The sequence below is a fragment of the Akebia trifoliata genome, chromosome 4, assembly GCF_017979445.1.
Source record: "Akebia trifoliata isolate Shusen 1 chromosome 4, ASM1797944v1, whole genome shotgun sequence".
Taxonomy (NCBI): domain Eukaryota; kingdom Viridiplantae; phylum Streptophyta; class Magnoliopsida; order Ranunculales; family Lardizabalaceae; genus Akebia; species Akebia trifoliata.
In genome coordinates this window covers 4,170,608-4,299,271 of record NC_141378.1, presented here as the reverse complement: position 1 = coordinate 4,299,271, position 128,664 = coordinate 4,170,608, and the positions used below count along the sequence as shown (strand labels likewise).

The following is a 128,664-nucleotide window of genomic DNA, read 5'->3' as shown; positions in this document are numbered from 1 at the left end:
TACTCTCATACACACACACACTTACTCTTAATTAATTTATTTATTTATTATGAGATTTTTTTTCAAAAAATGGGCACCTTATATTAAAATTCATATATATATATATATATATATATATGACCTTTACTCTTAATTAATTTATTTATTTATTATGAGATTTTTTTTCAAAAAATGGGCACCTTATATTAGAATTCCGGTTCTATCAAACTCACCGAATTTATAATTTATAGAAGTGTCGAATTCATTGGAAAAACATGTTCTGATAATTAAAAGGAAGAGATTCAACTTTTTATTTTTCAATTGGGGTGTAACAAGTAAAAGTTGAGTTGACAATGGCAGTTCTTTAAAAATTTCTTTATCAAAATTTCAATATAAACATTAATAAGAAGCCACGGGGCGTCATAGACAATTTATAACCCTTTGATTCAATACTTTTTTTTGGGTTGGCCAGTCATCCTGACATATCTGGTATTTTGGGTCTTTTAATTTTAATGGAAAATTTGATAAAGACGTCTTTATCGTTGCCAATTTAAGATAAAGATTGCGTGAGAACAGTGACTACAGTGACTAGTAACGAGAACTAAAGGTCCGAAATTAAAGTATAAATCATATTGCTTTGCCTTTTTCTTTCGTTGTCTCTTGGACTGAATTTTTATATGTTTGTTTTGGTCAGGCTCTAAATTTGACTCTTATGGAAGTTTTAAGTGGGTCCACCGACCGTATAAATGCTTGGTCCAAAACCAATTATTCTACATTATTAGTGGGGCCTGTTGATCACTTGATTTGCCTCAACAATGTAGATGAAATTGTTTGGTTCATGGTTTTGAAACTCAGTTTCGCATCTCGTCTCGTTTATGCCTGATATCGAGTCGTCTCAAACAAGTTTTCCAATTTGTTTGAGATGTCTTGGCCAAAATTTTCAAAAATAAATGTGAGGTATTAAATCTCGTTCATGCCTAATATTGAGATAACTCAGACGATACATCTCAGTCTCAGATGAGTTTTGAAACCATGGTTTTGATGGAAAAGAAATTTCTTATTCGTCTAAAATTCAATAATATTAAATCACAATTTTAATGAAGAAAATATTTTTTCGGTGGAACCAAAATGTTATAGTCATATTTTATAGTCCTATTCAAAATCTTATCCCATGAGTTTGGATTAAACTTATCAAATCATGTTTATTTATTTGTTTTTGTTTAAAATCGTGATTTTCGATTGATCAAGGTAAATGCATATATTTCAATTTATGTACGTTTGATTTTTATTTAAAAAAGAGCATGTGTATCTTAATTGATTATTCCTTATTTTGAATGGGGCGGTTCATGGGACATATGTAAGAACAATGGTTTTTCAAAACATGGGTTAGAGGTTTTGGATTGAACTGATTTTTTGCGAGGATGGTCATTATGATGAGAAGATCATCCTCATCAAAAATCAATTCAATCTGAAACTTCTAAATCCATCAAAAGTGATTTATAAATTATTGGCAAAATTTAACAAAAAAAATTAATGATCCACATTCTAAATCACTTTTAATGGGGTTAGAAGTTTTAGATTAGACTTTTTTTTTTAATGATCTTCCCATCATAGAGATCATCCTCACAAAAAATCAGCTCAATCCAAAACTTCTAACCCATATTTTGAAATTTTATTAATGTTACATTATTTTTACATATGTCCCTTGATCTGTTCCCTATTTCAAGTGTCTTATACTTTCTAGTGCTTTTGTTTCTAATTTTTTTTGTTGTCTTTCCACTAATTCATCGTGACAGTCTTACATCTATTATGTTTAAATCTATGAACACGTTATTTAATGAATGTCCAACATTCAACTTTAGTTAATTTATTACTATTCTATAATACTTAAAAAAAAAAAAAAAAAAGGAAAATCACTTGAAAGATCTTGGTGGACAAAAAAAAATAATTCTAAAAAATCTCCAAGTTTTAGAGATTATCTAAATAATCCATTTAGTAAAACTATTTTTTCTAATCAGTCTCTGAACCTCATTCATCACATTTCTCACGATTGAATGCCCTAATCATTTGATCTCATTGTTTTTATCCAAAATATTGGATTTTCGACATCCTAATCGAGTTTTAGAGATTCTATTCCATCAAAAATGGTTTAAAAAAGGAAGAAAAAGTCATTTTCAGATTTTCAGACTTTTTGAAAGCGTATGTAAAAAACTATAGATTTTTTCCAAAAAAAAATATTTGTTTTTTGATGAAAATTGGTTAAGGGTGGTTCTTTTGATTTGAAATTATCTAAACAAATCTTTATCTTTTAGTTAGTTTGCTCACGTATTTTTGTTGGAAAAACTTGAATAACAAAATATGGTGGGTTTTACTAGTGTCGAGCTATTTTTTATTGTCAAGTTCGACATTTTAAAACTTTGTCGAATCCAACTATAAAAAAATGTTGAACTCGACAATAAATAAAAGTGGCAAGCTAGACCATAAGAGTGGTGAGTTTAACAATAAAAATGTTTACCTCGACACTAAATAAAATTGGAGTGCCAATAGATAACGAGGGACCATTAAGAAAGGAAAAATTTACTAAATGGACCATCAAGCCACCGCTCAAACCTAAGAATTATTTCGAAATAACTCCTTCCATCAGGGTCCTTTAAGTAATTTAAAAATAAATGGAATTTGTTGATCACAAGATGACCTAGAAAGTACACTTCCACTCTCACCATTCAATTCAATTTTACGAACAACATCCTCTTTAACATCTCAATTCCTCCAGCTAGAATGCTAGATGACAATGGCCATTTCAAGGTATTTTTTAGGCAACAATGTTTAGTGTCATTTCTTTGTACATGTAACTATTGAATTACTTTACTCTCCACCTCTTAGTCCCATTATAAAGAATTAGAAGTTCTTATTAACTAGTATTATGTTAAATATTCAAAAGAAATGAGAGATTGAAATTAGAGTCACTTATGAATGTCATATCTATGTAATAAAACACAACTCTAGAGTCTACTTTTTGTTGGGACAAACTTTTGTCCAGTTAGGTTAAATATTTTATCCAATAACAATTTTTGTGAGACCTACTCTATTACTTAAACTCTCCACCATTTCTAATTTTATTATATTTGTTCTTTTACTTCTTTAACCTACTTTATCGTTTTATCTTTTAATCTAAATTTTTTTTTATAACATCCTTCCAATTTTATTTTGTTTACACTTTTACTCTCTTAATCCCCAAAGAATATGCTCATGCTAACGATAGAAATCTAATCATATTATACATTTGAACACTTTAATCATGTGCTTGAGAATAAAAAAATAAAAAATAAGAATTATTATCAATTTGCCAAGTTGGTAAAATTTGTAGGTGTATTTGTTCTCACCCATAATATTAAATGAATATACATGCGAAAAATTGACTAAAGAAATCATTTTAGTATAAGGTTATCAAAGAAATGACGAGTGGATTGCACATGAAAATAAAATTCTTTTAGTGTCAACATCAGCAAATTTATACGTTTTCCAACGTCGTCATTTATTGATACCTTAGTGCTTGTGTGCACCAAGTGTACAAAAATGTGTGGTGGACGGACTTTTGAAACTTCGAACATATGTATAATTGGACTTTCTTGATTATTAGAAGTGTCACCATTGATCGATGGAGGCATAGCTCTTGAGGTCGTTAGTATTGGGTCCCAATGCTTCTATTGTGGTTGGGATGCTTCCATGTCACCAACATGAAGGACTTTAATACTATATTTAATTTAGATATTTTTAATATATTGTGTTGTTTTATATGAAATAGAATACTACCATGGCTTCGTGGAGAAGAACGAAGGGGTTCGTATCAATGATGAGATTTCAATATAATTTTAAAATATGGAATCAACAACATTATTGATGAAACAAATAAATTCATCTTATTAATTTAATAATGAAGAAAAAAAAATTGTTACACAAGGGTGGAGACAAAATTTTGTTTACATGGGATAATTAAGAACCTAACCAATTTTAAAATTTTGTGTGAGGACAATAACGACTGCTTACATCTTTTGTAGATATCATTTGTTGTGGTAGCCTATAAACTGTTTTAATTTTTAACAACTCTTGTCAGGACAAAGGCCCCAATTGACCTCCAAAGTAAATCCGTCCCTCGTGAAACCAAGTAAATAGACTCGATACAAATGTAGTAAAAATTCCATACGATCTTCAAAATATTTGGTATGTTATTCTTCATTCCTCTCCGTTGTCTTTGAAAATTTAGATAACTTAAAAGAAGTGGAAAAAAAGAGAGGTATGTTTGGTACTTTAAAATTGTATAAGATGAGTGAGTATTTAGAAAGAAATATATTACTAATTAGACTATTAAATTACGATCCAAAAAAATATGAATTAATTTAGAAGGAAACCCTTGTATTATAAATGATCGAGATGAGGTTAGCTACATTTATGAGTCTTGATGATATGACTCGCCAGGTGGCATACTAAATTGACTCCTTGATATGGACAAGCTTAGGAATCGTAGATCTGTACGCTTTGGGATACACGACTCCCTTGAGATGCACTTTTTTTAATGAGAAAGTGCAATCGTGTATCTCGAGACACACAAATCTACAATTCCCGATCTTGTCATGCCAAGGAGTTGATTGAATATGCCACCTGGTGAGTCATATTATCACGACTCCACATTTTTTACCCTTTTGCAAGGCAAGCAAGGATTTAGTTGGTCTAATAATTTGCAAAGGTCAAGGTGAGTTCAACGGGTTAATGTGAGTTTGACATGATTGACTCGGAAGGTTATTCGGATAAAACTATGTTCTTGCGTTAATTCTTTTTAATTTTTAATTTTTTAAATCACGTTACTTCAATCGCAGTCAACCACTGACTTTTGGTCAAATGCCGGATCTAATCCTCCATTTTGACGGGTACCGGATTACCAGTCTTGACAATTTCGTGGGACGTTACTAGAATACCTTAAAATTTAGGCCACGTGTTTTTAATCAATATTTGACATACCTCCTCATGTTCAAACTAATGACGTCATCTGCATCTTCATCTACTCGAAATACAAATTAAAATGACTTAAATAACCTCATATCAACTTATAATCCAATATATTGATTCTTCTCTTCTTAACCTATCATCTAAAAGGTATAATTTCAATTTTAAAACATCAGCTTTAACCTTCAAACTTCACGAACAATATACAATGATTGTAATATTAACATTGACATCAACATCAAATGTCAATATATTACCCTTATTTTTTTTTTCCTGAAACTCATCATTTGGGTACAATAATTTCAACATGAAGATTTTTTGTCTTTCAACCATCAAACATCAAGTGCAAGGTAGGATCTTGGGAAGTAAAAGATGATAAATTTGTCAATAGAAAAAAAAAAAAAAAAAGAAAGATATTTTAAAAGGGATTGAAAGAAGAGTTAAAGTTGATGATTATCAGACTTTTAATGGACCAGGTTTAGAACGGATCAGGAGTAATTTGATACCAAAACAATAAGAATAAGAGCGGATTAGATCCAAAACTGATTCAATAAGTATTGGATCGAGATCTTAATGGTTGAGGTTATTATTGGATCTCAAAATTAAGATCCAAACTTAATCCAATAACAATCGTATCAAGTCTAGATCAAACCAAACTCGATTTGATGTAGAAAATCTAAATAAAATGCATACATTTAAGCAAATATATAATATAATTTTTAACATTTTATTGAATCAAAACCTTATTAGATCAGAATATGGTCAATCCAGATAAGATATGATATGATAAGATATCATATCGGATCTTTATTGAAATCCAAATCATCAATCCAACCCCAAAGAATGAATTGGATTTCAGATTTGATCTGATCCATTGAGAAACTTGAATGATTGAACACCATGTTTTTATCCAAGAGATTGAAAAGCTTGAAGATGGGTGAATTTTGGGAGAATATCGTTAAAGGTTTTTTGGCTAGAGGTTGATGGCAAGGGCATTTAGATCATTATATCAAATTGTTATGATAGAAGACCGAAGTCAAAGGGCATGCATCGATTTGAAATTATAGGGGTATGTATAAATAACCATAAAATTTATTCGTTATAGGACATTTTTGTCATTTCAGCGACCTTTTTCTAATATTATAATTGTCGCGCCTTGCGCGCTACCCAATTCGTACGAATACAAGGCGCGGTTTTAAGTCTATCTCGACTTTGGTTTTTTTCCTTTTTATTTTTTTATTTTTTTATTTTTTAGACATTTAAACGGTAACGTCGGTCCGTTTTTACCGTTAGATGTTACTTTTACGTTAAAAGCGCACGTTAGCCGCAAATAAAACTTACGCTTCTGCAACCCACAGTCTGTACTTCCTTCAGTTCTCCACACCAAGAAAAAAAAAAGGGGGAAAAACAAATCAAGGTTTTCTACCGAGAGTTCGAGTAATCTACGAATTTTCTATTAAGAAATTAGATTTTGTTGGATTTAAATAACTGATTATTGTTCAGCTAATGGCGTTCGATTCTCCAAACCATTTATTTCGAGCTCCGATTCAATTAATATCGTCACCTCTGGATCCATTCTCAGCAATTAGCGATGATTTCTGCAAGTAATCTTAGTGTTCTTTCATCTTCGATTTCTTATGCTGTCTACGCTCAATCAAAGAACGATATCTTTGGCGATTTCTTAAATTTACACAGATCTGAAGCAGTCGTGCTGTATCACAACTTTGGCGATGTTAGATTTTTCTGTTTCATTCCTGATTTCTGATGGTAATGGTGTTCTTCGAACTCCTTTAATGGTTATAATTCCGATTGTTTCTGCTTTTTTATGTTTACTTGTATTTTAATTTCGTTTCAGTGGTATTCAAGCGTTTCTTCAGTAAATGTGTGAAATGCTGCGTATTTGCTTGGTTGAACTTGTAACGATTCGTTTGCTGGATCTCTCGAGTTGCTTCAGCCAAGGTTTCCTATGAAAGTTTTGGTTTTTCTTATAAACTATTTTCAACGTGGATGTGTGTTGGTTTATTAGTTCTAGGTCATCTAAAACTATATTGTTACTTAAAACACATTTGTTCCACATTTAGCTGTCAGTAGGTTTTACTAAAGCGAAATTGATAAATTCTCAAGAAATACAAGCATGTTACATGTAATTACTTCATTATCTATTAATTAGGGTTGTTAATTTTTTAAGCTCTGATGCGTTTCTATTGTCAGCAATTACATTATTAAAAATTTGAAACTAGTTTTAAACTCTGAATTTACAGGGCAGCTGAAAAAGCTTCAATGGTTATTACTCGAATATATACTGGTTTTATCTTTGGTGGCGTTCAGTATAGATGCCCAATTGCCAAGATTTTTACCAGTATCACCTTCGTCATCTTCAACCGGTGCACCATTTGCTTCACCCGCAATTCATGAACTTCCCTTCCCCGCAAAGCTTCCATCGTTTCATAAACCGCATCAGAAACATTTTTCACCACGTGGTGCTCCATCTATGCTAGGTCCAACTCAACCTCCAAATTATGGCTCATTAACGACTTCAGCTCATCCCCCATCGGGCCCACGGTTGTCGAAACCATTGATGAAGAGAAGCCAATTACCTGCTCCCAGTACTGGTCTTCTACCGCCCCGCTTGGCGGGTGTTGCGCCGGCATATTCTAATGGTGGTACAAATCCTTCAGGGATAGCTCAGACACCATTATCTCCTCGCATCTCTGGTAAGATATATTGCATACCATTTATTTTCTTGTGTTTCTCTAACTTGATTTAGTAAGCTTGGGTAACTTTCTCATAAATTGCACCATCTATAATTTAACAATCAAGGTTAGATAGTCGAAATTGGACTTGACAGGAAAGACAACATTGAAATTATTCTTCTATTATTACTAGAAGGCGGCATGTGCAAACACACATGTATCAAAGGGTAATTTGTAATTTAAAATATGGATTTAAGGGTTTTTGAAGATTACTTGGTAAAAAAGGATACTTTCGCATTTTTGAAAACTAAGCAAGGTGATTAAATGGTCGTGGGTTGCAATTTTCTTGGTTTTTTTTATACCAAAATAACCCTGATAATATTAAATTTAAATATAAAAGTGGGGACATTTATGGCCACTCATATTTTGGTTTCAAATCACTTTAACTCTACCTTCTCTCATTATAATTGTAAAGATTAGGATTTTGCTTTAAATTGAGAATGTTGGCTTTGGTCCTAACTTCTGTGTTTTCATTCTCACTTGGTCAGATTGTTGTGGGCCAAACATGGTGTTGAAACAAGGGAGCCATCCTTGCCATTGTGTGTATCCTATACAGCTTGATCTTCTACTTTTGAATGTTAGTTCAAATTGGAGTCTTTTTCTGAAGGAATTAGCTCTTCAGCTTGGTTTGAGAGATTCCCAGTTTGTGATCATCAACTTTTATGTAGTTGGCTCATCAAGGCTGAATATTTCAATGGATATTACTCCACATACTGGGATAAGTTTCTCTGCCCATGCTGTGAATGACATAAATTCTTCCCTTGCTATGCATAGGATTCATCTCAACCCTATGTTGGTGGGTGATTACAAACTTCTTAACTTCAGCTGGTTTAAGCCCCCAGATCATTCTGAAGGTAATTTTGTCTTGCCCTCCTACATAGCTAGTATCTCAATGAAAAAAAATGCAACTTCTCAATGCTGCGGTTTTCTTTATTTTTGGAGCATTAGAACTATGTATGTATATGTTGGGTACCTGTTGATATTTATTACACATGATTTGCAGTTGAACATACTTTATATGTGGATATCATTTGCCTACTTATAGTTGTATCCTAGCTTTAGCTCTTTTACAGAGAAGATAACTTCTGTGTATACCCTTATCAATTATTTGCCTTATTACTGTTTTGTCAGGATTTTTTATGTGCACGATGTGCATAATGTAATGTTTGACGGAGTGTTGACTTAATGAAGTCACCAACAAAATGATCTGAATGATTTATTCTACCCAATTTATTTTACACTTAAATAGACCATTTTTTTCTTTCTTTTTGGATAAGTACTGAAATGGCCCATTTTCATCCAAGGTTTAAACTTTTGTTTTGTGGCAATGTTTTGGTTAGGAGAAAAATTGAAATGGTCTCGACTGAAACATTTAATGTTTCGTTCTGGTTTCAAGCTGAAAATGAAATGTTCCGTTGAAACGTTCCAAAACGGGACAAAATTTTGAACCATGCTTTCATCTTCTTCCCATTTCTCTAGTTGGAACTTTACCTCAATTAGTCTCAACATGTAAGAGGTAAATGCCAATATTTACTAGTTTTATGGAACATTGCCTGTCAGCAACATGGTTGCAAAAAGCAGGATTAGGGATGAGGAAGAAGCGTTCTCAAAAAGTCAACATGATGGAGTGTCTGTTACTAGATGGACTTGGTTCTCCCATGAACATCTGGACTTAGCATATTGGACCTCTCTTTTATAAAATTGTAAAATTATTTTTTAATGCATTGCAGTGCTTAGTAATGAGAGTCAGACTAGTGTATTTATCATCAATACTCCTTTGGTTACCTTAACTACCCTTTGCTTAGAAAAAAAAATTCCAAATTTCAAAACTGATTTTCCATTGCACAATAAGAGATAATTGAATTGATTGAAGGCGATGTAGGACAAATATCTGAAGTTTTCTTATCACACTATTTCATCAAGCTTATAAGAATGTTAACCATAAGCTTGTATGAAGGACACATAGAAGATCATTGAATTAATTTGGAGTGCAAGACATGAAGTTTCTGAGGATTTGAGTGGTCTAGCTCACACCGTCGGGCTTTTATGGTTGCAAGGCTTAAGTATTTGGGTTGAAGTAGACATTGACCAAGATTTACAGTGATTTTTTATGATTGTCCCAAATTTTGGTTGCCTTATATGTGGGGTTTGAAGAGAGAACATCAAGATATTGTAAATTCCAGGATTAAATATTCCTCATGATGTGAAGATCTGGGAACAACTCTAAATCTGTGATTTTTGGGGTCTTAAGTACATGGGTATGGATGAATTGTGATATCTAAAGTTGGAACTTAAAGTATTTTGGCAATGTCACGATTTGTGATTACATCAACAATGGGGAATGCTGTTATTTCAACTAGCAAAGGAGATTCAAGATGTTATTCATGAGGCATAACTGTGTAACCTAGTCATGGTTAAACATAAATGCTTATGCTATTAGTGGTTGGGTGAGGTGATGAGCCATTAAGTGGTTAATCTTCCTTTAGAGCTTAGTGAGACGTGTAAAATCAGTACTAAACAATCCCTTGCATTGCATTGGGTCCTCCCAAATTCGATTCTATCTTTTTTTCAGAGTTGGGACAGGTCTTTGTTTTCCGGGATATCGAATACTTTGTGGAGGTTACTTCCGTTTGCTATTTGTTGGGGTACTATGTTGAAAATTTTAGGACTTTTGTACTGTTGGTGTAAGATTTGCCCAGACTTTAAGGGTGTATTTTTTGAAGATTTTGTCTTTCGTTTGGAGATGATGTATGCTAGTTAGGCGCCACTCTTTCTTGGTTGGTCATCTCGACCGCCTTGTTTTCTTGTACTTTTTTCACTTGTTTTATTAAATTCTGTACTTATCAAAATAAAAATAAAAATGGATTTCCTTGCAATAAAGCCATAAGTCCATTTTAACTGAATTTTAAGGCTCTTCCCTTGAATATTATGTACTCTCTTCTTTAGTGCAAGCGTTTTGAATAGGATCCTTTATCTTGAGCATCTCATCTTCCGAGACTTTGTTGTGAATTTTTATTCCCTTTGCAAGGCTAGGTGGGAAGACATTTTCTACATCCTCATTCATGGTATAGATTCACTCCATGATAGGTCCCATTTCCTATCTTTATTCAGAATTATTGGGTGTTTCCTTTTTTCAATATCCTCTTTCGTTTCAATTGTGGCATTCATTGAAGGCTTTCCTATCAAGAGAAAGGATTTTGTGGAGTTTGACTCCTTTCGTGGTTTGTTGGGCCATTTGGAGGGAAAGGAATAACCAAATTTTCATAGGGAAAGGGAGCTCAATCCAACAAGCAATCATAAATGCTTTGGTGTTTCTTTTCTTTTGGTTTAAAGCCTTTAAGGAATTTAAAGGCATTTTCTTTGAGGACTTGTTATTTAGGTTGGACCATGTTTGTATTGAGGTTCCATAGGGGTTTGTTTTGTGTTGTATTATGAATGTTTTTTTTTTTTTTATACTTGTGTTCGTTATCTTCTCTCTTTTTTTTTGATAGGCAAGTCTATAGACCTTCATCCTTTCTTTAATAAAAATTCTCTACTTACCAAAAAAAAAAAAAAAAAAAAAAATTCCATCCCAAAATTTCTCTGTGCCATTAGAGCCCAATAACCCCACCCCAAACCTAATCCTTAATTTTTTTAGAATTTCCTTGTTGTATAATGCTATTGGTTACACTCATCAAATCAGAAGTACCAAAGAAGCAATAATCCATAACAGAGTCTCTCTTTCTCTCAATTTAATTTCTCCCTCTTGCTCTCTCTTGGATGAGGACGATCTACCCTCCCACCAAGGTTTACAAATTTCATCTTGAGGCATTGTGTTTTTATATTATAACCAAAATTATCTTGAGGTTGAGATGAGATTAGAAATTAAAATTGTTCTATTATCACACTTTTTTATTTTTGCCTTTTGCAGGTAACACAGTTTAATCTGTTAGTGCCCCTTAGTTGATGTTAAACTCATGCAAGTACAAAATGTTAAGGTTATGGATCTTGACTTGGGATACTTGCATAAGATATATTTATTTACATCCAGTTTGGCTTGCAGATTACTTAACCCAATGACCCTTGTTGTAGTTCTGAATCTGCTTGTAACTAAATCCATTTGCTTTTGTGGACTAACTTTCTCACATGTACGCGTTCATCTTTTTCTGTTAATGATCCTATTCTGGAATTTTTGTGAATTTTGGCTTAACTTGCTTCCACATCTGATTGCAGTTCCCCCGGCATATATTTCACCTGTAATTGCCCCACATCATGTGCCCTCTCCTGTGCCTGTCCCTGTTGCCAACAGTGGGAAACATTCAAACTTGGTTCTTATTCTTGGCATTGGTGTTGGTGTTCTGATCATCATCATTTTGTCCGTGCTAGTAATTTGTTCATGCATGTCTGGTAGAGGAAAGAAGAAAGCACTGGTCAAAGAAACTGGTAAGTATTCCTTTTTATCATTCAATAAAATTGCTGATAAGTATTCTAAAATGCAATTTCAGGCATGCCCTATGATCTCAAAATATTAATATCTCTGGTAGGCGGCAGGTGCGTTTATATGTGAATTATGGCAATTCTAGAGAAATGCTAATAGTTCGTGTGAGGTGCACCAGGTTTGGCACACATTTATTTTAGGGCTGATATTCATTCACTTACTATGAGTCACGCAACCTAATGTCCCCAAGTTTATCATCATTGAGTTGGCCTACTAATTATAAAAGAGATATTGTAGTTGTGCCCATTTGAGGTTCAACTTTGATGTGTTGCAATGTCTATTTCAAGAAGCGTTAGTGATGGCTGTATGTGTAAAATAGGACTGAAAAACAATAAATAGAAATAAGGGAATTCTTTGGGAGTGTGACTAAAATGAGATGGGGAGAAATTTAGTAATGAGGATTCATTTTGATATTTGATTTAAAGAGAGGTTTGTAAGTTGGTCAGTGAAGCTTCACGTGAAATCCCAAGTTTTTTCTTTAAAATGCTAATTGATTGTTGCAGTGGCATCAATGTGGGATTTTGATACCGGGTTTGTGGTATTCCCACTCAGACTTTAGTAACTTTCTAAGTTGGCACCTTCAGGATTTTTTCCTTTCCGGTTTTACTGATTTTGGTTATAGCTTTCCTGTATGTTTTGAGCTGTTTGGAGCAACATAGGCTAGGTAAATTTTGTGGAAAAATCGATAAATGCTTAATAATCAGACACCTAATTAAGATTGTTTTTATTCATGAACAACTAATGCAAGTGAAACTGGTTGTACCTTCTGCAGAATTGAAAACTACACCTTGAAAACCCAAATCTATTCACAATAAATGGTCTTTAAAATTATTATTCAAGAAGCATGTTCGCATAATGAGCGTATAGCCGAGATGAAGATGCTGTGATAGATGAGTGGAAAAACAAAGAAAGTAGAACTCATAAACGAACACATGAAAATGAGTAGTAGCCCCAATAGATGATGAAGTAAGGGAGACTCGATTAAGATGATCTGGTCATCTGAAATGAAGATTGACGATTGTTAAATTTTAGAGTTAATTTTCTAGAAGTTTTATTTTGAGGGTTGTAGTGAGGGTATTTATGTAATTTTGTATGGGTCCCACTCACATGTGTGTTTGACACATGTCACTTTCTCTCTTTCTCTCTCTTCTCTACCTCATCACCTTTGCATTTCCCATGTAACCATTATTGCTTTTCCCATGTACTCTTCTAGAATATCCAATTTCATTGATGAACCCCATTACCTTCAATTATCTCCATTTTCCCATGCAACTACGTTTAAGTCTCAATGCAATTTTGTTTTCCATCTTGAACCCTCTTGAAACTTCTTGAACAAGCATTCTCACATGCTAGAAATTTCCTCCACCACCTATATACACATGTAGGGAGTCTCATTCACAGCCAAATCCTTGAAATAGCCCTTGAGAAGAGAGAAAGTGAGTAAGATACCATCAACACTCCAAATTCCATATCTTGTATAAGAGGAGGTCTCATTTCCAACTTGTAAAGTTTCTTTTTGAATTAATTTAGTATTTCTCATTTTCATCTTTTTAATTGTTGTTGTTCTTCTTCTTAGTTATGAGTCTTGGGCTAGTGTGTTTCTACACTATTTGAGAAGTGGAGTTTCGGAAATTTGGACTTTGTCTTTCTCTACAGCATCAGTTAGAAGGAAAGAAGTTTGGAGTTTCTAAAATAGTGAGGAAGCTCCGAAAGGATGTGGATTGAGATATTGAGAGCAGTTATGAAGACATGGATCAATGAATGACATGGTTGTAGAATTGAATATGAACAAAATTCATCCAGCCAACCTCAAATAGTTGGGATATGGTTTTTATGATGATCATACTGGTGTGAGGGATGTCCTCACATGACACAAGGAATGTAACAAGTTATCTTCTTTCTGTGTACCATTCGATTCAAATTCTCATAAATCTTAAGTTAGTGTGAGGAACTCTAGGACTGAAGATGGTTGTGTTCCGATGATAATACATGGTATTCAATGGGAATAAACCATTCTGTTAATTGAGGAGAACACAAGATCTATGAGTGGCAGGAGGCTTACTTGAAAAGGGTGTGAATAAGGAAATAGCAAAGAGAATGAAGATTGCACAAAAACACAAGGATTTACATGGTTCGGCAGTGTGCCTAAGTCCACGGATCAGAACAAGAACAATCACTATTTTCTTTCCAAGTTTTACAGTCCTAGAGATCTCTATTTAAATAAACGGAAGTTGCTAAACGCGTCTATCTCCCCAAAAATAGAAAACCCTTAAGAAAATATTACACAATTGTCCTAATTGAAACCCTAAAAAATTTGGGCGGGGGCTCTACCCCCGCAACTCTGCATACCGCCAACAGAATACAAGACATTTACACAACAAAGGGAATACAATAAAATAACTCAATGTGAATTACATTTTAAGGGATGCTAGTTTTTATGTTTTTAGTTATTACCAAACAATAAATGTTACATTTTTTTGTCATTTTTGCAGCAAAGCCAAAGACTGTTGATGCAGCTCACGCAGGAGGGTCTCTTCCCCACCCCCACCCCACCAGTATGCGGTTTCTTGCATTCGAAGAGCTTAAAGAAGCGACAAATAACTTTGATCCTGCAAGCGTGCTTGGAGAGGGTGGGTTTGGCAAGGTCTTCAAGGGTGTTTTAAGTGATGGAACAGCTGTCGCTATTAAGAAACTTACTAGTGGAGGGCAACAAGGAGACAAAGAGTTCTTGGTTGAGGTCGATATGCTTAGCAGGCTGCATCACCGTAATCTTGTGAAACTTGTAGGCTATTACAGCAATCGTGACTCTTCACAGAACCTTCTTTGCTACGAACTTGTCCCAAACGGAAGCTTAGAGGCCTGGCTCCATGGTATTTCATCTTCTTAAGTTCATGGTTTTAAAACCCGGGTTGACGTCTCGTCTCGTTCATGGACGAGTCCGAGTGGTCTCGGATGAGATAAACCATTTGACTCAGTTTGCAATTATTTATTCAAGTATATTTTTATGAAAATAATTATAATTTATATATATATATATATATATATATATATATATATATATATATATATAAAATAAGTTAGATTAGAAGATGTTTGTCATAAAATAATATTTTATTTAGATAATATGAATTTAAATTCTAAAAGACAATTATCATCAGTAAAATATACAAAATCCTGGTTGACTTAGCCGTGTTTTTCTGACTCAGACGAGATTTTCAAAATATTGTCCGAGTCATCTCATTTATCTTGCGAGATATGGCAAAGTTGAGAGCCATGTCCATCCATCCATCTTGTTCATGGACGATACCGAGATGACTTGGGTGACTCATCTCTGTCTTGGACGAGATTTGAAACCATGCTTAAGTTACGGGATTCTACTACTAGTTGCTTTTAAGTTTTTACTACACCAGCTGTTCTTACTGAAGACTGAGTTTCTATATAGGAAAAATTAGGGACAATTTATGCTATTTTACGAAGTTTCATGCACGCTACTTATATAAACCTTATTTCATTTCAGGTCCCTTGGGGGTAAATTGTCCTTTGGATTGGGGCACCAGAATGAAGATTGCTCTTGATGCTGCTAGGGGACTTGCCTACTTACATGAGGACTCACAACCCTGTGTCATCCATAGGGATTTCAAGGCATCTAATATATTACTTGAAAATAACTTTAATGCTAAAGTTGCTGATTTTGGCCTGGCTAAACAGGCACCCGAAGGACGAGGAAATTATCTATCTACCCGTGTGATGGGAACATTTGGGTAAGCCTCCTTTTTTTTTTTTCTCTCTCCTCCTGACCATACACATTCCGATGATTGGTCTAATCTCAAGTGGTAGTAATATGGAACTGAATTAATTTTCAGCTATGTAGCCCCTGAATATGCTATGACTGGACATCTACTTGTCAAGAGCGATGTATATAGTTATGGGGTTGTCCTCCTTGAGTTGCTGACAGGAAGGAAGCCCGTGGATATGTCACAACCTTCCGGTCAGGAGAATCTTGTAACTTGGGTTAGTACTTTCTTCGTGGTTCTACTTTTTGAATTTAAGTAATCCATAATTACAAAATGGCTTCTCCTGTTTGGGTACTATAAATGTTTTGAGGGTTGATTACCCTCAAATATATCCCAGCAGGCCTTGCGGTTGGGTCCTCACTAAGAAGGCTATATGACTCAAACACAAGGTTGTCATGTATATCGATATAAAAAAACACATTGGTTCACTTTAACATGTTTATCCCCCACATAAGAGTAGGGGTTGGGGTTTAATCTTCCTACAAATCTCAAGGATAACTTTTTTCCTTTCTCTTATCCCTCTTCAAGGTACCTCTCCAACTTTATTACCTTTCTTTTTCTCCTCCATTCCAATAATACCCCTGCAACTTTATTCTCTTTCCTCTTCTCCTTTTTTTCTATAATACCCCTCCAACTTTATTGTCTTTCCTCTTTTACCCCAAAATAGGATGACTGTGCTGTAGGCATGGGCAAACTCAAGTACTCATATAAGATCAGATGGACGTGTGAGTCACATTTATAGATTATTCTTTTGGTAGACCATCCTTACAATCTACCTAGCTTTCTGGGATTTATTGGCATCTAATCATCCATGGACTTTGTTGCAACATTCTTTTCTTTTTCTTTCATCTTGCTGAGTAATTTAGAATTCAATTTCTGGCCTTGGAATTAACAGTGTAGCTCTCAGTTCAAACTTTTTTATGTGGTAAATACCATAATCATCGTCATCAAGGCTCATCACTAACATTTGGGTTGGCTGAATGAATCCTACCCCTCCGTTCGATTATATTTGAAGTGATGCATACGATAACTATAATGATGAAGTTACATAGTGGATGTGTGATATCCTTTTAATCTCGATAGAGATTAAAACAATTTGTTCTGTTTCTTTCAGGCTAGGCCAATTCTAAGAGATAAGGATAGATTAGAAGAGCTGGCTGATCCAAGGCTTGCAGGCAAGTACCCAAAGGAAGACTTTGTTCGGGTTTGCACGATAGCCGCAGCTTGTGTTGCTCCTGAGGCAAGCCAGCGGCCCACGATGGGAGAAGTGGTCCAGTCCCTTAAGATGGTGCAGCATATAACAGAGTATCAGGATTCTATGTTAACCACCTCCAATACCCGTCCCAATCCCAACCTCAGACAGTCTTCCACCACCTATGAGTCCGATGGGACTTCATCAATGTTTTCCTCGGGCCCTTTCTCTGGTCTAAGCGCCTTTGATAATGACAACATCTCTCGAACAGCTGTGTTTTCAGAAGACTTGCATGAGGGACGTTGAAGTGTGACCATCCAATACAAGAATGCAAAGAATGATGATGGTTCAAGTCAGGAATGGCCTTTGGTGTGGAGAACCACTTTTCAGTTATTCTTAGGTAGTGGTGGTGGCTTCTCTACATGATACATCGTATTGTATATTCCATGTAGTTTTGTTTGCTTGAATTGGCTTTTAAAGGGTTTCTTTCCTTTTCATTTCATCTGAGTGTTTTCTTGACTGGCGTTTCAATTAATTTTTTTTTTTTTTCCAGATTGAGGGACCAAGTTGTTGAATTGATTTGTTGTTGTCGGTTTGAGACCAAATCAATCCATCTGTTTGCAAATTGGACACGTTAGTGCTCACATAGCGGAACGGAGCAACAAAAGATGAGACCAAATCAATCCGTTGCAACCAATCCATCTCTTCTTAGTTAGACTTTTTAGTTGTCCGATTCCCAACGTGTATCTCTCTTTTCGACCCCTCCTTTCCACATCCATCCCATAAGTAATTTATGTATATATCACTCTCTTAAAAATTAGTTTTTTTTTTTTTTTTTTTCCCGAAATTCCTCGGACTTACTTTAAGTTGAGTTACAATCATCAACTGATTTGATTATGATAATTTTTTATATAAATTTTTTTAATCGTTAATGATATTTACTTAAAACAATGTATGCATCCCACATGCATTCCCTAGTCCTACAACATAGAATACGTAGGGGTCAACGGAAAGAAAATACTATATATCAGCAAAATCAATGCAAGTGGATTATCACAAACACTCATTCATAAGACATTTATTGTGGGCCATTCGTTATTATTTGATAAATGATTGCATCATCATCCTTTCCCCCATTCAATTGTCAAAGTCATGTATTTTGTTTTGTTTTGTTTTTTTAAAGTTTCTTTTGGTCAATTCTATTATGGTCATATAGGCTTCCTCTTCCTCGACCTACGGGGTCTTCTAAAAGCTAAACTCCCATATTTTCTTGGGGATATAATTATTCTCGTAGTTCATGATCAAATAATCTCAATTAATTTGTACATGTGTTAATTTTTAATTGTCTAATGTTTAGTAAAAAATAAAATAAAATAAATTCATTTATACAAATTTTTTATTTGGTTGAGGTGCCTCAATTACATAACATTCCAAAGCACACTTCCACTTCAACAATCCAATTCTGATTTTAGGGATAACATCATCATGATCCCTTCACTATTATCAATTTTCGGCTCTTTCCATCTATGATTGTCACTATTAGGTTTTTATTTTTATTCGTATAATCTACTTGATTTGTTAATTCTAAATACTTTAGACTCTAAAGTCTAAATTACTCATAATTCCAGTTTTGCATAACATGAACTCTAACTCTACTCCATTCCAAAGTTTTTGTGCTTGGATTCCAAAACAGCTCTTCGTTATTCAAGTTTCGCATCGACTCCTTCACTGCTTAAATCAAGAGATATAATCTTTAATACGACGAAAATATATAGATAATAGTCTATCCATGATGTAAATTACTTATAAGTGAAAACTCATTTGTCAGTCTTAGGACTTATTTATTTTCCAATAAAGATATATCACTTATACTTCCTTTTAATGAATAAAAATCTTATATAATATCTTTATTTATTTTAAAATTTTCATGAGTTACCAAAATAAAAATATTGACTTTTATATATTACAACTCACTTCAAATGATGTGTAAAATATTACTCATTTTCATTAGAGTTGGTCATAAACTATATTGAAACTTGCAAGAGAGCTAAAAAGTGGCTTAAAATAGTTGAGAGTAGAAGAACTAGAACAGATGAAAACAGAGAGGTCAGACTTTTTCTCTCAAACAATTGCAGCAAAAACAAAACAACTGTTTGAGGAGAGAGAGAGAGAGAGAGAGAGGAGAGAGAGGGGGGGGGGGGGGGGGGGGTGACCACAACAACATAGGAGACAATAAAAACACAGGTGTGGTGGAAGACTAAAAAGAGAGATGGAGAAGATTGAGCTTCTCCTTTACTCTCGTCATCACCATAATCATGACCCAACTCATCTTCTAACCCTGAAACCGACTTTATCGATCTCATTCTCTAAGCCTAATCTTGACCCAAACCATATCTTTGCCTCTAACTTTAACCCAATAAAAGACTCTACCTTACCCCCACCACGCCCATCTCTCGTCTCCTTCTCTATCTCTCTGTCTCTCCTTTGTTTTCTTCTCGAGATCTTTTCGATTACTCTCTATGGTGGTCTAAGATTTCCATTACCACCCAGTTTCATCTTCAAGGTAACGCCTTTCTACCCATTTATCTATATTCTTTGACTCTCTGTTCAATTTTTGATAATGATTTAATGAAGTTTTCTTGTTTGGGTATGTCTCAATTTGTATTCTTTTAAGTGGTTTCGTTGATTATTTTTTAATTTAATTATCTGGGTATCTCGATTTCTCTTTGACTAGGTAATTTTATGTAGGTATCTCGATTTTCCCCCCATTTTTGACACTCTTTGGTTTTGAGATTTGGTTTCTTTCTGGTTTATTTTATCTGGATTTCTCTGTTTATTTAATGTTGTTTTAATGATTTCTTTCGGTTTTTTCAATATGGGTTTCTTGATCTGATTGCATGTTTTCTTGGGGTTTGGATTTATTCCGCTAGGTTTTTGGATCTTTGGTGTCTTCTATGTAGGTTTCTCGGCTCGGGTTTCCTGTTTTTCCTTCTGGGTATCATGGTTTCAATGTTATTCAATTTGGGCATTTGGTTTTATTTGATATTTTCATCTGTGTTCTCAATCTATCTGATCTCTTTATCAACAATTGTTTTCTGTTTGTTTATTCATATTTGGCGTGACATTTCGGTTCTACATTTGTCTATGCTGATCTATGTCCATTACGTCTTGATTTCTCTCCTTATGTCTCTCTTAATTTCTCATTATCTAGCCTGTGTTGCTCATGAGAGTGTTCTACTTCCTCCTCGAATTCCTGGGATAGTTTTTGGTGAGAAATTTTGTTGCCCATTCTTCCAGCATTCTTTTTTTTTTTTTGCTAGGCAAGTGGGATTAGTGGTCAGTAATTAGTAAGTGAAGGCGGGTATGAATTTAGCTAGCACTATGTTACTTGGCTCGTCGGTTCGAATTCAGGTTTGTGGTTCGCCCCTCTAGAATTAACCTGGTTCGTTGGGGGTGGTTAGAGATAATTCGTTTCTTGGGTTCGCTTTGGTTCCCTAGATCGGTTTGCTAGCTTGGTTCGCTTGTGCATATATAGAGGGTGGTGTTAGGAGGCCCTAAAGAGAGCCAAACATTGTGCCAAACATTTTTTCAATGTATGGGTTTGAGGTTTTGGAATGGGCTGATTTTTTGTGCGGATGTTCTCTATGATGAGGAGATCATCCTGACCAAAAATCAGTCCATTCTGAAGCTTCTAACCCCATCAAAAGTTGTTTACAAAAATCGGATGGTCCACGATTCTTCAAGTTGTAAACTAGGGTTAAAAGTTTCAGAATGAGCTGATTTTTGGTGAGGATGATCTCTTCACCATAGATCTCATCGTCACCAAAAAAAAATCAGACCATTCTGAAACTTCTAACCCCTATTTTGAAAAATGTTTGGCTCTCTTAAGTATATATAATTCAAGTATACAAGTTATAATTACAATTATACTGTTAAAAAATCTAAGCTAAATAAAAACAAAGTAATATAATAATCCAAATTCTAAGTATTAACAATGAAAAAAGAATATAATAAATTGGTTTGGTTCACTGAACCAATTAAAAAATTGTTTGGTTCGCTGAACCTGATGCTTTGGTCTGCCGAACCCAATCAAAGTTCTATGGGTTCGTGGTTTGCTTGATTTTACGAACATAGTATGAATCTTATCGCGAACTGGTTCGGTTGTGGTTTGGACTAGTAGCAACAAATCGGGTAACATAGCTGGCACCTTCAAATTCTTCCAGCACCCGTATTTTTTATCAGGTTCTAGTTCTTGTTTTCCCCTTTTTAAGTCTTCTCTTGTATTTCATATTATATAATGTGAACTACAAGGTCTTGAGTGTATTTCTTTTTCTATGAATAGTGTTTGATACAATGGGAAACTATTATGAATTTGTTATCCAAGTGGAATTTGTTCAATGTAGATACTTATTATATCCATCGTTCTTTTGTCAGTCTTTTAGGGTGTTATTCCCTCCGTTTTCAATCACCGGGATTGTCACTAGCCCCAGAGTGTAAGTTAGGTTTTCCCCTATGGAAGGATTTAGAGGTTCTGGATTCAGCAGTGTTGGAAGTACTACGAGGAAGAAAAGGAGTAACACGTCCCGTCGGCCTCGACCTGATTCACAACCATTTACGCAAACTTGTGATGTTTCACCACCATCATCTACACCACCTTCAGACAATGCGAGCAAGGTCTCCAGTGATGAGGACACTGTCTATAATACAAGCTTCCGGAGGAAAGAATACAGTTTGAATGAATGTGCTTCAAGGGCTTCATCTATTAACAGAGTTGAAGGTGAATCTACTCATAAAATGATGAGGAAGGATGATGTGGCATTTGGAGGATTTGATGGGGTTTACAGAAATGGTGGTTCGAGAGGCAGTAGTGAGCAGTTACGAATTGGTCCAGATTTCAAACGGTGCAGTGAAGGTGTCCTTGCCCCAGCTAATTGGAAAAGCATGAACAAGGTTAATGAAAGCTTTGACTTAAAGCCATCAGGAAGGACAGATAGCGATATGGGAAGTGGAAAGAATGGTGAAAATCTAAATTCGGAGAATTCAAGGGTAGTTTCAGATGTATTAGGTAATGAAAACAAGCTGAGAAAAGTAAAGCTTAAAGTGGGGGGTATTACTCGTACAATACATGCCAAGTCCTCGTTAGACGGTACTTCTGGTGGTGGTGGTGGTTCTTCCAACAAGTCTTCTCGGCCTTCTGACGTCCCTCGGCCACGACCAAAGTTGATTCTTCAGGTAATTTACTATCTCTTTTGCCAATTATTGAAAGAGCGAGTTTCGCAATGGTCCCATACTCTTGAGATGTAAAGTTTGTTCTGCTTGTATATATTTTTCCTTGTGTGTGTTTTTTACTCTCTTCATGAGGGTCTATCAGGGAAAGATCCCTTATATATAGTACAGGAAATTAAAACACCCCTGTCGATCTTGCATTGTTCGATGCTCTCTTGTTCAAATGATTTAAACCGTATGATGCATATATTTGATTGTTTGGTTTGAATCGTCCAATCAGGCTGGTTTTTGGCTGGAAGATCATCTTAGTTGTGCTCATTAAATGCGACAGCTCATACAAATGAACATCTATGCCAATTGTATGAAAGGATCCCCTGCCGTATTAATACTTGCGATACTATTGTATTAGCTATGCTTTTAATATATTGTTCATTAAATTCTAAAATTCCCAAAAAAGCTCTGTTAAACAAGTTTCTTGTTTAGGACAATTCGGATGATGATCAATCCCCTCCTCCTGGTAAGGCGAGTGGGTTGCAAGGAGTTCCGTGGAAAGATTTTTCTAAGGGGAGTTTTAATCTCGGGAAGGACAATTCTTCAAGAGACGAGATGCCTGAAGAGAATGTTCGTAAGAGCAAACGAGTCCCCAAACGGCGTGTATTAGATGGGGAATTTAATGATGGAAATGAAGATGAGGAGATCCGATACGTTGGGAGACTCAAAACTTCAAAACCCACCATTGATTATGCTGCTGAGCACGAGGATGATGGGGATGGAAGCAAGAAACAACGGAAGATTTCTAGGGTTTCTAAAAGTAGGGTGGCTGATAGAGAATATGATGATCTTGAGTATCACTCATCAAGGTTGGGCAGGGAGGGTAGGAAGAATTCCAGAAGAGAGAGACTGACTGAGGACACAGACTACATGGAAGAAGAAGAACCTTTATCAGATGGTGAAGCCGAAGCTAAGAGGAAGAAACAGAAGAAGGAATCTAGTGATTCATTGTTGGAAGGTAGGAAGGAAATGACCCTTACTACCCGTCAACGGGCCCTTCACTCGGGCAAAGACAATGCAACGGGGACGGGTGCGAGTCTAATTGAGTTCCCTAATGGGTTGCCCCCAGCCCCACCAAGAAGTGAGTACTTTTTTTTTCGTACTTTTTCAGCGATTCGGTTATTCTTGTTTTAGCGTTGAGGATTATTATGTTTATGGTTATATTTCGATAAACTTGATATTTTCTTTTGTTTGTTTGTTGTTTATGGCAGAGCAAAAGGAGAAGCTTTCTGAAGTGGAGCAGCAACTGAAGAAGGCTGAGGCTGCTCAAAGGCGTAGAATGCAAGTGGAGAAGGCGGCAAGGGAGTCTGAGGTTTGCCTATCATTCAATATTTTGCTTTGAATAATTTAGTTTTTAAAGGAAAACAGGATCATTTGGTTCTATTTATACAGGCCGAGGCAATCCGGAAAATACTGGGTCAGGATTCCAATAGGAAGAAGCGGGAAGATAAGTTGAAGAAGCGCCGTGATGAAATAGCTCAGGTACTGAGACTTGCCGCAATTTCCCCTTTTTAATAATTTATTCCTTGTGTGAAATTGTGATTTCATTGCCCCTTTGTGTTTGGTTTGTGGACACACTTTCTTTCCCTTTTTCAAATGGAGTGGGTTCTTCGTTGTGCTTGATATCCACTTTTGTTGGGGTGGTCGCAGAATGTTTTTTCCAATAGAAAAAGATACCTTTGGGCAATTACGCCTTTTGCTATTTATTGGGGGCTTTGGAATGAGAGGAATAAAAGGGTGTTTCAGGGAAAGGAAAATTCTTCCCACGCTGTGATTTTGGAGATCTTGGGCCTTCTTTACCGTTGGAGCAAATTAAGTATAGTCTTTGAAAGTGTCTGCTACGAGGAGTTAGTGTTTAAGTGGGATTCCTTGTGTGGTTTGTAATTGGTTGGGGCAGCTATTCGGCTTTTGGCCTTAGGCCTTTCTTTCTTTCTTTTTTTCTTGGTTTCTCTTTGTTTTGGGGGCAATGTCGGCCTCCACTTTCTTTCATCTTCTATGAAAACTTTATACTTAGCAAAAAAAAGTTGTGATTGAGAGTTCTTTTTTTCTTTGATTAATTTTTTCATTATTTTCATGCAGGAGAAGGCAGCCAATGCAATGACGCTTGCATCAAACATGGTCAGATGGGTTATGGGTCCTAATGGGACAACTGTTATATTCCCCAAAGATGTAGGACTGCCTAGTTTATTTGACCCCAAGCCTTGCAGGTTAGGATTATACATATTCTCCTCACATACCCAAATTTGGTTGCTACTTTGTCTACACTTGAAAAAAAAAAAGAAGAGCATTCCTACCAACATTTTAATATATCCTAATGTGCATTTCGCTACTTATTGTATGACTTCTATATTGGTTTGCTGATGGTTGGTGGGACTCTTGCTGTGGATTTTCAGTTATCCTCCTCCACGTGAGAAATGTGCTGGTCCTTTGTGCAACAATCCATACAAGTACCGGGATTCCAAGTCAAAGCTTCCACTCTGCAGTCTTCAGTGCTACAGAGCGGTAAATAAATAGAAGATTCAGTTTGTGTCAACCTGCTTCTGCGGTTGACACCACTGCCTTAATGATTTTAGTTTTGTGCTGGTAATCTTGCTCTTATATGTTTCTGTATCATGACATTCGTGGTGGGTGACCTTGATGAACTTGGCTTTATACAATCTAGGATAATTCATTTGATGCAAGATACTGGTCAAATATATCTACATACTAATGTTCTTTTTATTACTTGCTGAAATTAAGCAGTTACTTCAGTGGTTTTTGCACATCTCTTCACTATGATATTAAGCTTTTTTTTAAATTTTTTTAAAATTTCTGACTTTGGTACTTGAACTTGCAAGGCTTATTTACTAAAACTTCAAATATCCTGCACTGCATGTGCACGTGTTATTATTGGTTTTCTTTGCATATGTCCAAACGAGCTCAATTTTTTTTTCTCTTACTAGAGTTATTTTAAAATTTCTTGATAAAATACTAGTTTCTGATTTTGTGAATCCTCATTTTACCGCTCATCTCTTCTCTGTTAGCAGTTGGTCTTCAATAAAATGTCCTCAAATATTGTATCATGTTATCCTCTGCTCTCTATTACTATCTTACATACCTGAACAAACACCTTAAGCTTTGTTATTGGTAAAAAATCTTGACATCCATTTAATGTTGGCAAAGAATGTGAGAGGGACGTTTTTGGCTCTTGTGAGAGCTCAATAAATCAAGCTAAACCCAAGTTAAGTCGTTGGCTAGGTCTGACATAGACAGTGGGGAGCAAACATTTAAACGCTTGGGTGTGTGGCGAGGCATTTCATTAGCCATTGCTCCATGAGAAGATTACTTCTTAGGGTGTGGGGCAAGGCATTTCACTGGCCAAAGTCCTGAGATGAAATCTTCTCGAGCATACATTTTTTTCTTCCAAATATTCCAAACTTATCAAAGTCAAATTAAAATTGATTGAATCACTTCAAATAAAAACAAATTTTTGAGTGGAGCAACTACTCTTAACTAAAAAACAAGCATAACACTTAACACTAAAGGAAGAAGTGGAGTAGATTTCCCATAAATAGAGATTAGAATTAAGGAAGAAATGGAAAGTAGTGGAAGAAGTAGAGATGGTTAGAATTGTAAATCGATTCGGGATTGTAGAGATTACGGCGAAAGAAGAATGCATGACATAACTTCAAGGAACTTTGAGTAAATTATATGTTACACGAGCAAAAATGGTATGCGCCTCCCTTATGATATAAGTTTTTGCTTTTATTTTTATGTTGAATCATCTTCTGATCTCTTGCAGTTCATATACTGCACAAATACCTTAAGCCTTGTCATTAGTATAGTAGTGTCATATGTAGAGAGGGTAGCGTTCAATGGCTAACTTTTTGGCAAAACATGAGTTAGAAGTTTGGAATGGGCTGATTTTTGGTGAGGATGATCTCTACGGTGAGGAGATCATCCTCACCAAAAATCAGCCCATTCCAAAACTTCTAACCCATGTTTACAAGTTGAAAAATCGTGGACCGTCTATTTTTTGTAAACTATTTTTGATGGGATTAGAAGTTTCGGAATGGGCTGATTTTTGGTGATGATGATCTCCTCACCGTAGGGATCTTCACCAAAAATCAGCCCATTCCAAAACTTCTAACACATGTTTTGAAAAATGTTTTGCCAAAAAGTTAACCATTGAACGGGACGCATGCAGAGAATGTGGGACACAGTTGAGAACAGATTTACAAATAATCTCACTTTGACACTTTTATGCATTTTCATCCGCCTTATAGTATCACATGCATTGTGTCATAGGCAAAGATGAGGAGGCTTTCTAGACCATCAATGCTGCACCCAAGAACCTTAATGAGGAGGTTTTTGTGTAATTAATAAAATTATTATTACCATCATCACCTCTGGAAGATCCCTTTCTTCCCAAGAGAATAGTTCGTATAAGGCTATAACCACTACTGCAGCAAATATTGATCCAAGTTCAACCTTTAAACGTCACTGATCCACTGAAACCAACAAATCTTGTAATCAATTTCAAGTTTCAACCACTTAAGGCCAAGACTTTTCTTAGAATGGAATATTTATCTGATTATAATGTATTAAATCCAAAAGAATATGCGATGATTACTCGAGGGTGTTGAAGTAATAGCTATGTTGTAATCATATCAAGTGGTTATGGGTAGTTAATAACTTATTTCAGATAATCAAAATCTTCTCCAATATATTAGGGAAAGTACTATTTTATTTCAATAATTTGAATCCATCTCAACAATTTGAATTAAACATTTTATAATTGGGTTAGGATTTAGTGACCCATGGAAAAAACACATGATCCAAACCGTTTAAATATAAAATCCAATGGTTGAAATTATCCTCAAGATAAATGTCTTTGTTATGCGTGTTATCGGGATACTTATAAATCTCAATTGTTGGATTTCGCATTTAAATGATCAGGATCATATGTTCCCTCACGAATCATTCTTAATTTTTATTTTTGGTTTATTGTGAGTATCCCCACTCTTCTAGAGAGACTACTCCTGGTCACAGGAGTCATTCTTCATGAGTCATTGGAATCCAACCTTTTATAATTTAGTTGTGATAATATGATGCCCCCCTATGCCCTCATCATAGAATCGTAGATCATTTGCCTTGGGTACACAAGAAAAGATTTAGGGTTATGCATATCCTGAGGCAAATGATCTATGGTTCTGTGATGGAGCATCAGAAAACCATTATATTTTATAATTATGGGGGTGAGGAGGCATTAAGAAAGAAAGATTTTACTAACTTGGGTGCATTTAAAAAAAACACCCCATTAAGTAATTTTCCCCTATTATATTAGAGAGAGATTTTTAATTACAGTTTGGAAATTGGAATCTGACGATATTTTTGTAAAAAAAAAATTCTTTTAAGAGCATTTTTTTTAGGTACAAAATTCAATTTTCAAAGTGTATTAACGTGTGCCCCTAGAACACATGTAATATTAGAGAGATTTTATTGCCACACCAACATTTGCATGGGATGTTCTTAGTAAAAGTGGATGTGGCAATAGAAACTCTTATTTATAATAGCCCCCAAACTGATTGTTTGGAGACTAGGGAGTAGAGAGGCCCCAACTCCCGAACTAGTTGTTTCTCGTAACTCGTAAGGCGTCACTGGTTTTCTCTGGAAACCATAAAAAGTACAAAAATCGCGCGCGAGAGCTTAAAGCGAACTATAAACAAAATCCGATCCATTCGAGTTCCAGGTGTTCTACACTTCCTCAGGATCCATGGCTAGGGTTCCAAACAAGCACAACCGTGATCAAAATCTGGTATGTTTTTGATCTCTTGTTCTTCTGTCGATCTTAAATTTAGCGTATTTACTATGATCTCGTGTCATAATTTTAGGGTTTGTCTATCTGATTCGTGTTTTCTTTCAACTTCAATTCATCTAAGCTCCACTGTAAATAAACTCCAAAATAGTGGATACTAGAGTGACCACACACTTTTGAGTGTCGCAGAATTGAAATTTAGTTAGAAAAGTTATGTTCGTGATTCAATAAATCGATAGTAGCAAGTGAGGGGAAATGGGGAATAGCCTAATTATGGTTTTATGTTCAAATCTGCTAGTCTTGTCGCAATATATACAGTTTCAATTGTATTTAAGGTGTGTTAAATTGACATAGGAAGCCCAAAGTTCCCATTTTGTAATTTTTTGAAACCTGAACTTTAAATGATTTTCGGTTTTAGAATTTGCCGTGGTTCGGACAAATCGACTAAACCACCAAATATTGAGAATGACCCAAATGCTGCTTTTACTTACAAACCTTCAAGAACCCATTTTATAATTTTTCAAAATTGGAATAATAGAATGTTTTTTCTTTTGAGATCCAGGATATGAGAGATCAAATTTATTTTTTTAATATCGTGGGCCTCATGTTTTATTAGGCTAAGGTGGTCCCAGAATTTAGGAGTGTATTCTTTGAGTATTTTCTTTTTAGATGGGATGCATTATGTTCCACTTAATATAGATCTCATGGATTCTTTTCTTGTATGAAAAAAGGTCTCTCGACCTCATTTTTGTTTCTCCGCTTTTTAACCATCACTAAGTTAACCTATATAATTAAAAAAAAAAAACAGAATTATATGTTCTTATGTCTTCAACTCTTCATATTAGATTCTAAGATGGGTGTAAAGAAGCTTCAAATGGGGATGATTTTAGTGAGTTAAAGTGGTTCGAAAGTTTTGTATCTTCTCTATGTCTTGTCTTGACATACATAAAAGTGTTCTTCATCTTTATTGGTGTTATTGATGTCTTGAAATTATTTTTTATTGCCTTTTTTTTTGGATCTTATTGTTTCCAGGACTTCCAGGGTTTCCTGAATGACTTGCAGGGTTGGGAGCTTTCTCTTGCGGAGAAAGACAAAAAGTTGAAGGTTCAATCTCATGAAGAGAAAAAAGTGGTACTTATTCTTTCTCACCTATTTTGAAGAAATGTAATATATATATATATAAACCCTCTTTAAAATTATGTCATGGGAAATTCAATCGATTTTTCTTGAAACCCCCTCGAACCCATACTTCTTATGCTAACCACTAACCATATTACCTGTCCTAACCAAGCATTTACCTATCAAAAATAAATAAATTATGACATGGGCAATTCAATCGTATTTGTTTTAAGGGTTCTTCTCCACAGATTGGAATGATAGTTGAAGATAAAAGACCCACAAAAAAAGCTCCCTCAGTTGATTATTCGAGAAATAATGCGCATAATTTCAACTCGAGAAGTTCCGATGCAATCAATCGCATATCAAGTAGCATCTTGACTGAAGAAAGTTCTCCAGATGCTGTTTCAGAGAAAGAACTGGTGGGGATTATCCTTTAAATGTCATTCTAATGTTGTGCATGTCATGGCATTGGCACCTCTCTCTAGCTTCTAAACATACTTTCTTTTTCTCTAATTCGCAGGGCAATGAGTATTTTAAGCAGAAAAAATTCAATGAAGCAATTGACTGTTATTCACGAAGCATTGCTTTATCGCCAACAGCAGTAGGTTTTGCAAACAGGGCCATGGCTTACCTGAAAGTTAAAAGGCAAGTTTCACTCGTTGCCATGTTTGGCATGACGCACATGTCTGCGAATACCCTTACGAAGTTAACTTAAGCTCTTCATTCGATGGAGTATATATTTCTGAAAGGACTGATTCTTTGAGGATGGACGAGATGAATCATTTAACTTGGTTTATAATGATTGATTCTCTCTCTCTCTCTCTCACACACACACACACACACACACACACACACATGAAAATAATTATAAATATTTTTATAAAATAAGATAGACTAGAAGACGTGTCGTCATAAATTCATGTTAGTTATATAATAAATATTTAAATCCTAAAAAAATTAATTATTTTAATCAAAATCCCAATTGACTAGGCCAAGTTTTTGTGACTTGGCCAAGATTTTCAAAATGTTGTCTGAGTCATCTCGTTTATCTTGCGAAATTGTGTGAAGTCTGAGATGCCGTGTAAATTCGTCTTGTTGCTGAACGATACTGAGATGACTCGGTCGAGTCATCTCGGTCTTGGACGAGATTTAAAACCATGCTCTTCATGGTGAGGATATTATCCTCATGATAATCCAGCCGTCATTTGCCAATGGGCCCCATGATCATTCGTCATAGTGAGTCAACATATTCCAACTCATATTCTTGCCAGTAGTTTGTGTGGTTGTTTTTACTCCATCTCCCAAAAATATTATTTTGTTCTGAAAGGGCATGATTATCTACTTACATTCTGAAAAAAATGCAGCTTTAATATTATTATTTTTTCTTTATTTCTTGTTTATTAGATTTGAAGAGGCCGAGAATGACTGTACAGAAGCCCTAAATTTGGACGACCGCTACATAAAAGCATACTCAAGGCGTGCGACAGCCAGGAAAGAACTTGGAAAACTTAAAGCATCCATTGAAGGCATGTCAAATTCTTAAGTATTTACGTTTCTCTTCTATTCATCAAGTGTTATTGGTCATTTTTCCGATAATTATGTTTATTTAATGTATAGTTGACTACAGATTCCGAGTTTGCTTTGAGGCTAGAGCCTCACAACCAAGAACTGAAGAAGCAGTATGATGAGGCAAAATCTCTGTATGGGAAGGTGAGCAGTTACAAAGTATTTTCTATTTTTGATTCTCAGTTTCAAACATATATTCTTTGAAAAAAGGAAGCTTGAGGTGCCTGTATGGTATACTGTAGGGACTATACTGTTATATATGCTGGGAAATGAGGCTCAACATTTGATGTATCCTATTTGGGAGATTTGAAAATGAAAAAAAGCCACACTATTGGATGGACTATCTCCATGTATATATTGAATTTTTCTGGATCCTTCACCATTTTATTAATGACTATCCAGAAGATTATGATAAATTTAGGGTCAACTGAATTTGTAGCCTAGGAGTTCTCATGTGTACCATGCACTATTATTAGACCAATCTCAAGGTTCCATTTAGGATGTGGCTTGCTGCAAGATGATGAAGAGGATTGTCCTATTAAATCATTAAATAAAGTGAGGATTACCATTTTCATGCATAAAACGACACCTCACCTTGTCACCTGGGTATTTTGTTTATATTGTTCTAGAAGGTGGCATCTGCAAATGTACATGTATTTAAAGGGTTTATTTGTAATTTAAAGTATTAATTACATGGTGGTTTTGAAGATTACCTAGTAAAAAGGATATTTTTGTAATTTTGAAAACTAAACAATGTGATTTTAGGGATGCGCAATGACAATTTTCTATATTAAAAGTGGGGGCATTTATGGCCACTCAAATTTTGGTGTCTAACCACTTCAACTCCGCCTTCTTTCATTATAATAGTAAAGATAAATACATTTTGAAGGTGCTGATGTTATTGGTTTCTTGGTCCTTAAGAGTTCATATGGTGTTTTTGAATGATGTATGTATTCATCATATTGTTCATTCTATGATCAATCCTTTTTTTTCTTTTTCCTTTTATGAGCATCTTTTGCTTGCTGTATATTGGTTTCATAATTGCATCAATTTGACTCCAGGGGTAGTATTTTGTACTGCTTAGTTAATGTAATCTTTCTGGTTCTGCATTCTGTCTACCATTTGGATCCCATCACCTACAGCTTATGCTTAATGCCTTTGATCATTGTGTATGATTAAAATAGGAAAGAAAAATGCTATATGATGATGATCCTGATTATTTGGTAAATCACATTCTTTTACTCATAAAGAATGACTAAGTAAATAAATCTCATTCTTTGGCCAGCATAAAAAATGAAGTGTTACAATATTACTATTGAGAATCCAAAGGACTAGTATTAATCGAGTGGATTAAGATAGTGTGAGCAGATATGAAAACACATTTGTAATAATAGAAGGCATGGCTTTAGACAGAGCTGATTGGAGGGTCTGTATTGATGTGATTCTGTTGTTTGGACTGTGGTCCTGGGAAGAACCCTGTCAAGATGGGGGAAAGAGATCGGAGGTTTTATTAGGCATCTTGTTGATTTTAGCCCTATGTTGTACTAAACCATTGCTTCTGTTTTGAAGATAGGATACTCCTGGAAAGATTACCTTGTTTCAAGTGGCAATATTTGCCATGTCAGTTTTGTTATTCTTCTTGAATTGTATGCTGGATTATCTTTCATTTCGTTGGTTTAATTCTCTCTGTTAAGTAGTTGAAATAGGTCTTCAGTGTGATCTAATAAAATGTCTTTCCAGGAGATTCTCGACAAGGCCTCTGAAGCAGTTAGAAACTCCACTCAAGGTGCTCAAAGAGTTGGAGTGACCCCAGTTAAAGCTGACCGTGTTGAGGTAATAAATCATGGGGGCTCTTTCTTTTTGGATATATCCAATTGGTGCCCATGCTGGCTTGGGCCTTGGGAAAAACAATTTATAGAAATGATTAGTATGTTAGAATTCCCTATATTTCTTTGAATCTTCAATTCGGTGTACAATTTTAGTATGTCTAGTACTAATTAGGTTTCTTTGTAGGAAAATAATGGGAAGGTTTCCAGCAAGCCACTGGTCGTTGTAAATGAAATAGAGAGCAAAATTACAAGATCTAGAAGCAGTAGCGGTGCACAAGAATCAGATGGATCTGAGGAAGGTGCAGTCCTGAGTTCTGGTGCAGACAGTTCTAAGGTCTTACCATCTTGTCCTGTTTTTCTTCTTTTGTTGTTTATGTTGCATTACCATTTCCATTATCTGCTCTCAGCCAGGCAGGGGAGGAGCCAGGATTTTGCCCACAAGGGGGCAATCAAGAGTAAATTTTTTGTTTTTTTTGTGGGGGCAAATAATAGTGGAAATTTTTTATGGGGGCAATAACGGCATATTTTTTTATCCATCACTGTTATGTGCTACAATAACTCATAAATCGTTAAAGACTTTGAAAAATCTTGTGAGGGCAAGTGCCTACATTGCCACCCCTGCAGCCAGGTGTCATTTGTTCTTTCATTGAAGTCCCCTTTTTGTGAAGATCATTCTCCTTGTTAGGTCTTTCCTCCTTTGACCTATGCAAGAGCTGCTGTTTTGCATTAATACATATGTAGTTCTCTGTCATCTATATTATCCAGAATATGGCTTTTTGACTGGTGTTGGGTAACTGTCCTCTTTCTTCCTTGCACAATTTTGTTCATTGCAGAATTTCTTCAGTGCACTTTCTGATTGTTGCAATAATTTCTTACAATCCAATCCTGAACAGATTGGTCAGAGTGTCAAAAAGAAAGATCTGAAGTCATCAGTGCAAGAGCTTGCTTCACGAGCAGCTTCTCGAGCTAGGGCTGATGCAGCAAAAAATATGACGCTACCGAAGACAGCTTACCAGTTTGAGGTTTCTTGGAGAGGATTCTCTGGTGATCGTGCTCTACAGGCTCGTTTGCTTAAGGTTTTGCAGCTGTATTCCTTTGGATTTAGTCTGCAATATTGCATTATTCAGATATTTAATTGATGAAATATAAAGTAGATCGGCACTCACCAAGGACAACATTACTTCTCACCTCTCTACCCCCAATTGATGGGCATCACATACATATGGAATCTCTGATTGTTGAGCACCCTTTGGTTTGCCAACTTTTCCCAACTATTGTATGGTTGCTTTCTTTTAGATTGTCATTAGAAATATGCAGTATTCCAATGAACTTCATTGACTGGATTGTTAGAATGGGTTATGACTGATCCAAGAGGTGTTTCCTTGATGGGATGCACCAATTGGTACAGAGAAGTGTGAGGAACTTGAGTCTTTGTCATGTGTAATGCATGCTATGCTTCCTCTTTTTGTTCATTTATGTTGCAACTGATTAGTATTTTGGAATGGTTAGGCTATATCTCCAACAACCTTGCCACAGTTATTCAGAAATGCCTTGTCTGCTCCTATCCTGATTGACATTATCAAGTGCATTGCCACCTTTTTCATGTAAGTTGAAAATTCCTGTATAGAACATTTCTATCTTGGATTGTATGCACAATTTTGTTATTGATCCCTCTTTGTTTATTCTTTTGTAGGGAGGAAACTGAGTTCGCTGTCAACTTTTTAGATAATTTGAGCAAGGTCTGCCGATTTGACATGATAATCATGTGTCTCTCTGCAGCAGACAGAAATGGTATGTCCACAAAAAAGAATTTTTAAATGATAATAAGTATATAATGTGCTTATGTCAAGATAGAACCCCTAAATCTAATTATATATGTTGCGGGTGTTGGTGGGGGTGATAAAGAAGAGAGATTTGGATCCTATATAAATGCCAAGACATTCAAACATGGATCCTATATGTCGGTGTTGTGTTGTATCAGTTGGGGTTGGCTGATATTAGGTTAACTCAACAAAATAATAAGCTAGCATGGAACCTCTTTTCTTCATTTGGGGATTTTTTAAATAGATTGAAGGTGGTGAACTTGATGGTAGTCATAAAAAAAATGGTGGCTTTCCATTACAATGTACAAATACAAAGAAAAAGGAGATATAGGCATCTGATGAAATAAAGGGGGACCTTGATTGTTTAATCAAATATGACTTTTAAGTTGACATTTTGGTAGAGCATCAGCTGAAGGAAATATGAAACTAAGAAACCCATTGTTTTTGTTTTACGGCTGTGTCATTTACATGATTTCCCAGAGATTCTTTGTTTCATTTTTTTTTTTTTTTCGCTTTATATTTGTTTGAATTCCTGCCCTGCCCTTCCACACAGAACTTCACGAGATATGGGAGGAAGTATTCTGTAACGAGGCAGTTCCAGTTGGGTATACAGAGACCCTCAGTAAACTGCGTTCAAAGTACTTCCCTGGGGATTGGCAGATGCATGTTCTTGAAGAGTCCAACGGTTCAATTAAAGAGATATCCTGATTTGTCAACAGTTTGTCTCCTCGCCTATGCTATTTTGTTAAGAATGGGCAGATGAATTGCCTACAAATGTTCCTACATCTCTATCTATCCTTGACATCTGGAGTTATTTGTACAGTGTTTGACATTTTTGGTTTACTATTCCCTACTTGCTTCCATGGCAGATTAAGATTAGTGTTAATATGGAGATTTGAATCTTCATGGAAGTTCTGTTTATCATTGTTGTGATCTGTGTGTTTTTGTTCTTGAAGAAAAAAAAGTAGATTGTTAATAGAAAAACATTTGACAAGTAATAAAATCTTTTGGAATTAATATAAATATTGATTATTTTTGTTGTGCACTATGTATGTAAGAAAACAAAAAAGAAAAGTTAATGAAAATTACAAATTTTATTCAAAGAATTTTGCAAATCGCATACAAAAGAAAAAAAATATTAATGAAAAAAGATTGGACAAGTTGTAAAATCTGAAAGGAATTTATGTATCATATTAATTATGTGTAAGGTACAATGTATGGGAAAATATAAAAAAAGGGAACTTATAAAAAAATTATTAATAAAAAAGATTTAACAGGTGTAACATCTTTTATAATTAATGTATTATATTTGTTGTTTAGAAATTTCAAGAAAAAACTTCTTTATATAAATCCCACCTTGTTGTAGGCTTGTAGCATCGAGTATTATGTTAAGGTCACTAATGAATTTTGTTAATCACTCAACTATGCTAAGTCAATTTTTTTTTTTTTAATCTTCGGTTTCAACATGTGTTTGTACATGTTGATGCGAATCTTGGTCGTTGTTCTTGACATTTCACACTTATCATATAAGTTCGTTATCACTTGGATGACGTATAATCTTGACAAGTGACAAGATGCAAATTGCATAGATTTGGGAGACGGACTCGAATGGAAGCAGAAAAATTGAAGAGATTTGGGTGACGGACTCGAATGGAAGCAGAAAAATCAAATTAAATGCCTCAACTTTCTGTAGTGATGCTGGGGCAAAATCTGAAAATGTGAAGAGCTGAGTTTCCCAAGAAGAAAAAAGATGATTTTTTTCTCTCTTAAGGTACAAAAGATTGATTGTAGATGCCCTACGATGTAAATATGATCTTAACCTTAAGGTATATTGATTGTGGAAAAATCAAAATTGGCATAACTTTTTTTTATCGATGACTCGGCATCCCTTGATTTTTCTCATCTTCACTCTCTATTTTTCTAGGATATTTTTGGCTTATATATTTTTTTCTAATCCAACAAGAAAACCATTTTGCCATCAAACTCAGATTTTTTTTTTCTTTTACATTCAATTTGACTTAGAATTTCAATCTTGATTGCCACTATCATTAAATAATTCAACATATTTTCCTTCATTGAAGCAATAACCTGCATCACAGTGGAATCTTTTCCTCTCTCTCTCTCTCTCTCTCAACCACTTTTCTCTTTATTTCTCTTGTTTGGGAAATTAGCTAAGGCGAGAAGAAAAGAGAAATGGAGAGAAAATAGGAGAGAAGATTACTAAATTTTGTTCTCCCCCAAATCAAAGAGATTTGGGGAGGAAGTGAGAAATGAGAACATATTACTTTGTTTTATCTTCTTTTTATCTCTATCCATCCAAACAAGGTAAAGAGAAAGTTACTTTTTATTCTATTATTTTCTTTTAACGAGGTTCCTTCTCTTCTCTTCATTTCTTTTAATCCAAAATAAACTGTTAAATCAACAAGTTGACAAATCAATCAATGATTTATTAATTGCTCAACAAGTAATTTTTTTATCCTTTAAGCTCAAGATTTGACCTTTAACTTTCAAATTTCAAGAACAAGAGAGATGGGATTTTTACTCTAATTCTTTATTATCAATCTTCTCAATTTACATCAACGACTTTTCTTAAAATCTATTATAATTGATTATCCGTAGGTATTGCACACTGCCACAATGTATAGGAGAAAAAAAAAAAACTCTTTGAAGTTTACATATTTGATTAAACATATGATAATAGATTTTTAATAGAAAAAGATTTGACAAGTTGTAAAAGATTTTGGAATTAAAGATGTATGTTGTGCTCTCCGTAAGTAAACCAAAAAAAAAGGAAATTTATTGAAAATTACATGTTTAGTCCAAAGTATGATGCAAATTGCACGTAAAAGAAAATGAATATATTCATATAAAAGATTTGGCAAATTGTAAAATCTATTAGAATTAAGGTCAAGATCCCTTCACTCTTAAGAATGAAACACATGATTTCAATCATTTAAACACAAAATCCAATGGTTGAGATTTATGAGTTCTTGACAAGAACTCATAAATCTCAACCATTGGATTTTGTGTTTAAAGGGTATGGGACAATGTATGGGAAAAAACAAAAAAGGAAAGTTATTGAAAGTTAGAATTTGGTTCAATGTATAATACAAGAGTTGTGATGAATGTGAGCGGCTGGGTACATTGCTGACGTGGCAAAAGCACATAACCATAGATTGTTTTCATCAGGATATACAAGAAAAAGATGTTCGGTTCTTTGTCCTTGCCACGTCAGCCACATACCCAACCGAGTACCACAACCACGTGCATTTGTCATTATTCATAATACAATTAAAAGACAATAAATTATTAATAAAAAAAGATTTGAAAGGTTGTAACATCTTTTATACTTAATGTATCATATTTGTTGCTTTGAAATTTCAAGAAAAACTTTTCTTTATAAATCTTACCCTGTTGTAGACTTTTAGTGCTACAAGCTTTGTGTTACTAATGAATTTTGTCCATCACTATTCTATGTTAGTCATTTCTTTTTATTCTGGATTCAACGTGTTTTTTAACATGTTGATAGGAATCTTGATCGTTGTTCCTGGCATTTCACACTTATTAAACAAGTTTGTTATCACCTGGACGAAGTGTCATCTTAACAAACTCCTTTGAAGAATAATGTTGAAGAGATTTTGGGGACTCTTGGACTCGAATGGAAGCGGGGAAGAATCAAATTAAAAGCCTCAGCCTTCTTTGATGATGCCAGGGCATAATCCGGAAGTTCAACCTGTGAGAGTATTTGTAACTTGTAAGTGCTTGGCTTCCCTATGAAGATGATCTTAGTAAAGGTAGTATCGTGATGCTCGACCATGTAATTCTATCCTTTTGTATGTGACTATTAACATAAAAAATTAATCAAAATTATGTAACTTATTTATTAGATTCAGTCCCATTGGCATAACTAAGTTATAAGGATTCCACCCTTACTAAGTGTTCTTGGGCTCATCATGTGCCATCCAAAAATTTGATTCGATGCTTTAGGGTTGTAGAGGACAAATTTATATGAACATTGAAAAAAAAAAAAAAAAAAATCCAAAGAACACAAACCACAACAATCTATGATTATAACTTCACCAAAAAAAAAAATAAAAAAAATACACAAATAAAGAACAAAATAAAATAAAATATGACAAACCAATTAAATTCACACAAACATCACCTCAAATTAGAATTTGATCTTTCGTACATAGGTTTTTTTTCCCGTATAATCACATATGTTTTGTTCTGTTTAATAGGGTAATGAAGGAAACCAGTCATTCTTCATAATATCTGAAGCCTGGTTGCAATGGGTATCAAAATGTACAATCCTCAATTACTAACCTAGGTAGTTTCATTTAGGTGGTGTCAATGGATAGTTGGAAATTTGAATCCGATTTGAATTCAAATTTGAAAATTCAGATATTATCCAAAATTTTTGGATATCGGATTCAAACTCGAATAATTTTATATATTCGAATCCTTATCGGATACGGATTTGAATATTAACATTTTGAATCCGATAATATCCAATTCAAAATAATATATAATATATATTATTTTATTTAATTTATTTTTATATAAATAATATATATTATTTGATTTGATTTATTTATTATATACATAGTATAATATATAATAGGTTTTTTAAATAACAAAAATTCAATTGGATAAGGATAAATTATATATTTTTTTAATATACAAATTATTCGAATTCTTATTGAATATTATCCAATATTCGATAGGATAATCAGATTCAAATTCAGATAGAACTTTAGAATATCCGTCGGATTCAAATTTGAATTCGGATATCAAATAAAAATTTTTGGATTCGAATTCGGATACTACTTTATCCGAACCGATAAGCATCCGATGGCAGCCCTAGTGTCATTTCTTGTCAATTTTTGGCAATGATATCTGTTTAATATCTAGAAATTACAAATAGACCCATCATTCTTATAGAAGTATAATCTCAAGCATGATCTATATACAAAATGACACCTTTGGACAGACTGGTTAATGTACAGCCCTTGCATCGAATTTCTGAAGAGAGTGAAGGGCATATGCACGCCACCACGTCCCTATCTAGATGTCCTCGTGTGTCTCCCACTGAGGTCACTCCGGCATTAATGTTTTTTAAAAGGTTAAAATCTAGATTAATACTCGGTGGGGACACAGGTGACATCTTGATAAGCTGGTGCGCGTATGCCATGCGTTTTTATACGAGTAAAATGCATCTATGGGCATGCGCGTCATCAGGTCAAGGTCTCCTCTGTGTGTCTCGTTGAGGTCACTCTACCACGATTCTAAAATCTAGAGATATTTATCCCCCACAGACCTAAGAGTTACATTTTTATAACAAAAACTCTCTTGGAGTTATCACAACTTTAAGGGAACCTTACTTTATGAATTTTGTTACCCAACAAACCTCAATTTATCAACTTCGTTATCGAGCAAACCTTAGAGTGGGATTCCCATCATAAAATTTAAATTTAATGTCGATATTCTAACTACAAAGTCTTCACTTGGTCAATACTTGACTGACGTGTTAGGGACATGGAACCATAGATCTAATTCTTCGGGATACACAAATGCATGTCTTTTATGGAGATTTGCATTTGTGTATCACAATAGAATAGATCTACGGTTCTATGTTCGTAACATGTCAGTTGAGTATTGATCGAGTGAAGACTTTCTAGTTAGAAAATCATTATTCTAATTTGTTACTTAACATACCTTGAAGTGGATTCTAATGACATGAATTTGTGCCATAAAACATGATCTAATACCACAGGGTTATAAAGGACAAAATTTTAAGAACTTCTAAAAACAAAGTGAAAAAAGAATTAATTTTCACTGTTTAGTTTTAGTTTTAAATTTGGGATTTCACTAACTATCCATTTCAACACTTACGATCAATCTCAACAAAGGTCCTTTTTTAAAAAAAAATTTTTTTTTTTTTTTTTCTGTTAAATCTACATTTTTTCAAGAAATTTAGAAGGTTGTGTGTTTTAATAACTAATTTGATAATTATATGAGCCCAACGACCTTTAGTAAGATTTCAAATCTTTCTAAATTAGTCAGAGTAGCCTAATTTGTAAAGTAGGATTTGTTTAAGTAACAAACTTGATAAAGTAAAGGAGTTTTTGTAATAAAATTGGAATAGATAGATCTGCTCAATAAATCTATTTAGTGATGGTACAAATATTCAGGCATACAAATGATAATTTGCAATCAATTTGCCTCTAATGGCGACATTCTTTGAAAGTGCATCATGTAAGAGTGCTTATAAATGCTTGGTGTATTGGTGAAGGATCAAAATTTGTTTCAATGAAACATTTAAACTTGCTAATCTTCGCAAAAGTGTTTACAGTGGTTATTCAGGATGAATATAGGATTTACTTGGTAAAAAATTTCCAGAACTGATAATCTTGGTGATTAATTGATACGAGGACGATATTTACTAGGTGGATAATGCTAAAGTAACATTGTGGGGACATATCATGGGGGACATTTCTGATGTGGATATGTGTCATAATCATAGATTTTTTCATCGAGATCTAACTCGTATACCTAAATCACCCTTAGAAATAATACCCAGCTCTCTAGGGTTCATGATTTAGATAAGATTGTATGTAATTCGCTTCATAGAATGATTTGAAATTGGATGATCATTGAACTCTTAAATTTAAATAGAATGATGTTTTTACCTTGTTTGTGTAGTAGTCTCTCAATTGTTATAAAAAAAAAACAAAAAACAAAAAACTGCTACAGAGGATTTGTTATATAACCCTTTTTTCCATGATTAAGACAACGCTAAGTTGAGAAGACAAAAGAAAAGAAAATGTCTTTTTTTTTTTTGTTTTTTCTTATCTGGTCTGAGTCGTGAACCCTAGATGGTTGAGGTGTTATTTATGATATTTTTAGTATTTTTACCTTACAAAGATCATAAACTCCAAACACCCAAGCAGGCTTAGGCCGAGACATTGTTATTTGGGCTGGATGAAGCGATGAGTAGAGGGTTTGGGCTAACATATTGAGGTCCGATTACGATCGGCTCGCTTAGGACAAAACAGGTCCGTAGATCTTTTTACGAAAGGTGCGCATGGTATCTGGTTGATGTTAACCTACGCACTGTGCGTCATATTCATGTACGCGAAAGACAAGCGAGAAAACGAAACCCAGAGAAGAAAAAATCCTACTAAATTTATCAGAACTCAGCTAAATTTAGTGAAGTGAAGTGAGAGGAGAAAATTTTTCACCAGAAATGGCGCATTCGTGTGTCTCCACATCAGCTTCAGCTCTCAGATTCAGTTCTCATGTCTTCTCCTCAAACCCTAGCCCTCTCTCTGAAACCCAGAAACTCTATCTTCCCATAAAACCTCTTCATTCAAGGTATTTTACCTCTCCTTCCTTCCTCAGATTTCTTCCAAAAAGTTCTGTTTCTGATAATTTTTCTATTAACAGGGACTCGAGAAGATCTGTCTCGAGAAATGGAAAGATTTCTTCTCCGAAGGCTTTCAATTCAGATGGACTTGGGTCGCAGGAATGGAGTTCGCGACAAGGGATTTGGTCTATTAGGTTTAAGAAATTTCTTACTTTATTCCGAGCTCTTTAGTAAAATTTAGTGTTCGTTGATTTGAATTTTCTATGTTTATCGAATCTGAGGATTGTTTAATCGATTATTGTTATAGAGATGATTTGAAAGTTCCTTCTTCGATGTTCTTCCCTTCTTATGCTCAAGGAGGGCAAGGGCCGCCACCAATGGTACAAGAGCGTTTCCAGAGTGTTATTAGTCAGCTCTTTCAACATGTAAGATTTTTTTTTTTTCCTAATTCTGAAACGTAGTTTATTAATAACTTTTTAGTTATCGAACCCTTGATTGACTGAGATTTTAGAGAATAATACGTTGTGGGGGAGCCGTCGATGATGACATGGCAAACATAATTGTGGCTCAGCTTCTCTATCTTGATGCCGTGGATCCTAACAAGGTTTGTTCAGTCCTTTTAGTTTAATTATTGAAATTTTTTTAACTTGATTTTTGTGTAAGAGATTAGTCTGATTGAAATCTTAATTGGCATAGAGACATTTGTTCTAGTGCTTTTATGCATGTAGCCCATTGTATAGTTGAGAGTTTTCAAAGATTGAGGAGCTTAAAGCTCTTATATGCTGTGATACCAGAAGGGTAGCAAAGTTTATTTGTCTTAGACACGAATTTCATCAATTTTCCTAATATCCCTTGCGTTCATCCTACTTTCTTGAGGATGAAATCTTGTTTTCAATGCCTATGCCATTCCCAATCACTCATTCGTAATGTATTATTGGTGATAAACATCTGTAGGCACAAGGAAGGGTCATTATCGTCATTAACAGTGCCTTTATCCAACCATCTGGGGTTGTAGACATGAATCCTCGTTGCCATTCAATCCAGTTAGAGCTATATCTTCTCTTAAATATCTAATATGACTTCACTTATTTAAACAAGAAAGTTCTTTACTTATTTTGGGTTTTATTTATTTATTATTATTATTCTTTTGTTTCTCTATTTATTTTTGTCTTACTTTATGTGTTGTTCTAACGTTTATGGATAGGTAAGACTTTAAGAGTTTATGTAAGGCAAGCATGTGAGGTAGGGAAGGCAACAAATTAGTCTTCTTTTCAGTGTCTCAATAGTTTTTAAAACATAGACCATTAAGATTTGTTTTATCTTTTGAAAAGAAAAAAAAAATGAATGGTGATCACTGACACCATCCAATATGAAAAAATGAGGACTGAAGGTGGCTCTTGCCAAGAGGCACTGAATAGGGCCACTGACACCATCCAATATATGTTGTTTTTTAATTTTATACTTAGGGCAAGCCAAGGGGGTTGGTGGGTGGTGGCTATTTTTTCTGGATAGGAAATAGATCTGGTTTGAAAAAAGGGAAAAATAGAGGAGGAGGTGGAGTAGAGCAGACCATCCAAGAAGAAAGAAAAGAAAAAGCTTCAACGATCCATAAAAAACAAGCAAAAGGAATGCACAAAAACGAAGAAATCCTATGAAGAACCCCTCTCTACTAACATAATCCCACCCAAAGAGGAAGTTCAAAATATGAAAGCTCTAAACTCCATAAGGAGTTCACGCTAGAAATACAATGAGCCTCCCTGGAAATTTATGATCAATTTGAGGACTCTCATCTCCTTTCTTTCCCCATCCTAGTCCTTTCCTTCCAAATTTCCCAGCATATTGAAAACGGAAGGATGCTCCATGAAAATTTCTTCTGTGATCTGAAAGGATTAGAAGTCTAACCTTAAAATACAAGGATATCCGATTTTTGGAAATCTCATTTATGCAAATGGGGAGCAATAAGCAATAATTAATGTTTGTCTTTTAGAAGATGACAGCAATTTATTAAAAGACTTAACCAGAAAGGAACTATTCCGACTTTTGGTCCACACTTGAGTGTCGTCTTGTGAGGCACAATTGGGATTTTAGAAGAGTTGCTTAGCCGGTGAGAATGGATTTTTACCTACTTCTATTGTATCTACATGTACAGGCGTTGCTAAGGTAGCAACCTGGCATCTTCTAGTATTTACGGCTTTAGGAGAGAGAATTCAAATTTCCCATTAGAAATTATAGTGAAGCAATAAGGAATTATATAATGTGCTGCAAAAATTGTGCCTTTTATGGGTCATTATTTTTTTTTTCTTTAATATTGGTGAAAAATTATAAACTTTGGAAATCCAGATCAGACTTTCAGGTTGTGCTCACGTCTTATTGAAATTTTAATATTATATTTTCTTTCTCTGTTGCATACGATTAGATAATCCTCCTTTTGTACATAGGTTCCCTACATTTTATTTTCATTTTTATTACTCCCAACAATTAAGATATGTGGAAGAACATTGAGCATTATTTTATTCCTCTGATTCTTTTTTGAATAGGATATTGTCATGTATGTGAACTCTCCTGGAGGATCTGTTACAGCTGGTAAATATATTGTTTTGGTTGGAAATTCTGAACATGTTACTGGTGCCATTTGTATCTAACTTGTGTGCATCCTACCCTTTTAGGTATGGCTGTATTTGATACCATGAGGCATATAAGACCTGATGTTTCCACAGTATGTGTTGGACTAGCAGCCAGGTAAGAATATTCATAGTTAAAGCAGTCCGTCCTTTAGTGTCTGCCGTAGCTTTACATCCTTTATTGTTCCCCTGGATTTACCCTCATAAGATGCACCACTCCCAGTTCGCAACACCAAAATTATATTTTTTGAAAAAAATTGAATTCTACATCTTACAAAGAATGTTCAGTGGGTTCCAAGAAGGGAGCCTTTCTCATCCAACCAATCGGTCAGTTCCTAAAGATGGTTTATTCCATTTATTTCTGGTCATAACTAAACTAGATCTGCTAGGAATCCGAGCCAGAACAGCTGCAAAGATTCTGTGCAATTTATTATTGATCATGGCTCTTAAGAGTCCCAGTACTTCCATATATATACTTGTGCCAGTATGTGTCAAGTGCTATTGTTCTTGCATATGTAACTGAAATGATTGTTTTTTGTGATATAACTGGCTCTGACTACTTTTCATGTTTGTCTTTCAATTCCTAAAATAACAAAGTGTTTCTGAAACATATTTGCAATGATTTTTAAGGCATTCAAATTTTTCGATAATTTTCCTACATGAATAGTCAGTTTTAACTGAATTATGTTTATTGCAAAGTCAAAGATTTGTATCCTGATGCAGTTTTGCTGCTACCTATTCAACAGTCTATTTGTTATCTATAAATTGGTTATGACGTTCATATATACATGTTTCAGGACTTGTTGCTTGTACTGTTTGTTTGTTGATATATTTCTACATAGTTGGTTATGGTGTACTTAATTATTTGCTATAGCACGTCAATCAACTGACATCAGGTACCAATGCTTGTCTCTTAATGAACAGTATGGGGGCTTTCTTGCTTAGTGCTGGGACCAAGGGTGAGCCCACTCTTACTAGATCAAGTGATAGAAATTTTATTGTGTTAATGTTTTTCTCTTGATTTTGCTTAACACGTTCTTTTGTTTGTGCTGCTCACCATCCTTGTCAACGAAGGAAAACGATTCAGCTTACCAAACTCAAGGATAATGATCCATCAACCTCTTGGTGGGGCACAAGGTGGACAAACCGACATAGATATCCAGGTATGACTCTTCTTTATCTCTCTATTCCTTCTAAGGGTATCTCAAATTCCATGGCAAATTCCTCCATAAGTTCATGTACAAGTTAGAATTCTCAAATGACGTGTCTACATGTACAATCTACTTTAAGGTCTTTTTAAAATCTAATCTCGTTGATCAGACATAGAAGATGGTGCAGTCATCATCATTGAAGCCTTCATTTCAAAGATTTGGTGTCAGCTAAATGAATCATGTTTCTCCATTCAATTTTTTCCTTAGGTGCATCTTCTATTATTGAAAGAGTGTTCATGTCCACTTTCGCTATTTTAATCCATGTTCTTTTGGGTCTTCCTCATGCTTTTTTAGAACCTTCAACTTACAGATTCTTTTTAACTGGTCTGTAATCGGCCTTCGTTGAATGTGCCCAAACCATATATTGCACCCTTTTGCATTTTCTGAAAAATATTACATGAATTCATTGGCTCGTTACAATAAATCAAATTGATTTTGGCTTTGTTACAACTAGATGATTGTAGCCATCATAGTACTTGATTCTTTTTCCTCCATTCTTATGTTTCTTATAAATTTTGTTGTTTCTGCCTTCTAATTGTTGCTTCCCAGGCAAATGAGATGCTGCATCACAAGGCTAATTTGAGTGGGTATCTCTCTTATCACACCGGCCAAAGCCTAGAAAAGATTAATCAGGATACAGACCGTGATTTTTTTATGAGTGCAAAAGAAGCGAAAGAATACGGACTCATAGATGGTGTTATTGTGAGCCCTCTAAAAGCTCTTCAGCCACTTACTGCAACAGCTGATCAGTAATAAGCAGTCTTGGGTTTGTCGGTTTCTCGCACTACTTACTATTTCCTATCTCATGGTCATCTTGAAGAGCTATAGGATGAATAATCATGATATTATTCTGCGTCCTTTTTAATGGTTTATGATGGATGCATTTTGCACACTGTAGGCAAATATGAGCAGTTCATTTTAGTTTTGCTGTTTTCTACCATTCAATATAAGACATGAGAAACAGATAAGATTTAAGATTAAGTGTGAAGCTTCTAGAGTCCAATCTCATACTGAAACTGCTTGAGCATACACCCTGGATATGTCGCAATATATAGATATAACAAAACCCATAGCGTCTCTTCTCTCAAATCTTTGGATGCTTCCTCTGATTGGGAAAAAATTCTCCACTGGGCGTAGCTTGGGTTCTACTGTCTAACGATATGAAATTTAACCTCATTGCATCATAAAACCTAGTTTGTTCTATTCTTCCTCTTTAACAAGTCCTTGGTACTCTTCTTCATCCACCCTTACGGCAGATCAAAGAGAATGAGGAGACACTAACATGCTACTGTTGTTCCACAACGCAAATAATTTAAATCCACTATTCAGACCTGGCTATCAGCATTCGATTTAATACTGTTTTACTAGTATCTTATTTTAATGGATTGATCTGTTTAAAATTCTAGGGTCATGGTCAAAGTATATGTGCCTGTTAAAACATATTGTCCCATTGTTGATGAAATAATTCTTTGGGCTTGCTCGTTGTGTTAGATAATTTTTGTTTGTTTACTTCACTAGATTGTTTGCTTAAAGTTGGACTTTGTTTGAATGCATACTATTGGAAATAATAAGATCTGAACATGTTTTCAATCCTACTAATTGAACCAAAACCCTCGTGGCTTTGATTCAGGGAAAAGATTTTCAGGTCAAGTTCTGTGTACTTTAGATTGAGATCCCTGTGTGGATGAGAACAGGACATGGTCATTATTTGATGGGATCGGCAGGATCAACCATATTTGTAGGTGATTTCATAAATGTAACACTGCTGGGACTCTTTATCATAACCAGTAGATCCCACATGTAGCTTAACTAAGGCCAATTTCTTAATGGTAGACAGATTAAGAAGCAATAGAAGAACAACATAACAACAACCTGCCGAAGTGACCAACCTAAAAAACTAAACAAGACAACTAAAATCCTACCAGATAAACCGAAAAACCTACCCAAAGCCCTCATAGAGGGCACATTGATCTATCATATTCAACACCAAAACTATGGTTGGCAAAAGAATTCAATAAAAAAGAAATGTTGGAGCATCTTGGGGTATGTTCCTCTGCCAAGAATATGTTTAGTTTGTAATTGAACTGCCAAAATCTCAACTTATACGAAAACAGGGCCTATCGTCTAGATATGTATGTGTCATAACCCACTTTGTGAAGCTTGTGGAATTAGGCCAACAACCACTCTGATAAAGTCTGGTAGCGGTCATATTATGGACCTGCCATAGTTGATAATGAAAACCTTCCACCTATACATTGTCTCCTTATACACCCCATTGTCTCAACTTTTGGGATTTAGTGGGTTTAACATCCAAATATCACAGTGCCCAATACTTTATCACCATGAAGTACACATTTCTAAATACTGGGTTTGGTGTGTATATATATATATATAGGGTCACGTTCAAGGGCCAACTTTTTGGCAAACTTCTAACCCATGTTTACAAGTTGAAAAATCGTGGACTGTCCATTTTTTGTAAACTATTTTTGATGGGGGTGAGGAGATCATCATCACCAAAAATCAGCCCATTCCAAAACTTCTAACTCATGTTTTGAAAAAAGTTGGCCATTGAATGCCACCCATATATATATATATATATGAACATGTTAAATTATATTTTCTTGCAAGACTACTAAATACTAGAACTACTTTAGGAGGGATGAACAAAGATCTTTTCATCAAAGAGAAATTTCGACTCATAAAGCATTTAAAAGATGATGAGGTGGGTAGCTCTTCAAGCTCATCAAAGAAGTGATTTTCTTCTAAGACTAATGATAAAAGAATGTGCTAAATCGTACGCGGCTGACATGGCAAGTGCATAGAACTGTAGATCTTTTCCTTGTGCATCCCAAAGAAAAGATCTACGATTCTGTGCAATTGCCACGTCAGCCGCATATAGACTGTGTACGATTTAACTCGTCATTTTTTCACGCATCTTCTTCTAATTTGGGTGTTGATGACTGTCATTAGATGGTAGTAAAAAAGGGTGGTTTTTTGCCTGGGGGAGATTTAATGCATCATGGGTTTTATCTTTTGGTACTTCTAAAGGTTTTTTTTTTTTCTTTGGTGGTGGATTATGTCTTGTGAGTATGAAGTGGGGAATGCAAGTAGAGAAAATCTTCATTGAGTTCTTCCTCACTAGTGTTGGATGGTGGTGGTTTTGAAGTGGTTAGAAATGGAGTTCTGAGTATTGGATTTGTGAACATTGACCAGCTGAGAGAGAGAGAGATTCTATCCTAACTAAAAATGTTATTTCTATATTCCAACCCTACCCCTAATATGATAATAGTTCCGAGACCTTATCAAGTGGAATAGTCTACGGGTTCCACTATATAGTCTTGATGTATTTGTGAATCGTTGTCGTCATTAGGATTGTCAACGGATGCTTATTGGTTCGAATATAGCAATATCCGAATCAGAGTCTGAAACTTTTATCTGACATTCGAAGTCGTATTTGAATCCGATGGATGTTCTAGAACACTATTCGAATTCGAATATGATTAGAATTTAAATAATTTGTATATTAAAAAAAAAAAATTCCTTATCCAATAGATGTTTTATTATTTAAAAAATCTATTATATATTATATATTTATATAATAAATCAATAAACTAAAATAATATATATCATATATTATTTTGAATTGGATATTATCGGATTGAAAATGTTAATATTTGAATCCGTATCCGATAAGGATTCGAATATATAAAACTATCCGAATTCGTATCCGATATTCAAAAAATTCGGATAATATTTGATTTTTAAAATTTGAATTCGAATTTTTGACTATCCATTGACACCCCTAGTCGTCATGGCTTATGCCAGGTATCTCGTCAGATAACAAGGTTAGGTTCTTATTTGGTTATTCAGAACAGGCATTGTCAACCGATTACATTAGCATGAAATAGTCAAAATAATTATAAAATCAACCTCTTGCTTACCTAAAAACATTTAGTTAATGATACAATCAATGTTTAATTAAACTTATATATAGTAAAATTACAAAAGAAAATGTCTTCATCATAATTTAAAATTAAGGGATTTAGTTTATTCAGATAAGATCGCTTTCGTACTGCATTTGATCCATTCAACATCATTCCAATTGGAAACTCTCTTTTTTTTCCTCCAAAACTCTTAATTTTTTTTTACTTGTTGAGTTTGGAAAAATAATATTAAAGAAAATAGTAAAAAAGTGATTGAGATCTAGTGGACTCATGGTTTTAAATACCAGTTTTCAGTTTGGATCGGTTCTCATTTAATGGTTAGACCGGATCTGATCTGACTCAAACTATGAGAAACCTTCCAAATCTGTTCAAACCAATTCAACACTAACTTCTTTATAAATGAGGAAAAAAAAACCCAAAACTTATCCATACTAATTGATGACGAGCCAGAAAGGATCAAGAGTCACATTGGCAAAATGACTCAGTCCGCCCTTATTCTGTTCTAACTCAACTGAGTTATTAAGCTATGAGTTGGTATGGAGAGAGAGAGAGAGAGAAACGTGGGTGGTTATATCTTGGCTCACTTTTGTTGATCAGAAATTTTAAACATTTGAGATGATTCGAGACCCTAAAAAATTTACCAAAATAAACAACATCAAACTTTTGATGTCATGGAAAGCATCAAAACAGCACTAATTGCGAGGAAAGGATGCGAGACGTGGTAGACTGGGTAGAAGCCGTTATAAAAAAATATGATTTGACATAGTTTACTTCATAGAAATATTGAAGTCAAGGACTTTTAGGATGACATACTCCTGCACATTTTTTGTGAATATTTTGAGATGCTCCAGTCCATTGTTTTCAAGTCGATTACAGATTCTTTGACTTTGGTCTTCTGTAAGAGATTAAAATGACCTAAACACCATCATCTCAAAAATATAACATAGGATTTTATGGGAAAGAAGAGAATAATGGGAGTGTAAAATGAGTTTTAAAACAATAGACTGGTGGTTGAAAATCAGGGCATTTAGGTCATTATTCATTGGTCTTTCAGAGTAGACCCAGGGGCCTCCAATCAATTTTAAAACATGAGAGGGGATCTAAAAAATTCAGCAAAACGTGGCCTTATTTAAAATTTAAGAAGTGGTTTTATTTTATGCTAATTTTTTAATCAAAATGTATTTTTAAAATATTATATTAATCCCTAGAAACTGTTCTGTAATAAAATTTTGTTTTCCTCTTGAGGAGGGAGACTAGAGAAGTCTTCTATTTCCTGAAAGATTCCAGTCACCAAAACGCGGCAATGGTGAAGAAGGAATAGTTTGGTACAACAGAGTCAAAATGTTACTAAAATGATCAAATTTTCATGATAAATTAAATTTAATTGGCTCTCAAATTCAGAGAAATTAGGTGAAATACCATGAATTTAATTGAACAAATTAGGTGAAATCCCATAATTAAATTGAATTCCTATCACTTCATGAAATAAAATGATTACTGGGTGATATAGACATCAAGGGTTCTTCACCAAACATATGGTAGATCAGTAGTTTAATTCAAAATCACCAATCAATTTGACCCATTTTGAGATCTTTAGATCTGATCAAATGATCCAAACCATCAGTTAAATAGATTTCTTTCCCTTCTCCTTCCATCATTTTTTGAAATAAATCAATTGATCAAATATATGCATTTATTAGATATAAAAAAAGTCGTAACCCATCGTCGGGCGATGGATAAGAAGTTGACCAAGTCAAGCGAATTTTTTATTTGACTTCTAGATTAACAAGAACATTCAACAATTATAAGGTAGAGATCCATAAACATGACACAGTATATAACTTATTATAAAGTAGTTCCCATTATCCTTCAAGAACATTATTGTTCTTACTTGTGAAAATAATTGTAATTAAAAAAAAACCCACTAGGCATGAAACCATTTCATATGTCAACTACTTTTGATCGTGACAACCACCTTAATTATATTATGTTCCTTACTTCTCTTTACATATAAAGATATATAAAACATACCTCACATATGTTCTTCTTTGTGTACATCTAAGGAATCTGTGTTTTTTTTTCCTTGGAATTAATGGGTTGGGAGAAATGGGGACAAAATGGGGAGAGAGCCTTGAAAACTGAAATGCTTAGAGTGCCCTTTTACATCTTCACTCTCACCCTCTTAAGTCTTCTCCTTCCTCTCTCATTTCTCTTATTGGCTAGGCTTTCCACTGCACAACATCTCTTAACTTTCACCTCTTATCCTTCATTATCACCAGCCTGTTTCCTTCTCTCTATTTTCTTATATACTGAGCTTCTCCATTTACTTATCTCTCTTATTAGCATAACGACACTTCTGCATGGCTTGACGGGTCGAATCACACTTATAAACGGGTCAGTTGGTCCAGTTCTCCGGCCCCGCCTATACACAACATGGGTTTTCTTGTGCACATTGCAAGTTTGTGTCGGTTTAGGCATCGAAGGAACCATAGCTGCTGGAATTTGGAGTTTCGATTATGATGTTGAGAATGAGGTATCCATAACATCTCTAAGTCGAATAATTTTCTTTATAGGATTGCACGAGACGATGCTTCACTGGTCTAGAATGATTGTAAGACCAGTGGTGGATGACACAATTTTTGGTGTCGTGGGGGATGAACGATGGGTTGAAAAGGTGGCGATGGGTACTAGTTTCGGTGCACTATGGTGGTGGAGATTAAGATATGAAGTCGATGGGTTTCTCATTGCAGCGGAGGTTAATAGAGAGTACTCCTTTTGGGGATTGGGTATTACTGATCTTGTTAGTTGGTGGTTGTATTACCTTACAGTAACAATTGGGATGGTGAAGCTTGTAAGGGGACTTATATGGCTTGGGAAGGTTTTGCTATGTAGAAAGGTAGCAGAGAGTCATGATTGTTCTTATGGGGATGATGACAAAGTCTAAATCAAACCTCTGTAATATTGTTTATGTTTCTCTCTCTCTCTTTTAAATCCCATATTAATTTGATCAAAGTAGGAATAATAATATTATATTCATCATCACATCTGTGTTCTCATCTAATCCTACATGTATAAAATTGCTTGTTTTGTGAATAATCAAATATAAAGTCTATTTTTAGTGTTAGGTGGGGACATATAACGAGTAAAAAAAAATGAAAATCTGAATTGATGATTTGGTATATGTTGCACTATATTGATCAATATAGAAGTCTTTTAGTCATCTTTGGCTACCTTGGAATATGGGTTGCCCGTAATAGATCAATTACGTTAATGATGCATTTTAATGAGGTGTTTTTGGTACATCAGATCGTCTTCTTATGAAGTTTAGGATAAAGATTAGGTTAGATTAGTATATACTTCTAGCAAAATGGGAATTATTCAAAGCAAGCTCAATGGACTGTGGGGATAGTAGGGCGTGAACTTTTTGTACATTGGATACCAACTTTTTTAGGAGAGTTAATGTTGCTTTTCGATGGTTAGAATTGAAGTAGTATTAATCAAGTAGATGTAATTGTTGAATTCTATACCGAAGACTTGTAGTCCTTAGTTTTTCTTCCTTTATTTTCTAAATTGATCCTATAAGGGTTCTTGTATTCACAACCAAGATCAATACAATTACATCCCTCTTCAACCCATTGCGCCTATTTCATAAGTACTTACCTAAATATGCCACTTTGCTATTTTCTTTTCTAGTTGTAAAAACAATGGATCATGATGTAATGTTTTCTTCATAAATCATTTTTATGACTTTATGATATTTACGATAATGTTACTCCACGTCGATAATGATGTCATTGCTTTTTACCACTTGACAATAACATATAATATCCTTTTTAAGGTATTTACGAAAAAAAAAAAAAACATAATTTTGAAAGGTTACTAACAGCCATGCTTGTACTGGATGGTAGCAATCCCCTTACATAATATGGGGCTTTCATAGAGCTTAGCCCTAACCCAACAAAATAGCACCCATGGATATATTCTTCTGTCTTTATTATAAAAAATTTCAAAATCCTTTGCAAGGCTACCATTCAAGTACAATACATGGTAGGGCCAAGTCATATAGGGTACTATATGACTAGGCCCATGGTCGCCTTTGAACCAATGATGAAAAAAATTGCTCGAATTCAATGAAAAGAAATAATTAATTAATTTTTATTTTTTTTGGTGTGCAAATACATCAAGGGGTGATCCAAACATTAATGAGTCAGTGGGCTTGATCCGAACGAGTGTTCCATGGTGCACGACAACCTGACTACCAGGACCTGCACTGTTATATATGTAACTCTGTTTCAATAAATTGTATTGTTCATGAATAACTTTATATCTCCAATCAAGTTACTGAACCAACTTAATGGGAAATAATATAGATAGTTATTTAAAACCTCTATCGACCATAAATGGGCTAAGTATGAGCTGAACCCTATCAAACCCATCAACTTAATATCTAAGTTATAGTTCCAACTTCTAACCATAATTTTAGAGTTATGGAAATCATGCATTTTTTATCTGTTTCCATCATACTTCTCTACTTATAGTAATAAAATATCTTTACGGCCCCAATCATGTACTTTAATACACCATTCCTTCTTATTTGTCTTCAGGCCATGGCACCTTCTCCTGTATTAATTTCTATCGTATCTTATCTTGTTTTGATCACTTGTTTCTCTTTAGTTTCTTCACTTTTTTGTCTGTCTATTATTGTTTGGCTGAAGTTTTTAGGAGATTTTCAATATATATTTTCCAAAATAGACAACTTTACTGTATCCTTCAAAATGTATTTGGACTCATATCCTTGTTTTGATTGTGAAAAAGTTAGTAAATTCTATATGGATTTTCTTGCTATATAGCCATGACTGCAGGCCGAGTTGATAACATCGACAAATCAACATCATAATTGTTTTATTTGTTGTTCTTAGGTGAAAGATTTTTTCAATTTCCAACTCTATATGGTTAGTATCTCTACTATTGATCAAGAATGAATCAACAATAGGATAATCCATATTTGTCGCAATCTTGCAACATGAAGACGTGTGAATTACGATTAGAAGTACTAAAGTATTTATGTACTTAATTATAGATTAAACTATGAGTTACCAATTTGTTCTTGGTGAATCACCTCATTCATGACAATGATTATAATAGTTAGAGTTTAATCAAGAAAACAAATTTTCTAATTGACGAACGAGCTCACTGATTGGTTTTGATATCAAGAATGGAAAACGCCTTGTACTTTCTCATGCCCTTCGATTTTGGTGAAACTCAAGATGTTTATGATCCTCTTCAAGGTTATGGGATGGAAGGAGTGAACAAAGAGAAACAAACCCATCTGTTTGGAACTGAAGATTGGGGAGAGATGGATTATGTTTATTCCGATTATGGTTTCCATCAAGGGAACACTCCACAAAAAGGAGTCCTAGTGTCCAAAGATCATCAACAACAACAACAACCCTTTTCGAATTTTGGGATGGTGGATGATTTTCACTTCAATTTAGTTTCCCCACCGATTCAATCACCCCACGGATTCGCTAATCTTGACTCCATCCTAACCGATTTTTCAGACCTTGCCCAACCGAAGAAAGAGAATTCATATCCAATCTCCTTGGCATCATTAGAGCTTCTAAACAATTGTATGAGTGGGGTCAAGAGGATGAATGTGGAGACAATAAACGAGCAACACAAGGAAACATGTACTCTCGAAGATTACCGAAGATTATCAACTGAAGAAGTCATGAGAGTAGCTGGAGCCCGCTACATCCAATTATCAACCCATAATGATGATGATCTCTCCATGCTTAAGCATCGTTTTGGTTGTACCCTTTCGGGTCTCACCAATGAGGAAACCAAAGATGTGGAACTCGCTCACCTTCTTCTAGCCTCAGCCGAGAAAGTAGGTAACCAACAATTCGATCGAGCAAGCAAATTGCTTACCCAATGTGATTACTTGTCATCGAGTAATGGTAGCCCGGTTCAAAGAGTCGTATATCACTTTGCGGAAGCTCTTCGAGAGAGGATCAATCGTGAAACAGGGAGAATCCCTATGAAGGGATCGGATGTAGATGAACAATTAATGGTTATCGAAAGCACATTGATGAGTTCCAACCCCACAAGTGTAGCCTATCACCAAGAACTCCCCTTCTCTCAAGTACTTCAATTTGCAGGAGTACAAGTCATCTTAGAAAATGTGGGGTCGGCGAAAAAGGTCCATTCGATTGATTTTGGAATCATGAGCGGGATCACATGGACGGTCATGATGCAAGCTCTTGCAGCAAGACAAGGATGTCCACTTGAGCTTTTTAAATTAACGGCCGTTGGAACATCAAACCGAGAGAAGATAGAGGAGACTGGTAAGAGGTTGGCAAGTTTTGCCGAATCCATGAATATTCCTTTTTCATTCAAGGTAGTTATTGTGTCAAACATGAAAGATCTCAAGGAAGAGTTATTTGATTTGAAGGACGATGAAGTCATTGCTATCTACTTTCCATTTACGTTGAGGTCCATGATCTCGTGCCCCGATCATTTAGACTCCTTAATGAGAGTGATTAGGAACCTCAACCCATGTATAATGGTAGTTACCGAAGTCGATGCAAACCATAATTCGCCATCATTCGTGACCCGTTTCATCGAACTTTGTTCTTCTATAGTGCATTTTTCGATAGCCTTGAAGCTTACATGGATCGAAATAATGAGAATAGAATGATAATGGAAGTTAAATACATGGGTCAAGGAATTATGAATATTGTTGCAACTGAGGGCGAAGAGAGGAGGATTCGACATGTGAGGATCGACGTATGGAGAGCGTTCTTTGCAAGATTTAGGATGGTGGAGACAGAATTGAGTCACTCATCTATGTATCAAGCTAGCTTGATTGTTGAACAGTTCTCTTGTGGGAATTCTTGCACACTTGATATGAATGGAAAATCTCTCACTATTGGGTGGAAGGGAACTCCAATTCATTCACTATCCGCATGGAAGTTTTATTAAGTAAAAATATGTTGGAATTCTTAGTCCAACCTTCTAAGACTGTTTTGGGTTATTCTTTTGGGTCTTATTCATTTATTACCAAATTTTATTCTAAAAAATTCACAATTCCCAATTTTTAGAATAAAATTTATCCACAAAATAATAGAAATTTAGATCATATCCATTGGTGGTTCTTAGCTATAAACTGAGAAATATTTACTCATAGGAAAATCAATACAAGATTTTACGAAATCCCAATAGATTAATTGCACGACGCCTAATGTGGATAATTTTGTAAATTGAGGATACCCTAAATACACACGGTTTCGTGTGATTGATCGATCGATCTAGGATTTCATTGACTTGTTTGTGAGCAATTTTTTTTTCCCATAAACCGTTTAAGAATTCTTTATACTTTGTAAAAAAAAATTCATCTTTTACAAACGATTAGAAACGTAAAGCAAAAGATTGATTAGGATTTTCGTTGTAATGTGAATACATGATGTAATTACCTTTTCCTTGGCAGTTCTTTTGATAGGATTTATTGTTGATAATGAATATATAGATCTCGATGTGACATATGAACGTATGGATGTATAAAAATTTGAACCTCACTATATCATTAAATGTTTAGATTTCCTTAATGGATGGTTAGAGAGAGTAAAGCAAAAGCTTGATTAGGCTCTTAATAGCAACATGAAATGTTTGAGAAATTGGTGAAGATGTTTAAAATGTCTACAAAGTATAGTTCTAAAATTCTTTAGTCACCTCGCCTTTCGTAAAAGTGTCAATTACAATGTTGTCTCCATGGTTTTAAATCTTGTTCGAGATCGAGATGACTCGTCTAATACGTCTTAGTATCATCCACCAGCGAGATGGATGGACAAGTCAAACATATCAGACGAGATTTAAAATCATATTTCATTTTTCTCATTGTTGAACAAGACGACTCAAAAAGTATCGAAAAACTCGTTTGAGACGAGTTTGTCTCGTTTATGAACGAGACAAGATGTCAAAACGAGTTTTAAAACCATGGTCATCTCACAAACTCGTCAAAGTTGTGTATTATATTTAGAATGTATCTACTAAAATGAAAAATATATACTGTTCTAAATTTGTTTAAAGTTAAACTAACTAATAATGCTTGAATTATCTTGACTCAATCGATAACCGAGTTAACTCACAACGATTAGTGACCTAACATTTGGATGGCCTGGATTGACCACACGCTTTCTACGACTTTCTTCGTGTGTGTTCCCGTGTTCTTTATGATGGCATTGAAGTAATAATAAACAAAATCAGGGGACATTATTAAAATCTGTCAGATAACTTGGTAATTTGCTCGTCGCGGAGCTCTCTCGCTCGTTCTGATTAGGGCAAAATATTTCTTCGCAGAGGTATGTTCACTCCATTCTACCTTTTCTTTTCTCTATTATTCTGTGTTTTTTTTAGGGTTTTTTCATTCGAGAACAGATCGGAAGTGGTTCGCTCTTTTTCTTCAATTATTTATTTTTATTTTTATTTCATTTTTTTGGGGTTCAAAAATGTGATTATTGATGAGATTGCTTCACTTCCAGATTAATAGTAAAAATGAGATGGAAATTAGGGTTTCTATATCTTTATAGAGTTCGATCGGTGCTCTAGATCGACTGATGGAAATGTCTTATGTGAAATTGCAATCTGTTATCTCTATTACCTACTTTTATTTTCTTCTTTTACTTGATCCGAGGTTTAATTTCAATTCGAAAAAAGGTAACTTCACAATATGTAAATTTTGCAATCTGGGTATCTTTGATTTCTAATTTTATTCGACATTCTTCTTTTACTTAGGAAGGATCTGAGGTTTAGCTGCAAATAGACAAAGTAGTCTTATATAATTGAGCTTCAGTTGTTTGGAATCATGTATTTTATATATGAAAATGCAATTTTTTGGTATCATTAATTCCTGATTTATTTAATTTTTTTCTTCCAAAAAGTGAGTATGTTAGGTTTAGATGTCTAGATAAAAGGATTATGTAGAGGGCATGTGAGTTTGTATTGAACGTAATTTGGGTTTATTCATTTGTAGGTGTCTTTCTCTTGAAACTGCTTGAATGACCAGCGAGTGAACCTCAAATCCTTGATTATGCAATTATCTAAATACTCTCTTTGTGTAGAAAAGAGAGTCAAGTTAATTCAGGAATTAAAGATACCAAAGGTTACATTTTCGCAGATAAAATATATGATTCTAAACAACAGAAGCTCAACTATATATAATTACTTTGTCTATTTGCAACTAAACCTCAAATCCTTGATTATGCCCTCAGGTTTCGAGTTAGGGTCAGGTTTCAATGTGCTTCCTGGGAAAAGCAAAAAAGCCACCTTGAGCATAGAAATACAAAATGTTATGTTTCCCTCTAATATATAGAATAGGGAGGTGAATATTCTTATTTGTGATATACTGATCTAGATTGTGTATGATAGTTATTTTCTCTTTTGGATACATAAGTGGGTTAGTGATTAATAGTAAGTAGATGAAGACGGTTTTATACCCAGATCGTGATATCAACTGTAATTATCTTATAGACAAACGGATATATTGTTATTTGACATAGTCTAGAAAGTTTGTATTTTTTTCTTCTTATTTTTAATTAATTGCTTACTAATAAAACGGCAGTTGCATGAGGACCTTACTTGTCTGGATTCTTAATTCCCTGCCCTCTCGCCTCAGCTTTTTAAAACATTAAATTCCAGGCTGTGACTTGTTACCTTTGTTACGTATGGTTTTGAGAGTTTTTAGTTGATGAATATAAATTGCGATTACCACTTTAGATGTTATATGTTTGTATTTTTCAATTTTTTGGTCTTCCAAGATTGGTTTTTAGCTAATTTAGTGCAAAATTTCAGAATAGTCAAGGGTAACTTAGCATCTGACAATTATCTCAATTGGAATGACATTCTTTTTATTGAGACAGTGATGCAGTCCTTCATTTAATAAATATCTTCTAAGTGGACTTCTTTTCATTATCCTTAAATTAGATGGAGCGTTATTAAATGGGATTTTATCAGAAAGAAGCTAAGTGAATTTTGGTTGAAGATGGGTTTGTTTTTATAGATAGCATCGAAGCTACGTATTGGTTTATGACAAGCTGCTTCTATGAATTTTTCTGGGTGGAAAAAGGTTTATTCAAATACCTTGTTAGTGAACAATTTGTTCTGATGAATGTGTTATTTTAATTCTTGAAAGTGTATGCTACTTTGAAGTGTTATCATGATGTGCAGAAGCAAATATAGTGTTTCTTGAATGAATTAAACATGTGGATGTTGACATTTCCTTAGGGAATGAATAAGGAGACAGCTACATCTTACAACCAAAGCAGGGATCAGTCTCTGGACCCAGTGGTTTAACTAGTGTACCAGGGGGCTGGCCCCAAAACTGTTTTGGTTGGACCCATAATAATTTTATAAAGGAGTTATTCCAAGTCACTAAAACCATCAGAATCATATGGTTGAACTGGTGGACCATTCAACTTGAGTGGTTAAATAAAGTCACATATGTCTTCACATCAACCTTGGTTAGTTAACCTTAACCCGGTGGTTGGCCTTGCCACTTTTCTAGACGGCTGACCCGTGCAATTTTTAGAAGATTGGATTTACACTCAAACATGTGCAAATCCCTTTAATTAGAGGGAGTTATGGAGGAGGGAATTTCAAAATGTGGTGGTGGTGTTTTTTGTAAAAAAAAATGCTATTCTGGTTGTAAGACATATTTTGATATTGACATGTCAACAAAAATACCCTCAGCAAGTGTTTTTTAGGTCATTTTGAAAAGTTAGCAGTCTTCTCATGACATGCTTTTGTTGCTTGTAGGCTACTTGCATTCAAAAAAGAAGTTAATGGCTGGCCACAAGATTGCTCATGCCACCTTGAAAGGACCAAGTGTGGTCAAGGAAATCTGTATTGGGGCCACACTTGGCTTGATCGCTGGTGGCTTCTGGAAGATGCATCACTGGAATGAGCAAAGGAAAACAAGGGCATTCTACGACTTGCTTGAGAAGGGTGAGATCAGTGTTGTTGTTGCGGAAGAGTAGCTGTTCTCATTTCCGTTACTATTCCTAGTTCATGAATACATTTAACAGTAATTTTTCTCTTACTTCTTTTGATTGCTTCTGAGAATTAAGATGCAAAAGATCATACTTGCTTAGTTTGGACGATGACAGAAATAAGTCTCAGAACTTGAAATGTGAGAACTGTATTTTTTTTTTTTTTTTGGTGAATTGTTTTGATTGGATGTGTGCTGCTGTTAAATATTAAAACAGAAATATGATGCTTGAGAGATGGGTTCTCTGAGTCTTGATCTGTGACATACATATGACGTATATTGAGTTGGGCTTTACTCTGATTTCTTGGGTCCTGTGAAGATTTCCCAGGTTTAACTGTCAACCCAATTAGAGAATTACATTTTCATATGTATACAACTATACAACAGCAGGTGGTTGTGATCTCTGAGACCAGGTAGGAGGTGAGGTTTCTAGCTTATTAAGGAAAGGAAATGTCGTCTCTCTCGGTAGGACTAATTAAGGAAACTGTTTTAATGCCGGGACTGGCCATTGAACTGGTGAAAGAACTTCATTCGGATCAGTCAGGTTTGCAAAACATGGCTCCTATCCTTGGATATTCCCATTTTTTTTTAAAATCATGTGGCAGTGCTACTGTGCTGAACATTATGGGTTTGGTCCTTCCCCGTAGTTAATTTTGCATCATCATCAGTCTTATTAACCCTTTCTCTTCCCCAACTGTGTTTTTCTGATTTTTTTTTTTAATTTTTTTTAAAGTGGCAGAAGTGATTCTTCACTCTTCCCCCCATCCCTTTTTTTAGACGATAAATCTATTAGTGATGATACCATTGACTTGGTCAGCATTTACCATAACCAATTAACCATCATCAATTCAATTTAAAAAATTCAAATTTTATTTTAGAATACACTTTTATGAAAAGCATCTTTGGTTCATACACACTTAGGCGTCATCCGCAGTTACAACCTTCAGGTAAGTTCAGCATTATTCTTTTAAATATGACTCGAGATCACACCCCGTTCCTATAAAATAGGTTACCTGTTGGTGGCATGCTTTAGTTGTGTTTAAAACACCTTGGGCTCCCATTCAAGTTGTTCACTTGGTCTAATGAGTTCATTTCCTAAGGGACACCATTTGGTATCTTGACCCTTTCAATATTTGTCTAAAATGAACATATTCAGAAAAAAATCACATTAGGTTGTGTTCGATACCCAGTATGAGCAATATTTCTCGGGGCCACCCATGAGGGCATTCCCTCACTTGATGCATGTGATGTGTGGGTGTAGCACGTGCCTTGGTGAGGGTCTTATATGCCTTGGTTCCAATCTTAATTCATCTGGTCTCCCTAGTCGAACGTAATTCCAAACACTTGATTGTCAGAAAAAAAAAAAAAAATTGTAATAATTTGAATAAATGATTAATTAAGAAAAAAATTGGCTTAGATGATTTGTTACAACTCTGATTAGATGTATTTTATATTCAAAGTCTTAAAAGATTAAGGAAAAAGACTCAAAAGAATGTAGATAAAGATGGATAAAGCAAATATGAATTCATTTTCAATAACACAAGACTTAGTTTTGAAAATAATAAAATATGTTTAGCCAACTGCATGCAAATCAATGGGATAAGGTTTTGGTGTTACTTGTGGAAATCATGGTTTAAAATATCAAAATGTATTGACTAATAGCATTGGAGGAATGTTTCAATTTGTATCAAATGTAGTGATCAATATTGTATCAATTTTTTCATTAATCGATACAACATTTTAAACTCACCCTGGTGAATACAACATATTTGGTACGAATTTTTGCAATTTTAGACTTATATGTCAAAGCTTACCATTGAAAGAAAATGACATGTAGAAGTCCTTTCATGATCAATAAAAAGAAAAAGGATCATCCAATTGTGATTGAAGTTGGATATTTCCACTCCATGATAACTGATGAGGCTATTTCGATCATTTTATGAGATTCTCAAACAGTCTAGTAGAAAAAACTCGGTCAGGGGGTTTATTATCAATTAAAAAAATACAGGAGTATATCAAATATTCACCAAAACCCGGAGGGTATCTCAAAATTAACCAAAGAAAAAAAAAAAGTGATCCATAGCTTTCAGCTTCTGCTCTTTCATCATTGACCTCATCCTTGATCTGAGTTTTGGTTACAGTGGGCCCAAAGAGCAATCCCACGACACGTGGCATTTAATGTGTCCAGATACAAGAACATTTCTCTTCATCCGCCAGAAGCAGAGGAAATGGAGGGAAAAGCAGAGAAAATGGAAGGAGATGAAGGTGGGATGATCGTGACGTGGCTGAATAAACACCGTCTGATGTATTCAGAAGCAACCAGACACCCTTTCATCCTCAGCATCAGAGATGGCACTGTCAATCTTTCTTCCTTCAAACGATGGCTAGTAATTTACCAATTTACTACTCACTCCTCTTCTTATTACCATAATTAATTGATTGAAACTTGAAGTTGATAGATAGATGGATCATGGGTGTTCTCAATTTCATTCAATTTGCTCTTTTTTATTTATTATCCTTGCAAGTATAAATGGATATCTTTGTAGGATTTAACATATCTTAATATAAATTGGGATCAAACCCATGTTGTAAAAGGGTTTAAAAATGTAGGATTAGTTCAATTTTAGATTATAATCAGATCAATCTAGAATATAAATCAAAGGATACCCAAGTAGTGAAACTAACTGTATAAGATTGTTCCTTTGAAATTAGTTTACGAAATTATTAGTTTGTAGAATAGGAAATAATGGTTACCTCATAATTCAGTACCCATTTGTTATTCAAAGTGTTAAATTCATGAAAGAGACGATCTATGTCCTAATGGGTTTTTTTATTTAATCCACTTCTGACAAAATAAAATAAACAAGTTTGGTTCGAATGCTCTGGGTAGTCACCTTAATATTCATGCAATTTGTCCCCAGAAATTATCAACTCCTTCTCCCCCATCACCAACATTTAGTGGGGAACAAGGACCTTGTATAGGATCGGGACTTGGGATGAAAATTCAGTTGGAGCTGTTGCCATCATGTGTGTATCCATCAATAACATTTTGTTTGGAGGGAATTAAGAACTAAATTGACCTTAATTTGTCTCAAGCTTCATATGGTGAAAAGATATGCAATGGAATAGGCAAAATAATATGATGGATTTCTTTGCGAAGGACTTTGTGAAACTGTGTCTAGAACAACCTTTGAAGCTTGGACGTCGTTTGCTTGGCACAAAGATTTTATCTGTTCTTTCCCATTTTTTGATTCACACTTTTATGGTTGCTCTTCGATGCAATCCACTATTAATGTAATATTTTTTTTTTTTTTTAAGGGATTATTTTTATGTGAAACTTTCCACTATCCAATTGGTTGAAATTTCCAGTTTTGATTTAAAGTAAGAAAGAGAGAAAATTGGCAGAATACATTCATTTATTCTCTTGTGATAACCCCAAGGGGTTGGCCAAGTGGCAAGTCAAGCCTTGATAAGCTCCTCAGGAAGAGTAGGTAATGTAGACCGGTAGATACCCGAGAATGAACAAATTGAAGTTTGACCGAGGCTTGTGTTTAACACAATGTCTTTAAGACAATTTTGTTCCCGCAACTTGGTGCATACAGATCAATGAACAATTGTCTCCCAGGATACAACGATCACACGTGTAGAGGCAACACTACAATCTACACGTCTAGCGAACCGGACGTTACTGTTTGTACTCTCAAAGAATGCAAATGGAAAAACAGAATGCTAGCACGTTTAAACAACAAAGAAGAAGAAGAGAAAAATTTTAGTGAATAAAACTGAGGTCGAGATGACCTATTTATAGAAAATTAAGAGACAAGGTGTCTCTTAGGAAAATGAATGTGCATGTGTTTAGAAAAGGACATGTGCATGTGTCTCTTAAGAGACAACCCAAAGAAATCAAGGGAGGTGTCCTAAACAAGCCGAACAGGCACCCATGGTGTTCTAATGGACGGTGAGGGGTGTGCCCCTTCAAAAGAAAAAACGGATTTAAGCCCAGCTCAAGCCCAACACGAAAATTAGCAAAAGGGGCCCGTTGTGCGCACCCACGTGAAACCAAATTGACGAAATTTGCACCCCCCCTGCGCGCGCATCGTGTGCCCACACACGCATTAAGGATATTTTGGACCAAATCCTTCTTGAGCCCATGGGCCCCTTGTGTGCGTGCGTGGGCTTATCCAAGTCTCTCTCTCATATACACTTAAGTGATATAAGAAGTTCTATATAAGAACTAGACAATTTTTTTATTCCTATCCGATATGGGATTAAAGAGTTTCTCTTATAAAATCAATAATCTTATAAACCACAAACAAACCATGGCTAATAGGGGTTCTTAGGAGCCGATTTGTCATTCACCCATAATGGATTTTTGACAACTAAATACATGAAACTATTCTCTTCAATGAGATGAATAAGTTTCCAAGTGGTCCAGCCTCAAAAAACTAATGGGACCCACTTGAATCGTTGCTCAAATATCCCTACTTGGTAACAAAAATCTGGATAAAAAATATGCATTTTTTTCCAACAGGTAAAGTGTTCAAAACCCCATGAAGCTATAAATTTCTTGGGGCCACTCTCCAGGTCCAATTGACCCTTGACTCAACCTGTTGCATGTAGGACTTTCCGAGGGGCCGGTGCGTGTGATCGCGGGATTAGTCCCACCTGAAGGGTGGGGATACCCACGATATCAAAAAAAAATCTCTTGTGATATCCCATTTTGTCCTTCCTTTTTTCCTTAAAGAAAATTAAGTGGAACACTAATCATATTTCAAATAAGAAGTGCAGGGGCAGGATTACATATTTGTTAGAGAATTCATCCCTTTTTTAGCAAGTGTCTTGCTAAAGGCTTGTAGGGAGTCAGATAATGGTTCAGACATGGATGTACTACTAGGTGGTATGGCGTCACTGAGTGATGAGATTTCATGGTTCAAGAAAGAAGCTTCTAAGTGGGATATACAGCTATCAAGCATTGTTCCTCTAAAAGCAAACCAGGACTATTGCAGGTATTTATATCTTAAATCTCTTGAGTATATTGGGTGGTCATATAACTCAACATATTTGATAGTTTTAATTACCTAGATGTGGGAAGTGAAAAATCCCCCCCGGAGATATCATAAGAACTAATTAAAACAACTTTTACTGCAAATCCATTTTTAAATACTACTAGAAGATGGCATGTGCAAACACACATGTATCAAAAGAGCTTATCTATAATTTAAAACATTGATTAAAGGGTTTTTGAATATTACATAGTATAGAAGGGATATTTTTGTAATTTTGATAGGGTTGTGTGCTGCAATTTTCTTAGTTTTTGACCAAAATGACCCCCTATTATATTAACTTTAAATGTAAATGTGGGGGCATTTGTTGGGATTCAAAATTTGGTGTCGAACCACTTCTACTCCACCTTCTCTCATCATAATGGTAAAGATATCTGAAGCGTGTATACACTATATTGATATCTAACGAAAAAGAACTTGTGTCCAGGGTTCAAAATATTGGTATCATTCAGTAATCCATGAATGATATGTATTGATATCATCTACATGCTGGAAAAAGTCCATGATATGAAACGGTGTTTATTTTATGCTAATAATATACATTATACTAACCTTTATAAAATGCTAGATGAGCTGAAGTTTTATATTTAAATCAACTATACTCCCCAACAACCACATTTGCATGATAGATTCACAATTTTTTGTTGAATGATACACTAAGTTATGCTAACTAAACTATGTTAAAATGCTTAAAATATATTTGAAAATTATGATGTTTAGAGAACTAAAGCTGTCTCCACAATTTTTTTTTTTTTGGATAACCGGCTATCCCTGTAGACAATGGACTGGGCCGTATCTAGGCTTTGCCCAGTCCATAGAACATGGTCTTGTCCAAGGACTAGTCTCAGGGTAGGTGCAAGGCGCGCACATCACACGCACCAGGTAAGTGAGGGTGCGCCCTCGTGGGTGGCCCCTGAGGAATTAATGCTCAAACTGGGGTCTCCACAATGTTACTAAGATGATCTTTGAAACTGTGCTACTTTTAGGCCTTGTTCAATAATTTAAATTAATTTTTAGATATAAAATAGCTAATTAGGGTATATCAACACATTTGAAGCTTATTGCACTATAGAGGTTCAATACATTTGTAATTTTGACACAACCCTTATGTATCATTCCCTTTAATTACAATACATACTATATGATACCTTGTTACATAAGTCCCTACTTATCTCAGGAAGTAGGCATGTCAAACCTCGATCCTACCATTGTTAGTTTCAATACTGTGAAGCTTATTAGTTTGAATCAGTGGAATAATCAAAATCTTGATACCAGATTTCTCCAAAGCTTGACGAGCCCTGAAGTTGAATATACGGTTGCTATTACAGCCTTTTGGGCCATTGAAACAGTTTATCAAGAGAGCTTCTCTCTCTGTCTTGAAGAGGGCGCCAAGCCTTTAAAAGAGCTATTGGGTACTTGCCAGAGATGGGGCAACGACAGTTTTGGTGAGTATTGTCGTTCTCTTCAACAAATCGCCAATAGGCGTCTTGAGAACTCATCAGAGGATATTCTGAGAAAAGCTGAAGCAGCATTAATTAGTGTTCTCAAATATGAAGTTGGATTTTGGAACATGAGCTATGGTGAGATGTAAATAATTTTAAGTTGTATGCTTATTCTGTAAGATCTTAAATAATTTTAGAGACATAGATTGTGTAGTTAAATTGTTACCTTTCTTATGGATATAATTGTGTTTTAGCTTAAATAGCTGTTGATATGCCAATCAAAACTGTGTAGTAATAAAAAGTCTACATATTGGATGGTTGCGATTGACGGATTATGTTACATTTCAACATATTGGTGACCCATTGAATTGTGGGTCAGCATGCTTTTGATATTTTTTGGACATCACAAATGAATGGTGTATGATGCTGGAATTAATTGTGGATTCAATCCCTTGGAAGATCAATTAAGTCATTGATGATAATGGGATCTTTGCCTCTTGGAAATTTCAGACCACAATCTTAAAAGTAAGAAAAATATCAAGATATTTCCTAGGGTAGGTCTCCAATGTCAAAATAACCTGATGCGGGTCCCAAAATCCTTGATGATGCAAAAGCACCATGGGCAAATTTCTTTGTTGAAACTGAACAGTTTGAGTAAGGGACAAGAACTCTTCCCTTTTAAGGGGAAAAAAATTTAAATATTCCAGGATCCTTGTCTGGTGTGGCAGGCTCTTTCTTTACAAAATGGCAGCTGAGGTGGCAAGCCCTAGTGAATACTCAGAAACTCCCACTTGGCAAGTTTGAACAATAGCTATATTCCATGAGGCAAAAAAGAAAGATCAAATTCAATTATGCATCTTGTGTCTACAGAGAAGAGTTTTGTACTGTAGCTCCAGAGGAACTTTTGGATTTATCTTTGGAATATATACGATTTTCTAAATGTAATATCTTCCAGTTGGGTCTTACGTGGGTGTCTATGATTGGTTCTCATTTTGATAAGAAATGTGTGTAACACAAGGCTTGGAGACCTCAATCAAATTCCTTATTATCATCTCATCTTAACATATTCATCCTTGCAACATTGCAACAACAACAACAACAATACTACAATGGCAACAACACTAGCTGGTGTGAGTTTCTCTCCCACTAGGGTGGTTGCCAAGGCAGACTCACCACCCAAGACCCACACCTTTAAGCCTCTATGCTTGAACCTTCATCCATGGAGGGTGAATCATTTCAAAGGTGCTCGTATCAACGTCCGAACCATGGCTACTGCACCCGAAAGCCTCTCCGAGAGCATCAAGGAAGCTCAAGAGACGTGCGCTGAAAACCCGGTAAGCGGAGAGTGTGCGGCTGCATGGGACACTGTGGAGGAGATAAGTGCAACAAAGAGCGACCAACGACTCAAGAAGAAGGAAACGGATCCATTAGAGGAGTATTGCAAGGACAACCCCGAGACCAAGGAGTGTCGCACCTTCGACGATTGACAGTTTTCTGTTAATTTTCGGGTTGGGTGTGTTGCTTCGTATTTTCCTAAGTCTTTGTCTGATATAAGTTATGAATTAAAACCTTAAAATGCAAACTTATATCTTAGTGGATATAGACATCTTTTGTTTAATAGATATTAATTTTATTTAATGTTTTTCTTTTGCTTGTGCTTGCAATTATCTTCATCATCATCATCATCAAAATCTTCTTCTTCTATTTAAGTTTAACCAAACCCAACATTTATTACTTGAGAGGAGATTTTTATTCTGAGTTTTTGACAAATCTTTGGGACAAGGCTTTGATGATGATATTTGTCTCCAAAAGTGGGATAGCTGTGAAGATGTGTGGATAATTATGTGCACCCACCTTGGGGTGCATCTTTTGATCATCAAGAAACTCATTTCAGGTTGTTGTCCACGTAACGTAGGATTCACTTTCAACTCCATATCTTTGGTATAAGGCTTTGTTGTTGTTGTTTATTATACATAACCACTTCATTAGATTTTACCTTCTATTTTAAGGGGCACTTACATGCTAGCTGCATCACTAATTGAGGATTAAAACCTAATATTCGATTGATTAGGAGTGAGTTTATATTTACTTTCAGTCTCCATCTAAGTTCTTTTGGGTCTTTCCTTCTCGCTCTTTTAGGACCTACAACTTGAATATATTTCTTCCAAGTGGTTATATAAAAACTCTTATTCTTCATCTGAGTTGTGAGACAATGTTGGACAATTCAAATATAAATCAATCGGTCATGGTATGACAATTTTCTTTCACCAAAATATGGTGCTCTAATATTACAAATTACATCGAAAGTTGACCTAAAAATAGAATTGAGCTTTTGTGAAGATCTACAGCATAGTAGGGATGATATATTGCATGTACATTAAAAGAAAACGAAAAAAGTATGATGGACTACATTAGTGTGGGCCTCAATAGGAAGTACATTTAGATGGACTCAGATTCCAAGCTCTCATGCCCTGCCTCTTCTTGTGTTCTCAAGCACATTAGCGTAGCAATTCCTTACTGTCGACCATATCTTAATTCATTGCACATTCTCTCATCAAATTTGGTCAATATTCCTTGGTCTTTTCTGTATTCATTGGGTCATTCCTTGTAGTTTCTCTATGTTGTTAGAAGGGTGGGCTAATAATGTTTTCTCTTCCAGAAAAAGAATCTTGTGGGCTATTCTTCCCTCGGCTATTGCTTGGGGGGTGTGGAATGAAGAAATCACAGGGTGTTTAACAATAAAATGAGAAGCTCTCACGGCATATTCTTGGAAATCTTGGGGTGGTTATATCTTTGGGCGAAGCAAAACATAGATTTCAAGGGGATAACGTTTGACGACTTCGTTTTTAGATGGAACTCTTTATGCAGTCTTTAATGCTTTAATTTTTCTCTTTTTGATTTGTTGTTTTTTGAGAGGCTTCCTCGGCCTCCTTGTACTTTGTTTTATCTCTATCAATATATTACACTTATCAAAAAAAAAAAAATTTCTTTTTCCAAACCTGCAACTGGGATTACAAAGGAAAATACATCAGAGTACCTCCACCAAGGCACAACCTTTGGCCTCCCACTAGAGGAATATATATTTCAGCACCTGAATGTGAAATATCGAATATAGATGAAGATAATGACCGTGAATGTATGAGATGAGGCATTTATTATGATAATGATGATTTATGATCCAAGATAGCTCTCATCATGAAACTCCATACCCACTAAACACATTAAATTTTACATTCATGAAGAGGTAGTTTGCTTGAAAGATGGACCACCGAACCTATTGTTATCATGTACAAGTACAGGTCTCTACGTCACTCTCATAAGCAAGTTTAGTGCAGCATTCAAGAGCATGGCGTGCTTCTACCAAAGAATGATGTATAGATTTAGGTCATTTCTTAACACAAATCATTATCACCTTCACTAAATGTTCGAACCAATCATACAAACTTTACACACACACACACACACACATATATATATATATTGATAAATAATCATACCAGCATGATTTGCTAAGTAAACTTTTGTACCGAAAACATCTACAAAATGGAAGCGTGAAATTCACAATAATTCTTCTACGCAATCTGGGCCACAACGATAAACCATTACTGACAAATTCATTGGCATTAAAGATGAGATAAAAATGGGCAATTCTTATGATAAGCATGATTTGTTAGTTGTTTACTTGAACAATAATACATAGTCAACAGTGAATTAATACCAAAATCCCTGACAATTGAACAAAGAAAAAGCCTGATTAACCTCAAGTTACCTGAATCTTCATGGTTCTGGATTCAAGGAACATTGTGCTGCATGTCTGCAATGCATTAAGGCGTTACTTACTAGAATTGATCAAAAATTAAAGGTTCGAGAAACTTCCAAGAAGAAGTTCAATGGCAGCTATTGCAAGAAGGATGGGATTCAATTCAGCAGCATTGCTAAAACATATTCAGCCACTATTTGGAGGGTTCTGTATCGAGTCTGGTTTTCAAGACAATGGGGGGGTACAGCAGACCGTTGTAAAATGATCCAAACACATGGATTTATGACCAATCCATATTCTCCAAGGCCCATGATTCATCCATTGACCTCTCTTTCACAGACTCACAAATCCATCCACAATTGCATAAACTCAAAAAACACGCATTACAGATCCATGTTCAAATTACCAAAAAAGCAAAACTATCCAAACTATCAGCCAATAATTGAATTAGTACATTTTCAAGTGAAGCAGTCGATGTTCAGACTAAACTACAAATCAATGATACTCAACCATGTCCAAGTACATTTATTGCAAGAGCCTGTTTGGACCTCTCCTGCCCCCCACCCCACTTCTCCCTCAAGTCAGAATGCCAATCAAAGAGTTGCTATTTACAAATTCAGTAAACTCTCTACCTAGACAGCAAAGTGAAAATAAAAGCATTTGGAACAATTTAATGATCCTCAATGAACCATGAGAGCCATCAATCCTAACTTCCCAACCACAAGCCAATAGAGCTTGATCAATTTATTGATCAAACCCATTAAAGAAACATTAATAAAGCGTATACTAAAACAAAAGAATCATGCCTCCTTTTTTGTACAAAATGCATTGAAATTGCCATGGTAACTTCAATTTCTTGCTGTGGGTAAATTACAAAACTTATCACTAATAACCAAAAACAGATTTCAAACATAAAAGAGTACAAAGTACAGATTGCTATGAACTCTAGCACCTCCCGTAGAAGTAAAGCTTAACTAGCAATTTAACCAAGAAAGACAGGCCGGTTAAGATTTCAACTTTCCATGAAAAGTCATTATCATTATTATTAGTAGCTGGTTGAAGAGAAGGAAAAGAACACCAAAACAACAATGATCAGATAAGATAATCAAAAAGGTAAGATCCGGGCAACCAATCCCCTATGTAAGGTAAGCAAAAACATGTAGGTCATGTTGTCACTACTATCCACCTTTCAAGTTAAAAAGGCAATGATGGAAGTCCACTTTTCTCCTCCACAAAACACCACCACCAAGATCCCTGCCTCTTCTCTTTAAAATACCCACTCCAACGACTCATCTCAAATTCTCTCAAATTATAAAGAGGATTCTGCTTTACAGGTACCATCTTGAGGAGCACTCTTAGGAGAGGAACTCAACCTTGGAGAATCATTACCACTCTTATTGCTATTAGTGTTTGTGTCATCATTGTTGGTCATGACTTGAACTGGGAGTGAAATCGGAAGATTGGTTTTTAAGTTGTTTATATTGTCAGGCGATGAAGTAGTAACTTGGGATGTGGTTTCCACTTGCTTTCTTGAACGAAGACGTCCCCTGTTCAAGTGTCGCTCACAGTATCTATGATCCGGAACAACAAGCTTGGAACATCTCCAATTCTTCCCATCAGTTCTTCTACATCTCCCTGGTTCAGGCTCAAGGCTGTTTCCATCATCACAAGGCACACCCCTACAATCCAGAACTGAAGACAAAGAAGAAGAAAAACAAGAACAATCACCAATACAGTCACAAAGGATATAACTTCAAAATTTTCAACTTTTGAAAGTCACTTTTACTGTTCTACATAGGTCATAAGATTTTTCTTATTCTCAATTGCACATAAATCAAAGACTAGCCAAGGATAATCAAGCAGACAAAAAGCAGCGAATCATGTATTTGCATTGGAAGAATGCACTTTACCAGAATCCCCAGGTATGGATGGAGGATCGCTGGATCCATCTGCAACTTCACCTGCTCCTCCTTGCGTGCTTATCTCACTGAAGGTCCTCTTCTTTGAAGAAGAATCCAAATTCTCATTTTCTTTTTCTTTTTCTTTTTCTTTTTCTTTTTCTTTTTCTTTTTCTTTCTCATTCTCTGGTTGGGATTCATTGTTGGAAGGAGGAAAAAGCGGAGGTTCACAGCCACTTAATCGACAGTAGACTCTTTCCACAGTTTCACTTATTTCTTTCCCAAACCTATCATCATCCAGAATTAACTCCCAAACTGATTTGGAGGCTTCCTCAAGTGCTGGAGCTCTGCGTCTCATCAGAAAGATAATAATAATAATAATCAAATAAAACAGGATGCCAATCAAACTGCGTAAGCTACAAATTGCAAGAAAATGTAACTTCATCATATAATACAATTTTTCAACATCAGAAGTATATAATGTCCCTGGGGCCATAATTATTTATTCTATAAAGTTCATTTCTAGACCCTCAGCCATTTCTTACCGACCTTCAAAAGGAATGCAACAATTGCCCCATCAGGTCAATTGTTGCTCGAGAGCAATTATTCTGCACCTTTATCAGTGGATACTTTGCTATTTTGGTCAATATGCAGAGAAAAAATACACAAGGCAATACTACCACTTACTCAAGTTCTTGCCGAAGAGCGTCAAACAGCTCCCTCTTGGTCTGTTTCTCTGAACCAGGGGTGTTAAGAACCTTACTCTGCTCAAGCATAGTGAATGTGGTTTTCTTCAGTTCCTCCTGTGGTCCAGAATAACCAACATGTTGGAACAATATCTTCCCAAAGCAATATAAACTCTTTGAACAAAAGTTGATGCCAAGTCCTCATCGTATAAAAATTTCAGCATTTCTACTTGAAGGATCTTGTGGAATCAATCAAGGATACAAAGATTACCAATTGGAATCAAGTTGGAACTCTGAGAATATCCCACATAGAAGAGTTTGGACCACCAAGAAGTGATAATTGATAACCTCCACATAGGATTACTTTCTCTCATTCTCAATATTTAAAATGTAATAGAACATATTACTGATAATAAAAAAACTGCCCATATGGGAAGTAGAAAGCAGAAAGAGGCCGTAGCACACTTCCTGAACAGCGCCAATCTCTCTTTGAGAACAAGATAATCAACAAGGGTAGAAATAATAGATTACAGATACTCTTACTAGATGCCTTTTGAACCCCCCTTATAAAATTTTGCCAGGGAATCTATAACTACTTCCACTATTTGTTGGAGGCTGTAACTTTTTTTTACTAGGCAAGGAAGGTGGTTGGTGGTCAACGTGAAAGTGGGTTCAACAAGATTTGAACCTAAGTCATGGGATCAACGCTCCACGCGCCTTTACCAACTTAGCTAAGTTGGCACCTTCAAAGATCAAATATAAAAAAAGTTTTAAAATTATACATTTACATTATAAATAAATAAATAAAATTGAGCGGTAAGATGGACTTGAACCTCAAAGTTGTTTTGCAATGTGTCAAACCAACTGAGCTGTGGATCTAAGCAAAGTTGCACACCAAAGGAATCAGCTTTAGCAGCAGGCAACTAAGAGGGCAAGACAAATTTCAATGCCCCTTACATATTTTTGAACCAGGCAATGTCAGACTAACGTTAAAGTAGAGATGAACTCTAATGTACCCACCAGGCAGACCTATATAGACATTCTACCAACAGCATAGTGGTAACGAGACACACATGCAAGTATTGAGAACTGGTCAGCAAGATATCCCATAAACCAAAAATCGACCAGATGGATAGAAAACATTCATTCTTTATAAACTTTTCCTGGACAATCACCTCTTCTCTTCTTTGTCTTTTTTTAACAAGTCAATCACTTAATTATTCTTTAACTACCCACAATAACAAAATAGTTACTTGTTACAACCATGACCCAAACAATCAATCGTTCAGAAATTAACGATGTTCTTGACACAAAAAAGATTTGCTATAGGAACCCTCAACAAACACTATGCGCCTTATTTTCCCTACAAAGCTACAAAAATCCCCACAACTGTTCACACACATTTCTCTCATTTTCCATCAAAAACTAAAAATAAAAAAATCCACCAAAAGTATTCACAAGGTGAGCAAGTGGCGCTCATTTGAGGCCCCCGAGAGAAAATTTGGTCTTGCACTGTGCAAAAGAAATTTGTTTCCTCTGATTTTAAGTATCCTGCCAAAGATACAATATCACGCACCCCATTGAGACTTCTTTTTTTTTTTTTTGTGGATATTAACTAGTGCTAGTTTCTTTTGAAAAAAAGCTCAAGCAAGTTAGACACATAATCAAATGTTAATCGCACAGCCTAGCATTGAGGTCACTCCAAACCATGGTTCAAAATATCATAAAGTATCAGAATCAGCCAAGATCAATATGAAATATTGACCCCAAAACACTCAATGTTTCAGTCAAGAAAGTACCAGTTTCTCTCTTGATCAAAACATTACCTCCAGGCAAGATTATCATCAAACAAGCCCAAAATACCACAAATTAAGAACTATAGTCCTATATCACAGACCCAAAAAAACATTTATCCACAAAAATTTCCTTCACAAACTACACAAATTCAACTAAAATAACCACATTGGATCTTTATAAGGTTTTTTAAATCTAAATTCAACAAATTGAAGAAGAAAAAAAAATGCCGCTAGGCTTATCAATTCACTTACATCAGCTTTAAGTTTCATGATTATTTTCAATCTGATGGCATCTATAGTACCATCATTCATCATCGTCTCCAAAACATCTTGAGGAGTTATCACAGAAGATTCCATAATACTCCCCAAACTTTTATTCTTCAACTCAAACAAACAAAGAAAATCGATAGTTTTCACCTGCAACAGTAACGAAATGCGTTATTTTACATGAATTAGGGTTTTTCAGAAATCTTAGATTCGATTTTCTAGTGTAGAACTTGAATTTGTTACAGATTCGATGTGTTAATGCAAATAATTGAGGATTCGAACAAACGACTTCGCGGGGACGGGGAGAAAAATACTTTAAAATTTGAAGAACAAACGGTGAGATTGAGAAGGAATTCGGTTACCTGATGCGAAGATCGACGGATTTGCGTTTCTGCTAAGGAACAGCGCGGTAGCGGTAAATTTCCCTCTTTTACTTCTGAAAAAGTTTCTAGTGCGGAAAGGCGTACATTAATACTGTAATCCGCTTTTATTTTTTCTTTTACAAAGCAGACCCCAACCTAGTTAATATTTACATGATCTCCCATAAAATTGAAACAAAACACTCCACCTTCCTCTCTCTTTTTTTTTTGTTTTGCTGAGGATACCCCTTGTGGTAAATATTAGAGATATCCCATGTTTTGAAACTGATAACAGACCTCTCTTGACCACAATCTTCTTAACAGTCATCATCAACCTCTTCGAATAAAACTAGCAACCCTCGTCTTCAATCTTAAGATTTTATCTCCTTCAACCTTTAAGAATAACTCCAACACAAATAGGTAAATGAGGTAGGCATTTTTATTGTGAAAAGTCATTTTACCTATCGAAGGGGTCTTCACTCCAACCAACTGTTCCAAAAGACCGATCTATTGAAGAAGGGAAGAACTATGAATATAATAAGGTCTCAGGACTTAACTGGGGTACGACCAACCCGAGAGTGAAGAAAAATATACATTCAACACTTCCCCTCACCCGTAAGGGTGGAAAGATTCGAACCCGTGACATATACAAACCAACACTCTGGTACCATGTTAACCAACCAACTACTCCAAAAGACCGATCTATTGGAGAAGCCCCTATGAATATAAGAAAGTCACGGAGTTTCACTCAGGTATGACCCACTCTAGAGTGGAGGAAAATATACTACAAATTCAACACCAACCATACTAGCTAAAATGACTTTCTACAAATTCAACTACAGTGAAATATTTCACTACTACCATCATTCTTTATTGTCAACAAGTAAAAAGAAGCTCACTCTCTTTTTTTTTTTTTCTCTCTCGAAAATATTTCAAAATAGAAAGCCCCAACCCGAATGCATTGGAGTGCTTTCAAAAGGCTCTGATTTTGTAAAATAGCCGTTGAGAGAGAATGAGCCCAAGCTAGAGTGTGTTAGAGTTTCTTTGAACCACAGTGCAAGATAGAAATTTTGTTGAAATGTAAAATGCGATGAAATTTGGTGTAGAAAAATATAAATTTTTTTACAAAGGATTAAGGCAAGGGTCATGACTAAAGGTTGAAGAGAATGGTGTTTAGATTATATTCCAATGATCTTTTAGAGTAGACCAAGATCAAGGTTGTTGTCATAAGTTTGAAAATTTGAAGGGTACCTCAAATACTTACCAACGTGTGGAACAATATGATTAAATCACCCGAAATGCTAAAGTTGGCAATGATCCGAAATATACCCGATGTCCAAATCGGACCAATCCAAAAATACGTTGAAAATCGGATTTTTGGATCAAATTGAAATCTTAGATCCAAAATAATTTCAAATTGGATTCAAATCTTTCCCAATCCGATCTGAACATATTTCTATAATTATTATTATTATTTTTAATAACAATATAGATAAAATACTTTAGTCTTTTTTTTTTCCAAACATATAGATAAACCCATTTTTATCTTTTTTATTTCCCTCTATATTTGTAGTAGGAAATTAGATTTATTTATTTATTTATTTATATTTTTAAATTTTTTTAACATTGATAATTTGAAAATATGGCATGTGTTCAGATTGGATCGGAGTGGCACTAATCCAGTAACGAACTTATCTATTGCCAACCCTACGAAATACTATACATTAGTAGAACTCGTAAATTTTTTATCCCCTATTCTTTAATATTATATTTTCTTAATAATCAATTCCCAAGAAACAAGACATGATTATTCATTTATTTGTAGTGAGGATGACGATGAAATACACAACAACTTCATTCGTCCATTACCCATAAAAAATTTCATTTTTATGAAAATTTTCATTTTTTTTCTTTAGTTTATCAAATTGAATCTCCGTACAATTTAAGATACTTCTTTTTTAAATTTAAGATACTTCGTTGTGCACATCTCTTGGCATCATGATCTAGTGCTTCAGGGTCGTAGAAGATGAAATTCTATGAATATTTTTTTTTGAATAAAATCATTTTTCAATGTTAAATTTCATTTTTAATTTTGGGAGTTATGTGGGAGGCTGTACATTCTCACATCATTGGATCTATTTTAAAAGAAAATGTTATTTGAATTTTTTGTTTTTGGATCTGATTTTTTTTCCTAATGCAATTTAGAGGATTGTGTAATCCATTTGAGCAAAATGACCCTTAGCAAGTTTCAAAATGTTATTATGTTAGTAAGAAAAGAGTTTCACTTCCTCCAACTTCAAATATAGATACGGCTGGCAGGTTTTTATTCGAGATCCGATCCGTTCTGATCCGAAAATTTTGGATTCGAATTGGAATTTTCAATGTTAGTAAGAAAAGGGTTTCTCTCTCTCTCTCTCTCGCCAATCCTATCTGTTTATTGTTGTCTGTAACCTATGTTGCTGGATTTGGTCCTCGTGGTTGAGTTCTGAGTTTGTGGAGAAAAGCAAACCCGTATTCTCCCCCATTTTGTTTTATAAATTATAAAAGCATTTGGGTTCAAGACCAGTTTACTTGTAAAAAAAAAACATTTGTCTTGATCCAATCTGAGTCGGATCGGTTTTGGACTGTTTAAAGATGTAATCGGATCGGATTTTATTTATCAAATTGCTGATCCGATCAGATCAGATCCGATTTATATAATAAAAATTACGGATTTTGATCCTTTACTTCTCTTTGTCGACATAACCTCTCACTAATCACCGTTTGATAAAAAAATTGCGTTAAAAAATTACGTTTTTAAACGCCAAATATGAAAAACTGTGTAGAGTCACTTTTTTTTATTCCCGTTTGCAAGAGAAACGAACAACGAAAAACAGTTAAAGTGAAATGATCGATAATGCCCTGATATAATCTTCTTCTTTTCTTCTCTTCTTCTATTCGATGTCGATAGAATCGCACACAGTAGCTCCCCTTTCTCGACAGACCCTCACACATCACACTCTTCTTCTTGAAAAAATCTCGCACAGCTCTCTCTTTCTCAACAGACCCTCACACATCACGTTATTTTTCTCCAAAAAACCGCACAACTCTCTCTCTTCTTCTCCCGCACAGCTCTCTCTCTTCTTCTCGATAGCACGCAACTGTTCTTGTCGATATAACCTCAACCCTCTAGATCTTCTCGACTGAACCTCACAAAGCCCTAACCCTCAGCCATTTTTACTCTTTTGTTCTCGACATAAGTTCACACGGTTCTAACCCTCAGACAAAGTGCTTCAACAGTAGCCGATCTCGACACCATATTCTCCTGCGGCGATCGTTCAGTTATCCTCTCTCTCTCTCTCTCTGCCAAGGAAACCCTTGATTTGTATGTAAAAATGGATGGTTTTTCACCTTCAAAATCAAGGGTTTTAGTTGACTGCATATTTATAAATCGAATGGAATGTTATCGGGTATTCGATAATTTTTTTTGTTTTTGTTTTTTTTATAAATCAAATCGAATATTATTAGGTATTTGATAATCAAATTTATAATTTTGTAATTTTTTATATAAATCGAATCGAATATTACCGGGTATTCAATAACTAATTTATAAATTTATAATTTTTTTTATATAAATCGAATCGAATGTTATCGGGTATTTGATAATCTAATTTATAAATTTATAATTTTTTTTTTAATAAATCAAATTGAATGTTATTGAGTATTCAATAGTCTAATTTATAAATTTATAAAAAAAATTTAATAAATCGAATCGAATGTTGTCAAGTATTCGATAATCTAATTTATAAATTTATAATTTTTTTTCTTATAAATCGAATCAAATGTTATCGGGTATTCGATAATCTAATTTATAAATTTATCATTTTTTTTTTATAAATCGAATCGAATGTTATTGGGCATTCGATGATCGAATTTATAATTTTATAATTTTTTTTTATATAAATCGAATGTTATCGGGTATTCGATAAATTAATTTATAAATTTATAATTTTTTTATAAATCGAATGTTATCGGGTATTTGATAATCTAATTTATAATTTTATAAATTTTTTTAATAAATCGGGTACTCGATAATTTATATATATATATATATATATATAATCGAATGTTATTGGGTATTCGATAATTTAATTTATAAAGTTATAAACTTTTTTATTTTATAAATTGAATCGAATGTTATCAAGTATTTAATAATCTAATTTATAATTTTATAATTTTTTTTATAAATCGAATGTTATCAGGTATTCGATAATCAAGAATGACCTGCCCAATGGTCTATTGGATGACCTAGTGCATATAATACTGGGTTCAAATTTGTGTTCGTTCTTCACTATTGGGGTCGTTTTATCATGTTGAGTCAGTTTTGGTGATGAAAAAAATCTAAAATCTCATTATTTAAATTGATTTTTCATGATTTTGGTAATTTGTAGTCATTTCATCATTGTCTCATTATTTGAATTGGTCCTTTATGATTTCCTTGTTGTTCTTCATTAATCTTGGTTAAATTGATGAAATAATATGTAATTTTCTAATCAACTTATTAAAAATCGAAATGAACAACCATATGTCATAATTTATTTTAGTTTGATCAATGAAAAATATATTTTGTATGTATTTGTTGGATGCATATTTTTCATATTTTTATTTATTTTAGTTCTACTTATTATATTAGTTATAGTTATTATGTTAAAATATAAATGAGATGTTATCTAGATTTGTTATGTATGTATGATGTTATATAGATGTTAGATTGTGTATCATGCAGGTATTTTCATTATTAAAAAAATTTAATATGTTCATTTTTAAGAGAAATTATTTTTGAAATTTTTATAGAATTATAAATTTATTTAAATTAAAATAATTATTTTTATAAAATTTAATATATTTATAAATATTTAATGTAATTATATATTTATAAGGGTATTCTGATCATTTTATCATAATACAACAGAATCTAAAAGTTGTATCAAATAATAATTACTAAATTCTAATAAATAACACAACACTTTTACAAAATCTATCGAACAAGTTTTTCAGTATTTCAACTTTTTACAGATTTTCTGATAATGACTTCTTATAGTAGAATCTGATAGCAAATTTTAAAAACGTTACCAAACGCTTGAGAAGCGTTATCTAACTTCAAAGTTGCTTGGTCAGGGCTTCTTACATCAATGGCGATCCAAGGAAGCAAACCACTACATACTGCTGCGACTCCACCTCCTCGAACCCTAAACGTGCACAAATTTGCAGAATCTCGCGCATCCGAGTTAGAATCTCTCCACTTGATCATAGCAGATCGAGTAAACAACGATTTTCGATCTCAACGGAACAAGAGGAGGAGAACAACTGGTTACGATAATCGCCTCACGAAGAACAAGAGAAGAAAGAGGCGTAAAGTAGGGCAAATAGATAAAGGCGAAGCTTCGACTTCGGAAAAAGTTCAGAAGAAGTTAACTAGGCAAGATCTTCGTAGAATTGAACTTAGAAAGAATCCAGAAACCGGTTTTTGTACTTCAGGCGATGGAACGAAGAGGTTAAGGACGCATCTTTGGCACGCAAAGCGGTTTTCGATGACAAAGCTATGGGGATTTCATCTTCCTCTGGGATTGCAAGGCCGGTAATGCTCTTCTATCTTCTCTGTCGATTTTTTTTTTTTTTAATTTTTAAATTAATAAAGAAAGAAAGTAAGAAAATAATGAAAAGTTGGATTTTTTTTCTTTCCCTACTATATTCTATTATGATTATCTCTTTCATATTGTAGTATGTGTCATCTCGTAAGATTTTAAATTGATGGATTGGTTGTTTTTTTAATTAATCCATTAAGGTTTCTAACCATGGTATTAAAAAGCTAGACTACTATCATAATCCTCTGGAGGGAAAATATATATATAAAGTAAATGCACATTGTATTAAGGTGGTCGAGGTGACAAACAAATAAAGTACAATGATAGATCGAGGATTTTTAAAGAGGCTAGAATTCAAGTCCACTCCCACCTACCCAAGAAATCCTCAAAACAAACACCTTTAATTTCCTTAAAGACTTTACACCAAAAGAGTAGAAAATATATTGTGGACACGACAAACACATTACAGAGTTCTCCTTCTCGAAGATCCAGTTATTTCTATATTTTCAAATGGCCCAACATACTACAAAAGGTATAAACAACCAAAGAGTCCTCTTCACAACAAAGAAATCCAAACCCAAAGCTTCCCAAGACTTAAACAGACATCTGATTGACTTGGGAAAGCAATAACTAATTTGAACTTTTTGATAAGTATAAAATTTTATTAAGAAACCAAAGAGAAAAGAAAAGATACAAACCATTCATAATATTTTTCCATATTAGAAAAGGCCATATTTACCAATACATCTCATTCTTTAAGGTGCACCTATACACATTGATCAAATTAGTATTTAAAACCATGTTCCAGGAATTTAAGGTTGTTGCATAACATATTCATTGGTTTTCCGAGGTTAACATATATAATGTTTAGTGCTTTCTGACCGAAGCACTGGTGTGATGTAGAGGAAGGGGTTCAAGGGCTCTTCTGAAGTGGTTTAAAAATGGAGCAGTTGTACATGATGCGAGCTACTATGTTCCTGTCCAATTGGAGGGTCCAGAGGTAGGCATTGCTCTTTTCTTCGTAACTTGTAAACAATTTCATTATGTCTATATGGACCTAATAAATTCAGGTTTTCCTTGTTATATATATATTTTTTTTCAGGATTCATTGCTCTCAATTTTAAGAATGGTTTTGGTGCCAACCCCTTCGGTTCATTCAGAAGAACTTTCCAGTTCTATACTTTCTGGAGTTTGTTATGGAAGTGCCATGGTAGGTTGCCGCTTTTGTTAAGGACACTACGACCCACTTTCTTTTGCAAGAAGGATGGCTGGAATTTTGATTTGTGGCCTCATCAATGTTTGCAGCTTCATCATGTTGGAGCACCCTCAACTCAATTGATTGCCCCAGTGACCTACATGTGGAGACCTTTCGATAGGAACAATGTTGATATTGATGTCAAGGACCCTACTACATCTGGATCTAACATGCCCAGGAGCAATGTGTGTTGTTCTTCATTTCGCCAGCTTTGGTTATGGATTCATGCCGCAGCTGTAAGTGAAGGATATGATGCTCTTGGATTTGCCTGTCAAAAACAGGTACATTTCTTTTATTAAAAGATAATTTTAGCAAATTATTCATCTCTTTTCTGTTACATTGCAAAGCTGTTCTAGAGTTTTGGAACTTTTGTTTATTGATGAACCTAAGAAAACTTGTTTTTGTTACTTTGTAAGTGCATTTCTTCCAAGTTTGGAATGGTTGTTCTCCACTGTTAAAGTATATACTTGGTATTTGAAAAGAGAAATCCTTTTACGATGTACTGCTAATATTTGTAGAATCTGAATATGTGTAAAATTATCATTAATCGGGCATGATAGAAGTTCAAACATATTGTTGAGTGTATATTTTCCTCCACTCTCGGGTGTGTCATGCCCCGGTTAAGACCCATGACCCTCTTATATTCATAGTTCTCCCCTTCTCCATCAGACCAGTCTTTTGGAGTAGTTGGTTGGTGAACATGGTATCAGAGCGCTTGGTTCATAGAGGTCGCGAGTTCAAATCTTTCCACCCTTAGGAATGAGGGGGAATGTTTAGTGTATATTTTCCTCCACTCTCGGGTGTGTCATACCCCATTTAAGACCGGTATTTTGGATTAGTTGGTGGGTTAAACACATGTAACTAGCAATTTAACGTTAGTAAACCAATAACTGTTCAACTATTTTTTAATCGGTAACTGTTTGACTTATTTGTTTCTCCTAGGTTACTAACTTATTTGTCTCTTGCAAAGATACAAACTTACTAAATTTTTTTTCATTAACTCATTAAAACCCATATATTCAAAAAATTGAGTCATAATTCCTCAAATTCCTAAATACTTCACTACAAATTCAGCCTTCATACCAACACCAAAAAGCCCAAAATCTTCTTATCCAAGACAGAACAAGAAAACAGAGCTACCATACATGAATCATCATCATTACTATATATTTTTTATTTTTTATTTTTTGTTTCCAAAGTCAAGTTTATGCATGGATTTCTATATTCATTTTATCAAGTCTCGTTCATTTTTCAGAGGGATGAGACTGGCATCTCTGTTAATTGTGTTTTGCTTGAGGGTCAATTTGCAAAATTAGAAGTTATGGGATCGAAGGCAATCCAAATTCTTCAAAAGATGTTACATCCTATGTCTAGGTGAGTTTCAGTACCGAATATAAAACCTCAAATTATCATTAAATTGAGGAGTGAAATATGTTGTAGTGATGTTGACAGGCCGTGGAGGACTTCAAAGGCTTCTTTTCAATTGATGAAATGTTCAGTTGTGGAGGCCAGTGGTGACACTCAACTTGATAAATCTTCCATCTTTGAACATGCGGAATGCCTTCCTTCTCATGCAATTCTATCTCTAATGGTCAAAGATCCTCGTGATTTGCCTAAAAGGGAGATTGAAAGTGTTTCAGAAGTACCTTCTACTAGTCTAGAGGTTGATGTACTAGAAGATGAGACGAACGGACATCCTGTGTTGACTGCATGTTCAAACAAGAATAAGGAGGCCATCTCAAAGTTGTGGTTGAACCCTGAAGTAAATAGTGTCCTCATGTCTGACAACAAGGACTTGTGGGATTGTGACGTGGTGAATCCTCCGGTGGAGGAGAATCTTCTTTGCATGGAAAGACATCAGAGGCGTATGGCTTTCTTTAACCTTGATAACAAAAATTCAGGGACACCAAGTACTGAAACAAAGGAACAATCTTCTAGATCGTGCCCTATATTACTTTTAAAGGATAATAACAAAAGGAACTCTTGTATTGGGTATGTTTTTTCTTTTCTTTTTTGCTGGTTTTGTTTGTTTCTTTCGTGTAGCATTATCTTAAAATTTAATTAACATACATATTTTTAAAAATTCTTATGATTTATATTGAATTTGGGTTCCTGTCTTAATGTGTTTTTATTTTGTTTTAGCCAAAAAAAAAAGGAGATTCCTCCCTAGAACCTTATACCATTGATTTTACAATCTTCTTAACAGGTGGTCTATCATTCTCCCATTAAGTTGGATCAAAGCCTTCTGGATTCCACTTGTCTCCTGTGGCGCCCATGCAATTGGTTTGAGAGAAAAGCACTGGATTGCATGTGATGTAAGTAAATGCAACTTAACCATGTATAGAGTTAGGTAGTTTTTTTCCCAATATCATAGGTGATAAATTGTCCTTCACTGCAGGTTGGATTGCCTTCTTTTCCTTTTGATTTTCCTGATTGCAAGACATATTCTTGCTTTATGGCTACTGAGGCTGCAGCCTTTAATCAAAAAGCAGAACTTCGCCCTCCCTCTATGAGACCTATAAGAGTTCCCATACCCCCTCCATGGGATAGTGTGAGGTTTGCTATTGGCGACCACACTAGCTTGGGAGTTATTCAAGCCCTTGATGAGAAAATTTCTAGTAGAGAAATGGACCCTACCAATACATTGGGAGACACAAACACAAAAAATTGTGGTTCAGCCTCAGTAGAGCAGAATAACACTCCTTTTGAAGGTTTTATAGCAAGGACATCAAGTATTTTGAGGAGTCACATGAATGAAATCCACGGAGATCATTTGCTTTTATTCCCTTATCCACTGATGCATGAAAGGGCTAAGTTTTTTAAGAATGAAGTCAAGCTTAGCCCTGACCCAAACTTTAGCAACCAGATACTTGTCGACCGAAAACTATGTTTCATTAGAGTTCTTCTCCATGCCTACAAGGAAGGTTTTTTCGAAGAAGGAGCTATTGTTTGTGCACCTCATCACACCGATATATCACTATGGACATCCAGGTTGGTTCTACTTAGCTACTATTTTACCTGTAAATTTTTTTTTCTTATTTAAAGTTTTAATTGTTTTGAGAGAGAATGTGAAAAATTATAAACTATGCAACAATCATTTAAATCTCTTGGAAAAGGATACTTTCTATTGGGCCATAATGCGTAGGAGAACTTTTATATTTTTTTCTTTTTTTGGATTATTAAGAGAATTTTAGATGTAGTCATGGTTACTAAATATTCCATTCATTAAAACGTAAACGCTAGTGATTTCATGAAAAAATGAGAACCATAGCATTGTGTTATTTAGATAAGTAGAGTTTGTACATGCCTATGGCATGGGCATTCTCTTTGGGATTAAAGGGGTAAAAGGAGAAAGATAGTAAAGTTTGAGGGTAAAGGGGTAAAAGAGGAAAGATAGTAAACTTGGAGGAATATTATTGAAAAAATGGGGGTGGGGGTGTAAATTTGAAGGGGGTGAAGAGGAAAGGGAATAAAGTGGGGGTGGTGTGGACCCCACTTCATTGTAGCCGGAGTGGGATCCACCGTTTTGTTTTATTATATAGATATTTGTACACTTGTTCTCATTTAATAAATAATATTTATTCTAAGAAGATGGATATAGCCATGACTGGCATGTCATGTTTCCTAATTTGCAAGAATCGTTATTTAGAAAATATCTGTCCATTTGTCCTGCAACTGAGGAATAATTCATGGGAATGATGCAGATCACATGAAGGGGAAGGACTTCAAATTCCTCAGTCCTCTATAGGATCATACTACATGCAGCAACCTTCTGGTAAGTGGGAACTTCAGAAACCTGAAGACCCCTTGGCAAGGGAATCTCACAGGTGGCCGATTGGCTTTGTAACCACGGGATTTGTTCGGGGAAGGTTAGTATCTATTTCTTCTGTTTGATGCAATATTTATATTTAGTGCAGGTAACAATTTGTTAGATAAAATCCTTTTCATTGAATGTTGTGTTGGTGGTGATAATGGTGTGCAGCACCAAACCACAAGCGGAGGCTCTTTGTGAGGCTACCTTGCTTGCTCGGCTGAGGAGAGAACAATGGGATGGGGTGCAGGCGAAGGAGAGGAGGCGAGAGATCTTTGTGCTAGTTAGGAACGTTAGATCTGCAGCCTATAGACTTGCACTTGCCATCATTGTTCTGGAACAACAGGAGGAAGATATAGAGTTCATGTGATCACCTGCTTCCGTTTTGGGGTTGACTCTAGATTTTCAAAAAAAAAATTATTATTCATCATCATTATTAATTTAATTTGTGCGAGGGTCATTATTAATATAATTTGTGCGAGGGTCGCTAATTTTGTAAAAGAAATGCTGTATACAGCGTTGGTTACTAAATGTTAAGTTGTATAGTTTTTAAATTTTGTTTAATTTGGAAGGTTATTAGAGATGCCTAGATGTTTGCTTTCCTTTGTTAAAAAAGAAATGCTACACCTTATACAGTAATAATTATATTTGGGAAAATAACTATAAAAAAATTGTTTTAAATATTTTAATATCTATGAAAAAAAATCTATTTTTAAAAAATTACCAAAAACAAATTAAATTGTTGGACAGTCCAGTCCAGTGTTTTAATCTTCAGAAGGGCATTTTGGTAAAGCAATGTATTTTAACACATTAAAATGCTGGACAGTCCAGCAAGTTACTAAAACGTTGGACTGTCAGTTTTTTATATAGTATAATTTTTTTTTATAAATATTAAAATATTTAACACTCCATCAGTAATTTTCCCATTATATTTTAATGTCGAAGTTTAGGGGTTCTACTAATAATAATATGTCATTAATGGGAACAATATTTAAGATGAAAGTCTTACCAGTTACACAAAGTGGAACAATATTTTGAACCTTGCTTACACCTACTTGTGCAAATCTTTCAAAAGTGTGGCATCTCACAATGGATGTTGGAAGAAAAAATATATAAAATATAAATATAAAATCAAGAAACTAATTAGTTACAAATATTTGTTCTTTGTAGGTAAAACCATCTTTCACTCAAAAGATGCATTTGCTTCCCAATTTAGACCGCTAATTTATCTAATCACCATTATGTATGGTTCCGAAGCTGGAAGCCAAAGTATGACGACATGGTTTTGCTATATTGGTTGGTTGTCCAACGGATCCACATGTGAAAAGTCAAAACATGAGAGACCACAGACATCACGAGTGAGATCGCTAAGCTTGTCATGGGCTGTGGTATTGATATGGGGATTTTTTCTCTTAGTGTCAGCAATCATGTGAACTTCAAATCCCATTTCAAAAATTATTATCCCCATCTTTATCCATGGAAGCAGACAAGAAGCTCAATATGAACCCATCAATATCACCCTCGAGAACAGAATCAGGATCTGAAACTTCATAGTTAGTTCTGAGATCCTTGACCATGCGGTAAGGCTTCATAAACCAAAAATCAAAGACACGCTAGTGAGTATTAAAATTTTGATGGTGGTGAAAAATTAAATGGAGGTCAGTTGAAGTGCATACGTGGAGGACGTAAGTCCGTATTTGGTTGCCCCAACTGATTTCAGTGAGGGATTGGGTATGCTGTGCATTCAACTGAGCTTGGCGAGCCATCTCAAGCTGGTCTAATCGAGATTGAAGCACAGACATTGCCATTGCCTTGTTTTGATGTTGAGACCTGTTTTTACACAAAAATCAAACTCTATACCCATAGAAATAATAATCAAGATTCATTGACCTCCCTTTTTAATAATATAAAATCATCTGTACTTATGAAAAAAAAAATACTAATCAAGAGTGAGTGGAGTGTTATCTTAAATTTAGAGAACTGCTATTGGCACCCAACTTTTACTTATTACACCCCAATTAAAAATAAAGAAAATAAGTGAATGGTTGAGAATAAGCAAAAGTTGGGGGTGTCAATAGAAGCTCTCTCGTTTTTTGGGCTAACTTTCTATTTTTGGGGGTTTAGGATTTGATATGAGCTTAATCATAATCGTAAACAACTACTAAATTGTTTGAAGTGTCATAATGTTTTGTAATGTTGAGATTATAAATTTGAGCTAAACCATTGTAATGTTTGAAGAGTGTGCTTTCATCTCAAATTAGGGCGTGATAAATAATTTAAGAAATTAGGGTGTAATAAGTAAAAAATTGGGGTGCAATACCAACTTTCTAGATATATATTGTAACAACAGTTACTTTTAGTTATCAGTAAAACCCAAGCATGGAAAAAAAGGCAAATTTGGGTTTTTTGCATACCTTTCGTTTTGACATGTGGCAGTTACTCCAGTAGGGATATGCACTATCCTCACTGCACTCTCAGTTGTGTTAACATGCTGACCACCAGCTCCCCCAGCTCGGAACCGCTCAATACGGAGATCGGATTCATTCATTTGAAACCGAGTAGATATATCACCCAAGATTGGAATTACAGCAACAGCTGCAAAAGAAGTATGTCGACGCTTTGCACTGTCGAAAGGTGAAATCCGCACCAATCTATGCACCCCTACTTCGGCTTTGGCATATCCAAATGCATGTTCACCATCTACTTTGATTGTTGCACGCTGAAACAAGTGTTCTAGGATCAGATATAACAACCCATTTTTAATGCTTAAAAAATTCCAGATGACTTTGAACAATAAACGAGTTTTAATACTAACGAAAAAAAAAAAATTGGTATTAGTGTAAAAAGGTCTCCCAAAGTCAGAAGCAGGGAACAGGAAGAGTAAAAAACAGTATGCAGCAAGAATACAATAAGGCCAGTTCCAAGGCCATCTTGCCTTGAGAGATCTCCTTGAGGTGAGCCTTCAAATGTTTGATGCCGACCTCATTGCATGTTTGCCGTGAATAAAAGCAAGTAGGGGAGGGGGCTCTTCCTGGCATCTCTCCTGCCTTGACTATCTCCCAATAGTATAAATTAGAGTTCACAGGTTAAGGGGGTAAAAGTGAAAAAATAATAATGTTGGAAGGGTATTTTTAAAAAATCTTTGGATTTAAGGGGGTAAAGAGGAAAAACAATAAAGTTGAAGAGGTATTATTAAATAAAGGAGGAGAAGAGGAAAGACAATAAAGTGGGAAGGGATAAAAGAGGAAAGATAGTAAAATTTGAAAGATATTATTAAAAGGAGGGAGGAGAGGAAAGACAATAAAGTTGAAGGGGGTGAAGATAAAAGATAATAAAGTGGGGTAGTGTGAACCTCACTCCACTGTACTGGAGTGGACATTTCTCACCCACAAAACTATAGCAGAGTGAGACTCACCATTGTGTTTTATTATATAGATTGCCAACAAACATAGCTTGATTAGCATCAAATATTCATATAGAAGCCAATGCAGACTTTGGCCTTTTATATACAAAGTGCAGAGTGCATTATTTTTTGGATGTATATATACAAGCTTTTTCAAGAGCTTACAGCTCTCATCGTCGTTATAACATTGATTATTCCTTTTTTTTTCCTTTCCGTGAACATGGAGATGTAACAACTATACAAGAAATGTGTAATCATCCATATAACAAAAATCAAGGATGGAATATGGGAAACTAAACCTTGATTCCTGCCATCTCACCAGCCATTTCATCCACTACAGTGACACCATATCCACGGCTCTGAGCCCACATTTTATACATGTTCATGATCATGGCTGCCCAGTCCATGCTCTCTGTCCCCCCAGCTCCTGCTTGAACCTACATCATGTAACAACACATTTAAGATTTTGATTGGCATTAAATTATACAAAAAACTCTTGATTGGAAATTAGAGAAAATTATAACAGCATGTTAAATCAAATTCTACTTTGCCAAGTGTGGCCCTAAACTTTCACCACTTCAAGGAGTACATGTCCTCTGCACTCAAGACTAAAGACCAAAAAATATGACCAATTTCAATTGAAGACAAAAAGTTGAAACATCCTTTCAAAGTGATTAACCCCTGCCCCCAGATTTGATGAAGGGACCAACCTCTATAAAACACGAGCAAGAATCCTGCTCCCCAGCTAACAAAGCTTTGAGCTCTTTCTCCTTTGCACTTCTTCTCATCTTAAGTAAAGCTTTCATTGATTCCTGCAAAGAGTCAAAAATGAATTTTTTGCATACTATAACTCGCATATGTGTTATACAAGAAAGGAAATCCATATCAAGCATAATAATATTTGGAGGTAATTAGCAACTAGTAGTAGAGAAATATCGAAATATCATAAAATTATTATTTCCGTGACCGTTTTAATAAACAAACCAACTACCATGCCTTTTTGGCTGAGTAAGGCATTTGTTGAGTGTATATTTTCCTCCACTCTCGGGTGCTTCATACCCCAGTTAAGCCGTGTGACCTTCTTAAATTCATATTTCCCCCCCCTTCAACAGATCAGACTTTTGGAGTAGTTGGTCGGTTAACATGGTATCAAAGCGCTAATTTCGTATGTGTAATTCTTTCCACCCTTATGGGTGAGGGCAAGTGTTGAGTATATATTTTGCTCCACTCACGGATGTGTCATACCCCAATTAAGCCCTTCACCCTCCTATATTCAAAGTTCTTCCCCTCTCCAACATAGAGGTCTTTTGGAGTAGTTAGTTGATAAATAATTTCCATTCAGGACCATGAGATTTGCATAGCCCATATCATGATCAATGTTAGATGGAGTACCAATCAAGGTAATCAGGATCTTCATTAGTTCAGATCGTAAACACTAATATAAATCATTGTTTCATGCATGTTCAACATCTTTTGATGTGATGTACACATCAAACAATAAACAATCAGGTCTCCTCATTATTTTACCAAATCAATGATGAAATAGGACTAAACCACAATAAAATGCAAATGCAATACATGCCTAGAAGAAGACAGTGCCCACCAATTCCAACTCTCCGTCATTCTCTTCCCGTGCAAGTTTCAGCATGTCAATGTGCTCAAGCAATTCTTGTTCGAACCCATTCACTTCTTTCATCTTACCCATGAGTGAGCCATGCTCACGGCTAATCTTCCCTGCATGAACAGGATCATCCCAAAGGTCAGGCTTATTCAACTCGGCCGAAAGCATTTCTGACCTAATTACCAACTTCCTCCACTGAAACAAACACACACACACACACAAATAAAAATACTAATTCACACTAGATTAAAAGAACAAAAATGAGATAACTTCAAATTCACTGAATGGGTACAATTAAATTTATATATATAGGATTAGGATCCGTATACACATAAAGCTACAACGTGTTTTGTCTTATATGGGAAAAAATGTTTGGAATGGGCTGATTTTTGGTGAGGATGATCTCTACGGTGAGGAGATCATCCTCACCAAAAATCAGCCCATTCCAAAACTTCTAACCCATGTAGGACTAAAATGGTTGGCTAAAATGTTGGCCAAAATGTTTGGTGCTGAAAGGGACCCACATATATATCGAAATGGGGCCTTTTGAATTATACCTGTAAGCGCTTCTTGATTAGCTGAATCGATTGAGCTATAGCAGCAGCGTGACTCTTCCAATCACCTTCACTTTCTTCCAGGATCGACCATCGATTAGCAACAATGTCGTCGACTGTTAGGCCGTCAGAGGTACTGCGTTCAATAACGGCTTGAGAACCAAAGCAACGAAGACGAATACTGGTTGAAGGTAAGAGATGGTCATGAAACCCAATTGGGGTTTGAAGTTCAGAAGAAAACCCAGAAATCGTTATTAAAGATTTGAAAGAAAAACCAATCATGGAGTCAGGATTTGGGTGTTGGACATGGGAAAGTATGTTTTGAGATTCAGAAAGAGAAGAGAAGAGGAGGGAAACAAGGTGGGTTCTAGTTCTAGGATTTTGAGGAAGAAATAAATGCCCCAGGCATGATTTTTTTAGTCGAAGAAGAGATCCCATTTTTTTTTTTTTACACAGCAAATCTATGTCCCTTAGATGCTTCTCCAAAAGAAAAATTAAGTTACAAGGGTTTAAGAACTTGAGTCCAACCAACTCCAGAGATCAAAAGTGTGTCTTGTTCATTCTGAATCTGACAACGGGGGATATTTTGGTAATTGCAGTTTGACTCGTTCTTCTGTCGAGATGACTGCGACTCGTTAGAGTCATTTTAATTGATTTGAGTTGACTTTGATGAGTTCCATACTTCCATTGACATTGAGCACTTATCTCACTGAGTTCAGTTCAAAACGTTTTCGTCACAAGATTCGGGTTCGACCAATCATATTAATTAAGCCCATGTGTATTGAAAATCCCCAAATTTACAAAACTACACTCATGCACGTGTCATGCAGTGGAGAGAGCTGTGAACAAAAAAAAAAAAAAATTCTAATCACAGGCCAATGCCTTGATAATCATGGTTTTAAAACTCGTCCAAGATCAAGACAACTCATCCATCTTGGTATTGACCACCAACGGGACGGATTGACAAGTTGTCTCAAATCTGACTTGACTCTTAAAAATCAGTCGATTGTGTCATTCTTGAACGAGACAACTAGAATAAATCTGAAAACTCATCTGAGATGACTCAGTCTTGTTCAAGGACGAGAAGAGACATCAAAAATGAGTTTTTAAACCATATTGATGATTGATGCCATGCATCCAAATCAGAGCCAAGACAAGTTTAATGCCCTCTCATGCTGAATTTCACAGATAATGCCATACTTTTGATCTATTACATTTTCTTGCCATTGCTATAATAGTGTCATGCGAGTCCAAATCATGCACGGCTTGAGTAGTGTCTGTGCGTGCGTGTGCACTTGCTTAAACTGAATTTTCAGGTTAGTAGATCCTAAAGCCAACAGGTCATTTTTATCTGAAACCCACTGTTGTACAACTTCTTTAGCTTCAAGCTGATCATTGTCTAAAAATCATGGGATCTGAGTGGATGATGATGATGTTCCTAAATCTAATTTGTCTAGAAAGTGTTTTTATATCCCATTTCACTATGCCAATCGATTGTCTTTTTTAAGAATCTTGCTCTCATTGTTTAAGAAGCTTCGAATGCAGTTGGATTTCGTGCTGGAAATCCCCTAATATAAACTATCAGTTTCTTGTTAGGTGGTCTTGCGCGGTTTGATGTTTCCGTGAATGTTGTGAAATAAGTCCTACTCCCACAGAAACAGGTAACCAACATCAGAAAATACGTACACAGTGAAAAGTTTGTGAACAAAGCCAATTTCACTTTGAATTTCTCCTCTACTAATGCCCCATTTTAATTTTTATAGAACTTGGTACTAGTTTTATTCTTTGCTGTAAGAAGTTTGATTGTTTGATTAATAACTTAAATGGACCATTTTAGTTTAACATTCTGATCAAATCCAAATTTCTTTGGAAGTATGCAAGCATGGACCCCCACCATGCCATCAATCCGCCCTTTGTATCATGCTAGCCCCATACAATGATTATTCTGGTTCCAGACATCATTTGTGTCGGACCCACTGATGAATGGTCCAGATCGGCATGATAAAAACACCATACATACAACACAAAACTAAATATATCCATCACGACCCCCCACCCTTTCTCAGCTTCAAAGAGGTCTTGGGGATTTCTCCACTTCATGATCTGTGCATCAATTCCATTCTGAAGAAACATTGCTCCACGGTTCACATTATGAAATTGGGAATATATTTTTGGCTCAAGACTATATTTACAAAAAATAAAAATTCAATGGGCACGATGTCCATTTGGCTGAATGTGTATTAGACATGGCAAATATTGTACACATTAGCCCTACATGTAAAAGAAAACCTGTCTGCATGGTGAAGAAACCTGTAATGCCTGGCTGGGAATTATAAAGAACAGATGAGAGACTAAAAATACAGATTCTTTGGAATATATCAAGGACACCCATGAAGAACTTAAATGAAGCTGCACAACAGTTACTCCAAAACAAAAATCTAACGCACAGCAGCGGTAAAAGTTCTATAAATGTGTGTAATACATTGACCTTTAACCTCAAAAGGATAGTTGGTTCCCCTTCTTTTATTCCACCTGAATCCAATCCACTGAACTCTCACATTTCAACTGAACCCTAAACAATACTAAGTTTCTCACCACCCCAATCAATTTTTTTTTTTTTTATAAAAAAAATATAGAGAAAGGAAAGAAACAAGAAAAATCAATGTGGGGTCAAATATGGACCCCCTTCCTATTCACATGGTTCACTGATAAAATAGTGAAGATCAACTAAGCATGGTTAAAAACAAAGCATTGAATAAAGCTTATGAATGTTCCATAGGAGCAACAATATTGTCATCTTCTTACCACCTTAGTAGGCAGAATCAGAAAAACCAACATGAGAGGGTTTACCAGATCCACGTCACCTGATATTTGAATTGCTTCAATCAAGTCCCCTTCGCTAAATTGCCATATTCACATCACCTGATGCCACCCCTTGTTTGCTCGACGGTAACCTTTTCATTGAGCAGGAATGCGAAATCCAATAGCCACCATAGATTTCTTCTATTGATTTGGACAGGAATCAAGTAATTTAAGGATGGAACTATTATCGTACCGAATACGGTTCCGAACTATTAACATCAGCACCACCGTTTACGGGAATTTCTGGTGGGGACTTGTTACCATTTGGTGGCAACAATGAAGGACAGTCTTCACCACTTGATTGTATAGTTTGGGGATTGTTTGGCAAGCAATTAGAACAGCTTACTTGAACTGCATGTTTCTTCTCACTTAGGCTATCCTCATCCGAATTGCAGTCTCCACCAGTACCAGCGTTGTTAGGAGGACTAGATGTGGTGGTGACTTTATTACTGGGTGGTTCTGTTGCATCGGTGGTACATGTTGAATGAGCAACATCACTGTCACTCGATTTTTTATCAAGTACTCGCTTCTTTGCCGACTCAAGTGCCTCGCCAGACAATGGGACTTTCCGTTTCAACTTGGGGGAATCTACTGTACTTTCAACTTTGGTAGAAGTTTCCTTCCGAAACCTACGCATTGGATTGTAATCATCATCGTCTTCATCGTCGTCATAGTCAACTAGCCCAGATCTTTGTCTACAAAAGAAAATCATCATAATAAATGATATTCCGATACCTCTCTCTACAGAATCAAAAAGGAGTTTGAATTCAAGTGTGTACAAATGACATGTCACCTTACAGATCCGCCACTGAAAATGGATCCATTAGGTTCAGGTTGAGCTTCTTGGTCATTGGTATTTAAAGGTTGCGCAGATGCAGTATCTTCCTCATCACTGATCAAGTATATAATGGTATAGTGATCACAATATTCCTAGTGACATACATTTTTCTTGTCAAGTGTCCAATAACAAATTACATACCTGTCCTCGTTGAAGTAGTCTTCTTCCTCTTTCTCAAGAGCACGCTCATCCATTCGCTTTCTAGTGTCAACAACATTAGGAGTGTTTCTTGTTTCACAGTTCTCTAGGGACTGAAATAAATGTATATTGTTAGTACTTTTTTATCCTTTTAAGGACCAATTGTTAGTAATTCCAGTATTGAACGATCAAATGTTGCCAATCTTGATGCCTTCTGTAACCATGTATATGGGTCAGATTCGGCAGCCAAGCCAAAATTTGTCCTATATGGGTTAAAAGTTTCGGATTGGGCATTGGGCTGATTTTTTTGTTAGGATGATCTCTACGGTAAGGAGATCCTCACAAAAAATCAGTCCAATCTGAAACTTAAACCCCATAAACAGTTGTTTACAAATTAATGGTAAAAATCAGCGGTCCACAATTCTTCAACTTGTACACCACTTTTGATGGGGTTAAAAGTTTCAGAATGGGTTGATTTTTTGTGAAGATGATCTCTTCACCATAGAGATCATCCTCACAAAAAATCAGCCCAATCCGAAACTTCTAACCCATATAGGAAAAAATGTGCTCCATGTTGGCTCCCCGAACGCTACCTATATATATATATATATACACACACACACACACACACACAAACAGAGAGAGAGTTTTTTACCTGCTCATATTTTAGTTTTAGGGAATGAATGGTTGCTAGATGTGAAAATTTGGCCAACTCATTCCAGAAAGACTCCACTAAATAAATAATTAAAATTTTGAGGTTCTCCTGCACAAATCAAATACAGATGAGCATAGCCTCTGAACATAATCCTCTGCAGAAGGGCAATAGAGATGAGCACCTTCTTCATATACTCGAAAAGTTCTAGAACTGCGGAGTTCAGCAGATTATAACGATTACCATTACCAACAAAAGCCTCTACAATTGGCTTCAGAAGGTTGTTCTTAACAACATGGCGTAGCAGCTGATCATCCTGCAAATCATAAAGTTTACAACATTATTTTTCTCAAATAAATAGTACGCCTGTGATGCTAATTATATGGATATACAATGGGGGGAAGAAAAATAAAAAATTTGTAGGACTACCTACATAACTCATAAATGGACGCAAAATAATGTTAAGCTGCCTGCCCACTAATTTACCAGACCAACTAGAAGTAACTAAAAATTGATAATATATGCTATACACGCGATCTATGATTGCATATATGTGTAGTAAGCCATTGATAGTGCACAGACCTTCAAAAGATCTCTCAAGTATTTGATAGGTGTAAATGCAATCATTTCCTTCCCAGATCTAAAACCTAAAAACTCTTCAAATTATGAATGATTGGATAGTTTTGGGGTTTTCGAATAATAAAATAAGTCTCATCTTTTCTGCATTTTATCATTGATATCAATTGGTGTATGATTTTTCTCCACTGAGTCATCAATTAGTTGACAGGAAGTTCATCCAAGCTCAATCCAATCAAGGTCAGAAGTTTCGGATCCATAGATGAAAAAAATGATGATGAGGACCTATCTCATGCAAGGATGGAAAGTGTACTAGCTGGCAAGCCCAAAAAAATAACAATATACCAACTTCTTTCAACGAATCAAAATGAAATCACTCACATTGCGGGAAATAATAGCGCGCATAAAGCGAACAGCAGCCACAACTAGGTACCTTTCCCTTCTACGAGTTAGAAACAAGACCTTTTCTATCACATTATTGAGGAGAAAATTGGACCTACAGCATAAAATCACAACAAAAATCAAAAAAATTAAAAACATATTACAGTCCACAGAGAGACTTAAAGTCAGCTAAAACTTTTAACCTAAATGTTTAAATGGCCAAAATAAAATACAACATTACTTTATCCTGTAAGGATGGTGAAGAACACAAAAGCATAGCAGTTCACAGATGTTTGACAAAATTTCAGGCTTTGTGAAAGCATGATTTTCTACTCTTCCACCACAACCAGCTGATTTCCGAATTGAACGAGCACCTCTCGATGGGCATGATGACGTTATGACATCTATTAACTGATCCAAGTGCTTCTCATAGAAAACCTCTATAATCGGCTCTCTCTGGAAAAAAATAATAATAAGAAATTTATCCGTCCTCATTGTGTACAGTAGTAATAGAGGATGCTATATCAAAATGCATAGCATAATATAATACATAGAACAGAACAAAAACGAAAATGGTCCTACACGTCACTCTTTTGGGGAGAGACATTCTTAAATGCAAATTTCAAAGTAGTTTTTCTAACAATTCAATGGAGACAACATTATCGAATAGAACTGAACACTAAATATTCTACATTTGTAAATAAACTCAAATATGTTGCAGACACGATCTGGACAGTAAGAAGCCAAAAACATTTTATCATCTTATTGGGTAAATTTTGCAAGACTTCTCTTGGTACAACTACAGGGGTGAACAAAGAAATTTACAACTTGGTACCTCCACCTAAGCACAACCATGCTAGGAAGATGTGGCAGAAAGAAAAATCAAATCAAGTATATACAATATATATCCCTTACTGAAGATGGACCTGCCTTCGCATATGGATGTGCTTCTAGCTGTGCTCTATTGAAGCCACGTATGGATCTTGATTTGTATCTATTAGTACTGATGCCAACATATATATATTAACACAACGGTGGACCCCACTGCTACATTGCCTTCCCCACCCCATCCCTCCTCAACTTTATTGTCTTTCCTCCCTTCCCCACTTTCAATAATGCCCCTCGAACTGTACGATATTTTCCTCTTGTACCCCTTTAACCCATTTTATTGTCTTTCCTCTTCTCCCACCTTCTTAAGAATACCTCTCAACTTCAGCATTTTTCCTCCTTTAGCCCCTTAACCCCAAAGATTTTTTAATAATCCCCGTTCCAACTTCATTATTTTTCTGCTTTTACCCCCCACCAAAAAAAAAAAAAAAAGATGCCCATGCCGAAGGGACGGGCAAACTGTAGTACATATATATAAGTCAGCTCGTTTTATTTTTCTTTATGTTTGTTTGTTCCAGGCCTATTGATTCTTCTCTATCCTAGATTATTTTTATTTGAATTTGTTGATTGTGTGTAATGCTTGGTTGAGCATGTATTCTCTTATATACAAGCGAGATTGTACACTATGTAACATCAGGAAACAAACCAAAATGGCACCTGTGGTCCTGACATATATGGATCCAATAAACAGCGAAGTATTTCAAGAAACTGACAGTGCATCTCCTCCCCGAAGTCTGTTATCAAACCTCTAACCTGCAAATTAACAACCACTGTCATAATTTACTATGAATTAAAAATGGCATAAAAAATATTTAATGAGATTTAGATGCAAAAGAGTATCTCTGTAGTGTTTGATACGAGTACGAATCCATGTCGGCCATGGCAATTTTCAGAAAATTTTGTGACCTTAACAATGGAACTTAATTTGAAAAATCAAGAAAAAAGAAAAGTGTTATAATAGAGGAAACAAGGGATAACACTGTACAGTACCATCTCTCACAGTGGCATTCGCCATTAACCATTCATGGTTTAAGAGAACAATACTTCCAATGCTGAGACCAAGCCCTGGGTTTCTCCACTAACATGAGTCATCTTCAAATGCTGCCCTTCCTTCTAAAAGACACAACAAGTACACTACTGGAAGAGTTTTCAACTTGCTAGTCTCCCCAGCAGTCTTGGGTATTGGCACCTTGGGATTCTAAGACCCTAGATGGCCCATTATCGTCTAGAACTTAGGCTTGAATGGTGTCTAACTCCGACACAACTCGAAAACACGATTAGGATCAGCCTGGACTGGTACCTGAATGGCTTGACTCCATTGTTTTCAAAAAGAGATCGTACATGCGATTTTGGGAAGGATTTTCGCATATAACATGATGGTATATGCGAAAAATCGAATGCTGTCAAGTATGCAATGGCATACTTGTAATATGCGATCGCATATTGCTATACGCGATAGCATATAGCATATATGACGGCATGTATCCAATGGCCAATAGATGACCGTTGGACAGCAACCTTTTTTAAAAATAAAAAAATAAAAAAAATTCTTTCTCGTTTGCGTATAAATACTCCATTCCCACACCCCATTCTTCTCCTAAATCAAATTCTACTTCTATTCTCTACAAATAAGATTTCTACACAATCAACTACAAAAATCAAAGAGATTAAAGATCAAATTCAAGACCAACAATTCAACATTCTCCTCTACACTCTACAATTTTTTTGTTCTTCTAAATTCTAGTCTTTGTTCTCTACATCCCATATTCCCCTTCCTACTAATCTCTTTCTATTTCTATATTCCATTTCTTCTATGTTCTAGTTCTAAGTCTCTAGTCAAGAATCAAGGTTCAAGATCAAGAATAAAGTTGAGACTCAAGATACAACAATTCTTGTTTTTTATTCAATAAGCTTTGACTTGAGATATTTATTTTATTTTTCTGTTGTTGACATGCGACATGTGACACTTCACACTTGAGACTTGATACTTGACATTGTGTTGAAGAACATGTCTTCTTCATCAGCCAACTCCTCTCTTAGGCCCAAATCAAATGACCCCGGTTGGAAATACGGTCATTATCATAATCTCACTGAAACGAGCCATGTGGCATGTGGATTGTGTGGCTACATAAGCCAAGGAGGAATTTTACGCCACATACAACACCTTTCCCACATGCCGGGGTCAAATGCAAGAGCATGCCCAAAAGTTAATCCCAAAATCAAATAGGAAATAATGGAATATTTGAACAAGCCTCTAGGGAAAAAATTTGATGATGCCGCCATATTAGAAAACTACATGGAGGCTGGTGGTAGTGGGTTTGTTGAGGAAGATGATGACCTTTATGAATATGATACTCCCCCCACGTCAACAAGTGTTTTAGACCACCTATTCCATCATCACGAAGAGCCTCTAAAACAACTCATGGGCATGATCCATTAGAACAATGGTGTGGCCACATCCAAGAAAATGTGTTCTAACAAAAAAAAAAAAAGGAAAAAGGTCTTGTTCAGACTACAATCGAGGTAGTGTAAATGATGGATAAACCACTATCCAATTAAATAACCAAGTGGCTATATCAAGCAGGCATGGAGCTTTAAGGTAATAGTTGAAGCCATAGGGCAATTTGAATCGGGTCTTAAATCACTATCTAATCAAAGGTTTCGTGTTTAAAGAAAAAAGTAGAGTTCACCCAAGGTTTTCTCAATGAATATCGAAAGAAATGGAAGACCTATGGGTGTGCTTTAATGGCCAATGGATGGACAAATAGATCTGATCGAACATTAATTAATTTTTTACTAAATTGACTGGTTGGAACTATGTTTCTTAAATTTGTGGATGCATCAACCCATTCCCACAAGGCTGAATATATTTTTAAATCATTAGATAGTGTAATCAATGAAATAGGAAAAGAAAATGTTGTCTAAGTGGCAAGGTATTAAATTTCGATTTTGGTGTCTATTTCGGATAGTCTGGAAATAGAAATATTTTGTGGAATGTGGAAATAAATACAATTTTTGGACAAGGTGTTTTAGACCTCCTATTCCATCATCACGAAGAGCCTCTAAAACAACTCGTGGGCATGATCCATTAGAACAATGGTGTGGCCACATCTAGAAAATGTGTTTAACGAAAAAGAAAAGGAAAAACGTCTTGTTCAGACTACAATCAAGAATCGTGTAAATGATAGATAAACCACTATCCAATACAAAGCCAAGTGGTTATACCAAGCAGCTATTGCTTTTTATAATGTTAAATTGAAGAGCTTTAAGGTAATAGTTGAAGCCATAGGGCGATTTGAATCGGGTCTAAAATCACTATCTAATCATAAGGGGTTCATGTGTGTGCTTTAATGGCCAATGAATGGACAAATAGATCTGGTCGACCATTAAATAATTTTTTAGTTAATTGACTGGTTGGAACCATGTTTCTTAAATTTGTGGATGCATCAACCCATTCCCACACGGCTGAATATATTTTTAAATCATTATAGAGTGCAATCGACGAAATAGGAAAAGAAAATGTTGTCCAAGTGGCAAGGTCTTAAATTTCGATTTAGGTGCCTATTTCAGTTAGTCTGGAAATGGAAATATTTTGTGGAATGTGGAAATAAATACAATTTTTGGAAATGATGGAAATGACAAAAATATTGATGAAATTTTCATTAACCCTGTAGGAAACGGTAAAATAGGCATTAAAACACACTCATTAAGTCATCAAAATACAATAAACTACCATATGGAGTGAGAAATTGAGTATCAACAACATTTTGCCACACGTACGCACATGTATTGAGAGGCTGACAGTGGAAATAACAATAATAATGTTGCATTAACTACATACAACTTAATATGTAAGACAATTTTAAATGAAGAAACTAGTAAGTATTGCATTCATGTGTAATTATATTTCTTTTATTTTTTGAATAAGTATGAATAAATTGTTATTGTATCCAACTAATTGAAACATGGTTGATTGTATGCATGCTTATATAAACGTACAAATATGCTTAGAATACATTAAAATAAGATGAAATATATAACTAACTAATCATAATTCATTTAGACTAATGGATGAATGTTCTATGCAATTTTTATTAGTAAATACTATGTGTAATTTACAAGTCCTTAAAAGAAATTATAAGTTTTGTTCAAAAAAGAAAATATTTCAATCGAAATTTACTATTCATCGAAATATTGCATTTTTATACCTAAAAAATGATAATTTAAGCCAAAATTCACTATTCATCGAAATATTTCACGAAACGAATAGTGATTTACACCGAAATATATACTAAAAGAAATTGTTGGTTAAATTTTGTGCCAGAAGTTGTGGAAATGGAAATATTTCGATATGTCATGGAAATATGTCGAAATTTAATACTATGCCAAGTGGTCATATTAGACAATATAGTTGCAGGTCACCTATTAATGGACAAGAGACCTCATTTGTATTGTGCAGCACATTGTATTGATCTTTTGGAAGACATTAGAACATTGCGGATTAAGGTTGTTGCTAATGCTAGGAAAATTGTTGTTTTAAGTAAAAGCATGTTTTACTGTTGCAAAGAATGAGAAAACACATTAGTGAAAACCTATTTAGACATGCAATTACCCGATTTGCAACGACTTTCGACAATACAAAGCTTGTATGGAAAGAAAGGTGAACTTAAAAGCTTTGTATTGTTAGCCAATTGGAACAACAGACCTTGGTCAAAGAAGGCTGAAGGAAAGCTAGTTTTCTAGATTATCTTTTCTCAAAATTTCTAGGCTAATGTCTCTAAGGAAATAAAAAATGCAGCACCATTAATTATTGTCCCAAAATTGGAGGGTGGTGATGAAAAACCACCAATGGATTACATTTATATCCATATGGAAAAGAAAAAATTAAAAATAATAAAAAATCGTGCATTTAGAAAAAGAAATTATAAGCCTATCACACACATTATAAATAAGAGTTGGGGTAACCAAATGTCGTCTTCATAGAATTTGGCTGCCTACATTCTTAATCCAACTGTGTACTTCCAAGCCACTGACTGGGATGAGGCGGATTCAACACATATGATTGGGTTCCTTGATGTCTTGGAATGTATGATTTCAACAAAAGATGAACAATACAAGATATTAGGGCAACTGGACCGGTACAAGAATAGTGAAAGAATCTTCGGGAGAGAGATCGTCATTAGACTTTTTTTATAGTCATTAGGCATAGAACTTCAAAGACTGCAAGTAAGAATAATAAAAGATTAAATATGATTTATTTAGGTTCAAGTCTTCAAATTCAAATTACTAAAATATTTTTTATCTTAAATATGATACAGTTGATTGGTGGGCGCAATATAGGGTGAATCTAATTTCGAAGGATTAATGTCTGAAGAAATTAGCATACTAATTCTTGGCCTAGTGTGTTTTGCATCCAGATGCGAGCGCGACTAGAGTACATTTAAGATGGTAATTTCTAACTAACTACCAATCTTTTTTCTTTGATAATTGATATTTAATATATTTTGAATGTTTTATTTTTTACTTTCTTTTCTTAATCTAACAATTTTTTAATTGATTGTCCATTTGAAATAATAGATTTACACCAAGAAGATGAAAGTTGAGAAAATTTTCAATGACTTGGTGTTCGTGTAATACAATCAAAGATAATGGGAAAGATTCGTACAGAGGAAAGAGCAGCTGGGATTCTACGACCCCATCTACCTTGATGAGCCGAATGGAGATCATCCATGGCTTACAGATGCAATAGATGAACCAATGTTCGAAGGAGAAAATCTCACTTGGGCACAAGTTGAGCAAGCTGCTTCTGCACCTGCACCAGGGGAAAGCTCAAGCCAAATAAGAAGAGGTAGCCGAACGAGTAACAACTACGTGATGAAGACGAAATACAAGAAAAGGAAGATAATGAAGTTGACGAGCCTTTAGATGTGGAAGGAGTCTTGGTGAGATCCAAGAAAGATGAAACTGAAGAAGACGTAGTACACGTTGAAAAAGATGATGATTTAGACAGTGACGGGAATGGAAGTGACAACGACAATAATAGTAGTGTAGGAGATGTGTCACAATGGTTAGGGATGGTTTTGTGAAGTACATGGCAGGTTACCAACAATATCATAAGTTGTACTTTGAATATTTGAATATTTCATATTTGTATAACTTGTATTCGACATTTTAAATTTGGATTGATAGCTTGATGCTTAATTCTTTTTTTATTTCTTTTTGTATTTAAGTATCTTTGGGCATCCAATCTAAGTTTATCGTTTTATTATTGCTGTTTTCCTTTTTTTCTTATTTTTAACTGACTTTTTAATCAATTCTTTTGGCCGAAAAAGTATATGCCACTGCATATGCGATGTGCGAAATCGCATATGCGATCTGGCCTATGCCATTGCACAACATCGCATATGCTGTTTGACAAATTGCTTGACTCAACCTATACTGGTATCAAATTGGAATCAACTCAGCCTTCACTTGGAATTGTCCTGGATCAGTCTTAGACGGTCCTAATCCGGATCCAGGTCCCTTAAACCAAGCTCCAAAAAAAGCCCTTTATATTTTTAGGCCTTGAATAAAAGACTAAAATGCAGGGAGGGAGCAGCTTTGTCATCACACACCAACTAGGAAGTTCAAGAAATTACGGGGAAGCACGCATCTAAGCATACAGGTGTGTGTGAACATATGTATGCCATGCACTGTAGTGAAGATTATAAGGCAACATATTCACACACCAAAAAATAACATTAGTACATAAAGCAATAAATCCAAAAGATTGAATACCAGAACTCCAAGAAGTATGCTGCCTTCCGGTCGAACAGCATGTGCTCTAAGAAGGTTGGGATCCTGGCTAAGGAAAAGCATAACGATGTCTGTCCTGCATTCCCAGTAGAATCATGAGATCATATTAAGACGGTTTACCATTACTTATTAAGAGAAAAGCAGTACTACCGTTATTCATGTTGATGATTAATAAAAACAAATATGTTAAAAATAATGGCAGAACCAACAATAAATTTATAATTAAAAAAAATTGATCGTTACCCAGTTACTATAAGTTTCTTATCTTGAGTCTGCAATGCATCAGTAATGATGTCAAAGATGCCTTCATTCAAGAGCTCCCTATACGAAACAAGTAATTTTAGAATGCAAATAACGGTTGTTTAACGACTATCACATTTGATGAAAGTTCCAAATACGAAAAGCTCTAGACTAAACTTAATCGGATCAATTCCATGATGATAGTTATTAGGCATTTATAGACTTCAAAATCCAACTTTCAGGGACAAGCAACTTAAAGGATCAAAGCAAATATCTCTCATAATTGCATACCTAAATAGTCGCAGTATCTGGGATACCTGCAAGCTTTTAGCTAAACTGCAAAACTCATGCAAGAAAAGTACCTGTTCCAAAAAAAACAAAAGTTAAATAGAGTCAATCTTGCAAAAAGCCACATCACACAATGAAATAACGACATATCGTTAACAGATACGTATGGGTCAGGATCCATAGACATATGTTCGCACAAGGCCATTCAGCCCACATGGAAATGAGTCAATAGCTGGACTTAAGGTGAGGATGGTATCTTCATCCTAAAAAAACCACCCATTTCTAAAACTTCATCCAATGTGACAACATGACCAGTCCATAATCGTTCAACTTGTAAAGCACTTTTCATTAGCTAAAAATAGCGGAAAGGACGGATTTTTTGCAAGTCTCCACGGAAAAGAGATCATCCTCATAAAAAATCAGACACAATTCATTTAAGTATAATTTGGACTATATGGGTTTATTTTGTCTATACTTGTAATACCTCCATTCTAGAATTATTATAACTTTATCTTACATTAGTGTAGAAACAAACACTACACTCTAACTTCTCTTCTCCTTTCTTCTAATCTCATTTCGCTAACTGTCATATCATTTTTGTGCACTCTAATGTTTAGGGAGATGGAAATCATCCAATTCTGGAATTTCCAAGTTGCAACTAAAAACATGCTGGGTGTCTATTTCTGTCTCCATTTAGAATGACTAGGAAATGCATAAAAGAGACTCATAAGTTACCAAATTCTTCTTCGATTCCGCAGAAATGGTGGGCGATCTCAGCCTTGCAAACAGTTCATGAATGAATGTACTATCATCCTTTAATGAAGAAATTACCTATAACAAAATATTAGAATTAGGGGACTAAGGATCATCATATATCAAAATGTTGAAGGACCAAAGTTGAGAATCTCACTGCAGCATTATTTGCATGTACAATGGAAGTGAGACTTGCAATTGTAGCGTCATCCAAGATTCTTGGTAAAACAACATCCTAACATGGTGAAAATAAGATGAGGATGCTACCAAATAAAAAGAAGCAAATAATCAATGATTCCAGTATTAAAATGATGTCTTTCAGACCTTTATATAACCAACTCTGTATGCCTGGTGGATCTTTGACAAAACTAAAGGATCATTAATAGGGATGGCCTGCATAAACGAGATGTAAAAAAAAACAATATTTCAATATTCTAATTTCTAAGAGATAAGCACATGAAGTCCATCAACTACCCCCCCCCCCCCCCAAAAAAAAAAAAAAAAAAAACTCCTTCCAACCAGCACACTCTGGACCAAAGTAAATAATATCACCTCCTTAAAGACCACGTGCTCTTTTAGGAAAGCCCGATGACGTTGAACATGAGGAACCTCCGGATCATCTGCAGAACGATGTTGTAGTACACAAATGCATAAATTGTCGGCTAATGGATTAGAGTATTATAAAAGATTCCCCATCTCTCTTACAGAGAGTAAAAATTCGGAGAGATCCACCCACAAATAATCAGGTTATCCAAGGTTATTCATTAGTGCTAAAAAATTACTCTAACCATCAATGTATCTTTTGAGCAAAATAACAACTGGAAAAAAAACATTGACACGTTATCATCAAATCCGTATAAAAAACGAACCGAATTACAAACAACCATAACCCATAGAAATTAATCATAGACCTACCAAAAATGGGTCATTTTTATTTATTTTTAAAATCATGTTTAAAATGAAAAAAGATGCTGTAAAAATGTGTTTTTTTTGTTAAGTCGAGTTGTTTTAATCGTTAGCAGTACAAATCACGTTTTAAACGAGACTTTTCCAAAATAATGGATTTGTTGCTGTGAGCTATGTAGAAGAATACACATCTCCAATAATACAGAACTACAGATAACACTCAGCCCATCTCCCCCACCCCAAAAAAAAATGACCAGGAATCCTTTTTAAAACAAACAAAGAAAAATACCAATAGAAGAAGGTGATGACTGCAAAATATACAACCATAAACTGATGGGAGTCTCTGATAAATTTGCACATAATGAGAAATGAAATTGATCCAGCAAAGACAGTAAACAAGTGTGACAGCATTAAAGCATCCTTTTTGGGGGAGGAGCCAATGAATCAAACCATCACTGATTGGAAGGAATCCAAGATTCAAACCACATATCTAATAAAAGGCATTTGTGGTCTGTAAATCATCCTAACTGTTTTGTGACATGTGTTGAGACTTGGCGGCCTGGAAAAGAATTACTCCACTATTTTTAAAAGTAACCATAACATCCAAAAAAAATTGGCAGGTTAACATCCATTTTTTCATTAGTACATAAAATTCAATAGTATACAACATCCATTTTTGCTAATTAGAGTGGTCTATACGACACTAAGTAACGTTACTCCACTGGGAGTGGTGGAGATCATTTCCACCCCATGTTTTGTCATGGATTAATTTTACATAACTAGGAACCAAGGGTACTCACTAAGTAGGAAATAGGTACTTGAACATAGAGAAATAGGAATCCAGAATTCGCACAATTCACTGAAGTGAAGCCCTCTAAAAACAATACCGAACACAGAATAAAAGCTAAACCATCCAAAAGCTCGATATATGTAGTAAATTTTCCTTGCTAGTGAACACCTTGTCCAGCAGGAAGGCACACTTTACAGAGAATCAGATCTGAGTCCCCATATGTCCAACCCCTAATAAATCCAAAGTTCATCTTATCGTGATTGTCCTACCATAAATGAATTCTGCTAAACACGTGTGAACCACCTATCGTGATTGTCCTACCACTGAGGGTACTTTTTTTTTATAAGTATAATATATTGATAAGAACAAAAACCAAATACAAGGAGGCCGAGGAGGCCTCACAAAACTACAAAAAAAGGAACAAACAACATTAGTGATTACAAAAGGAGTTCCATCTAAATACAAGGAGAAATGGCCTACAAGTCAGAACAACTCTTATCTAGTAAAGAAGTCTGCTGCATTAATACATGGGTTGAAGGGTAGAGAGTTGTTAGAATGTGGGTTTGAGACACGAAAGTCCATCGTTCCAGGAGAGGGAGAAATTGATGATTCTGTAACTACTAGTAAGATGCTGCACAGATTTCTATCCTTTGGCAAAATAGTGGGGAAAAGAGGGCAGTCACAGGGAGATAGCTCAAGTGAATGTTGGAAGATTCTGAACACTCTGTCAGATTCGGAAGGTGATCCAGAGGAGATGCTTAAGGAAGGAGGCGATGTTTGGGAGCTGATTAAGAAGAAGGAAAGACATTCAGATGGTTCTCTTATACCAATCTCTAAGAATTCGGACAGACTACGTAACAATCTTTAGGATCATCATGGGTTGTCGCTTAATCCAGGGAACTCGAGCATTTTGAGTATGTGGAAGGATAGTCGAGGAGAATTTTCTAGAGAAGGTATCTTAAACTCTTCATCGCTTCCTTTTGCTTTTATTCTCTTCCCTCCTTTGAACAATTCTTTGTTGGTTTTTTGTATGGGTTCTGCTTGGGCTTCTTGTTGTTTTTCTGTGTTCCCTTGGTATTCTGTTAACAGGTTTCAAACTCCTTTAGCCTTGATCGATTCTCCCCAAAACAGTGAGCTCTCTCAAGATGAGGATAATTTGAAGGAGATTAGTATAGATGTCCTTCGACTTTCTTCGTCTGTGGTTCCCTTGACTCAGATTCCAAATGAGGTGGCTGGTTTGAATCAGACAAAATGGTATTTCGATAGACATTGGGCTGACAGAGGTTTAGAAGATCCAAACTCGATTCAGGTGGAGAAATTGTTAGTGCAAACAGAGATGGAAACAGTCGAATGGTTAGTAAGCCAGGCCTTGAGTATGGCGGAAGAATTTGGAATAATACCTAAGACAGATGATAAGGATTGTTCGCTTATATTAAGAGTAGTTATAGGAGACTCGAAGGATAGAGCCCTTCTTGAGGCAGAGTTGCAGGAGTTAAGCAGGGAAAGTGGAGTAGGTGTTGAGGAGTTGGGTCTAGTTGTTTCAGATAGCCAGGAAATTCAAACCTTCAGGGATGGTCAATCGAATGAGGTTGTTGTGGTGGCTCCTATGGAATCAGTGAAGAGGCTTTCTAGGCCAAGATTGGCCAATGAGGTGGAATGATTGTATAAGTGGTTTGTGGTTTAGGTCTGGGTTTTTATTTAGGTTTCTATGTCGATCAAGATTTTGTCTTGGAATGTGAGAGGTTTGGGGGATAGAATGAAGAGGGCGGCAGTGAAAGCGTTCATCAAATCAAAAAGGCCTATCTTAGTCACTCTTCAAGAGTCGAAGCTTTCGGTTTGTGAGGACAAGGTGATTAAGGATCTTTGGATGGGGAATATTGGTTGGGTTGCTCTTCCAGCTCTTGGGAGTGCAGGTGGGATTATTTTGATGTGGAATAAAGACTTGATTCAAGTGATCGACAACTTAGTTGGGGCTTTTTCCATTTCTATCCTCTGTAAGTGCGTGAATGATGATTTTCAATGGGTTTTCTCAGGGGTTTATGGTCCCACAATTAGTAGGGAGAGACAACAATTTTGGGAAGAATTGGAGGATATCGCGGGTTATTGGGATAAGCCTTGGGTTTTGGGTGGGGACTTCAATATCATCAGATTCACCAATGAGAAGAATGGGGGACAGAGAATCACAAAGGGGATGAGGGACTTCAATGCTTTTATAAATAGATTTGCCTTAATGGATTTACCCTTACTCGGTAAAAGGTTTACTTGGTCCAATAATCAAGTTGACCCTAGGATGTCCAGATTAGATAGATTTTTGGTGAATGGGGATTGGGAGGAGAAGTTTCAAAATGTGGTACACACGGCAGCCCCCAGTTTAGTTTCAGACCACACTCCTATCGTTATTGAGGCCGGACAATGTCGAACTAGTCCGATCCCTTTCCGTTTTGAGAACATGTGGCTTATTCATCCAAATTTTGCAGATCTTGTCATAGATTGGTGGAGTGAGCGTCCAACGGTGGGGTACCCAGGTGTGGTTTTCAAGAACAAGCTCAAATATCTAAAAGAGAAATTGAAAGGGTGGAACAAGATGGAAGTGGGGAGGGTAGAATTGAGAAAGGGGGAGCTCCTCAAGGAAATTGATGTCCTAGATTCTAAGGAAGAAGTGGGGGAGCTACAAATAGATGAAAGAGTGAAAAGAACTGAGCTTAAGTTAGAATTCCAAAGAGTGGCTTTGATGGAAGAGATAAGTTGGCGACAAAAATCTAGGATCAAGTGGCTTAAAGAGGGTGATAATAACACTAAGTTTTTCCATAAGGTGGCCAATTATCATAGAAAAAATAATCAAATTGCCAACTTGACGATCAATGGGAGTATGGTGGAAGGGGAAGAGGGTATTAGAGAGGGTGTAGTGGATTATTACAAAGAGCTTTATAGGGAAAGAGAGGATAGGAGACCTCGTCCCGACAATCTCGACTTCAATACGTTAACTCATGAAGAAAGGGTGTGGTTGGAAAGGCAGATTGGGGAAGATGAAGTGAGATTAGTTGTTGCTTCCATGGGTGGAAACAAAACACCGGGGCCAGATGGTTTTACAATGGAATTCTTCAAACATTGTTGGGAAATTATAGCCGAAGATTTCATGAAGGTGGTTTGGGAGTTACAGGAAAAAGATTGTTTGGATTATGCCCTTAATAGTACCTTTGTGGCTTTGATTCCCAAAAAAGTGGGGGCGGTTGACTTGAGTGATTTCAGGCCTATAAGTTTAGTGGGATCGGTGTACAAGATAATCTCCAAGGTGTTGGCAAACAGATTGAAAGAATTTTTGAAGAAATTAATTGGCCTTGAACAAGGTGCATTCCTTAGGGGAAGACAAATCCTGGATGGTGTGTTAATGGCTATTGAATGTCTAGATTCTAGGATTAAAGATAAGAAGGTGGGACTAATAGAAAAAATCGATATGCAAAAGGCTTATGATCATGTGAGATGGGATTTTTTGGAGTATATGTTGGGTAGGATGGGTTTTGGTTCTAAGTGGATTGGGTGGGTTATGAAGTGTGTAACTTCGGTTTCTTTTTCTATCTTAGTCAATGGTAGTCCGGCAGGGTATTTTAGGAGTTCCAGGGGATTGAGACAGGGCGATCCATTATCCTCATTTTTATTTCTTATAGTGACAGAGGCCTTGGGAAAACTGTTCAAGAGGGGGGTTGAGATAGGGAGGTTATCTGACTTTAGAGTGAACATTGAAGGCCCATTGATTTCGCACTTGCAATTCGCAGATGACACCATAGTGTTCTTAGATCCTTCTAAAGAACAAGTGAGAGCTCTTCGAATTTTATTATGTTGCTTTGAAGCAATTTCAGGTTTACATGGCAATCTACAGAAAAGCAAGTTGTTTGGGGTTGGTGAGGTGCCGAACCTTCCAGTTTTAGCAGCTACTTTGGGGTGCAGTAGTGATACACTCCCTTCTTCCTATTTAGGTTTACCTTTAGGGACACCGTATTGTAGTAAAAACATTTGGGAGGGAGTTATCGAGAAAATGAAAAAGAAATTGAGTACTTGGAAGACAAAATATCTCTCCAAAGGGGGTAAGGTTACGTTGATTAAAAGTACTCTAACGAGTATGCCAATTTACTTCTTATCCCTATTTTCGTTGCCTAAATCGGTGGAAGTTAAGATTGAAAGACTCATGAAGAATTTTCTGTAGAATGATAATAATGGTGGTAGAAAGTATCATTTGGTGAATTGGAAGATGGTGTGCACTCCAAAGAAGAATGGAGGCTTGGGGATTAGAGGGCTAAGACTAACTAATAAAGCTCTCCTGGGCAAGTGACTTTGGAGATTCGGGGAAGAAAGAGACAACTTGTGGAGGAGGGTGGTTCAGGCTAAATATGGAGAGAAGAGGTTTGGTTGGTATAGTGATGAGGCTAGAGGAACTTACGGGTGTAGTGTGTGGAGAGGTATATTGAAGGGTGTTGATAAGTTTGATAAGGAGATTAGATTCAAGGTTGGGTTGGGGGACAAGGTTAGATTTTGGGAGGATCTTTGGTGCGGAACTTCATCTCTGTCTACTCAATTCCCATCCTTGTACGCTTGTTCTTTGAAAAAAAATAGCTCAGTAAGACAGTGTCTGATTCGGAACGGAAACACGGATTCTTGGGATCTGGGATTTAAGAAGAATTTTAATGATTGAGAATTGACGGAGGTTACATCTCTTCTAGATCTCCTTAATTCGATCCAATTTAGAGAGAACAAGCAGGACAGAAGGGAATGGTTCAAGGCTAAGGATAAGAAGTTCTCTGTCAAGTCTTTCTATTATTGCTTGCTTCCGTCGAGTGAGGTTTCTTTCTCTCCATCTATCATTTGGTCCGCTCTTGTTCCTTCTAAGGTGTCTTTCTTTTTATGGCTTGTCTCTTTGGGTAGAATCCTCACCTTAGATAATTTGATCTGTCGGGGGTGGATCACCCCAAATTTTTGCTATCTTTGTTCGAGGGACGGGGAGTCTGTCAACCACATTCTTATTCATTGTTCTTTCTCTCGTGTTATTTGGATGTTCTTTTTATCTCGTTTCCAGGTGGATTGGGTTCTTCCTTTATCTTTTTTTGAGCTTTTAGAGGGTTGGAGCTTAAATATCTTCTCTTCTAGAAAAATGCATCTTTGAGCTATCCTTCCTTTCGCCATTGCTTGGGGTCTTTGGAGAGAGCGCAACAACAGGGTGTTCCATAACAAGGAGAGCTCGTCTCACACTGTGATTTTAGAGATTTTGTGGTTTCTTTTCTTTTGGTCAAAGTTGAGTAAAGACTTTGAGGGAGTGTGCTTTCAAGATTTTGTATTTAATTGGGAAATCGTTTGTGACTCGTAGCACCCCGCCAGGCTTGTATTTTTTCCTTTCTTTCTTTCTTTCCTTTTTGTTCTTTTTTGTCTTGTTGTTTGGGGGCTATCTCAGCCTCCTCTTCTCCTTTTCTTTATTAATAAAATTTATATTTATCAAAAAAAAAAAAAAAATCTAAATACAAAGTCATCAAAAGAAATCCCCATGAATTCTATGTTCTGCTTAGACCACTGAGGGCACTTCTGGTAAAATATAGTTGACAAATAGGGTTAGAGTTGACTCGCATCCTAACACAAAGCCAAACACCATGACAACATCAACTCATTTAAGGTAAAATCAAAAATCCAAACCATCGCATCACAATGACAATTTTAACCAACCCAAAGATCAAGATTCTCATTCACACAACCAGAAATGAATAACTAGTAGATCAGGTCATTGAAATTTTACGATAAAGCTGAGTAACATATATCCATAGATCAATGGTAAAGAAACATACATTCAAGCGACCCAATAATATCCATGATGAATCCATCCCCAAATATTTTATCAAATATCTGAGGGCTGTTAAGCAAAACTGCACAAAGCCAAACACAAAAATTAGGTACTCAAAAAAGCAGATCGGAAAAAGATAAAGAGCAACGTAAGAACAAAAAAGCGAAGGGAAAAAAAAACTATAAGCACTGACTGATCCCCTTGACTATCTTGAATATCATGTGAAGACCATCAACATTTTCCAAGTCTTCACAGATTCTAAACAGGTCTATCAGCTTTGGAAAAAAGTCTTGCTGCACAAAAGAAGATACAAAACTTGTTCAATAACATGTCCAATGCCAAAGGTCATAGTAAGAATAGCATAGTCACGAGTGGAGGAACAAGGAAAAACAGTGACCATTAAATCAGTAAGAAAACTAAAGGAAGCACAGTTGGATAGAAAAGAATATGGTGAAATAAGGTTCACATTGCACAGATGATGATAACAGTTGGAGACGAAGTCAATGCTTGTATTATATCTACGCCACAATTTCATTAGCAAACTATCAAAATTCATCTTTAAGTTTATGTAATTGATAAGAGGCTTACATCGTGTACTAAAAGCTCAATCACACGTATCCGATCCGCAATGCCACTCTCCACCATGGTCTAAAGGTCAAAATTGATTTCATTAACCAGATAAACATGTCTAAAGAAGGTATGCTAAAAACTTCAAACAGAAAATGAATATGAATTATTAACAATACATACAAGAAATTACAGTCTAAAATGAAGGCTAATAAGAAAATATTGAATATTCCACCTTAGAAAAGCAAATAATAATATTGGAATGCATTGTATGCAATGTAAAATTAAAATATGCACATTAAAGTTAGACTTGAGCATTTTCCTTCATGGGTAAAAGTCATGGTTTGAAGTATAACATCGCAAGGTACATAATGCTCAATTGCTCATAGTATTAAATTTGATATTCCAAGGAACATACTAAAATATTTCCATTCATACAAAGCTCAACATGAAATTTAGACGAAAATTTCCTTTAATATATACTTTGGTGAAAATCACAACTGATTTCAGAAACATTTTGGTGAAAAGTAACTTTTGACGGAAATAATAAATTTCAGGAATAAAATGGCCAGAATTCGGTGATATTACTTCTACAAACAATAAAATATTTTCCTTTGAAAAAGCTATTCTAAAAATATTGATAAATATTATAAAATGCCAAAATTTATAAATTGCTTGTAGAAAAGCTTGTAAATTACAAATAATATTCATTCATTCTTATAAATGAATTATGATTAGTTAGGTATTATAATATCTAGTTCGAGAACAATAAATCACCATTAGGTGTGCTCTACAATTATAAACATGTTCATATGATCTCATATTCTAACTAGTTTATGTCACAGTCCTAGAGAATCTGATAAAGGTGCCACTGTCGTAGGTGTATATCACATGCCCTGCCTTTGTTGGGTGCAATGAACGAATAAGACTATATTGGACATCATGGGACAAGGCATGCTTCTTAATGGACTGTTCAGTGATGCTAAGCAGTCCAAGATAGAATAAAGCTACCATTATTAGATCTACCTTCACGGACCGAGTAGACTATACTGTGGAATAGCACAATTGGGGTGATGACATGCCAGTAGACTAGAGATGGATGGAAGCACTATGGCTTGGGCTGCCTGACATGCAAGGTGATGCTCTTAATTGCGACATTACTTGGGTAGTGACCCAAGGATAGTGTCATGGGTGTGGAGAACCCTTTAACATGGTATGCATGCCTACTGACAAATCATCAAGGCATGGTACCGGGGTAGGAGGTCTACCCAGACATTTAAGGCCTGTGTTAGCCCCATGCCCGAGCTTTGTGCCGTACGATCCCTCTGCCATTAAATTCTTCAACACCGCGATACCTTGCCCTCTTCATACTTTACTGACAAAGAATTGTCAACAGATCCCATATACAAGCTTGTAATCAAGATCAAAACACTACCACCTTTTTCTTTTTTTGGCCAAGCAAACAAAAAAAGATATAGACAAAGATACATAACAATAATCATGTACTTTTAAAAACTAAAGCAAAATATTTAATAATCATAGATTATGTACTCTCAATAGCCAGTCCACACATTTTTTATAAGCTTCGAGGATTATGATATTATTATATACGTTCAATGATGATTTATCACACATGGTCAAAATCTATATAAATATTAAAATATTGATACATATTCAACGATATTGACAGATGCCAGGGCAAAAATATAGATTTCAATGAAACCAAGTTTTCAGTCAATGTAGAGCTGCACTGGACAGACGCACCAGTACTTAATCAAACAATAAAAAAACAAATGAAAGAGGGAAAAGAGCCCTCTGTATGAATCCTTTGGCACCTTCAGTATTAAAGGAAGAGTGGATAGATCAACGGCTGGCAACTCCCTCAACTCACTGTTAACACTATGAAATGCCTCATCTGCAAAAGTAACAAAGAAGAACATAGGAAATTCAAGTATACAGAAACCTCCGTACACAAATATAATCTAAAACAATAATCAATCAGAAGTGCGATGGTGAATCTGCCAATTACGAGCAATCCATGAATCAGGAATTGAACAGAAACCATAGTGTAAACAAAACCCAACTTGAAGAAAAATAGAACATGAACTAAACCCCCAATTCTCATACCAGATGAATGCAATTTGTTTATTTTTAAAAGCTGAATATACGATGGATGTCAGCCCCAGGGAAATAAAATGAAAAGGGAATTGCATAGTACAATCTAAATGGAAGTAAAAAAACATAAACAAAATCAACAAAAAATAAAATCTGAATAATCCTGCAACAAGTCAGCCATTAACTTGACATCAAGTGCACAAGTGGATAGGCCTTTCACATGCATTAACCTTCAAACTGGTCTGCTTACAAATTAGGTCTGAGCATACATGAAATACAAATAAGTACAGAAATTACAAAAGACGTGCTAAGCTACAAATATAGATTCTATGGAACTCAAAATCCATGTAAGAGGAAAAAAATTGTTTCCAACCTCCTAGCTATTACAGCAAAAGCAACAGCAATTAAGAATGCGTGCAGTGAAACTAATTTTACTTGACTAATTTAATAATCTACACCAAATAAGATGCGAATCATCCCAACCTCAATCTGTAATAGCAAAGTTAAGAGATAACAGGGCAACAATGCCAAATCATGACTAGCGAGAAAAGTTCTTCAAACCAACTTCATACAGATGCATAACATCGTAGTTCATATTTTCATTCAGATGCCAATATGTCATTCCCACTTCCAAAGAAACTGTTGTACAGAAAAACATAACATATGGAAGAACTCAAGCACAGAAGAAAACTAGTCAATTACCATTGGCCTGTGACTTCCCAGATGTCTCCAGTGTCTCTGTCACAGAGCGAGGACCATTCTCAAAACCTACAGAGAAATAAGGACATTCAAAATGCAGAATTAAACCAAGTGGAACAAGAGTTCCACAATAGTACTCCAACACGTAACATAAACACATATACTTACTACCGAGAGTATTAAACTGCAGGTTTCTTTGCACACTACAAATTTGATCCCTACAGAAAATGATAGAGAAAATTGTCAGAGCAAATGAAATAAAATTGAAGTTCAATTTCAAAAAAATAAATAAATAATAAAAAAGATATGTAGACAAGCCACCATATATAAGAGCACCCAGTAGCCTCTTGAAAGCTAAGAGCTAATTCCGTAGAATACTCTGGATCTTGCCATGAGATGATTGTATCTGGAAAATCAAGAAATTATTCCACTTTAGCTACTTTAACCAAGGGATTATGTAACTTAAAAATTGCAATGGAATAGATAATTTGTAACATTATGCACCCCCCAAAAAAAGTGAGAATACCTTCCTGCCTTCGATATATCTCATCTGATCGAATACGATGCACGAGCAACGTTTCATTGTCGTCTTCATCAACAACAAACAAACCAAGATCTTCTGATCTCTGCATTAATAAATTACATTCAGATCAAAATATCACTTGCCATATGAACAAAATCATTTTTATGGAAAAGGGGTCAGAACCTCAAATACAGCAAGAAAGTAAGATTGGGGATAATGACAAACCTCCAAGTAATCAACGGTAACATACCCTGTTCCCCGGTCATCCCATTTTTCATCATCATTCAAATGATAGACCTTAACACGCTGAAAATTTTGGAAAGCAAGTTAGGCAAATCACTTCAGCCTTTCTCTAGCATACATATAAAAAGAATAGGGGAAGCACTCGTGGCCCCCCACATGTTCTCATAAGGCACCCCATTCAAAAAACTACCGAAGAGCTCATTTGGTAGTTTCTTAACAAACCCAGTCAGATCCAATTGGTACAGGTTGCCAAATGGGTTCATGAGCACTTCTAAAAGCTATGCCTTTGCAAATAAGGGATCTCTCTACCAACATAAATATCATACAGTTGATTATAACACTAATATTACAAAGCAAAGTATTAAGTTTCAGTTTCGACATCTATTTCAGTCAGCTTGGGAATTAATACAATTTTCATGGAAATGATGGAAATATTGAGAAAATTTTCATTCAAACTGTAGGAAATGATAGAATAAGTATGAAAATACACTAATAAAGTTATCAAGCTGCAATAACAACTCTATGGAGTGTGTAAATGAAGATCAATAGCATTCCGCGACAAGGTTGGGGCACGTATTTGAGAGCCGATAACCCAAATAACGACATAGACCCAAACAAATAACGACGTCATACTAACTATAGAAATCTTAGTATGTAACAACACCATACCTACTAATTAGAACATGGATGATTTATGCATTTTGCTTAAATGAATGTGTAACAAGGTACAAAGTTTCATGCCATTACGGCATAGACCCAAACGAAACATTGAATGTTTTGGATTGTCTCGGAATGTTTCGATCAAAGACCGTTTTAATTTTTCTCCTAATCAACCATTGCATCGAGAAGAAATTTTAAACCTTGCATGTCAATATGCTTCAAAATATCAAATAAGCCAATACATCGATACCACACCCCCCAAGAGACTGCAAAAGGAAGAAACTTCCAAAGGATATCCTCATCATATTATATTGGAGAAGCAAGTACAAGGACTATACTAGTAAATCTGGTATTCGTTTCCATTCTATGAAAATTTAGTCTAAAAAAGGTCAATTGGGAACACTAAAGAAGCTATCATTACCTCCATATCTACAAGAAGGTAAGGTTGGCTTTCATTCCAATTGCCATTTGGTCCTATCAATTAAGTCCACTTTCCCAACCCGATGGAGCAATATCTTTACAGGAAGAATACTTATCCAAATTATTGTTCTTACGAAATCAGTACCTTGTTTCCTTCAAGTCATTCACAACGAATTCCCCAAGTTCTTGAATGTGGCTATTACTGTCTACTCTTTTGGATCTCGAACCAATTTATCTTTTCTCCACTTACTTGACCAATAGGGAAGTTAATCTCTAGTTTTTCGTGGAACGATGTGTTTCCAAGAAGAATACTTATTCAAAACATTGTCCAAGTGAAATCGATATCTTGTCCCACCCATCACTCACAATGAGCTTTCCCAATTCTTGAAAGTGGTTGAATTGTTTACTCTATGGGAACTCAAACCAATTTATCTTTCCCCCACATAGTCCCTCTTTCTTCGGTCAAACATGAGCAGCCTACTTACTAAAAAAAATGATAAAGGGGAAAAAGAAAGCAAATGGTATTATTTCCTATTTGATTAAACTGGGTTTAAAAATAAACACATCAACCAATAAATCAGATTTCTATATCTAGGGAGATCATATTGCAGACAAGAAGACGGTCATTTGTAGTATGGAGGTAAGAAATTCTAGATGCAAGACCCCACTGTAATGGACATGAATGGGCTATTTGAAAATAAAGAATTTAAAAAAAAAAATTGGGGACCTGGTGGATTGTATATGGAAAAAAGAATAAGCATCTTCCATACTGGCTTTCAAATAATAATTATAGTCCTCCATACAAAGGAATTAGAATTGTATATGGGGAAAACTCAAAGAATCCATATGCTCATCTCCCCTCGTCGTTTCTCCCTGGGTTTGTAGGCTGATCGAACGTCCAATATGGCTTATTGAAGAAGGATGGACACATTTTACGGGAAATTCGATACTCATAAGTCATAAACACCATTTGGACTCAAGAAATTATGTAATATCGTCTCTAAAAGTCAATCGAGTCCCTTATTTTCCATGACAGGTGATTGTAATGCCAATAGATCAAGGATTCACAGTTTGAGGACGTCTAGGTGGAACATCTATCTTCAACAGGGATTGATCTTAAAAGTTTTGAGACTTATCTCAGCTAATCTCAAGAATAACTGCATGGCTTTAATGGTGATCCAAGTGGCAAAATTTGTGATTTTTTCGATATCTTCTCCAATTTTTGCCATTTTTTCAAAATTTTCTGCTGTCGAATCATTCCTAAAACTCAACTGTGTAATTATGATGGTGATATACATGAAAGAAAAACAAACACAATACAGTGTAATTGAAGCCTCCCCTATGTCTTATAGGAGATCTTTTGGGCCTCAATCTATCATTGAATAGGTAGCGCAAATGCCCACACCCATAGGAGAGTCCGAATGCCCACCTCCCCGAGGGAGTTAACATTCCGTGGCAAGGGAAAGGGAGGGATCACATGAGAGGGAAAGGGAACCCGTCCCTCACCGAACCGGCCCACTATCGATGAAGGTTTGCTAAGGGTCTGATTCAACGTACTATAGATTCAAGTCCACACATAGAGGGAATCAATACTAATAGACCCACAAAGATACATATAAGAATAAAGGGATTTTCAAATTAGATTCTTTTTAATATCACTGGGGGGTTTCTTTGTTGGGCAGTGTAGGATATTTGGAGATGTTTTACGAAGGCCGTAAACGAGGGATCAAAGTTTCTTCCATTATATTGAAGGCATTGTGGATTCATTCAGAAGGAGTGGCAATGAGTGTGGGAGAGAGGGAGAGTCATATCAGTCTGATAAAAGGGGTGAGCAAGAGATTAGCAAGGCATATGGAGGTGGGGAAAGGAAGAGTAGTGATATAGAAGGAATCTTAGGGAAGGGTGTTGAGTAAGGGAATAACAACATAGCGGGTGCTGAGTAAGGGAATAACAACATAGCGGGTGCGAGGGAGGAGGAGCATTATCAAAGGAGGGAGGTTGAATTTACTTAGGGAAATTATGTCTTACATTCTAGATAAATTGTGATTGTAAATATGCATAGCAGTAGAAAATGAAGAAAAAGGATCACCCTGATGAAGAAGATAGGACTAGACCTGCTCAAGGCATATGGAGATGGGGAAAGGAAGAGTAGTGATATAGAAGGAATCCTAGGGAAGGGTGCTGAGTAAGGGAATAACAACATAGTAGGTGTGAGGGAGGAGTAGCATTATCAAAGGAGGGAGATTGAATTTAGTTAGGGAAATTATGTCTTACATTCTAGATAAATTATGATTGTAAATATGCATAGCAATAGGAAATGAAGAAAAAGGATCACCCTAACGAAGAAGATAGGACTAAACCTGCTTTCGAAAATTCACAATAAGTCATCTAAACTAGATTCAACCCAGACAATCTCACCTAAAAAGTGCCAGCTTGTTAAAATGGTATAGTTTGTAAGCATTAAAGCCATAGACTTGGGTTCGAAACCCACGTCCACTTTTGAGTTACAGATCTCATTGAAAGCAGACTTAACAGGTGGTAACAACAAACATCTTTTGAAAGGTGCCAGCTTGGTGAGTTAATATAGTCTGTGAGGGGTAATACCACAGTCATAACAGCAATATACTCATGTCATTGTCTTGCCAGATACCCAAGTAATAAAAAGAATCAGGACTTACTTGAAATGTTTATCTATGGTGAGTCCACAAGGTACAACCATGTATTGCGGCTCCAGCTAAAGAAATTACAATTCACCACTATGAACAGCAATATAGTGTTTCGTGAGATCCTCTCGCCACTACCAGTAATTACAAGGTAGGACAAACCCAATCCTAGATTTACGAGTTCAACAATTTTTTGTATCTCAGTAAACGCAAAACATGATCCTAGCGTTCGCCACTAAAATGACCTTGGTTACTAGATCAACAAATGAATCCACGCTAATCTTGGCAAACAAGAATACAAATCTCTTCTACAAGGAAAATTGATTAAAAAAAACCTAGAAGTAAGAAAAAACCATAACAGAAATCAATTATCAAAAATAAGATCCACAGTCCACGACCTGATTCTTGAATCCAGCCATAGGAAATAAACTTCAAAGATTTCTAAAAAATAATCAAATTTACAAAATTACTTCAATAGAAACAGAACAAAAAATGAAAAAAATGAGAAAAGAGATCAACTTCAATTCTAGGGCACCAACAAAAAACATGAAATGATAACTATTGAGCTTCTATTAACGTAAAAAGACACTCACTTGTGTAGAATTCGCAGGAGAACGGGTTTTTCCTTGTGCGCCCATCGCTGATTACCTCTCTATCTCTACAGAAATCCGCAGAAAGGATTTACAAAGATATAGAACAAAAAAGATTACTAATAGAAGACTGATTAGGGTTTCGGGGAGAAAAAGATCAAGAAAATTGGCGGGAAATTTGAGTTCACGGAGATCAACAGGAAACCCTATCCGCCATTAACGTAACGGAGGAACCCTCGATTTTCTTCCGTCTCCCTCTTCCTGGTTTAGTGCGAAATTTCCGCCGCCCTTCGCAAGAAATACTGAGAAATATATAAGAACGCGAAAAGACGAAACTACCCTTGGGTTTCCCCTTATATTGCGAAGACACTGAAGTGCGTATTAGTTCCCCGTTACAGAGTTAAAAGCTCATTGATTCCAATTATACCCTTCAGCTTTATAAATTACACCTCTAACTGCACATTCTTCATGTTATAATGGATTCTACTCGATGATTCCAATTGTCTGAGTTGATTTCAATGGTCAGAAATAGAAAGAATTAAAAAAATCTCAAAAAAGGTGATTTAGACGTGTCTCTCTGTGTTATGGTCAATAATAGAGATACCCTTATCTTATGTTTTAAAAAGGGGTTACATGTATTTTGACTTGGGTTTTTGTTGAGAGACTAAAGTACTTGTTCAGAGAGTAATGTAAATGAACTAGATACTCTCATCTTTACGAAGTTTTCTATCTTTAATCTTCATTCTATCGAACTCTTGACAAGATAGAAATTTTGGAGAAATTTAAAATGGATTTTTCAAAAATCAATCATCTTCAATTTCTTTGATAAAATCTTTTAACCTCATTTTTAATATGAAATTTTTATCTTTTATTTAAACTTCTATCTACTTCAACATATACAGTCTTCAAGAACAAAATAGGATTCTGGAAAAAATCGAAGACGGTGTTTTTAAGTATTAAAAAAAATGGGGGGATTTCTTGTAAACAACTAAGGTGAGATTGAAAATAATGGGTTGGAGAAGATGGTGATTAAAATAAAAATACTTTTTTGACAAAAATTAAAAGACTTGAAGATGATGTATTTTTTTAATAAAGGTAGGGGATTTTTTGTCAACAAATTTGAAGATGACACAATTTTGAATATGGGTTAAGACGAGAATATTATGGTCATTATATACTTAATCTCTTAAATATTTCGAAGCACTTTAAAGGTCGTATCTAAATTGGGAGCGGAATCTCTGCAAGAGCTTTTTTTTTTTTTTTTTTTAATTTTCTATAATGATTTTTTCATAGTCTTGAATCATTCATTGCTAGACTCAATACCACCAGCATCCTTCAGTTTATCGAAACATAAATCATCTTTAAAAATAAATAAATAATTGAAAATAATTTTTTAAAATCACGATCAATTTAAATGAATGATTTTGAAAAATGAATGGTTTTTAAAGTCTTTAGATTTAATCTTTTGTTGATGTGACGATATCTCAGCCGTTCAAAAGTACAGCAAGGAACTACTCCCATCTAAAATGGCCTCTCAAAAAATATTATAATATCCTAACATATGAATTATTCAACCAAATCTACTTATTTTGGTCTAAAGAGATTTGTTTAGATGGAGTCCCATTAAGCTCACTAGACGAACCGCGATCTTTGTTATTTCTTACGTGATGGAGGATTACTGTGCACCAGCTGACGTTTACACTCACGCGCTCAAGGGGGCAATTGAGTAATTTCATCGAATACTACAGTTGTCTTAATTGGGCCCGACTGAGTTGACCATGGTGATACTTGAAAATACACGTAGCGGATGTGAGAACGAATTGATTTGGGTTTGGTCCTGAGTACGTGTCACGCGTGAATTATCGAGGCGTCTCTGGTCCCTACGTAAGTCTGACTAAAACAGAGCAAGGTGAGTCATCAAAGGTGCTGTTTCTGATTGACTGAGAGATTGCAATAGAATCTTGTGGGACATAGATTGATTCCCATCCAGTCATGCATATTGTAGTTTAGGATGATCGTAGATCTCAACTTCTATGCACATTTTCTGCCAAAATTATTCTTTGGTCTTCATTTACTAGCAGTCCGTTCGTTTTATGTTACCTATATAGATAAAAAGTGTACATTTAATTAAATTTGTATTACGTGTCATCTTTATATTTCGAATCGTGTTAATCTGACTACCACATATGGCACACTCGATCGATTCTCTTGACATGACAAATTCGGAAACCATAGATTTATATACCTCGTGGGAGAGTCAATTGAGTGTGCCACGTGGGATAGTTAGATTATCACGACTCTTACATTTTTCTAGGTGAAAATCATAGAAAAAGAAAAATGTACCATGTCACCTTAAGACTGCTTAGATAATAAATAAAAAAATTATTAGAAAAGGGAAATGTTCCAAAAAAATGAAATATGGTACTGTAGGATTGAATAATTGCCAAGTTGGGAATCATATAATGATATTTGGATGTGGACACACATCTCCTTTGATGGTTTGGGGCGTTGAAACTTGAAAGTTCTTGATGAGATAGTTGACGTAATTGTTTGAAGGGACAGTCTTTGATGAAAATACTGGGAACAAGTGTATATGTGTCACGTGGACACCTACATTAGATAAAATGAGAAGAAATCATGAACAATGGGATATGTCAAGAAACAAAAATGAAATATAGTAACACAAGACGGTCGTAATTGGTGTGGACACAAACATCTCCTTTTGGGTGTTGAATGCATTTGATGCGATAGTTGTCATAATTGTTTGAAAGTATAATCTTTGATGAAAATCTTGGGAACAAGTAATAACGAATCCCTAAGATATTGAAATCATTGTAGGAAGAGGTGTAGAAGAAACTACCATAGAGGTAGAGAAATATAAACTGCATACAGGACTTTGTAGAGTTAAAAGTTTCCCCCCAATTTAGACGTAGAGTCTCTTTGACTAGTACCACATTGGTGCTTGACGGATAAGTTAAAATCAACTAAGGATTCATCAAAGAACGTCTATGCCTCGCTAACGTAGCCCATGGACCTTTGTCTCCCAACAGCTTCCAACAAATGCCCATTTGTCGGTTAGGTTGTGGATCTCTATCCAGGAATGGTCATCCGAGTCGCATACCATTGCCCATTGAACACCTAGCTCGGGCTGTATAAAAAGTTTATGGGCATAAATAACCATATCCAGGGGTGATAGGCGTTGATACTGGACCATAGAACAAGGTATGGAGCCCGAATTCATGACAATTATGAGCCCAAATTTCAAGCCCGGATTGGCCCAATAATATACATAACAGATATGTTCTTTACCATAATAAAGTTAAAGCAGGGCCAAACCCGTGAACCTAGTCATATGGCTCAAGCCCAACCTTACATGAATCAGGCAGCCCACCCTATTTAACTCACCCAACTATATCATAATGTACAAATGACGTTCACTAAGAACGTATTGTCTGACTTTCTTCTCTTTGGCATTTGAGCTTGAACGACTAAGATTGGGGTATTTTTTTGGAGAATGATGTGTAGTCTTGATCTTCTCTAAAGACTTTGTAAATGATTCTTTTCAACTTTTTGGACTTACGCTCGATTGGGTAAGAATGGAGTTTTAACTTTGGAGAACATTCTTTTTTCTATAAACTTGATTTTGACCTTGGTTAGCTTTTTATTTTCAAACGGTTTAAGCTTGATTGATTGAGAAGGAAAATTTGCTTATGAAGAAGAACTTTTAATCTGAATCTTCTCTTAAAGGATTGAACCAGGTGTTGTGTTGGAGAACTTCAATTATTCTTTGAACAACGAGTGGCGTTTTTCTTCTTATTTAGAAATAAATCTTAGGTTTTCAAATAAATTGATCCAAAATAAATCTGGGCTAATCCATTTTGACGGGCTTTTTCGCTCAATCGTGGGTTAATCTATCTTACTAAATGTGTGGACTCAACCTTGACATGGATTACTTAGACATCTTCGGACAATGGATTTTATATGTTCAGACTGAGCCCGGATATGGCTGTTATGCGTCCAAATTTTGTTGATCTAAAACTGATAATGGCAATTCAAACATAAGCCTACACAAGTAATAGGTACCATGCGTCCCTATTTGGGTTAGGCCTCAACTTATCTAATTTCTCTGTTGAAAGTAAGCCCAAGCCCAGCTCACTCAACTACTTGCTTCAACGTTAAGTTTCATTCATCATTCATTAAAAAACACATATATTTCACCTCATTTGAAGCAATGTCATGTGAATGATGTGTGGGGTCCACGCACTCCAAATGATTATATTGGTGGTTCATGCTTTGAACTTCAACACGTGAGACTTTCTGCCTCTATTTATAGTAATTTAAGGCTTGACCTGCTGGTAGATGGTCACAGTTTTTACAGTGTTGGTATGATCTAAGGGTGTCAATGGATTCTCATTTTAACCGAACCATAACTGATTGGATGAGTCTGATCTAGTAGAACCAAATCGATGGAGAACCAATAAAACCTGAGAATCAAAATCGTTTAAAGAGAAATATTTTGATTATTCCAATTAGGGCTTCAACCTGGGTGGGTTGGAGGGTAAACGCGGGCTTAACCCGACCATCTGGCTGAGTTCACTAACCCAAACTTGATCTTCTAAAATCTGATTAGTCCGAGTTAGATAACTTTAGATAGGTTGACTTGTTAAATATGTTCAATTTTATTTTAATCATTAAATAAATTTGATATTTTCACCAGACATACAACATTAAAAAAATAAAATCACTAATAAATAAAATTGCATACAACCTCTAAATCCATCATTAGAGAATATTTAGACAAATCATACTTAATCAAAGCCCACATTAATAATATCCAATAGTCCGTCATCCATATATATATATATAGGAAATGTTCAGCAACAAACGTTTTGACAAACATTTTGGCAAAACATTTTTCAAAACATGGGTTAGAGGTTTTGGAATGGGCTGATTTTTGGTGAGGATGATCTCTACGGCGAGGAGATCATCATCACCAAAAATCAGCCCATTCCAAAACTTCTAACCCCATCAAAAATGGTTTGCAAAAAATGGTCGGTCCACGATTTTTCAACTTGTAAACTGGGGCTAGAAGTTTTGGAATGGGCTAATTTTTTGTGAGGACGATCTCCTCACCGTAGAGATCATCCTCACCAAAAATCAGCCTATTCCAAAACCTCTAACCCATGTTTTGAAAAATGTTTTGCCAAAATGTTCGTTGCTGAACAGGACCCTATATATATATATATAGGGTCACGTTCAAGGGCCAACTTTTTGGCAAAACATTTTTCAAAACATGAGTTAGAAGTTTTGGAATGGGCTGATTTTTGGTGAGGATGATCTCTACGGTGAGGAGATCATCCTCACCAAAAATCAGCCCATTCCAAAACTTCTAACCCATGTTTACAAGTTGAAAAATCGTGGACCGTCAATTTTTTGTAAACTATTTTTGATGGGGTTAGAAGTTTTAGAATAGAAATCATCCTCACCAAAAATCAGCCCATTCCAAAACTTCTAACTCATGTGTTTGAAAAATGTTTTGCCAAAAAGTTGGCCCTTGAACGGCACCCATATATATATAGGGTAGTGTTCAACGGCAAACATTTTAGCAAAAACATTTTTCAAAACATGAGTTAGAGGTTTTGGAATGGGCTGATTTTTGGTGAGGATGATCTCTACGATGAGGAGATCATCACCACCAAAAATCAGCCCATTCCAAAACTTCTAACCCCATCAAAAATGGTTTACAAAAAATGGACGGTCCACGATTTTTCAACTTGTAAACTGGGGCTAGAAGTTTTGGAATGGGCTGATTTTTGGTGAGGATGATCTCCTCACCGTAGAGATCATCCTCACAAAAAATCAGCCCATTCCAAAACCTCTAACCTATGTTTTGCCAAAATGTTTGTTGCTGAACTGGACCC

General features: G+C 35.4%; 12 protein-coding genes and 1 pseudogene across 24 annotated transcripts; 10 read left to right on the top strand and 3 right to left on the bottom strand.

Annotated features, from left to right (window-relative positions):
- Positions 1 to 6,336: 6,336 nt before the first annotated feature.
- Positions 6,337 to 17,744, top strand: LOC147403117 (Protein kinase superfamily protein). 2 transcript variants are annotated; one of them, XM_086438583.1, is made up of 9 exons: positions 6,337 to 6,747; positions 6,836 to 6,939; positions 7,242 to 7,694; positions 8,222 to 8,587; positions 11,946 to 12,155; positions 14,703 to 15,080; positions 15,728 to 15,971; positions 16,074 to 16,221; positions 17,119 to 17,744. In XM_086438583.1, exons 2-9 carry the CDS (start codon positions 6,861 to 6,863, stop codon positions 17,500 to 17,502), a joined length of 2,262 nt encoding a protein of 753 aa, XP_086294709.1. In that variant the 5' UTR covers positions 6,337 to 6,747; positions 6,836 to 6,860; the 3' UTR covers positions 17,503 to 17,744. The 2 variants fall into 2 exon arrangements, with proteins under 2 accessions (XP_086294709.1, XP_086294710.1); XM_086438584.1 differs by lacking the exon at positions 6,836 to 6,939.
- Positions 17,745 to 19,392: 1,648 nt separating this feature from the next.
- On the top strand, positions 19,393 to 25,237 carry LOC147403116 (uncharacterized). Its single transcript, XM_086438582.1, has 7 exons — positions 19,393 to 19,759; positions 21,631 to 22,428; positions 22,906 to 23,554; positions 23,685 to 23,785; positions 23,866 to 23,955; positions 24,553 to 24,680; positions 24,867 to 25,237. Exons 2-7 carry the CDS (start codon positions 21,709 to 21,711, stop codon positions 24,985 to 24,987), a joined length of 1,809 nt encoding a protein of 602 aa, XP_086294708.1. The 5' UTR covers positions 19,393 to 19,759; positions 21,631 to 21,708; the 3' UTR covers positions 24,988 to 25,237.
- Positions 25,238 to 28,046: 2,809 nt separating this feature from the next.
- TPR5 (Tetratricopeptide repeat (TPR)-like superfamily protein) lies at positions 28,047 to 35,591 on the top strand. Of its 6 annotated transcripts, none has more exons than XM_086438579.1 (12): positions 28,047 to 28,270; positions 29,312 to 29,401; positions 29,638 to 29,808; positions 29,910 to 30,034; positions 30,794 to 30,915; positions 31,017 to 31,099; positions 32,696 to 32,788; positions 32,969 to 33,118; positions 33,618 to 33,860; positions 34,294 to 34,388; positions 34,478 to 34,575; positions 35,161 to 35,591. In XM_086438579.1, exons 1-12 carry the CDS (start codon positions 28,229 to 28,231, stop codon positions 35,313 to 35,315), a joined length of 1,467 nt encoding a protein of 488 aa, XP_086294705.1. In that variant the 5' UTR covers positions 28,047 to 28,228; the 3' UTR covers positions 35,316 to 35,591. The 6 variants fall into 6 exon arrangements, with proteins under 6 accessions (XP_086294705.1, XP_086294703.1, XP_086294704.1 ...); XM_086438577.1 differs by having other exon boundaries at positions 29,623 to 29,808; XM_086438578.1 differs by having other exon boundaries at positions 29,303 to 29,401.
- A 6,136-nt stretch (positions 35,592 to 41,727) lies between these two features.
- Positions 41,728 to 46,811, top strand: CLPP5 (nuclear encoded CLP protease 5). The gene is made up of 9 exons (XM_086438575.1): positions 41,728 to 41,984; positions 42,057 to 42,170; positions 42,284 to 42,401; positions 42,488 to 42,580; positions 44,514 to 44,559; positions 44,643 to 44,715; positions 45,522 to 45,556; positions 45,672 to 45,760; positions 46,358 to 46,811. The coding sequence occupies exons 1-9, from the start codon at positions 41,857 to 41,859 to the stop codon at positions 46,559 to 46,561; spliced, it is 900 nt and encodes a 299-aa protein (XP_086294701.1). The 5' UTR covers positions 41,728 to 41,856; the 3' UTR covers positions 46,562 to 46,811.
- A 5,033-nt stretch (positions 46,812 to 51,844) lies between these two features.
- LOC147403113 (uncharacterized) lies at positions 51,845 to 52,696 on the top strand. Its single transcript, XM_086437548.1, has one exon. The coding sequence runs from the start codon at positions 51,845 to 51,847 to the stop codon at positions 52,694 to 52,696; it is 852 nt and encodes a 283-aa protein (XP_086293674.1).
- A 2,271-nt stretch (positions 52,697 to 54,967) lies between these two features.
- On the top strand, positions 54,968 to 56,736 carry LOC147403112 (DELLA protein RGL1-like; annotated as a pseudogene).
- Positions 56,737 to 57,980: 1,244 nt separating this feature from the next.
- LOC147403111 (cytochrome c oxidase subunit 5C) lies at positions 57,981 to 61,044 on the top strand. Of its 4 annotated transcripts, none has more exons than XM_086438572.1 (2): positions 57,981 to 58,112; positions 60,565 to 61,044. In XM_086438572.1, exon 2 carries the CDS (start codon positions 60,591 to 60,593, stop codon positions 60,783 to 60,785), a length of 195 nt encoding a protein of 64 aa, XP_086294698.1. In that variant the 5' UTR covers positions 57,981 to 58,112; positions 60,565 to 60,590; the 3' UTR covers positions 60,786 to 61,044. The 4 variants fall into 4 exon arrangements, with proteins under 4 accessions (XP_086294698.1, XP_086294700.1, XP_086294699.1 ...); XM_086438574.1 differs by lacking the exon at positions 57,981 to 58,112 and adding an exon at positions 58,176 to 58,198; XM_086438573.1 differs by lacking the exon at positions 57,981 to 58,112 and adding an exon at positions 59,031 to 59,131.
- A 1,135-nt stretch (positions 61,045 to 62,179) lies between these two features.
- LOC147403110 (heme oxygenase-like, multi-helical) lies at positions 62,180 to 67,537 on the top strand. Its single transcript, XM_086438569.1, has 3 exons — positions 62,180 to 63,183; positions 65,585 to 65,802; positions 67,135 to 67,537. The coding sequence occupies exons 1-3, from the start codon at positions 63,025 to 63,027 to the stop codon at positions 67,448 to 67,450; spliced, it is 693 nt and encodes a 230-aa protein (XP_086294695.1). The 5' UTR covers positions 62,180 to 63,024; the 3' UTR covers positions 67,451 to 67,537.
- Positions 67,538 to 68,340: 803 nt separating this feature from the next.
- Positions 68,341 to 68,939, top strand: CP12-1 (CP12 domain-containing protein 1). Its single transcript, XM_086438570.1, has one exon. The coding sequence runs from the start codon at positions 68,411 to 68,413 to the stop codon at positions 68,786 to 68,788; it is 378 nt and encodes a 125-aa protein (XP_086294696.1). The 5' UTR covers positions 68,341 to 68,410; the 3' UTR covers positions 68,789 to 68,939.
- A 3,139-nt stretch (positions 68,940 to 72,078) lies between these two features.
- LOC147403108 (antigenic heat-stable protein) lies at positions 72,079 to 76,242 on the bottom strand. Of its 3 annotated transcripts, XM_086438568.1 has the most exons (6): positions 76,071 to 76,242; positions 75,694 to 75,858; positions 73,647 to 73,762; positions 73,138 to 73,306; positions 72,972 to 73,107; positions 72,079 to 72,753 (listed from the first exon to the last, which is right to left on the bottom strand). In XM_086438568.1, exons 2-6 carry the CDS (start codon positions 75,796 to 75,798, stop codon positions 72,371 to 72,373), a joined length of 909 nt encoding a protein of 302 aa, XP_086294694.1. In that variant the 5' UTR covers positions 75,799 to 75,858; positions 76,071 to 76,242; the 3' UTR covers positions 72,079 to 72,370. The 3 variants fall into 3 exon arrangements, with proteins under 3 accessions (XP_086294694.1, XP_086294692.1, XP_086294693.1); XM_086438566.1 differs by having other exon boundaries at positions 72,972 to 73,306; XM_086438567.1 differs by lacking the exon at positions 76,071 to 76,242 and adding an exon at positions 75,952 to 75,973 and having other exon boundaries at positions 72,972 to 73,306.
- Positions 76,243 to 81,118: 4,876 nt separating this feature from the next.
- POP1 (ribonuclease Ps) lies at positions 81,119 to 87,311 on the top strand. Of its 2 annotated transcripts, none has more exons than XM_086438563.1 (10): positions 81,119 to 81,684; positions 82,595 to 82,691; positions 82,794 to 82,901; positions 82,997 to 83,227; positions 84,202 to 84,320; positions 84,387 to 84,938; positions 85,153 to 85,261; positions 85,345 to 85,937; positions 86,651 to 86,815; positions 86,929 to 87,311. In XM_086438563.1, exons 1-10 carry the CDS (start codon positions 81,239 to 81,241, stop codon positions 87,125 to 87,127), a joined length of 2,619 nt encoding a protein of 872 aa, XP_086294689.1. In that variant the 5' UTR covers positions 81,119 to 81,238; the 3' UTR covers positions 87,128 to 87,311. The 2 variants fall into 2 exon arrangements, with proteins under 2 accessions (XP_086294689.1, XP_086294690.1); XM_086438564.1 differs by having other exon boundaries at positions 81,120 to 81,684; positions 84,399 to 84,938.
- A 408-nt stretch (positions 87,312 to 87,719) lies between these two features.
- Positions 87,720 to 93,041, bottom strand: LOC147403106 (Peptide chain release factor 2). The gene is made up of 7 exons (XM_086438565.1): positions 92,339 to 93,041; positions 91,764 to 91,976; positions 90,871 to 90,972; positions 90,460 to 90,597; positions 89,172 to 89,476; positions 88,434 to 88,587; positions 87,720 to 88,343 (listed from the first exon to the last, which is right to left on the bottom strand). The coding sequence occupies exons 1-7, from the start codon at positions 92,771 to 92,773 to the stop codon at positions 88,206 to 88,208; spliced, it is 1,485 nt and encodes a 494-aa protein (XP_086294691.1). The 5' UTR covers positions 92,774 to 93,041; the 3' UTR covers positions 87,720 to 88,205.
- Positions 93,042 to 94,755: 1,714 nt separating this feature from the next.
- LOC147403105 (uncharacterized) lies at positions 94,756 to 123,035 on the bottom strand. The gene is made up of 25 exons (XM_086438562.1): positions 122,747 to 123,035; positions 118,393 to 118,473; positions 118,171 to 118,270; positions 117,966 to 118,050; positions 117,813 to 117,862; positions 117,648 to 117,713; positions 116,666 to 116,745; positions 114,852 to 114,911; positions 114,457 to 114,556; positions 114,268 to 114,345; positions 107,299 to 107,366; positions 107,071 to 107,139; positions 106,904 to 106,981; positions 106,729 to 106,824; positions 105,997 to 106,067; positions 105,709 to 105,786; positions 105,448 to 105,541; positions 99,328 to 99,423; positions 98,024 to 98,238; positions 97,783 to 97,897; positions 97,010 to 97,141; positions 96,829 to 96,936; positions 96,177 to 96,286; positions 95,991 to 96,089; positions 94,756 to 95,892 (listed from the first exon to the last, which is right to left on the bottom strand). The coding sequence occupies exons 1-25, from the start codon at positions 122,789 to 122,791 to the stop codon at positions 95,382 to 95,384; spliced, it is 2,685 nt and encodes an 894-aa protein (XP_086294688.1). The 5' UTR covers positions 122,792 to 123,035; the 3' UTR covers positions 94,756 to 95,381.
- Between the last annotated feature and the right edge of the window lie 5,629 nt (positions 123,036 to 128,664).

Bases quoted from the DNA above. Each gene is read 5' to 3' on its own strand.
- LOC147403111 (XM_086438571.1), top strand. From the start codon at position 59,836: ATGACAAGCTGCTTCTATGAATTTTTCTGGGTGGAAAAAG. The intron at 59,876-60,564 runs GTTTATTCAAAT...TGTTGCTTGTAG, and splicing joins ATTTTTCTGGGTGGAAAAAG to GCTACTTGCATTCAAAAAAG.
- LOC147403117 (XM_086438583.1), top strand. From the start codon at position 6,861: ATGTGTGAAATGCTGCGTATTTGCTTGGTTGAACTTGTAACGATTCGT. The intron at 6,940-7,241 runs GTTTCCTATGAA...CTGAATTTACAG, and splicing joins CTCGAGTTGCTTCAGCCAAG to GGCAGCTGAAAAAGCTTCAA. The intron at 16,222-17,118 runs GTTAGTACTTTC...TGTTTCTTTCAG, and splicing joins AGGAGAATCTTGTAACTTGG to GCTAGGCCAATTCTAAGAGA.
- LOC147403110 (XM_086438569.1), top strand. From the start codon at position 63,025: ATGGAGGGAAAAGCAGAGAAAATGGAAGGAGATGAAGGTGGGATGATC. The intron at 63,184-65,584 runs GTAATTTACCAA...TAAGAAGTGCAG, and splicing joins CTTCCTTCAAACGATGGCTA to GGGCAGGATTACATATTTGT. The intron at 65,803-67,134 runs GTATTTATATCT...TCTTGATACCAG, and splicing joins GCAAACCAGGACTATTGCAG to ATTTCTCCAAAGCTTGACGA.
- LOC147403113 (XM_086437548.1), top strand. From the start codon at position 51,845: ATGGGTTGGGAGAAATGGGGACAAAATGGGGAGAGAGCCTTGAAAACT.
- POP1 (XM_086438563.1), top strand. From the start codon at position 81,239: ATGGCGATCCAAGGAAGCAAACCACTACATACTGCTGCGACTCCACCT. The intron at 85,938-86,650 runs GTTGGTTCTACT...GGAATGATGCAG, and splicing joins ATATCACTATGGACATCCAG to ATCACATGAAGGGGAAGGAC. The intron at 86,816-86,928 runs GTTAGTATCTAT...AATGGTGTGCAG, and splicing joins ACGGGATTTGTTCGGGGAAG to CACCAAACCACAAGCGGAGG.
- LOC147403108 (XM_086438566.1), bottom strand. From the start codon at position 75,798: ATGGAATCTTCTGTGATAACTCCTCAAGATGTTTTGGAGACGATGATG. The intron at 73,763-75,693 runs GTAAGTGAATTG...TCTGGACCACAG, and splicing joins TCATGAAACTTAAAGCTGAT to GAGGAACTGAAGAAAACCAC. The intron at 72,754-72,971 runs GTAAAGTGCATT...CTTTGTCTTCAG, and splicing joins ATCCATACCTGGGGATTCTG to TTCTGGATTGTAGGGGTGTG.
- CLPP5 (XM_086438575.1), top strand. From the start codon at position 41,857: ATGGCGCATTCGTGTGTCTCCACATCAGCTTCAGCTCTCAGATTCAGT. The intron at 44,560-44,642 runs GTAAATATATTG...CTACCCTTTTAG, and splicing joins TGGAGGATCTGTTACAGCTG to GTATGGCTGTATTTGATACC. The intron at 45,557-45,671 runs GTGAGCCCACTC...TTGTCAACGAAG, and splicing joins GCTTAGTGCTGGGACCAAGG to GAAAACGATTCAGCTTACCA.
- TPR5 (XM_086438576.1), top strand. From the start codon at position 28,229: ATGGCTAGGGTTCCAAACAAGCACAACCGTGATCAAAATCTG. The intron at 29,809-29,909 runs GTGGGGATTATC...TCTAATTCGCAG, and splicing joins CTGTTTCAGAGAAAGAACTG to GGCAATGAGTATTTTAAGCA. The intron at 33,119-33,617 runs GTCTTACCATCT...TGTTCATTGCAG, and splicing joins CTGGTGCAGACAGTTCTAAG to AATTTCTTCAGTGCACTTTC.
- LOC147403116 (XM_086438582.1), top strand. From the start codon at position 21,709: ATGGAAGGATTTAGAGGTTCTGGATTCAGCAGTGTTGGAAGTACTACG. The intron at 23,555-23,684 runs GTGAGTACTTTT...TGTTTATGGCAG, and splicing joins GCCCCCAGCCCCACCAAGAA to AGCAAAAGGAGAAGCTTTCT. The intron at 23,786-23,865 runs GTTTGCCTATCA...CTATTTATACAG, and splicing joins AGGCGGCAAGGGAGTCTGAG to GCCGAGGCAATCCGGAAAAT.
- LOC147403106 (XM_086438565.1), bottom strand. From the start codon at position 92,773: ATGGGATCTCTTCTTCGACTAAAAAAATCATGCCTGGGGCATTTATTT. The intron at 90,598-90,870 runs GTTGGTCCCTTC...TACATGATGTAG, and splicing joins CTTGCTCGTGTTTTATAGAG to GTTCAAGCAGGAGCTGGGGG. The intron at 89,477-90,459 runs GTTTAGTTTCCC...CACTTGTTTCAG, and splicing joins GTGAGATGGCAGGAATCAAG to CGTGCAACAATCAAAGTAGA.
- CP12-1 (XM_086438570.1), top strand. From the start codon at position 68,411: ATGGCAACAACACTAGCTGGTGTGAGTTTCTCTCCCACTAGGGTGGTT.
- LOC147403105 (XM_086438562.1), bottom strand. From the start codon at position 122,791: ATGGGCGCACAAGGAAAAACCCGTTCTCCTGCGAATTCTACACAA. The intron at 107,367-114,267 runs GTATGTTTCTTT...ATCGTTCTGCAG, and splicing joins TATTATTGGGTCGCTTGAAT to ATGATCCGGAGGTTCCTCAT. The intron at 95,893-95,990 runs GTGACATGTCAT...TTTCTTTTGTAG, and splicing joins TTCAGTGGCGGATCTGTAAG to ACAAAGATCTGGGCTAGTTG.